This window comes from Monodon monoceros, unplaced genomic scaffold (assembly GCF_005190385.1).
Source record: "Monodon monoceros isolate NGI ecotype Baffin Bay Population unplaced genomic scaffold, NGI_Narwhal_1 Super_Scaffold_1, whole genome shotgun sequence".
In the NCBI taxonomy this organism is placed as follows: Eukaryota; Metazoa; Chordata; class Mammalia; order Artiodactyla; family Monodontidae; genus Monodon; species Monodon monoceros.
The window spans coordinates 24644573-24783645 of NW_021703765.1; the positions used below are offsets into that span (position 1 = coordinate 24644573).

A 139073-nucleotide genomic window follows, 5' to 3' on the forward strand; every position below is an offset into this window, starting at 1 on the left:
CCCTTGGGTATACACCTAGGAGTGGAATTGTTGGGTCATATAGTTACTCTGTTTAATCTTTTGAGGAACTGCCCTGCTGTTTTCCAAAGTCCACTATTTTACATTCCTCCCATCAATTTATCTACATCTTTGCCAACACTTGTTATTTTTTGTCTTTTTGACTATACATCCCAGTGGGTATAGGCACCTCAGTCAATTTTGTATCCTTAGTGCCTCAAAGAGAATCCAGTACGGGCAGATGCCAATTTATTTGTTGAGCGAATTTGAGAACATTTGTCATTTAGGGTTTCCCAAAATCTGACCTCCTTTCCTTTCTGGGGGGTAATCTAATGATTATTGGAGTGAAGCAGATCCCATTTACAATATAGGTCTCAAAAAATGTCAGCTCCTTACTTTCCCAGACCTGCCTGCAATTAGAGCAAGGAACGTATGTTAAGCTTAGTAAACCTAATGGATCCGCCACAGGCTTCAAAGAGGGAGCCCTAGTAAAACAAAGTAGGTTTGGTGGAGAATCCATTCTGGGGGCAATAACAGGCACTGCAGTGACATCTGGTTTCCAGGAGCAATAGCGCTGGGAGTGCCAGTGGTGGATGGTACCTGTGTCCAGTGCTACTGAACTGGAAGTGTAAGCTGGGGTATCCTGTTTTGAATGGTGGTGGTCACCTCCTTCAATGTGTTGTGCTGTGATGTTGGTTGTGATCCAAGCTGCTGCCCAGACTTCCTTGTTCTTGCTTACTGTCTGAGCCTGTTTCTGCAGACTTCCCAGCAATTTTGTCAGCCACCCAATATCCTTTCACAAATTGCCTTTCTCCTTAAGTCAGCAATGTCAGTTTCTTCTGCTGCTTGCAACGAAGAAACTTGAAAGTTACAATGAATCTTGCATGGGTGAGTGGGTGGGGGATGGATTGATCAGTGGATGAAGGCAGCTACCTGGAAACAGTGTTTTGAAGTATGAGTAGAGGTTCCTCAGGCACAAATGTATTCCAGGCAGAACAAAGAGCACAGCGTAGGCACTGAGGAATGGGAGAGCATGGTGTATTGGGAAAAACGCCAGGATTTCAGTCTGGCTGGGATATAAGGACAAGGTGGGGAGTGGTGAGGTGTAAAGCTAAAGAGACTAGCCTAGGACAGATTGTGAAGGATCTTTTGGGTTACGCTAAAGAGTCTTGATTTGATCCTTTTAAACAAACTATCAGTTTAATCAACATAGTGACATAATCAGATTTGCATTCAGAAAACACACTATAGGGCTTCCCTGGTGGCGCAGTGGTTGAGAGTCCGCCTGCCGATGCAGGGGACACGGGTTCGTGCCCCGGTCCGGGAAGATCCCACATGCCGTGGAGCGGCTGGGCCCGTGAGCCATGGCCGCTGAGCCTGCGCTCCGCAATGGGAGAGGCCACAATAGTGAGAGGCCCGCATACCACAAAAAAAAAAAAAAAAAAAGAAAAGAAAAGAAAACACACTATAATTTTTAGAAAATTCTGCCAGGAAAGAGAAAGAATTGGAGGAGAGGAATACCAGAGACGGGAAGACCAATTAAGGAGCTATAGCAAGCATTACAATGAAAGATGCTAAAGTTCTGAATCAAGGCAGTGAGCTTGAACAAGAGGCATTAGATCTGAGATATATTAAGGAGGTAGAGGAATTTTTGTCCTGAATATAGGAATTAAGAAGGAAGATCACGGATGACTCCAAGATTTTGGCTTAAATAAATCAAGAGACGGTGATGCCATTTATGCATGCATTCCTTCAACAAACATTTAATGATCACTTATTGTGGGAGGTGCTGATACAATGCAGTGAATCAAACAGACCTGTTCCTACCATTGTTGTGGTAACAAGTACTCTACATTAGGCCCCGTTTATGTGTCTTCTCAGGCTTTTTGGGCCTCTTGCTCCTGTCTCAGCTGCCACTATGAGCGACTTAGTTAAGTCCCTTGTGGTTTGACAGCCCAAGGATGACCAGCCACATACCAACAGTCTCTTCCCACCACTTCTGAACTCCAGGGCAGGGACCTGCTTTCTGAGTGACTGTCAAAGAATATGGATAACACAACTGGGAAGTATGGGAAAGTTAGCTCCCTGTGGGACAAGCTTTGACCAATGACAAAGAGACAGGAGACAAAGATAAAATTCCTCTCTTCCTTGAATTGTTCCAAGGCATGAGTCCTCCATATTGTCTGTCTGGCCAAGTGGTTGCACCTGTCAAGAGATTGGCTGTATCTCCTCAAGTCTTTCCATGAAGCAGTGTTCAGCACAGTAATGCATCCCTGTGCATAGCTCTCCATTCTTCCTTGCCTTTTCCCTGTTCCTGCCCTGGGATAATATCTCCTAAAGAAAGGATCAGCATCCTTGCATCAGGGTCTGTTTTCTAGGGAACTGGGCTAAAACACACCCAGAAAGGAAAACAGGAGATGATGAGTTTATTTTTCACATGCTTTGAGCTTGAGGGAAAATTATCGATCCATTCAAAAATATGTATTGAGTGCCTCCAGGTATGCTTGAAGTAGGGATAATATGGTGAACAAAATAGACATGCTTCAGTAGGAATATCCTGGTGAACAAAACAGACATGTTTCCTGCTCTTAAAGAGCTTACATTCAGCAGGGAGAAGTGACAAATAATAAGTCACAGTACAGAAATAGTGGACATGATAATTCTAGATAATGATAAAGAGTTTTAAAGAAAAATTTTAAAAGGTGATATGATAGTGTGACTGGAATGCGTGTGTGGAGCGGGCGGTTCTAATCTAGACTGGGTGGTCAAGGGAACAGAGAATAGGTAGACGAAAAAGCCTTTTCCAGAAGGAGGAGCCGGTCTTCCATAGGAAGTGGCTGGGAGAATAGATGTGGAGATAGACATATTTGTCTAGTGTTGGGGTTTAGGTGGAGAGAGGAAATTTGCCCCATTTTAACTGTGAAATAGTTGGTCAGGACATATGCATAGAAGGTAAAAGGGAGATTGAAGAGAGTAGCAAAGGCATAGGTGAGGCTGTAGATCAGGGACAGGTCAAAGAGTCAGTGGGCAGTATCAGAGCAGGAAAGGTAAGACACTATGTGTATAACCCCTGACACAAAGTGGTCATGGGTCTCTGGAAAAGCCTGGGCCTCGGTTTCTTTAGCTGCAAAATAAGAGCATTGATCAGGCTCCATTACTGTATGAAGGCAAGGAGGAGCTGATATGAAACTTCTATGTAGCTATGTAATTCACCCCTTGAAAGCCACCATTGCAGTCTTTAGAACCCAGTAGTAATTGTCTCTCTCCCATCATTAATTACATTCTGGCCACTCATCAGCTAACACAATTGTCAGACTCTTTCAGCAAAACGTCTTTTTCATAGCTGAGGACTCCTTACAGTAAGGACAAACAATTGGGGCTCATTAATTCAATCATTAGGACACTGATTATGCATCTATTGTCTACTCTAGTCAGTTATGTTAAATAAGCTCTTCAGTCTTCATCAGAGCAATTATGCTAATAAGGTTGAAATTTTCTAAGAGTATTATACCTTCATACACTTATCCTGCCTAGCAGCCGCCTGGCTCAGTCAATATTGTCACACACAGACAATTATAATCAAGGCATAAGGCCCTATTGTTGACATCTGACTACCAAGTTATCCCTCTCACAATAGAACTTTGAATAATTTGTCCATTGTTCTTCCAGGGTTTAGACATTGGCCCCTGTTCAGTTTTTTCCAAAATATGGAGATCTCAGATACCATTTAAATGCCTTTATGGGAGTGCTCATTGCACTGCATAATTTTCCATGTAGTATTTGAACAATCATTGGATTAACTATCCAATGATAAATTATCCAGTAATTCTTTATGCTTTTAAATGTACAGACAAGAAATATAATATTAATTATCAGATGCCTGGAGAACACTGAGAAATATAATTTGTTTTCTCCAAATGTTTTTCTCTCAACCAGAGCCAGCTTCTCTCCCAATGTCATTACCTTTAAACTAAAAAACCTATTTGTACGTTTTATTTTCTTGAGTGATTTTGGCCATGGAATGAGGACTTTCCACCATGAAAAACCAATGCTTTTATGATAGGCACATAACAGATACCTGATAAATATTTGCTGAAATTAATTTTTTTCTTGTATATGCTATATTCTTGTCTCCAGCATTTCCCATCAGATATTAAATATTTTTTATCTTAATAAAAATTACCACGTGGGGCTTCCCTGGTGGCGCAGTGGTTAAGAGTCCGCCTGCTGATGCTGGGGAAACTGGTTCGTGCCCCGGTCTGGGAAGATCCCACATGCAGCGGAGTGGCTGGGCCCGTGAGCCATGGCCGCTGAGCCTGCGCATCCGGAGCCTGTGCTCCACAGCAGGAGAGGCCCACGTACCGCAAAAAAAAAAAAAAAAAAAAAAAATTACCACGTGAATGAGGACTCTGTGTGTGTGTGTGTGTGTGTGTGTGTGTGTGTGTGTGTGTGTGTAGAGGCAGGTGGACACATCTTCAACATAAGTTCATTTAAAATATCAAATTTCATTGTATTGAGATAAAAATCCAGCTGTGTTGGATTTCTTCATTTACAACAAAAGTAACCCCACACATTTGTTCTTTACATTTTGTACTTAGGTTATCTCATTTAATAAGTTGCAAATAACTGGATCCTTCTTTAAGATGTAGTAATACTCACTGCAACTTAGTTCCACGAGGATGAGCATATATAGAGATTGGATGTTGACAAGATACTCAATAGTTGTACTGAGGGTAACTACAAACTGGAAGGATGGGGCAAAGCTACGTAGAATGCTTGCAGACCTTTGACACACATACAGCCTTTTTCTGCCATACAAATGCTGTATTTCACACTTCTTCAATTACGTGGTATTTTTTATCTTAGGTTGTGGGGAAACAACTGAGAGCAAGATGCTTGCCGTCCTTGTCCTTCAGGAATCTGCAATCTAAATGGTGAGACAAAACACTCACATGAGAAGTTAAAAACCCGCTCAAGACTAAACTAACAGATCAAGACATTACTCAAAGCAAACTCATGGTACGTAAATCATTCTGACCATGAGAGAAAATTTATAGGTGAGTGATATCCTTTGGGCTGGAGTAACCAGGAAAAGCTTTACAAATTTAGCAGAGTTCTAGCTTTTGAATATGAGTTCTAGCTTTTGAAAAATCAATACATGGATATATATATATATGTACATATATATGTGTGTGTATATATAAATACACATATATATCTTCTTTAAAACTCTACAGAAGAATTAATGATAAAATTTAAGTTTTCCACTCATGACTTTAAGGTTCTCTTTCTAGAAGCAACCACCATTACCATTTTCCTTATATGTCTTTCCAGTACATTTTACTACTTTTAAATAGATTCTGAATTGATTTTGATTTGATTTTTCAGTATCATGCACAACAAAAGGTTAAACAAAGTGTCTATCCATATAAACATAAGACTTACTCAATATAATTTATACAATAGGGACCTACTGATAGGTCTTGAGATACCCTAGTGGATTTCCAAGTTGATTGTTGCCACGGCAATCCCTGCTCCATCTGCCTTCAGTTTCTATCTTGACCCACTTTGGCTTAGATGCATTTCTAGCTGAGAAGGGATGCTCCTTTTCTAAGCCTTTTGGGGACTGCATTGGTAGCCAGATTGCCCCTCCTCCCCTTTCCTCAATCCTACAAATCCTGGAAGGCTTCCTAAATGAAAGAGTTAGGGATCCAAAGTCTGACACTTTGGAGAGATGGTCTTAGACCTCAAGCATATTATCCATTGAATTAATGTGCCCCTCAAAGTACCTAACTCCTGTACTGGGAGCAGATCCTTCTGGAATTCCAGCCAGATCTGCTTGTGTTTCTATTTCTACTCACCCACAGACACCCAAATGCACACCCTGGTCACATAGGAGAAAATACTTGTGTGACCCAGGGTAGCTTTTTATAGGCCATTTCATATAAAAACTGTTGGCTTGTGTTAGTAGGGAGAAGGACCAAAAACCATAAACAGCCCTCCTACTTCTAAATCGAATAGCCTTTGCGCTAGAACATCCTCCCTGGTGGCTCTGGGAAGCGGAAAGAGAAGTATTAGGATGTGGAACAGCTCCACCAATTGGCTTCCTAGATCCCCTTCGCAAGCTGTTTTTAAAAAGGGGTGAGTAGAGCTGCCTCTAAACTGAAAATGGGAGACACCACCCTGGGGGTAAACTTTTGAAGGTAGAATTTCTGCTGAATGGGTTCATCTTAGCATATGTGTTGCAGGCAACAGAAGGGAAGAAAGGATAATGATTATTGGTTTTCTTTTAACTTAGCCCTGTGCTAGTCACTTTCATAATTATTACTTTATTTAATCATCACTCAACTATATTTAAGTAGCTATCATTGCAGGTGAGTTTCACTTGCCAAAGGTCACATATTTGGAGCATGCTCTTCATCACAAACTTTCGATGGGAAAAGTACTTCCATGTTTGAGGAGAGAGATGGAGGAAACGCAGGAGATTTTTAAAGGATTTTTGGAAAACCTGTAAGACTCAGAGGATGACCAAATATCTCTCCACATTCAACTGAAGGTACCCTCCTCAGGGAAGCCTTCACTTCGGAAAAAAATGTATTTCAAGAAATCTTACTGTTTGAAGTGGTCACTTGGTACTTCCTGCTTACTGATTTGCATTGCTAGTGCCCCTTTACTTGAGTCGCAGGTTAAATCCACGAAGCAAGGAGTACATGAGAGTGAGTGCCATTCAGAGAACCAAGAAAACCGTGTTCTAGTCTTGTCTCTGCCACCAACTACCTAAGTGAGATCTAAGTTTCTTTTCACCTTCAGTTCTACGGTGCTCTCTGCCTAACACAGTAGGTGCTTAATAAATGCTTGATGTGACTGGTTGGGTTCAATATTTCGGCAGAGGCTCGGGTGTCTGTAAGGTAAAAGTGACAAAGTTACCCGATTGGGGTTATGACTCCACTAGCTTTGCGAAGCCAGCGGCTTAGCGGCTTGTCGTGCAGATGAGCGAGGATGGGGCCTAACAGCGCCTGAACAGTGCAGAAATGAAGGGGAAGGGAAGATAACTCAGCAATTGAGGGGCATCGTGCCAGGCACTTATGTTCTAGACTTCACAAGACCATTCAGAGCATGCATTACTAGCACCATTTTTAACGAAGACAGAACGACGGTTCCGGTTAAAGAAAAATACCTGGCATCCCCTTTCCCTGGCCCTACATCCCAGAAAAGATCTCAGCCCTGGGCTTATTTACATCTCGGACCCCGCCCCCGTTTACCACCACGAGGGCCCCGCCCACTCATTCGCAGAAGGGCGCGCCCAGAGTGGGTCCGGTACCCGAGCTTCTGAAGAACCCTCTTCTGCCCGTGGCTCGTCCCGTCCTCTGGGCTTCCCCGGGGATGAGCACGTATCCACTCCCGGCTTGACTACTGAAGGTGGGCCAGGCGGGCCCCGACAGGCCCCACCCAGTGGCGCTGGCGAGAGACCGGGAGGGAGGTCAGGGCCGAGGTAGTGAGGGACGGGTGGTCGTTAGCGCAGCAGGTTACGTGCCTTCCCCTCCCCTTCCCAGAGCCTCTCGTGGGACCGCGCAAGAGACTAAGCCAACCGAAACCGCGGGCATCCCACCCTGCCTACTCCTCCACCGCCCCGCCGGCCACGCCTCGCCTCACGCTCTACGGGGGAGGCGGGACCAATCAGCGAGCGACGTCTCCCTTCCGATTCGAGGCCCCCGACGCGCGGCTCACACCCCGAGCACCCCGTGCGCTGATTGGCTGCAAGCGCCGCCGGTCCGGCCGGGAGGGCGGGGCGGCCGAAGGGAAAGGAGGTGGGGAGGTAGTGGCCCGCGACTCTCTGAGCCCCGCTCGCGCCCCGGCCTTTCCCGGGCGCTCGGCCTCCTTCTTTCCCTCCTCCGTTCTTCCGTACGCGCCGAGCGCTGCGCTCGGCCGGCGTGCCTCGCGCCCTAACGGGCGGCCGGGGGCGCCAATCAGCGGGCGGCAGGGTGCCAGCCCCGGGGCTGCGCCGGCGAATCGGCGGGGCTCGCGGCCCGGGGTGGGAGGCGGGTCTACCGCTCGGCCGCGGCGGCGGAGGAGCAGCTCCCAGCCAGCAGCCAGCGAGCGCCGAGCGAGCCGCCCGGAGGTGGGTGCGCCGCGCCGCTGCGGCCGGCAGCGGAGGGCGCAGGGCGGAAGCGGAGGTGGGCCGGCGGGCGCAGCGGGGGAGGACTTGGCCGTCCGGGCCGCCCGGGGTGGGGGCGAGGCGGGCGCGCGCCCGAGGGGAGGAGGGGCGGTGGCGGGACGCGCGTCCCCACTCCCTCCTTCCCGCGGGCGGCGTCCGGGCCCGCGCCCCCTCCTCGCGCGCCGGGGTCGACTGCCGGGCTCCGGCTGGGGGGCGGGGCGGGTGTCCGGGCGGCCGGGAGAGTGATTTCAGTCCTGCCTCCAATCGCCCATTCCCCTTTCCCCTCCCAGCCCCTCATCCCATTCGGAAGAGGAAGGAACAAAAGGTCCCGGACCCCCGGCTCTGACGGGGCGGGACCCGGAGCCTCGGTGCAGGTAACGCCGCGGCGCCCGGCGGGCCCACGGGGCTGGGGTGTGTCAATGTGGGGCTCGGGTCGGTGAGGCTCGCCGCGTCACCTGGCCTCGGGGGCCGGGGGCTGGGGTGTGGCGAGGTCGGGGCCGCGGGGCGCCGGGCCCTCGGGGTGCGGGAGCGCAGGGCGGGGCAGCCGGAGGGACGGGGTCGGCAGCCGGAGGGACGGGGTCGGCAGCTGGAGGGAAGGGGTTGGCGCTCGGAGCTGCCGCCCGCCCGCCGCCCGGGGCGGGGGCCGGCTGTGGCCCGTCCCCTGCGCCGCGAACACACTCGGTAGTTTGTGGTTGTGATTTGCAAAGCCCGGAGGGACGGAGCTCTGGTTTCGGGAGTTGCTGGGAAGCCGAGTTAGGAGCGTGCGATACTTTGCTTCCACTTTTTTTTTTTTTTTTTTTGGTGCTGTAACCTTTGTTAACCATTCTGGTCTCGGGGTTCAGAATCGCTTGTGTGTGCTCTCACACAAACACGCAGACGGCTGATACTCTGTCCAGATCCTTCTCTACTCGCTTGTGAAAGTTGCTCTGTGAGCGGAGCCTGTTTGTTTTTATCACACGCCTTTAGAGAGCACGCTGATTGATTTCACGTATTTCAAACTTGGTTTTCAAATCTGCAACTTTGTTTTGTTCTCTCCTGGGGGATACTGCCCTTGGGTTGAGTACTTTTGTCTTTTACTTACTTAACCCTTTTGTGGTTATGGTTTCCTTTTGATCCTAAACAAAAGAAAGACAGTACTTAGGTTAGTTTTGTTATTTCTTCCTCCTGACCCTTTAAAAGCTAAATACTACCGGTTTGTTGTCAACTAAACCTTTATTTAAAAAGAAAAAAATTTCCAGGTAAAACGAAAATGAAGTAGCATTTTCCATCTAAGTCCTGGCATGTTTGTTACAGTTTGGAGTATCGTAAATTTTGGTGTTTTAAACTTTTAAAACGACGCAAGTAATTAATAAACAAGAGATCACGCAAACTCCATTTTTCCAAAAATGGTCCCTGAAATTTGAATTAATTTCCAGAATTCTGAATGATTAGTTCCTTTTCTTCTGATTTCATGTGAATTGAACCTTCACCACTGATTGTAAGGGTGCTTTCCTTGAGACTAATAAGATAATACATTTTCTATTATTCTGAAAATACATTAGCTAATTTTCTAGTTTTGATACCCTTTAAAAAAAAGTTTTTCTCACATACATGTGTAAGGTAAATAATTAAATTAAATTTGGTAAGTTTTGATGTGAATAAATAAGTGAAGCAAATATACACAGAGATGGGAGAAATAATGTAAAATGGATTTCATAAATGTATCATGGTTGGAGGATTTTTTTTCATTTGCCTTAAAAAACCATACAGGGTATTGATAGAATTTTCTCCACCAGAAGGTCATTTAGAAAACATTTATATTAAATTCAGGAAGTAACACTGATTTTATTTTTAAAGTTCCTTAGTGTTTTTTTTTTTTTTGCCATAAAATTAGCTGTGGTAGTAAGTAAGAATAGTTCTAATCTATGGGCATATCTAAGGTGATTACCCTTAGATAATCTTAATGTTTAATCTTAATGTTAAAATTGCGTTTAAAGTAGTTCATTGGTCTGTTTTAATTAATGTAATGTGATTGGTAACATCCATTTCTGGACTTGGTTTAGTAAGAAATTGCTGTTAGAACTTGGTTTTTATACTTTGTATCTATACCTTGTACAGTGATTTCACATTATAGGAGTTCAACAAAGTTTGGTTTTTCAAGGTTGTAAGTTAACCTGTGCCTAGTCATAAATGGTCAGATCTCTACACACACAATCTGTAAGGTTCATGAAATAAGAATCTTGTAAGAAACTGTGCAGAGTAATTTCCTGTTGTTTGTGGCTTGTCAGGCTTGGTGTGTGCTTTAACTCTTAAGTAGGAATTTGGGGATAGTTTTGTATATTTCAGCAGAAATTCTCTTTAGTAAGAACAAAGGTTGTTTCTACTTCAAGATGGCAAAAGGTCCCCTTTTCATTTTCATATTGTAAATATTACAAACATGTTGCTAAAATTTTGTTACTTCACATTGGGGGAAAATCTGTGAGTGAAAAATAGTTTAGTTACGTAACCTGCTGATCAAAGACCTGTTGAATTTTTACATTTTGCAAATATTTTCAGCTTTGGCTTTTCTAAAGGTGTGAAAACGCTCCTTATTCTTGTTTGGTTTTGATTTTGTTGGTTTTGTACTTTAGGACTTCTCGTTTTGTAGCAGCTTTTTTATACAGGTGTTTTTGTAATGCATATAAAAGTCATATTTAGTGCAGTCTGGCAGATGGAGTCTCATTCTTATTCTTGGGACAAGAGTCATTTTTAGAGGATGGCGGGGGGCATGTCTTTTGATGGGAGTAGAGGAGCCATTTTTATCTGTAAGAGGAAAGATTGTAAGTATTGTATTGTAAAGGTATGTCAGAAAATGTGAAATAAAAAGATTTCAAAACCAGTTCAGGAGAGGTTATGCATTTATTCAACAACTAACTTGTATTTATTGAACAGGTAACATTTATTCATTTATTAAACAGTAAAACAGCCTTTTGCTGTGTGTCAGGCCCTGAACTAGGCAGTGAAGTAACAGGGAACAAGTGTATCCCTGTTCCTTAATGGGATTAGAAAAGTGGAAAATCTTCACATCTCCTTGTCCTGTCCTCCAGTGTTTAGAGTAGGAAGATCATGTTAATGTACAAATTCAGGACTGAGCCAATTCCTAACGTATGCTTGCACGGCTTTCTTTTGAGTGTAGAGGACAGCACTAGGGAAGGTGTCACGTGTTAACTCATATTGTCACCGGGAATAGGTAGTGTATTTTTTGGGGGCGGGGGAACTTGTCACCATTTTTGCACAATCTCTACAAATTGAAGATATGACTAGTCTTTCAGAAATATATTTGTTGCTGAGCAGGTGAACACTTGTAGAGCTAAGCCTAATTTGGCCTTAGTTTGATTATCCATTGCATTTTATAGAAACTGGTTAGGGAAAGAAAGCAAACCTGAATCGGTCAGGTTCTAATGAAAGTATCAGAAATAAAGTATAAAAACAATTAGCTAAACCGAGAAAAGGATTGGGCTGCAATCTTGTGTAATGGAAAGGCCCTGGGTTTTGGCGTCAGAGAGACCTAGGCGTATAGTCAGTTTCTCAGTCACTGTATTGGGCAAATTACTTAACTCCTGAGCCTTGGTTTTCTGATTGAAAATGGAGGTAATAACACCTTCCTCTTAAGGTTATTACATGCAAAGAGTAAATGATTGTGATGAAGGTACCTAAGCACAGTGCCTCAGACTAAGGGTCTTCTCAGAAGATCTTTGTTCTCTTCTGGTTGTAGCTTTCGCTTGTTTTCTAATTCAGATGATTTTCCTATACTCTTCTCCTTGATCTATTATAAAATACATTTGAGAAACAGACACTTAGCGAAAAGGCCTAAGGTAGGCAAATTGTCCAAGTCCATACCTTTCAGTTCTAGTCATAGGAGAGCGATTGTGACCCTTAATTAGAACCTGTTGGCATTTATTTCAAATGTTTCTAACAAGCAAAGTTATCTTCGTTCTAAACCCATAGTAGATTAGAGACAAGTAGATTGTGGGTCATGTGGGAGGTTGAGGGGAGTCTAGTGAGGGGTGGGGTAGGAGGATGGGGAACTGTTAGCCTACTGTCTATTTTAAGAAAAAACAGATAACAGTCTGGTGAGGATAATGGAGATAATCTACAAGACACAAAAACGAATACTCAGAGCCTAACTAGCATGTCTGGAACCATTCAGTGCAGGACCAGACCTGAAAACATAGTAATGAAAGTTCATCGATTAGATTAAATCATATTTGGGAAAATCTATTTAAAGAGAGCGGTAATCTACATAATATACTTTAGATTGTCATTCGGGATGATTAACAAATGTTCTTAAAGGGGTAGAACATGGTTCTAATGACTTATGACAGATCCAAAGTACCTGCTCTGACCAAGGTGCTTTTCATTTGTTCTGCCATTCAGAGTGCCGTGATTCCAGACTGAAAAATCTTTCATGCTAGGCCAGTAGTAAAGAAAGGTGATCTAAATGGTGTTGCACCCCAGGCCACACCTTTTCTTCAGAGTAAGTTGTTTTTTTGTCAGTCTGCAGGGGTGTCGTGTACAACTTTTCACTCAGGTTTTAGGATAAAGTATGCTAGAGATTTCTAGGACTGAACAAGTGTGGACAGTTGGCTAGTCTGTCTGTTGGGGGCTTCATGCTTCTTTTATGTGACTTCTTTCCAATATTAGCCTTGGTAATTTTTTTGGATCCTCCTCTTTCCTATCTCAGGGTTACTTTCTAAACCATCTACTCCATCAAATATTAATTGGTGACCTTGTAATTTATAGCCTTAGCTATTGGGAAAAAAGAAAAGGGTCTTTTGTTTTTAAACCAGTAGTACAAAAGTTATCCAGCCTTTTTTGTTTGCACAGTTTGCACAGTTTGAGGCTTATTGCTTACCTCTGATCAATTTTTAAAATTTATTCCATTTTATTTATTTTTGGCTGTGTTGGGTCTTCTTTGCTGCGCATGGGCTTTCTCTAGTTGCAGCGAGCAGGGGCTACTCTTCGTTGCGGTGTGCGGGCTTCTCATTGTGGTGGCTTCTCTTGTTGCGGAGCACTGGCTCTAGGCACGCGGGCTTCAGTAGTTGGCAGCATGTGGGCTCAGTAGTTGTGGCTCGCAGGCTCTAGAGCGCAGGCTCAGTAGTTGTGGCACACGGGCTTAGTTGCTCCGCGGCATGTGGGACCTTCCCAGACCAGGGCTTGAACTTCACCGTGTCCCCTATATTGGCAGGTGGATTCTTAACCATTGCCCCACCAGGGAAGCCCTCTCTGATCAATTTTGATCATTACTCCAGGTTGATATAATGGTGATGTGTTCAATTAGGACATATTTCAATGCTGATTATAGGTGGACATCTCAAGGATAGCTCTGAGCTTCAATTTCAGTAATTTCATGTAGGGAGAATGTAATTTTGCCAAGCCAGATGGATTTAGACCCTGCCTCTGGTTTGGCTAGTTAGCCAGAAATATTAAGGTAGTTAAGGTAATTGTGGCTCACATATGTGCCTTACATTCTAGAGTGTGTACGCGTTCCTCTTAGGTATAAGTGAGCCACACTGACAGGACAGATGCCTGGTAATTTAGATCTTTAAGTTTGTGCTTTTAAGAAAATAAGTCCTGAAGTGATTCATTCTCATTAAAATTTGTGAGTTTACTGTCAACTTGTCACAGATTCTTCCAGATAGTTCTGTAATTTTCAAAATCTCAGAATTACTTTGGCCTCAAGACTAGAACAGTGGAAAGTGAGTGCAGACTTTAGTTTTGATCTGTTCAGCACACATATCCAGTTTGCATCTGAAAACCTGTAGTGCCCTACTGTGACCTCCCTTCTCTTTCGGCGGGAGGGCATAGCTTCAGGTTTAATGGCTGAAGAATAACTGGGAGGAGCCACTGGAAGTTCATCAGATTTATTACCTTGAGTCTTTCAGTTCAGAAACTCGATCTGAGGAAGTAGCATAGTAAATCTGTGATCTTGTAGTTTGCCCGTTGAAGATAAAGTACATTTGCAGATGCTACTTCAGCTTTTCCAAAAATTCTATAACGGGATATTGGTTATGGACTTGTAAATATTAAGGAAATGCTCCGTCTTAATCATCCTTCATTATAAAATGTGGGGAGGTGAATCTGGTTTTCAAAGTTCACAGAATAAACTCCTGATGAATGGTGCAACGGAAGCTGGGCCCATGGGCTTTCTTCCTTGATTTGAATGAACTATGGAAACTTTTTTGTTGACTAGAGGTGCTCTATCTATGGCAGTGAATGCAAATTTTTCATGTTTAGACCAACCTTTTACTTTGTAGACAGGTGGTTAGGCTGTAGTTCATGTAAGCCTGCCAATTAAACTTTTCTTTATAAAATGTTTTAAGTATCAGGAGGGTTCCGCTTTGGCCTGAGGTTTGTGCATTGGCCATATTTGCTCTAAACTAGTTTTCAAACCTAATGCACACACATACCTTTATGCACACAACAGCAACCAGAGAGAAGGCTCCTACCAGCAACAGCAACAGCATTATGCAGAATCTCATAATGTAAGGGAAGTGACAGTTGCTGAAGCCCTGCCTGCTCAGTTTTCCTCTCATTCTTTGGCCCCCAGGAAGCCTTTGAAGCTCTAGAGGAGTAATAGATCGTAGAGAAGAAACTTTCTGTAGACCCACACCATTCAATATAGTAGACACCAGCCACATGTGGCTATTTAGCACTTGAAATATGGCTTCTGTGACTGAGGAAGTGAATGTTGAATTTAATTTTAATTAATTTTAATTTAATATAAAGTTGTGTTGGGCAGTGCTACTCTAGCCTTTGCTTTAATTGCACTTTTACACCCTGAGGACTTGTACCCAGTTGATGTGGGTGTAATTTGTTGCTTCAGCAGAAGGTCAATACAGACTCTGGGAGTTTGAAGGGAGATTGGAGTACTGAATATTTGTGCTGATTGGAGTCTGGGCTTGTGTAGTCTCTTAATAGTTGGATCCTTTTTCACAGTCCAGGGATGATAAACTAGTATGTAGTTTTATGTTTACAAGCTGAATATAGACCTATGGATTCCACACAACTCATTAAAGGTGAAAGGAATGTAACTCAAGTAAAGAACAGATAGAGTGTCTTTACACAGCAGTCCCCATGTAATGGGGACTTTCACTGAAGTAATGACCTGCTTTTAGGGTTAAATTCAGGCTCTAACATTACGTTTTAACAGTCCATAAAACTGAACACATGAATGTTTTCTCTTTGCTTTTAAAAGGCACATTACCCATTGCTCTCCATGGGGCCAACTTAGGTTTCCAGTTGGCAGTGTCTTTCCTTACTAGCGTACAACTTTGGAAAAAAAGCATAGTTACAGTGAGAATTGAGAAATCTGGGTTTTTTTAGGTTGTTGTTCTTAAAACTAGTTTTTACTTTTTTTTTTTTTTAATGCTTTCTATTGTCCTGGTTTCTTTGACTAAAACAATTGTAAAAATCCAGGTCATTAGTAAACGTGTGATACATGTTTGAATGTGGATTGCCAAAAATCTAATAGTGATTTTATACTATTTCAGCAGGAACTTAGGTGTTTGTTATGAGGCAGCACCATCACATTTCAAGTATTTTATGTTGAAATATCTAACTTGATTTTCTTTTGAAATAAATATTTATATAGGTATTTGGAGAATGTTTTGTATTTGCAATTTGAAGATATTTGAAATCCACATTTACTTTCTATACTTAATGACTTCCTTTGTTCTAAACTTGAACCTTGTGAAGTGTTTTTTGCCACTCTTTTTCATATTCGCCTTCCTGCTGCCCTTTTAGAAGTCATCTCTGAATTCTGAACTGCCAAGTTTAGCAGTCTTTTCTCCATTATCATACTACTTTCTTCAGTGTTTGCATCATTGACTATACTCTCTTTATCTAGATTTCTAAAAAATCACACAAAGAGACATAGATTAGGCCCATTCCTCCTGCTACAAATGTTGGATAAAATGTAAAACATTTTTGGTTTTATATATATATATATATATAGCTGATCTAGAGAGGGAGGGGTGAGAGGGAGAGAAAAGTCCCCAGGTACCAGAAATTTAGAAAATCAGTTAGTGTCAAGGAAAAGCTGGCCTTGGGGCATTTATTAGATAAATAATTCAGTAGCTGGGGCTGGGGTTGTAATGCCATTTGGGGAAAGGAGATAAAATTCTGGGAACTGTATACTAAAATATATATATATATCTATATCTCTGTTCCGATATCATTGAAACTTCTGTGGCCTCTGAGAAAAACAAGCCTCAAGCTTCTCTATGGAAAAACTAGAAAAACACTAGTTTGTAGTGTTTTTGTAGAGGGACTTAAATATCACATGAAGGCCAAGCAGGGTAAATAAAAAGCAGACACTAGCTAGATGTAGCATAGTGGGTCTTTTAAATAGGTAATACATTATTGTATTCAGATTCAAAACTCCAAATTCAAAAGATACAAAAGGATATACAGTGAAAAGTCTCTTTGCCAGCCTGTTCCTGCCACCCAGTTGCCTTTCCAAAGGCAAGTAGCATTACTAGGTTTTCTTGTATTGCTCCAGAGATTTTATGCATATGTGAGCAACTTTGTGCATATATTACCTTTTAGTACAAAAACTGGTTCTATATTTTGCTTAATAATGCATCTTGTAGATTATTCCATGTCAGTACATAACGAGTACTTTTTAACTTTTTCTTTTGGTTGCACAGTATTCTTCTGTATGGGTGTCTATAATACATTTCATCAGTCCTCTGTTGATGGACATTTATTTCCAGTCTTGTGGTATTAAAAATAGTGCTGTAATAAATAACTTTGTTTATACATCATTATACACATACATAGGATAGATTTCTAGAAGTAGGTCAGAGGATATCTACATTTGTATTATTTATTTTAGGGAATGCACTTTATTCATTTTTTGAATAGGTAGTAAGAGCACATGGTGCAGAATTCAAAAGGGACAAAATAGTAAATATTCCAGATCTCTTAACTCCTGCTACCCAGTTCCATATCCTTCTAGAGCTGCTCTGTTCAATAGTTAGCCACTAGCCACATGTGGCTCTTGAACACTTGAACTGTAGCTAGTCCAAATTGAGATGGGCTGCATTTGTAAAATACACACTAGATTTTTAATAATTAATTAAAAATAGAGTGTAATATATCTCCATTTTTAATACTGATTACACATTGGAATAATATTTTAGAGATATAGTAGGGTATATTAATAAAATTATTACTTTTAACTATTTTTACTTTTTTAATGTAGCTAATAGAAAATTTACAATCACATGTGTGGTTTGCATTCTATTTCTGTTGAATGGCTCTGGCTTAAAGAAATTCCATATATATATATAAACAAGTCTGAATGCATGAGAATTCCTCTTATCAGGCCGGGTTTTTTTTTCCTTTGCATTATAATCTGTAGCATCAGAAATCTCGACGTTGGTTAAAACATACCAGGTGGGTCTTTACTGTCACATTTACTCTCAACATTTACCATGATCATAGTGGGTCTCATCAGTGAAAGTCATGCTTCCATTGACTTTTACGATGTTTGTCCACTTTAGAGAGAAGCCTGATATTACTCTTTTTTTAAAAAAAATTAATTAACTTATTTATCTTTGGCTGCGTTGAGTCTTCATTGCTGTGAGTGGGCTTTCTCTAGTTGCGGCGAGCGGGGCCTACTCTTCGTCGCGGTGCGCGGACTTCTCGTTACGGAACACGGGCTCTAGGCGCACGGGCTTCAGTAGTTGCAGCATGTGGACTCATTAGTTGTGGCTTGTGGGCTCTAGAGTGCAGGCTCAGTAGTTGTGGAGCACGGGCTTAGTTGCTCCGCGGCATGTGGGATCTTCCCAGACCAGGGACTGAACCTGTGTCCCCTGCATTGGCAGGCAGATTCTTAATCACTGTGCCACCAGGCAAGTCCCCTGATATTACTTTTGCTACATGTTTTTGAACCTGCTCCAATCTGCACTGGTTGCCTACACCTAGTACACAGCAGTTGTCCTTGGATCCGTCTTCACTGTCATTTTATGGGGTTCACTGTCATTTTATGGGGTTCCTTAGCCTTTGTCCTTTGTTAGATTTCCTATTCTTTTGCTCTCCTTTCTTTTGATGAAACATATCCTTCAGGACTTCCTTTGAGAGAGAGTGTGTGTGGAAAATATTTGGAGATGTTACATTTCTGAAAATACCTTTATTCGATCCTGGGTGGGTAATAGAATTCTAGGTTAAAAATAATTGTTTTTCAGAATCATGAGGGCATTGCTCTGTTGATTTCACTTAGTGTTACTGTTGCGAAAATCAAATCCATTCTGATTCTTTTCTGTATGACCTTTCAAAAAATTTATCCCTGGAAACTTTTGGCTCTTCTTAGCATTCAGAAGTTTCATAGCCACCAACCTTGATGTGGATGTGTTTCATCCATTGTCCTGGGGTCTTGATGGGCCTTTTCAATCTGGAAGCTCCCATCTTTCAGTTCAGGGGATATTTCTTGATTTCTTTGACTGATAATCCCCCCCCCCCAATCATCTCTGATGTCTTTCTGGAAGTTCTGTTTGGACATTTGACCTCCTGAACTGGTCCTCTAATTTTCTTCATTTTTCTCCACTATTTTCCATCTTCTTGTTCTGCTTTCTGGGAGATTTCCTATACTGTATCTTCCCACACTTCTATTGTACCCCCCCCCCCAGTCCGTTTCTGCTATCAAGTCATCCAAGAGCTCTTCTTTTACACTTCGAACGTTCCCTTTGTAAAGTATGTTTCCTTTGTAGAACATGCTGCTCTTGCTTCAGGGTTGCTATATCCTCTCTTGTTTCTCTGGGTATAGTGATGATTTTGACGATGTTTTCTTTCTCTGTATAGTCTCAAACTTCTTGAAAGTTGCATTTTTCTGTTTTTGCTTGCATTTTTTCTCAGATAAACCAAGTAATTCTTGATTAAGAAGGTGAGGTCTAAAAAGCCGATTGGAAGCTAAGCATGTGGGTCTTCTTTCAGTTTCACTGTAGAGTGATCTGAGTGGACCGTTTGTTGGTAAACTCTCAATATTAGTATCTGTATGTTTTTCCTCCTGGGTTGGTCAGGTAACCCAGAGAGGAGTCTTGATCTGACTAAATGGGTAAAGGTCTGGCTGCTAGTATCTTGGGAGCCAGAACTCAGTGGAGGAGGGGGTTGGGAGTGTCTGCTTTTAGCGTGCTTATGTTCATTTACTCCCTCTCTTCTCCTAACGGGACCCAGGCCATCTCCTAGTACAGGTAGGCTGTTTTACTGTCTGCCAAGAATAAACATTTAGTCTTCTGGAGAGGAGAGGAGCAGTTACCCAGTGGCATAGAGTGGGGAAGTGGATCTAAGTATCTGATTGCTTCTCAAATATCCCTCACCCAATCCTGCCTATTTTATCTCCTTCCTCCTTCTGGCCCTCAGTTCCTGCTGTGACTGGTGGTGTCTGCTGCTTAGCCTCTTGAGAATTCTGCTGTGTAAATCAGGATGTTTCTCCACAGGTAGCCTAGAGTTAGTAAGTAGTCTCTGACCTGTTCACAGTTATGACTCACCCATCCATTTTCCAGTTATCAACATTTTGCTTGTTTTCTTCTTACTCTTCTCCCTGTCCTCATGAAATGGTCTTTTCTTTTTTCTTTTTAAATTACTTTATTATGTGTTGAGTTTGTTGTTTTTTTTTTTTTTTGAGTTTGTTTTTTGTTTGCTGTCTTCACTTGCAACCCACTGATTAAAGTTTTCCATTAAAAATTTTTAAGGATAACCCTCTGAAAGAATTGGAATAGAATGTATAACTCCAAATCAGTGGGGATGAGGCGGTGGAAATAAAGAATATGTGATCATTCAACTAGAAGGCAGGAAAGGAGAAAAAAGAAGCAAAGAAATTGCTTAGGAATTAGAAAACAAAATAAGATGATAGAAAATAAGCTTAAATAGCTCCATAAACCAATATATAATTTCAGATTAAGCTTGCTGGTTAATGGAGAATGAAAAACTAAAAATTAAGTAAATGCTTTTTATTAGTAGATACACTTGAAACTATGATGACACAGTTTTAAAGTAAAGGGAAAAGATGCAAAAAGATGTACTAGGCATAAACTCCATTTGGGCTGCTGTAACAGAATTCCATAGACCGGGTGCTTTATAAACAACAGAAATCTATTTCTCACAATTCTGGAGGCTGGGAATTCCAAGTTCAAGGTGCCAGCAGATTTGGTGTCTGGTGAGGGCTCACTTCCTACTTCATAGACAGCTATCTTTTTGCTGTAACCTCATATGGCAGAAGGGGGCAAGGGAATTCCCTGGGGTCTCTTTTATAAGGGCATTAATCCCATTCATGAGGGCTCCACTCTCATGACCTAATCACTTCCCAAAGGCCCCACCCCCAGATACGATCACATTGGAATTAGGTTTCCACATGTGAATTTGGGTGCAGGGCAGGGCAGGTGTGGTAGGGACAGTCTATAGCAGTCTATACGGTAACATTAGCAGAATTACAAGGGTGAGTCAACAAATGTGTAATAATCATTGTAGGAGATTTTAACATACCTCACAGTAATTTAAGAAGAGATAGGTAAAAAATAAGGTTTTACAGCACTGGAAATGTGCAGTTAGCAAGCATGCAACAATTACAATTATATTCTTTTCTGGTACACATGGAATTTTAACAAAACTTGGTTATGTACTAGACCTCAGAGTAAATGCTGACAAATTCCTAAGAATTTGTACCTTAAAAATCATGTCCTTGGACCCTAGTGCAGTTAAGTTAGAAACATAACAGGAGGATACCAACAACAGCTCCCAAATCCACAGTTGTATGCTGAAAAAAACATACTTCTAAATTTAAGAGCAACTCATAAAAATCAGAAAATGTTTAGGATGATGAAAATACTATCAAAACTGGGATACAGGGCTTCCCTGGTGGCGCAGTGGTTGAGAATCCGCCTGCCGATGCAGGGGACACGGGTTCGTGCCCTGGTCCAGGAGGATCCCACATGCTGCTGAGCGGCTAGGCCCATGAGCCATGGCCGCTGAGCCTGTGCGTCCGGAGCCTGTGCTCCGCAACGGGAGGGGCCACAACAGTGAGAAGCCCGCGTACCGCAAAACAAAAAACAAAAAAACAAAGAAAACTGGGATACAACAAAAGTTCATTTGCCTATCTAGGAAACTTACAACCTTAAATGTGTATTAAAGAATTAAGAATGTTTACTTAGTAAAGAAAAATAAGTTAACTATACAATGTAATGAGTTAGAAAAAGGAAGGAATAAAGTTGAGAAATATTAATAGGGGAAAAATAGATATAACTGGAACAACTAAACATAAGGTGCTAAGTTGAAAAGACTAAGTTTGATAGAGGAGGAAGAGAAGGCACAAATGTGTTAGAAATGAAAAAGGGATAGGACTGCGGCCAAATTGAGATTTCAAAACTAAGAACACTGAGCAGCTTTTTGCTTTCAGATTGGAAAACAGGTAGAATGGAAATTTCTGGCAAAATAAATGACCAAAATTGGCTTAAGAATAAGAAACTTGATTAAACTTGATTAGATTATAATGTTAAAATTTAAATTCATAGTTAGATATTACACCAAAATGAAATTAAATAAAAATCCCCAAACAGAAAACCCAGACCCCAAGTGAAAATTCCAGATGGGCAAGTTCTATAAAACTTAGGAAGAACCAGTAATTCCAGTGTTATACAAAATGTCATAGAAAAAATCATTTTGCTAGGCAACTGTAATCTTGATACCCTCCCAGCCATCGAGACAAGTGTAGTACCAGAAGGGAAGCATGTAGGCTACATCTCACTAATGAACATGGCAATAACATTTTAGGTAAAAATGTTAGTATTTGCTCAAAACAAAAAAAACCACTGTGACTATTTAGGGTTTGTCTCAGGAATGTAAAAATGATTAAACATTAGAAAACCTGTAAATGAAATTCATTACATTAACGCATCAAAAGAGAAAAACCGTATGATAATCTCAGTGGGTGAAGGAAAGCATATGATAAAATTTAGTACTTATTCTTGACAAAAATTCTTAGAAAATTAGGAATTAGGGAACTTGCCTAATTTGAGTAAATGGTGTTGGTTTAAAAAATAGAAGTGTACCTATGGCATGATTCCAACGATATGAATTTCCAGAACAGGTAAAATTACTTTGCTAGAAATCATGGGTGTGAAGGGTAGATTGACTCAAAAGGGACCCAAGGAATCTTTTTGAGATGATGAAAATATTCTGTACCTTGACTGGGATGGTGGCTATATGGAGGTATATATTTACCAGGACTCACTGAATTATATGTTTAACATCTGTGCATTTTATTGTATGTAAGCTGTGCCTCAATAAAGTTGACTTTAAAAAGAATACAGTTGACTCTTGAACTGCATGGGTTTGAACTGTCTGTGCCAGTCCACTTCTATGTGGATTTTTTTTTTCAATAACTATGTACTACACTATGCGTGGTTGGTTGAATCCTCACATCCAGAACTGTGATACAGAGGGCTAACTGTAAAGTTACATGCGAAGTTTTGACTGCATGGGGGTCAGCACCTCTAACCTCCTCATTGTTCAAGGGTCAACTGTATATAAAAACCAGTGCATTACTATATGCCAGCAACAAACAAAATCTAAATTTTAAAAAGCCACCCTTTAAAATGGCAACACAAGCTACAAAATACCTAGGAAAAAATAAAAACACGTGGGACCTTAATGGAAAAAATTATAAGACCCATATAATATTCAATTATAAGAAGATATACTTGTGTTTATGAATAGAAGCCAGTATCGTGTCAGTTTTCCTCCACTTATTTATAAATTGTGTCATTCCAATTAAAATCGCAGGTGAAAGAGAATTCACTTTATCAGATTTCAAGACATATTGTATAGCTTTAATGGTTAAGACATGATGGTATTTGTCTCAGATATAGACTAATGGAAGGAAAGAAAAAAAGCCTAGAAACACAAATAGCATTTGTAATCACTAGGGAAAAGATTCAGTATATGGTGCTGGTGTACTTGATTATTTCTGTTGAGGGGAAAATACCTACCTCACATCATGCACACACAAAAATTACAAGTGTGAAAAGCAAAACTTTACACTTTGACTTTTAAAAGGTGACAGCATATGGAAGGATCTTTAAGAAGGTACAAATATATACATATGATTAAAATACTGATAAATTTGAGCACATTAAAGTGAGCTACTTAAGTATAAAAAAGGCCATCAGAAGTCACTTGCTAGGTGAAGATACATGTGGCATGTGTAATTAACAAAAGATTATTATCCAGAATATATAAATAATTCCTGTGAATTAAGAAAAAGATGGTGAATGTGAACAAATGATTCAAAGGAATAGGATCCTGAAAAGTCAGTAAACATGAAAATATTCTCAAACTTCTTAGTAGTTGGGGAAGTGCTGAACATCGACAGCCCTCTGTGTTGCACCCCATCCTTTTGACAAAAGTTTGAGGGACCAAATAATGTGTTAGTGATACTGGGTAAAATAGGAACTCATGTTTCCTTGGTGGGAATGACAATTAGTGTAACCATGTTGATAGTATTTGGTAAAGTTGTATATGTGCATGTCCTACTATGCAGCATTTCAACTCCTTGGTATCTGTCCTAAGGCAGTGGTTTTCATATGTTTTTTTACAGACCTATGGTAGGAAATATGTTTTACATGAGACACAGACTGAATTAAAATTTTTGAAATAATTGAGTGCGCTCTGTTTTCTACTGTATTCTGTTTTTCTTTTTTTTTTCTTTTCTGTTCTTTTAAAAAAGATACTTCTCAGGATCAACTAAGTTGATTTCATATTCATTAAGGGTTCACAACCCTCAATTTAGAGAAATGGCAGAGGATAACATGGTAGAATGTCTCTTGAGAGAGAGAGAGAGAGAGAGAGAGAGTGTGTGTGTGTGTGTGTGTGTGTGTGTGTGTGTGTGAGGTTGCAGTGTGAAATTGTATTTCTCGCTGTGGAGCTTCTTTTTTGATCAAGAAGTTCAGATGTTTCTGTCCTTAAAGAGCTCTCATATACGAATGAGAAGATATATGCCAGACTACTCATGGCAGCTTGTAAGAGTGGAAAATTGGAAACCAAAAGGAGACTAGACAGTGAACTGTGATAGAGTCGTATAATGGAGTGGTGTATGACAGCTAAATGAATGCATTAGAGTTGAGGATTATATATGTATAATATATGCTGTATTATAACTATAGCATGGATAGTTATAATAACGAGTGAAAAAAGGGAAGTTACATGAGCAGTGTTTAAAAGTTTGACACAAATTTATAAAATGTGCAAAACTTTATTGTATGGATACCATATGTATCAAAATCCTTTAATGACCATGGGGGAAAATCAAGATAGTGACTCTCCCTGAGAAACAAGAGGGAGGAGAGTGCGATCATAAAGGTGTTCATAGGGGACTTGAGCTATATCCATCTATCATGTCTTATTTCTTACATCTGATCAAATACTGCAAAATGCTGAGAGCTGACAGAGCTGGATGGGAGATCCAAGGGTGTTTCAATATATTGATTTTTTTGTATGACTGAAATATTTTTTTTTAATGTTCCAGCCACAATAAAACCCAAGATGGAGGAATAAGCAAATTTAATGAGATGTACAGAAAATTAGACAACTTATTGATGGGTATTAAGTCCAAAATAAATGGAAATATCTCATTTTCATAAATAGGAATACTCAATATCATAAATGAATCCAAATTCATCGCACTTCCAAAGTGCTGTAGGGTTTTGGTGGAATTTGACAAGCTCAAATTAAAATAACTAACATAAATTTGAAAAATGAGGGAGCGCTCACCTTGTAGGTATCAAAACTTGCTTGAAAGTAGTAGTAGTAGTAGTAGTAGTGTAGATACGAACAAGCATACCAATGAACAGAATATAAAGTCCACAATCAGACATTTATTTATAGGGATTTGTTATGTGACAGAAGTGCCATTTTGAATTAGTAAAGGAAAGATAAACTATTTAATAAATGGTGCTGATAAAATAAGCTGTCCTTACAGGAGATATTTAGATCACCATCTCAACCCTTAAAAAGAAATTCCTGATAAGTTAGGCACCTAAATGTGAAAGGCAAATCTAAAGTATCTACAAGAATATCTAGAGGGAGCAATATCTTTATAAAATCAGGGTATCTCTTTGTGTCTCAGATTCCTCATTGGTAAATAATAGTACCCACCCCGCTGGATTCTTATGAGAATTTAATGAGTTAATGCTTACCAGACTATTAAACTAACGTGTCATTGAGTAAGCACTCAATAAATATTTCCTGCTGTATTTGGGTGCAGAAAGGGATTTCTTTAAAAAGAAGCAAAGTTGTGTCATAAAAGGTTTTAGATTAAAATATAAATTTGTATATACTAAAAGACAATGTAAGAAAATGAAAAAACATTCTAAGGATTTGGAGATTTTTTTGTAATACATATTCATTGATAGGGTTTATATCAGAATAAAAACAGTACGCAAAGAACAGCAAGTTGAAGACTCTGCAAAGAAAATGAACTGTAGTTTAATAAGACATGTAGAGAATGCTATTTGCAAAACTATTTTACAGTTACTAATAATTTGAAGGTTTTATTTGCTAATTCAGGATAATCAGACCTCTTACTTAACTGAAACTTTCCAGTGAGTAATCTTGGAATCCCAATTTTACTAAGGTATCACTTGATAAGCTTTCTTACTTAGCTGTAAAGATAGTCTTCCTATTCTGTTGAAACTTGCATTGTATAAGTATCAGTTATAGCTGGAATTAGGAACAGAGTTAGAATCTGAACTTATTTTTCAATTCTTGCAGATGTTGGGAAAACATTTCTAACTTTAGTAGAGAGCTTGCTGCCACACTATTGAAGGAAATCTGTATATTATGTAAATGACTCACATCTCGATAACTTGATCATAAATCTAATTTTCTTATTTTCTTACTCCATTTTGTCTTCAACTTGGAACATGGAGAAGTCGATACCCTGTAAAAAACCTAAACTCAGTCTGTTTACATTTCAAAACTATTGGCTAAATATGATACCTTAGCTATTTTAAATGCTCAGCTAATTAAAGTGTATTATCAGCATTACTGAAAAATATTATTTTATTGCATAATTGAAAAATTCTCCAGAGATAATTAGCCAGGAGTCAGCCAGCCATGATTACTAAAACGTGACAAGTTAAGGCTGGTAACTTTAAATGAACACGTAGTTCCAAAGTGGTCATAACTGCTCTTCTAAGACATGGGACATTGAAATCATGTGGCAATACTAGGTCATGAGGTTATTCAGATGACCCAGAATAGGCGTAAACATTTCATGTTTTCATTTCCATGAAGAAAAAAAATTTTAAAGATTTTACGGAAAGTTTTCAGATCCCCAAGAATACATCTTAACTCACAAGAAACATTTCTAACAGAAATCTAACAGAGAACCTGTTTACTCAGATTCTTCCTAACACTGGGAATCCCTTTCATTTTTGCTGCATATATAAAAGTTTAATTTTTATTCATTTTCCTAGGCTGAATTCTCATGGATGGATTAATTAAACTAAAGTTATAGGCACTTTTAGATAGAGTCTTGTTATATTTGCTTGTTCTGTCAGTTTTTGGCAAGGAACAGGGATCCCTCGTGTAACGGAGCAAGAGTTTTGTTCTAAGGATAAAATCGGTGTGGGGCTGAAACAGTGCCTGCGGAGCCCTCAGAATCCAAGCCTTCTCCGCAGGACTAGCTCTGCCTTGCTTGGGCGTGCTCTCTTGCCCTGACTACCCTCTCTTCTGAGCCTCTGCTGTATTTTCTGCTGCACCCTGGTTATGTGATGAACACCGTTACTTACATAAAGCCATGTATTAATACTGACCCTGTAACCTTAGCCTTCAGATTTGCTTCTGTTTCTGTGTTCTGAATAGGGATTAGTGCATCATTCCACACTGCTCAGTTACATTGGTTAGTGGCCGTTATTCTCGAATCCTCCTTTTCCCTAAACTGTCCACATCCACTTGGCCAATAACATGTGAATTGTTTCTGAAATCACTGAAGTAATACTAACATTAGCACTAACTTGTCTTCAGTTTTCTAAACTGGGCTGCCTCACTCTCCCCTCTCTCCTACCACGTTGCTTCCTTGTACTCTGAGTTCTAGTAATACCTACATTTTTTTGGGTAACTCCTAAAACGTTTCCTGTCTCTTGAAAACCTGCTGAACTTTCTGCCTGCTATTCTCTCTCTCTCTTTCTCTATTCGCACTTCTGCTGTGTGTTGCTTTTGTGATACCTCTCCCTTCCAAAGGTTGAATTAATAAGCATGTTCTCTGTGCTTGGATAAGACTGTCACATGGTATTGAGGTTTATATAGCTGGCTCCACTAGAGCGTGCTTTGTGACACAGAGTAGGAATTCAGCAGAGGTCAAAGGTAGCCAAATACACCTTTTGCTGCTTGGTAGTTGCAAATGTCTACTTTGGTGGATTATTACATGTGTTTGATGTAGTTTTTTGTGTTTGCTTTATTTTTTCAAGTTGTAGTTTCATATACTATAGAATTTTTAAATTATAGTATTTACTATAGTGTACTATAATGTATGGCATTTTTATATATACTTATTTATGTGTGTTATTATAGCATCTCCCACTCTAGACAGCTTAATGGTGCTACCTGCTGTCAAGCTCTCGTTGCTGTTCTTTACTTATCTTACAGTTCCCTAACTGGGCAAACCTCACTTTCCCACCATTTCTGCTGTATTGCTAAAGAAAGTCACATAATCCTGCTTTTTGGCTCCTTTCAGATTTTTAGCATCTAAACCACAGTTGGGCTATCAGGGGTGCCAGGGCAGCATTGTTATGTGGAATTCCAGAGATGTCCCTATAAAAGGGTTACTATGGCCAAATAAATTTGTGAAATTTGGCATGCTATATTACCTCTTGTGGGAGACCCTTGAAACAGTCTTCCTGAATTGAGGTTGGGACCTGTTAATTGTTTTTCCCTTTTGAGGGGAATGAATATGATTATTAATTAGGTTGTGACCATTATTTTCTAGCAAACTGTACCAAGGCCTAAGTATCTTCAGTTTGGAAGACCATTTTTGAGAATGGTCTTTTGAGAATTCAAAGTCCTTTTTTGAGAATTATACTAACTTTTTTTTTTTTTAAAGTAAATGTACACCTCTGTTGCAGCAACCTTGCCACCGCTGCCCCAGATAAGTTTGTGATTGCATGTCATTTGGGCTCTCACTGTTTGTTCTCAAATAATAAAAAAAAAAATCCCTCCCACATCCACGGCCCTGTTCCCCAACATATACCTAGATGTGCTTGCAGAGGCTCACCTCCAAGTTGTGGGCAGACACTTGTTGGCTTACTTAACATCCTTGGTCAATTGCCACGTCCTCCCTTCTGAAACTTACAGCATGCGTTGGCATATTGAAGGTCTGATAAGTTCTTAAATAAAGAAGTCCATTTAACTTTGCTTGTTTGAAACTTCTTAATGTATTTGTTTAGATGCTTTTTAATTTTTTTGAATTGTAATTTACATTGATAAATGCCCAAACTTTAAATTTTCAGTTCTGTGAGTTTTGATACTTGTGTGCTCACATGTAATTACTTCTCAAAATAAGATAGAAAACAGTCTTATCACCCCAGAAAGGTATTTGTACATCAGACCAAGCATTTCTCTGTGTGTTCCTCCCCTTTCCTGAGACAGTCATTTGACTTCTGTCACTATATTAGTTTCCCCAGTTGTTGCAAGTCATAAGTGGAATCAGTATATATTTTGAGTGTCTTTTTCCCAGCATGATTTTTTTTAACATCTTTATTGGAGTATAATTGCTTTACAATGGTGTGTTAGTTTCTGCTGTATAACAAAGTGAGTCAGCCATACGTATACATATATCCCCATATCTCCTCCCTCTTGCGTCTCCCTCCCTCCCACCCTCCCTATCCCACCCTGCTAGGTGGTCACAAAGCACCAACCAGCATGATACTTTTGAGATTCATCCATGTTGTGAAGTGTGTAAGTAGCTCACTCATTTTTGTTCCTGAGCAGTATTCCATTGTATGAATATACCACAGTTGTTTGTTTTATTTTTTTCAGTTTTCTTGAGATTTGGGCTCTTTCCAGTTTGGGGCCATCATGAGTTATGGCTACTATGAACATTCTTGTATAAGTCTTTTTTTGTGAACTTAAGTTTTCATTTTTCTTGAATATGTCTAGGAGTGGAATTGTTGTGATATAGGGTAGATGTATGTTTAACTTTTTAGGAACTTGCCAGTTTTCCAAAGGCACTGTACCATTCATTTTACATCACATCAACAGGGTATGAGCATTTCCAGTTGCTCCATATGTCAGGCTGAATAATGGTCCCCAAAGACATCCAGGTCCTAGTCCCCAGAACCAGTGAATGTTATTTATATGGCAAAAGGGACTTTCCAGATGTAGTTAAGGATCTTGAGATGGGGAGATTATTGGGTAATATCTGGGTGAGCCCTAAATGTAATCACAAGTGTCCTTATAAGAGGGCAGATAGAGGGAGGTTTGACCTGAGATGGAGAAGGCAGTATGACAATGCATGCAGAGATTGGAGTGATGTGCTTTGAAGGTGGAGGAATGGGGCATAAGCCAAGGAATACGGGAGACCACTAAAGGCTGAAAAAGGCAAGGAAGCAAATTCTCCTGTCAGACCCTCTGGAAGGAAACAGTCCTGAGTATACTTTGACTTTCTTGAATTCATTGAAACTCATTTTGGTAAACCTGTGGTGGTTTAAAGCACTGAGTTTGTGATAATTTGTTACAACAGGAATAGGAAACTAATATATTCTACATGTTCACCAACATTTGACAGTGTCAGAATATTTTTAAACCATTCTAGATGGTGCGAAATGCATTGTGGTTTTAATTTGCATTTTCCTGAAGATTGTTGATATTAAACACCTCCTAATGTGCTTATTGGCCATTCCTGTATCCTCTTTCATGCAATATCTGTAATTTGTCCTTTGCCTATTTTTTAAAAAATGGAGTGCACTTTTTCTTTGACTTGCAGTTCTTTATATATTCTATATGGTAGCCCTTTACCTCAAATATTTATAGCAAATATTTTTTCTCTAGTCTGTGACTTACTCGTTCTTTAGTGGTGTCTTTTGGTAAGCAGGCATTTTAAGTTTTGATGAGGTTTGTGTTATTTATATTTCTTTTGTGGTTAGTGCTTTTTATGTCTTAAGGACATAAAAGTATTTTGTGTTTTCCTCTAAGAGTTAAGATTTTGCTTTCCTATTGAGGATGGTATAATATAGTGCTTGAGGTTTACTATTTTCCATATTTTTGAAAAGCTGTTGAAAATAGATTGACTTGGCGCCTTGGTAGAAAATGAGTTGACTGTATATGTATGGGTCTATTTCTGGATGCTCTTCTATTTCACTATCTTTATTTTTCTTATGCCCACTCTATACTCTTGATTACTAAGGCTTTCTCAGTGAGTCTTGAAATAAGGTGGTATAAGTCCTCAAAAATCCTTTTTCTTTTTTCAAGATTGGTTTTATTATTCTAGATCTCTTTTGTTCCATAGGAATTTTAGCATCAGCATATCAGTTTCTTTTTAAAAAATCCTGCTGGGATTTCAACAGGGATTACATTTATATATCAAACTGGGAAGAATGGACATTTAAATAATATTGAGTCTTCCAGTCTATGAACATGGTCTCTCTTCATTTCAGTCTTCTTTCATTTACCTTAGCAATATTTTGCAGTTCTTAGTATAGAGGTCTTGAGTATCTTTCTTTAGATTGACCTATAGGTTTTTTTTTGTTGTTGTTGCAGTTATAACTGGCATTTCTTTAAATTTCATTTTCCATTTGTTCTTTGCTTGTATGTAGAGATACACTTAATTTTGTATGTTGACCTTCTATCATGAAACCTTGCTAAATTCACTTCCTAATTTTACTAGTGTTTTTGTAGGTTCTGTGCAGTTTCCAATGAAGACAGCCATATCACCAGAGAATATACTTATTTCTTTCCAATCTTTATGCCTTTTATTTCTTTCTTGCCTTATTGTGCTGGCTGGAACATTCAGTGCATTATTGAATAGAAGTAGTGACAGTGGACATCCTTGTCGTATCCTCAGTTATAAGGGAAAGGGACTCAATGTTTCATCATTAGATATGTTGCTAGCTTTAGGTTTTTCATAGATGTCGTTTTCCAGAATGAAGAACTTCTTCCCCTTTTCTATTTCTAGTTCTCTGAGGGTTTTTAATCATGGATAGATATTAAATTAACATTGTCAAATGCCTCTTTTTTCCCCCCTGCATCAGTTAAGAGAATCATAAGGATTTTTCTCCTGTATACTGTAAATGAGGTGCTTGATTTTTTTTTTTTTTTTTTTTTTTAACTGTTAAACCAGTTTTGCTCCTTGGGATAAACCCCACTTGGTGATGATTACTTTTTCTATATATGTTACTGGGTGTGATTTGCTAATATTTTGTTAAGGATTTTTCCTTCTAGTAGTAGCAGACCTTTGCTTTTTGTATTAGTGCAGGATCTTGGGCCAAAGACAGTTTCTTGCTCCTGGCCCATTGTCATATCGATAGCTTTGCTTTCTATTCATTCCTTAGCATCAGGGTATGTTTGTCTGCCACTGGTGGTGGCAGTGTTTCCTGTCTTCCTCTAGGGGTAGACTGTGGTTATGTTACATGGTGAAAGGCTTGTTTGTATGTGGGAGGTGGGCAGATAGGTTCTGCTCCCCCCCACCCTCTCAAATAGTACACAGCTTTTGCTTTACTCTTCCCTTTCAGGCAGGGAAACTTTCCTTGGGCCCTGGGTGTGGGAGGCTTTCCTGCATCTCCCCTCCTGGTTGAAGGCTTTTGCTTCATGTTAGGTGCCACTTAAAGGGGAGGAGCTCTCTCCCTTCTCTTGCCCCATGCCATTCTTTTTCAAGAGAACTCAGTTGAGAGCCTTTGAAAAGAGCTTGTGAATGAGTGCAGATTCCCCTTTTGTCTGGGTTTTCACTGCCATCCTAGCTGACACTCAGCCATTATCTTTATTTTTATCTTTAATATTCAGCAGATTGACTACTGTATGTTTCCTTTCCATCTGTGGGTTGATATCTGCCATCATTTTTGAAATTATCTCTTCTTAAGCTTTTTCTGCCCCATTCTCTCTTTTCATCTCCTTCTGGGACCCCAATTACACTCCACTTAAACCCCAATTGACATTTGGTCTTGGATGTTCTGGGATTTTTTCCACACTTTTTTATTTTTCTCTTCATGTTTCAATCTGGGCATTTTAATTTGGCCTGTCTTCAAATTCACAGCTTATTTCTGTCTGTTTTTAAATCCATCTAAAGAAATCTTTAATTTCTGATATTGTATTTTTCATTTTTAATGTTTCCCTGTGATCTTTTTTTTATAGCTTCAATGTCTGTGATTAAATTCTCCATTTCATTATTCATGTTGTCTATCTCTTCCATCAGTTTTCATCATGGTTATTTTAAAGTATGTCTGATAATCCCCAAATCTAGGCCCTCTCTGATCTGATTATATTAATACTTTCATCTTTTGACTTTGGTTTGCTACTCTCTCTGTCTTGTAATTTTTGATTGAATGCTGAATGTTTGTGTAAAATCAGTACAGGTTGAAGTATATATTATCTACTTCCCCAAAATGGCTCATCATTTCTTGTGGGGCTAAGTCAACAAGATGTGTGCATAGTCAGCTAGTTCTGGGCTTATTTGCAACTTTATTTTGATTAGTTCAAGTGTCTTGAGAGTAGGATTAAGACTTTACTTTCTGTAAGATTTGTTGTCTTAGTGTAATTTCAGTTATCTCTTTATGCTTTGTATCTGAGCCATCAGCTTTCTGAACCGTGGTGACTTCTCTGCTTTACAGCCTAGCTGCTGGTTTCCTGGTCATTCTGGAGTGAGTTCTTTTTGCTCTCTAGTCTTACCCCAGGCTTTTGTGCCTAGTGAGATCTCTCGGTACGAGTAATACCTTCCAGTGCTTTCTCTCAGCAGTCCTTTCCTACCCCAGCCTTGGTAGTTCAATTTCCAGAGTATCTGCATGGAAGTTTCTGTCTCAGCTGTCTTGTCCCACCTCAGCCCTTGGCAGCTGAATGTCTGGAGTCTCTTGGATTGATTTCTCTCACATCTCACCACCGCCCCTCCCACTCCCCCCCCACCCCCGCCACCTCCCCAGGGCATTTGAGGAAGACCCTAAGCTTCTTAGCGTATCTCTTAGCTTTCCTGCCCTGTCTTCCAACCTTTGCCATATTTTGGCCAACTCTTGGTGCAGACCTGTGGGATTGAGCGGTTGAGTGGTGCAGACTTGCTCTGTGGAATCCTTGGAATTCTAATATGTCTTGTCAGCCTACATGTTACTGTTAAAATGTACTAAAATTTAGGCTGACTTCTCCTTACCTTCACTGTGGTGGGATTATTCCTCCTTAGCCACTCTACCAGGAAAGAGACCATCTGTGGGCCTCTCTTCTATCAAGACTCAACACTTTCTGGAATTTAGTTTCACTTAGGTTACTTTGCATCTTAAACTTTCTGTTGGGTTCAGAAAAACCATGATTTTATAGCTTTTCTGTCTTGTTTTGATTGTTAGGGTGAAAGTGATGGTCTATTGTGACTCTGTATCTCCTGATTAGAAGTGGAACTCCTTCATGGAATACTTTCTGATATATAATCTGGCAAATACCTGATAAAGTTTGTTATTTCACTTCACCCTAGTTGATTTTCTACCGTATTTCTCAGAGCCAGGTTTCAAAATGTTTTCCATTCTTCTCAAATCTGAACTCTCCAGTTCTGTCCTCAAGTGGTAAATTATCTTATCTCTTACTTTGAGATTAAAGCCATTGACATTAAATTTTAATTGGGCTGGTGGAAAGTGTGGGAAGAATTTGTAGTAGGTGCTTAGAAAACTAGGCAAATGAAAAACTAACATAATTAGCTCTGGGGAAAGGAAAGAGTTGTACAAAAAAGGAAACATGATTATACAGTAGTAGTTATACAGTAGTAGTTAACTACTAATCTCATCAGGTACAAAACTACCTGGGAGATAATTATTTTTAAGCTTGGAGGAAAGCAGGTGGTCGTGGTGTAAATCCTCATTTTCTGTAGAAAAATCGCTAGGTATATCTAAACTTGCTATTTCAAGGGATACCATTACTGAGGTATAAATAGCAAGAATAAAAGTTAAAAGGTTCTCTTGGTGTGAGAAGAGGAGCTATATTTGACTTTACTCACTATGCATGTTGTTACTTAGATATAAATGAAAATATTTTTTAAAAGAGGCTTAATTAAAAATCTTCTCAAGGGGTGGTAAAAGTGAACCAAATCTTTTTTTCACAGACTCTCTTTACCTTTATTTCTTTATTTTTATATTTTTTTACTCTGTGCTTTTTCTTTGGCTGCTTTGGGTCTTCGTTGTGGTGTACGGGCTTCTCAGTACGGTGGCTTCTCTTGTTGCGGAGCACGGGCTCTAGGTGCGCAAGCTTCAGTAGTTGTGGCGCACGGGTTTAGCATGTGGGATCTTCCCAGACCAGGGCTCGAACCCGTGTTCCCTGCATTTGCAGGCGGATTCTTAACCACTGTGCCACTGGGGAAGTCCCTGTCTTTATTCTTCTTGTTTACTTCACACTTCATGCCTTTTCCCTTGTTATAACTTTACATTTTACTTTATGATACTTGGTTATGAAAGTTTAAAACTTTGGGGATATTGAGCTTGTAAATTTTTAAAAATATTTTTGTTACGTGTTTTGAGAATAGATTGAAATTCTAAAAAGTGAGGAAAACTTTCTTTTGGTGAAGATATTTTATTGATACTAAGTTAAAAATAAAGTAGCATGGGTAGTGATAAACTTGTCCAGTGTTGATAAAGATAAAAGATTTTACTTGCAAAATTATTATATTTGTCCACTTATAACACTGTCTTGTTTTTAGAAGGATTTGTTTCCACAGTTCATTTAAATTAGTAAAGTCATTTTCAGGGGTGAAAAAGATAACTTCTGAATGTCTGTTGTGAAAGAAATAATTTGAATTTCTATTGCATTCTGTAATTTGCTTTTGATACTATGTTGAAACTAGTAGTTGATTGTAAAGTTAGCTTCTAAATTATCCTTTCCATATCTTTTCTAGGTTAGATTAAGGAGGATATTTTCTTAGAGTGGATCGCTGCCTTTGGTAAGAACATGTCGTCCATCTTGCCATTCACTCCACCAGTTGTGAAGAGACTGCTGGGATGGAAGAAATCAGCGGGTGGATCTGGAGGAGCAGGTGGTGGAGAGCAGAATGGACAGGAAGAAAAGTGGTGTGAGAAAGCAGTTAAAAGTTTGGTGAAGAAGCTAAAGAAAACAGGACGATTAGATGAGCTTGAGAAAGCCATCACCACTCAAAATTGTAATACTAAATGTGTTACCATACCAAGGTAAGTGTTGTTAGATCAGAAATTTGATGGCCATACTGTTGAAAATTGCTTAAAGGAATCTGAAGGGAAGTTATTGAAATTTTGTTACTTTCAAGTGACCTGTCAATAGTGATTATTAAAATATGACAGCTATTTTTAACCTGTCGTATTAATTTTGTTTAACTCGTTAAGACTTGTTTATTTTACAAAGCATTTTCTTGAACAGTGAGAAGGTTTAATCAAGCAAAATAAAATACTTAGATTGTATTTTTATCTTCACTGTCTTCATTTACCTTCATTGCCTAAATGCTTCATTGTATGTTATCCTAATTTCTGTGATTGAATGACTTTTGAATAAAGATTCAAAGATTTTTCTATCACTGGTGCAGTAGTGACTGACAGTTTTCTCCTCCCTTGGTCAAAACTTCAGTAAGGAGTGAACAGAGGCTGCTAACATTGTGATGAATTTTATATAGTTTTTGCTTGAGTTGCAGCACTACTTCTAACAAAGAACAGTATGTGAGACAGCTTCCTAGGTGTCATAGGTGGTCAGAACCTGTCTTGAAGACCTACCTCTTGTATTAGAAGGACCTATTACTTAAGAGGTTCAAGTTTTATTAGTGTAAATTTAATCATTTACAGATCAGTACCACTGTCAGAAATACTGTTTTTTAACATAAAGTAGCAAGTGGTTTTTAAGTGTTTTAATGTGTACTACTATAGTTGCGCACATTACAGGGTTTGCGGGAGTGTCAGTTTATAGCATTTTCTAAAAATGATTGTTTTCAGTGTCATACACATAGGCTAGCATATGGCACGTAAAACCATTGTACTTGACCCGTTTCTAATGAGTTTTGGGAAATACACTCTGGATGCTTGTTGATAATAGATCCTAATAACACCAGCCTGTCTGCTTGCAAATAACTAGGAGTAGAATGTTTCCTCCCTTGTTTGGTAGGTTAATTATCCATTTCTTTTACCTCACTTGTTTCATGTATTTCTCAAATAAGAGTCACTTTTCCTGGTATATCCTTTCGTTTTAGAAATGTTTATGAATGCCTGCTGTGTACAAGGCACTGGTTTTAGGCACATGGGATAGATACAGTATGAACAAAACTCAAAGTTCCTGCCCTCCTCAGGGATAGATGTACACAGTAAACAAGTGGACAGATTAATTGGAGATGGTAATGAGTACAAAGAAAACAACGACTGAGGGGTGAAACTGCTTTGGATTGGATTGTGACACTTAATCTGAGCTTTGAGAAGTAGCAGCTAGCTGAGGGAGGTCTTCTAGGCAGAGGAAGGAGTGCGTGTAAAGATGCCAAGTCAGGACATAGCTTATTGTATTGGAGGACTTACTGTATTGCAGTAGAGATGGAGTGATACAAAATGAGTACAAAACTTGGAAAGGGTCAGATCATAGAGGGCATCGTAGGAGAGTTTGAATTTTAGTGTCAATGTAATAGAAAGCAAATAAAGATTTTTAAGTGGATTTTCAGATTTTAATCCTTTTTTTTTTTTCTCGGTACGCGGGCCTCTTACTGTTGTGGCCTCTCCCATTGCGGAGCACAGGCTCCGGACTTGCAGGCTCAGTGGCCGTGGCTCACGGGCCCAGCCGCTCTGCGGCATGTGGGATCTTCCCGGATCGGGGCACGAACCCGTGTCCCCTGCATCAGCAGACGGACTCTCAACCACTGCGCCACCAGGGAAGCCCTTAATCCATTTTTAAAGAATTTTTTACATTTATATTTTTACAAAGATCATTCTGGCTGCCGGACACACGTGGTTGGAGCTGGGGGTGGGTAGTGGTGTAGTGGTGTGTGTGTGCATGTGTGTGTGTAGTAGACTGGTGTGGTATAGTGGTCTGCAAGCGGGGAAATCAGGAGGCTATTGAAGCAGTCCAAAATAGAGATGCCAGAGGTTGGGCTGGCATGGAGGCTGTGCTGCCACCAGAAGTGGATGGATTTGGTTGGAAGTTGAACTGACAGGACTTGCTAATGAATTGGTTAAGAATAAGTCAAGTTTTTTGTGTTCATTTTTTATTGTATAGTGCCTGGTATTTCAGTTCAGTAAACATTTATAAACATACAGTCTTTGCTCTTGAGTTGCTTACTTCCTAGTAAGGGAGGTAAACTTTAAAAAATAAGAAAGATAATTTAATAATGTGCAGGAGGTGTTCTGAAAGATGTATGCTTAGGGAGCTGTGTCCAAAGTGGGGACCCTTCCCTGCTCTGCGGCTTGTGGAAAGTTTCCTCCTGGAGAAAGATTGGTGCCTGAGTTGGGTGGAGGTAAAGGAGGAATTTAGTCAGGAGAAGCTCCATTCATCCAGAGTGGCCCTGGGGTGTTGAGGACTGGTGATGGGGTCCTGGGAGTGTCAGGTGGGAGGTGGGATATGGCAGGACCCAGAGGCTGTGTGGTAGGGAGGAAGCACCACATCCTGCACGCTGGGGGGTTCACACTGAACATGAGTATGACTGGGTGATGGGGGAGTTGTCAAAGAGTCTTAGGTAAAGAAGTGAGGAAAATGGTTGTGAGACTGTCAAGAGTGGAGGCAGGGAGACCAGTTAGTATGTTGTCTCCTCATCCAAGGGAGCTGTGTGATCCAGGAAGACCGGGGGCCATGCTTTTGCACAGCTTCATCTAGGGCTCCGGTGCCAGTGTGGTGAGGTTGTTGGCAGAACAGAGCTGAGAGGAGAGTCATGCAGTCCTGTCTCTTAAGGAGATACAGTAGGAAGCAGCCTCATGATTGAAATGTATAGACCTTCTATTTAAACTGTAGAAGTCCCTTTAGTCGAATTTCTTTTCCTTATTTTCCCCAGTCTTCGTTTTACAGTCTAGTTTTTAGAGATTTTTTTTTTTTCATATTCTAGGGCTTTTTCATCATTTAAAGATTTTTTTCCCCGCACTTTTACCTGAGTAATGAAAGTGAAGTGGTGCTTGTCCAGTATCTTGTTTTTCACTCTTTAAAAGTTCCTTGAAGCTTAGAAACTTGCTTGTCTAATTTGGTGGTCTTTTTTGTTTTAATATTTCAAGAAATGTAGATTTGTTAATATTGGCTGTTTATCAAAAACCTTAAGTTTCTTGCACTATATTCTGGAGCCATATATCTTATAAAGTTTGTTTTTAATAATAGAACAGTTATATTGTGTCAGATTATTAGTCATCTCTTAACTACTAAATGTACTTAAACATTCAGTCAACTCTTAATTATATAGACTGTAAAAGGTGGGGAATGGGTGTGGAAAGGGTCCATTATGGAGGAATCCAAACCCTAGCTTAAGCAAAATTATTTAAAATGTAATTCATGGTGGATTTACTGTAAGCTTATTAACTTAAAATTGCAAATAAGTTGTCAGTAAAATACCTTAACGTATTGATGTACTCATCATGTATTAATGAACATGAAACATAAATTACTTAATTTTTTAAAATGACAAATGTTTTCTGTTTAAAAATCCCTGTTTCATTGACTCTTCTTAACAGTTTCCTTTCCTCCAACCCCCATCTTCTAATGTTAGAGTGGGACTAAATTGCGGCTAGAAACATAGTCCTGACTTTATATCCCTCCCACCCCCCTCACATAATTAACTCTGCCTTCATTGCTTTGTCTCTGAAGGGATAGAAGCTACTACCCATATGTGTCACTGCTTCCTTCCTACTGTTTTATGTGGTGACACAAAGTGATTCATGGGTAGATCTTAACCTATTAAGCTACAATGAGCTGAATAGTATAAAGTTTCATGAAGCTTTTCCATCTCAATTTTTTGAGACTAACAAATGGAGGACAACTCAGTCATAAAATCAGAATGGCAATTGATATTTAGGTAATGAATCAGTCAGAAGAAAAAAAAGTGACTTTCAGTGCATTTAATCTACAGTAAAGCAAAATCCAAACAGCAGTGGGGATGGAGAGCTTGTAAAGTTTAAAACAAGTGGCTGTGAGGTCTGAAATGCCAATTTGATAATATCCATTGTACATAAATGTGTAGGAATGAAGAATTTATTTTCTTAAACGTAAGTTATAAGGGCTTTCCTAAGGTGGTACTTTGACCATATAATTACATTTTGATCTTTCATCTTAAGGAAATAATCAGGAATATGGTCCAAGATTTCTGGTGTTCATTTCAGCATTGTTTATAATAGCAAAGAATTAGAGAAACCCAATCCTAACCCACAGTTTCCTTAACTGTAATAATAAAGGAAACTTAACCCAACTCATTTTATACCAGAATTGAAAATGAATAGTAAAAGTAAAGTTTATATCAATCTTACTCATAAAAACAAATGCAAAAATTATAAATGAAAAAGCTTGAATTATAAAAACAAAACCACAAAATCATGACTAGGTAAGGTTTATTGCAGGAATGCTAGTGTGATTCACCTACAGGAAGTCCATTAATGTAAGATACTCTGTATTCATATTTATGAACACTCTGATCTTGGTGGATCTAGAAAGAGCTTTCTATAAAATTCAGTATTCATGTTAACAAATTAGAAATAGGAATTTTCTTAACTTGATAAAGCAATACTTCCAAAAATGTTAACACTTATTCTTGAAACTTTAGAGAGAAATACATCAAATTGTTAATAGTGATTATTTATGGATTACCTAAAAAAAGAAATGTCCTGTAATTTTTCCGTAATATTTATCTATGAAAGTATGTTTTACTTTTGCAGTCATCATAATCAAATTTTTTTTTATGGTTTGTTTTACTTTATTATTTTTTAAATAATTTTTTAAAATTTATTTTTATTTATTTTTTGGCTGTGTTGGGTCTTTGTTGCCATGCGCGGGATTTCTCTAGTTGTGGCGAGCCGGGGCTGCTCTTCGGCGCAGTGTGTGGGCTTCTCATTGCGGTGGCTTCTCTTGTTGCGGAGCACGGGCTCTAGGCATGCGGGCTTCAGTTGTTGTGGTTCACGGGCTTAGTTGCTCCGTGGCATGTGGGATCTTCCCGGACCAGGGTTTGAACCTGTGTCCCTAGCATTGGCAGGCGGATTCTTAACCACTGCACCAGCAGGGAAGCCCAATTAAATGTTTAAAAAGAACTTTTGGGCAATACTTAGACTATTCTTGGCTTTGCTTTTTTACCCTTTAAATTAAGTCAATTTTTCTGTAAAAGGGCAGTTATATTTTCATTTTCTTAACATTGTAATAAATGTACTTATATTTTTTCCTTCAAAAAGTATGTTCCTTAAAACAAAGTAGTATGTGTACATGATTCCAAATTCAAACACAGATTATACCGTGGAAAAATGTGTCCCTCCCACTCCTGTTGTCACCCGTCTCCTCACCCAGTTGTATTACTAGTGTCTTATATATCCTTACAGGATATGTTTCTTGTTAATACTGTTGCTAACATTTGGATTTTGTTTTCCATCTTCTAAATTTTTAAATATCAGAGTAATTGAAATAAACTTTATGCAGATGGTCAACTTTTACTTTTGATTTTGTATTACTACCCTTTTACTTCTCTGGATAACCCAGGAAGAATTAAAGAGAAGTCTTTTAAAACCAAACCGTAGTATCCTTCAGTTCTTCTTAAATTAGTGTTTTTTTGTTATTTCAGAAGAGAATAATTCTCTCTCCCTCGTTCACACATAGAAATAGACTGTGTGTGGGGGTGTGTGTGTGTATGAGATAATATATATGGAATACTATGACAGAAAGAACTCTGAAGTTTGATGACTTGTTTTTGAGTCAGCTTCTTCAGTACTGATGAATGTGAATCCTGAGGCATGTGATTATACTTTTGACTGTTTCTTCATCTGTGAAACGGGTGGTACTGTCTGAGTTCTTTCACAGTACTATTTTTGGGTCCTTTGAAATAATGTTAAGTTTAGTTTGTAAGCTATAAAGCACTACAGCCATGAATATGATTTGTTTGAAATTTTCACAGATATTCCATGTCTTCATTTTCCTTCCAGGTTTTCTAAAAGAACTCACATTAAATTGTATTGTCTATCTTTGCTTAGTAAACATTTCTGCCAGACAGCTATCATAATTTAGTATAACATTTATTTATAAAATCAGTTCATCAAAACAATGAAACATTTTATAAATGCAAACTAGAACTTTGAGATTATCAGCCTCAGCATCCAACTTGTCACTTTCTTTCTATATGTTCTGTGTATAAGTTGTGAAGGCGCTTGTAATGAGCACTTCACTATGGTCCTGTGAAACACAATTTGAAAGACACTTTGCTAAGACCCTTAACCTTTATGTGGTGCCTACATTTACAGTTCTTTTTTTTGAGGGAGCTCATGCTCTAGGACCCTGGTATTCAGAGCCCTTTTGTGTATATGATATATTCTTCGGTAGGGCATTTTTATCATTTACCTTATCAGGGAAAACATCCAACTGCCCTAGGACCTAGGTTCCTTTATAAAATGATAGGATTATTACCCAGGTTAATTAATATATAATTTTAAATTTAACGCTCGATGCAACAAGCATCATCCCCACTTTTCTTGTCCCATTCACGTAACGTATTGGCTTTAAAGAATTCATTTCTCAACTTAGAATCAACCTAGCTAAAATAATAAGCATTTAAAAAATTATAACCATCTTTTATTTTCTCAGCATCTTTGGTCTCTTTCCAGTCTTATCTGGAACCATTCCAGTTTGCCCAGACTATGTGACTAACCACATTCTAGGAAGATCATTATTATTGGGGACAACATTTAACTATATTGTTTGCTCCTTCTCCTGCCTGTCTTGTAGTAGAGTATTTCCAGGCCTATGTCGTCCCCGCTGGTAATACAAGTAAATGTACCACTACCATCTAAGGCAGGGGTCCCCAACGCCCAGGCCACGGACTGGTACTGGTCCATGGCCTGTTAGGAACGCGGCCGCACAGCAGGAGGTGAGCGGTGGGCGAGTGAGCGAAGCTTCATCTGTATTTACAGCTGCTCCCCGTTGCTCGTGTTACCGCCTGAGCGCCGCCTCCTGTCAGATCAGCGGCAGCATTAGATTCTCATAGGAGTGTGAACCCTACTGTGAACTGCGCCTGTAAGGTATCTAGGTTGCGTGCTCCTTAGGAGAATCTAATGCCTGATGATCTGAGGTGGGGCTGAGGCGGTGCTGGGGAGCGGCTGCAAATACAGATTATCATTAGCAGAGAGGTTTGACTGCACAGAGACCATAATAAATCAACTGCTTGCAGACTCATATCAAAACCCTATCAGTGAGTGTCAAGTGAAAACAAGCTCAGGGCTCACACTGATTCTGCATTATGGTGAGTTGTATAATTATTTCATTTTATGTTACAGTGTAACAATAATAGAAATAAAGTGCACAATAAACGTAGTGTGCTTGAATCATCCTGAAAACACCTCCCCCACCCCCCTACCCCGGTCTGTAGGAAAATTGTCTTCCACACAGTGGTCCCTGGTGCCAAAAAGGTTGGGGACCACTGATCTAAGGGACCTGAAGTTGACAGTACCACACATAGACTGTGAAGATGGAAAATAGTAGTAAAACACCAGTTTAGGATATTCTTCAATCTTGTGTTAAATCTTACCTGGTAATTGGACTGAAATGACTGTGTCCCACATGTCTCTTATACTCTGTTCTTTAGATTCTTTTTGTTTTTCCTCTTTCAGTTCGGATATTTTCTATTGACCTAAGTTTGAGTTTACTGCTCCTATTTTCTGCTATGTTCAGTCTTCTGTTAAACGTATCCAATAAGTTCTTAATTTAAAATACTATATTTTTCATTTTTAGTATGTTCCTTTGATATTATAGATTCTGAATCTCTATTCTTCACCTGTTTTTTCTATTTTCTGAATTTTCTTTAATGTATTTATAGTAGTTATTTTATAGTCCCTGTCATCTCTAATATCTGGATCATCTTTAGGTCTGCTTCTGTTATTGTCCGTTCATTCTGTTGATTATCATCACATTTTCCTGCCTCTTCATGTGCTGTGTAATTTTGATTGTACGCCATATATTGCATACAAGAGAATTATAGATGCTGCAAATGATGCTTTCCCCTGTCAGGTAGATAGGCTGATCACCTTAATCTTCTCAGGGGTTGAGCAGGGTTGAGGCTTGGTTGCCATTTTAATTTAATTTAGTCTACACTGGCACATACCTTTTCTGCAAATAAGATTCTCCAGGGATTTTGCTTAAAAGCCTGGCAGGTCTCTGTCCTCCACTCCCTCAAACACTGTGGGAGATTCACTTCTACTCTTCTTCCATAGCTTGAGTTTGGCTCTTGGGCCTCCTGATGCTTGCATTTTTAAAATCAGGCAGATGTCTTTGAGGAAGGAGAATCTTGTGATTGTCAAATGTTTGACTGTGTTATTTTCTTCAGTAGAGTTTTTCATCCCAGACCGAGCCTGATGCTCAGTGTGTACCTAGAATCTGCAGGTGACCCCAGGGAAGGAAATGACAGTCGTCAGTTCACCAGAAAGTGTTCTCACTTCTCACAGTCTTTGTTCATTTGGATCTCATTACTTTAATAGCTCTCCGTTGTCTTTGAATAAGTATTTTTTGTTACTTTTTCCCCCTAGTTGTTGCAATAGGGAACATTAGCCTGCTATGACCTGCTTATGTCTTACGTGGAAGCAAAATTGTAACAGCTTTTGAAAGTGGGACTCTTCTGGTATTTATTCAGAGACCCGAAATCAGAGAACAACTGATTGCAAGTAACCTATACTGAGAATTGAGGTGCTATACCATTCATGCAGGACTTGCAGAAAGGATTAGCTGAGACAAGTATTTGCTACAGTTAACCCATCACTGACCTCTGAGCCATGTAAAGGGAAGGGATCCCATGTGAAAACTTGGGAGCGAGTAGGGTATGCTGTGGCATTTCCCCTTTCTTCATCCAAATTGAGGGGCTTCAGGGAACTTCTCAGTTTGACATGAGGTTTGGGAGATAAATAGACTGGTACCTGACTGTCACCTGAAAAAGGCTAAAAAGTGAGAGAGCAGCTGGAGCTGCTCCTGCATCAGTAGAATGAAGGCAGGGCACTGTTGGAATGGTCTGCACGTTCAGAGTGCAGCGCATCAAAGGTGCAAGAATTTTCCCATGGGCCAGGTGGACTTTACTAAGGTAGTTGAAGTTGACTTGTCTTGAACAGATCAAGAGGCTCAACTTGGAAAGTCAGAGTGACCCAAGCCAAACAGCCAGAGAAATTCCTGCAACAGGAACTAACTACAGGGAAGAGGCTGCATTTGGGCTTCTGACCTTATAAGGCTGTTCCCTCTTCCCCTAAAACCCCCCCTTCTTGATGTTCCAGAACCTACAGGGCCCTTAGAGGTAATAGCTAGAGAGTCCTGGAAGAGGTGAAATTAGCAAAATTGAATGAGAGAATAAAGTTTTGATTTAGATCAGGGTAGTAAAATTTTAATTTCTGCAAAGAGGTTTATTGTGTTATATATATATAATCTATTTGGGTGTGACTAGAACAGCCATGGGATCTTTCTGAAATTTTACACAGAAAGGAGGAAAACAGTTTGGCAGGAGCTTGCTTGAGGGTAATGATATGGGAAGACTCAACAAATCCAGCTTTTTAAATAAGCTGTCTGTATTCTCCTTTTGAAAACTTGGGAATCCAAATTTAGTGGTGCTGGGGACAGGTAGACTATATGGGGAGAATGGAGGAATGTTACATACATCTGCATGAAGTATGTAGCTTTTTTTTTTTTTTTTTTTTTTTTTGCGGTACGCGGGGCTCTCACTGTTGTGGCCTCTCCCGTTGCAGAGCACAGGTTCCGGACGCGCAGGCTCAGCAGCCATGGCTCACGGGCCTAGCAGCTCCGCGGCATTTGGGATCTTCCCGGCCCGGGGCACGAACCTGTGTCTCCTGCATCGGCAGGCGGACTCTCAACCACTGTGCCACCAGGGAAGCCCAGGACTTGAAATATTTTGAGCAACTATTTTTAGAATTGATATTTAAATCTTTTCAATGATAGGGCCTATTTTATTTGTGTGGGAAATATTTTGTTATTTTTCAAAGGCAGTAGAAACATCTAGCAAGATCTCAAAGTGTGTTTTCAACATAACTTTAAAGGGAAAGGTAAAAAATTTTTCAGTCATCACTTGGTCCTTTCTTCTGCTTCTAAAAAGAGCTGTTCCAAACCAAAGAAGAAGAGTATCAGTTTTATCTTATTGGACTCTATGGAAATTTTAGTGTCTCCCCGTATTTTAATTTGGGAGTAGCTCTACTAATTTCCTTGTCCAAAGAGTTTTTTTTTCCTGAGAAATTATAACTCTTACAGTGAAATCTCTAGTTTTTATAATTAAGCACATTCTGTAGTGCTTTACTTATCAGAAATTCTATACCAAAGTTATTGTTTTAATTTTGTCTTGCTATGTTTTTATTTTTAGTAAACTATGTAAGAGACAGAATAGTGTTGGTAATTAAGAATGCAGCCTCTATCCCCGCCACTTGCTAGCTGTATGACCTTAGACATGTCACTTCATCTCTGTGTTTCCATTGTCTCATTTGTCAAATGGGGTAACTGCCTAAATTGTGGGTTATTGGAAGATTAAGTAATTCAGTATGTGTAAGGACTTAGTGCTATGCTTGAAATATAGTAAGTGCTTAATCAGTGTGAACTATATGTGGGGTGGATCCCTCCCCAAGTTTGATTTTGATGTGAGACTGATGAAGCCAAACATGTACTGAAAGGGCATGAAAAAGATTATTGTTCATATGATAAGGCTTTCTGGGGAAAGCAGGGCAGGCTCCCAAACTGGTCCAAAAATTACTTGAGAAAGGAGTGACAGGAGACATGGGGCTGGGGTGATAATTCCTGCACTCCTGTGTGTGCCCAGGCTTGCCTGGTTTAAAATTCTCACCAGCCCCAAGGGCTTCCTTATCAGCTTGCTCAGATTGGAGGCAGAGGGGAGGAGGACATGATGGGACTCGAAACTCTTAACAGTCACATATCAAGAATGGAGTCAGATTCCTCATTAAACTCAATAAGGATAATTGAAAAGTAAACCACACCTAGGTACATCATAGTCAAACCCATGAAAGAGAAAGTCTTGAAAGCACCCGTGAGCAATGACATGTTATATACCTGGGAACGATGATGTGAAGGACAGGTGACCTTTTGCAGAAGCGAGAGGGTCAGAAGATTATAAAATGATATCTCTGAGGAGCCATAACCATAAATGTGTATCTACTTAATAAAAAAAGCTTCAGAATACATGAGTGAAACTGGATAGAATTAATGGGTCAAAATGGCAAAAAATTGTGGTAATAGTTGGAGAGTTCAATTAGACCAAAAAAGTAAGTAAAGGCATAGAAGACCTAAATCTAAAATCAGTATAATAACAGTCTTTTCAAGTACTCTTGGTAACATCACCAGGAAAGACTATTTGCAGGGCACAAATCTCAATAAATTTTAAAAGATTGAAATCAACAGAGTATGTTCTCTGCCAACAGTAGAACAAAATTAGAAATTAATACCAGCAAGACATATTAAGAATGGAAGTTATCATAATTCTTTGACCCATGGGTCATTTAGAAGAGAACCATGAGCAAAATTAGAATATATATCAAACTAAATGATAATCAAGTTATACCATATCAAATAAGTGGGATGCAGCTAAAACAGTGCTTAAAGGGAAATTTATAGCTTTAAATAATTATACTAGAAAAGAAAAGTTATCTAAGACGTCACCTAGGGAACTATGAAAAAGGTCAAAGAAAATGGAAAGTAAGTAGAAGGAAGAAATAATAAGAGCAGAAAATCAATGATTAGAAAAGAGACAACAGAGATGATAAATCCAAAAGCTGATTATTTAGAAAGATCAATAAAATTGAATAAACTCCTATAATGCTGATGGAGAAAAAAAAGAGAGCGCCCATAACCATAAATTAGCTATGTATGAAATGAAAGAGATATTATCATGCTAGGTCCTACAGACATTAGAAGCATACTATGGATATATTTTAAACAACTTTATGTCAATAATTTGTAATAGTCAAATTTCTTTAAAAACATGTTACCCTGGCTGGTGCAAGAGGAAGTGGAAGATTTGGATAGCCCCTATAATCAATTAAAGAAATTGAATTCATAATCAAAATCTTTCCCACAAAAAAAACCTCCAGGTCCAGTTGGTTTTACTAGTAAATTCAAGCATTTGAGCAAGAAACAACATCAATCGCATAGAAACTCAGAAAAACAGAGTTATTTTATGAGGTCAGCATAACCCTGCTAGCAAAACCTGACAAAGATGGCACCAAAAGGAGAAAATTTAGAGATTGATACTTGTCATGAACATAGGTTTAAAAAGTTGTTAACAAAACATATACTCCAGCAGTATACAAAGAGCACATTATGAATGAGTGAGATTTAGCTCAACAATGCAAGGTTAGTTTATAATATTCAAAAATTAATCAGTGTAATGCACAGCACTAACAAAGGAGAAAAACAATGTTGATCACTTTACTTGGTCAGAAGCATTTAACAAAAATTCATCCATTCATGACAAACACTCCCAGCTAATGAGAAATGTAAAGACGTTTCCTCAGTTTGATAAAGGACATTTAAGAAAAACTGACGGCTTAAGAATATACTTACTCACAAAATAATATGTTTTCCCTAAGATCAGAAGTAGGACAAGGATGTCCATTCTTGTGTCTTCTTCAATTAATTATTTTAATAGAGGACCTAGCCAGTGCAGTGAGGCAGGAAAATGAAATATAAGAGGCATAAAGATCTGAAAGAATGGGTCAAAACTTGCTTTTTGTAGATGATATGATTATGTAAGAAACCTTAAGGAATCTACAAAAACAGTCACTAAAGCAAACAAGTAAATTTAGCAAGGCTTCATCTTACAAGATCAGTTGTATTTTCATAAATATTAACAGCAGACAAATGGAAGTAATATTAAGAAAACAATTCTATGAATAGTAGCACCAATAAAATACCTAGGAATCCATTTTTTTTTTTTTTTTTTTTTTTTTTGTGGTACGCGGGCCTCTCACTGTTGTGGCCTCTCCCGTCGTGGAGCATAGGCTCTGGCCAGCGGCCATGGCTCACGGGCCTAGCCGCTCCACAGCATGTGGTATCTTCCCGGACCAGGGCACGAACCCGTGTCCCCTGCATGGGCAGGCGGACTCTCAACCACTGCGCCACCAGGGAAGCCCCAGGAATACATTTTTTTAAAGACATAAGATCTGTACACTGAAATTTCAAAACCTTAATGAGAAAAAGAAGACTAAACAAATGGGGAGAGAATTCTTCTCATATAGCCAGATACGCTTTTATCAGACTTAGACTCCCTAGATAACAATTATAAACTCTGCACAAAATAAAAAGAAAAAAAATAAGGCACTAGAGAATGAACAAACAAAATAGACATTTGACGGAGATTTGACCCTTGGAAGAAGCAAGTGACATGAGGTGAATTTTCTGTTCTTATAGCTTTTATCCATGCAGAATGTGCAGGGTAGCTACAATTTCAATATGAAACCTGCCTTTTCTGTCCTGAAGAACCAGAGATCAGAGTTTAGGACAACCACAGTTGCTGAAGAGTGAGAGGAGAATTCTGGCATGGAGAGAGCCACAGAAGGGGAGCCCCAGATTTTCCTTAAAAACTTAGCTGAAATCACTAGGCTGGTGAAAAACTAATTGGAATTGTTCAAAGACAGAGTTTGAGTGTGAACAAGTTAATTGCCTGCCAAAACAAGAACAGTTAACACTTAGAGGAATATAACAGAATCTAGCATCTCCATCATGTAACGTTCACAGTGTCCAGCATACAGACTTTAAGTTACTCAACGCATGAAGAGCAAAGAAAATGTGACCCTTTCTCAGGAGGAGACCAATGGAGACCAACCCTGAGACAACCTTCATGTTGGAACTACCATACAATAAATTGACAGACATACCATGTTTGCGAATTGGAGCACTCAGTAGTATTAAGTTAGTTCTCTCCCAGTTTAATCTGAATCAAATCAATCTCCATCAAACCCTAAAAATATATATGTTTTTCATAGAATGTACAAACTTATCCTAAAATTTAGGACCTAGCATGTCCAAAGCAATCTTGAAAAAGATCAGCAAAGTTAGAAGACTTAAATTATCTGACTTCAAGACTTTCTGTGAAGCCACAGTAATCATACATTGTGTTTCTGGCATAAAAACAAACAGGTAGATAAATGGGATAAAATACAGAACCTTAAAATAGATACTTATGTGGTTGTTTGATTTTTGACAGATTTGCCAAAGCAATCCAGTAGGGACAGGAAAGTCTTCAATAAATAATACTGGGAGAACTGGATTCTCCATCTGGAAGAATGAACCTTGGCCCCACCTTAAACCATTCAAAAAAATTAATTCCAAATGGATCATGGTTCTCATCTAAAAGTTAAGACTATCAAGCTTGTATAGGAGAAGACATTTGTGACGGAGGTAGGCAAAGGGTTTTTTTCTTTAAAGGATATGGAAAGCAATAAGAGGAAGTTGTTAAGATAGACTTCATCAATATTAAAAAAGTATTTCATCAAAAACCATTAAGAAATGAATAAACAAGTCATGGAGTGGAAGAAAATATTTGCAAAATATATTTCTGACAAGAGGATTGTATCCACACTTTATAAAGAATTTCTGTAACTCAGTAGTGAGAAGAGGAATATCCTGATTTTAAAAATGGGCAAAAGATTGCTCATTTCCATCACAAAAGAGGATATAGAAAGGGCCACTGAGCAAATGGAAAGTGTGCAGTATTGTTAGTCATCAGGAAAACGCAGGTTGTGAAACAGTGAAATACACTGCACAACCACCAGAATGGCCTATGGTGGGGAAAAAAAAAACATCAGTGATTGCCTTTGCGGGTGGGGGAGGGGATTACAGGGATTAACTGAGAAAGGGGTAGGAGGGAATTCTTGGCAGGACAGAGGGTTACCCAATTTATGTATTTGATAAAACTAACAAAATGGTACCATTAAGATTTGTTTGACACTGTAAATATTACCTCAAAAAAAAAAGTGAGCAGTGAGCTCTAGTTAACAATATACGCATTCTTTAAGGTCTAGATTTGAAGTATCAATGACAGTTTTGAACGCATCAAAAAATAAGATGGATTGATAAATAGATATTGGGGCAAGGACAGCATGGCTCAGAGCCTTTATTGGAGTTTTCCAGGGAAGGAATGATAGTGCTGGGTAGATATGCTGAGTTAAGTTTAGGATTAGATACTTTTAGTAATTTTGGCCAGTCTCTGGACTGTAGGGCTAGTTCTTAGTTGTCCAGTACCTAGCCCTAGGGTGATTTAGGGCAGGAAGATTATTGGTTTGGTGTGTGTCAGAGTTTGATTAAACAGTTAGGGGTGTGAGCTCTGGATCGGTTGGTTTGTGTTTCAAAGGTGAGCTCTCAAGGGAGTCTCTTGCCACATCTAGACCTAGGAGGGATAGTCTCTCCAGGATCAAGGCTTCAAATGCCAGAGTATCAAGGATACAGAAAATAAGAAAACATAGTTCATACATGTTCCTATAAAAGTTTGAAACTGCAGATTTTAAACTATCATTCTGCAGAAGTATACCTTTAAAAATTTAGGCTTTTAAGCCAGCCAGAAGTGGATGTAAATCCTGGCTGTTACCTCAATAGCTTTGTGACTTTTTGAGTTATTTTTTTTTTTTTTTGCGGAGCACAGGCTCCAGACGCGCAGGCTCAGCGGCCATGGCTCACGGGCCCAGCCGCTCAGCGGCATGTGGGATCTTCCCAGACCGGGGCACGAACCCGTGTCCCCTGCATCGGCAGGCGGACTCTCAGCCACTGCGCCACCAGGGGAGCCCACTTTTTGAGTTATTTAACTGCTCACATTTATTTCTTTATATGAAAATAATGGTCATGTTAATTCACTTTATAGGGTTGATATGAGTATAAATTAGATAATACATATGAAGCACTTCGAACAGTGCCAGGTACATAGCAGATGCTTAAAATAAATGTTGGCAATTTGCTTAAGTTTTCTGTAGCCAATGAAAATTTCTTAATTGTTCACTTGTATCCTTTGCTAATTCGTTAAGAACAAGGTTGTACCTAAAGCTCCTTTCTTGGTGATGGAGTGAAGGTTAAAAACTATCTGGAGGGGGCTTCCCTGGTGGCTCAGTGGTTCAGAGTCCACCTGCCGATGCAGGGGACACGGGTTTGTGCCCCGGTCCGGGAAGATCCCACATGCCGCGGAGAGGCTAGGCCCGTGAGCCATGGCCGCTGAGCCTGTGCGTCCGGAGCCTGTGCTCCGTAACGGGAGAGGCCACAACAGTGAGAGGCCCGCGTACCGCCAAAAAAAAAAAAAAAAAAAAACTATCTGGAGGTAGGCATTTTCTTTTTTTCCATTGCCCATCCCTCAGCTGTATAATGGTGTGAAGTGAAGTATACAGACACACGTAGTACATATACTTACAGAGACTTTATTTTTTTATTACAGCTATCAGCTCTTGATTCCTGTGGTGATATAAACTTTTAGTCTTGCTAGTCATATACAAAATGGAAGGACTGATCTGTTATAAGTAGAAATAATGTTGAATGGGTGGGGCTTCCCTGGTGGCGCAGTGGTTAAGAATCCGCCTGCCAATGCAGGGGATACGGGTTCGATCCCTGGCCCGGGAGGATCCCACATGCCATGGAGCAGCTGGGCCCGTGGGCCACAACTACTGAGCCCGTGGGCCACAACTGCTGAGGCCCACGCACCTGGAGCCTGTGCTCGGCAACACGAGAAGCCACCGCAGTGAGAAGCCCGCGCACCACAACGAAGAGTAGCCCCCGCTCGCCGCAACTAGAGGAAGCCCGCACGCAGCAACGAAGACCCAAAGCAGCCAAAAATAAATAAATAAATACATTTAAAAAAAATAAATAAAAACAGGAATGCTTTAGAAAAAAAATATTTTGAATGGGTGGTTGCAGATTATTCTGTAGCAGTCCGTGTTTCATGAGTACATCAGTAATCGAGCTGGAGCCTCAAGTGAAGTTTCTTTTGTTGAACCCTTTCATTTTACTCAGTGTTCAGCATTGCTTATATGGGTTTCCCCAGTGACAGTCTAGATCCTACTCCTTTTGATTTGTAGAAGAAATATACTCTTTAGACAAGAAATTCGTGAAAAATAATGAATTAGTAAAACATAATGAGGCTTATTACTTTTGACACTGGTGGTTTAACTGCTGCAGTAAACTGTGCAAATACTGTAGGGACAGTACAGCTTGTTTAATGGTTTATATGCTTCTGTGGTATGAGCCTTCAAAGTCAGTGTTATTTTCTTGAGCTTAGTTCACATTACTTCTCTTCTATCTCCTGATAACAAGTATACAAATAAATATGCGTCCTTAATTCAAAAAGTATATTAATTAACAAACAATGTCTGTTTGAACCAAAGTTCAAAATGTTAATGTAGATGTGTGTATAAAATACCTATACATATATATGGTTGGTAAATTGTACACTAGATTTTGAATTTTAACTTCACTTTTCAAAGGTTTATTCTTTGATAAAAAAAGCTTTAATGGTTTTGCTGATAATTATTGTAAAAGTGATTACAGGGCAATTCTATAAGGATTTCTTCCAGGTTTACTACAAAGTCATCTGGTTAGTCCAGTGGTCAACTAATATACTATATGCCATAGAGGTGTTTTTTTTTTTTTTTTGGGCAGTTTAGTGTCCTGATGATTTTAATAGCTGTTCCAGCCTCTTTTTCCCAGATTTTTAAAATTCAGTCTATGTAAGCAAGAAAGTTTCACAGTTGATAATCTGCCTTTAAGAAATTGTGTTTCGTACAAAGGATTGGACTTTGCATGATATTTTAACATGGACGTGCTTGCTCATCTGTCTGTGAATTGATGCAGGCACAGCATCGTAGATGACTTACGGTCTATTACATCTTATTTCAACATAAATTTATAATCTATGTTAATTGCATTGATGAACAATATCAAATTTTGATCAGGCAGGTAGAATTTATCTGAGACCAATTTTTGTTTTTAACCAATTAGCATGGTATTTTTTAAAACTAAAGAGTTTTTAGACTGTCCTAAAGTCAGATAGTCAAATTTAGGAGATGTTGAGCTAATGTGTATGGGATAGTGCTATCACTGTAGTTAATTTTGTAATTAATAAAGTCTAATACTTTCTTTAGGTTATGTGGATTTCACCTAGCAGGTATTTTTATGAGTTTAATGTTTTCAGACCCATCCTTCTCTTCCTTACTACTTGTCAACAGCTTGGTGTTGTGCAGGTTGATACGTTTCACGTTCAAGTAATGTATAGACATTTCTTGTGGACTTCTCTTAATGTTGTTTAAATGCTTATAAATTTATTTATTTATGTTTGGTTGCGTTGGGTCTTCATTGCTGCTCACGGGCTTTCTCTAGTTGTGGCGAGCAGGGGCTACTCTTAGTTGCGTTGCGCGGGCTTCTTGCGGTGGCTTCTCTTGTTGCGGTAGGCACACGGGCTTCAGTAGTTGTGGCACGTGGGCTCAGTAGTTGTGGCTCGTGGGCTCTAAAGCGCAGGCTCATTAGTTGTGGCTCACGGGCTTAGTTGCTCCACGGCACGTGGGATCTTCCTGGACCAGGGCTTGAACCCATGTCCCCTGCGTTGGCAGGCGGATTCTTAACCACTGTGCCACCAGGGAAGCCCTGTTTAAATGTTTAGAAACATAATTTAGTGTAAACTTATGCTTATCAAAAGGTTGATTTATACTGAGTTCTATAACCAAGAAAATTCTAACATCAAGTTAATGATTTGTTAATATTGATTTTCTGTTTCCATTGTGATTGTGCTGCTGAATGACTAAGGATCTTTTGAGGCCAGCATACTACCATGTGCCCTGTGTTGCTAAATTCTCTACCTCTTTTCTCTAAGCCTACTATGAAACATAATTTATTTAGCACATCCTGATATCATTTGGCCTTTTTGGAGTGATCTCATCATTTACACGTTAAGTCAACCTCTCTACTTACCTTTGGTGCTGAGGTGATTGTCAAACCCAGATCCAGACCCAGACACCGAGATGATGCAGCCGAACAAGACTAGTGCTTACCAGGTTATCCAGAATATGTGTTTAGAAGATTTATGTAAAGTTACTCAGAATAAAAATGTAACTTAAAAAATTATTGTAGGAACCAAACAGACCCTTGAGAGTACTATATTTGAGGTGCCCAGGGATCCCCAGGTTTTAGTCACAGAAATGCTGATGTAGGTGGTGAGAAAGTAAAAGCTCAGAAAGCTCTTGGTGGAGTGGAGAGCATTGTTGGACAAGAGTGGGCTGGAATCCTGGCCCTGCCTCTTGTTAGGAATCTGACCTTGGTGAGATTGTTTTACTATCCCTCTGAGGCTCGGTTTCCTCAAATTTAAAGTGAGATAATAATGCACAGCTTGCAGGTGATTATAAGGTCCATAATATATTTAAAGTCTTACATAGTACCTGACATGTAGCAGCTAATTTATGAAGGTGATTGCTGTTACATATTTCATTGGTTTTAAGATGCACATTTTTTCACTTTGGGATGCATCATATAAATAAATTTTGAAGTTTTACCTTTTAAGTTTAACACAAGATAATGTTGCATTTTAGATTTATTGAAATAAGGAATGTGCAAAAGACTTTTATAAAATAGTTGTTACAATCAGTGCTATTTCTCTAACATTTTTCCTGGGTTTGTTTCTTTTAATATCTTTTAGGAACTGTACATACTTGCAGTTGTAACTTGCCACTCCTTCTGAACAAACTGAAAACCTGAGAGATCCATTTTCCCCACTGTTGTTTAATGTATTATGATTTAGTGTGCCTAGGAACGTTGTGGTCCAGTTTTTATGCTATAAAAATATTAATTTAGTCACCAGATACCTTGCTTGCTAGGTGGTAGGTATACAAAGACCTTTGGGAGCTCAAGGTCTTATGGGGATTATTTTCCCCATAAATAAAAACTTTGGTTAGTAAGAATCTTTAAGGAAGAGGGAATGATTAAAAGCACCTGATTTAAATCCCCTAGACTGGGCTTCCCTGGTGGCACAGTGGTTGAGAGTCTGCCTGCCGATGCAGGGGACATGGGTTCGTGCCCCAGGCCGGGAAGATCCCACATGCCATGGAGCGGCTGGGCCCGTGAGACAAGGCCGCTGAGCCTGCGCGTCCGGAGCCTGTGCTCCGCAACGGGAGAGGCCACAACAGTGAGAGGGCTGCGTGCCGCAAAAAAGAAAAAAAAAAAAAATCCCTTGGACTACTAGGTCTTAAAAATTGGCCTCGTTTGCTAGGTATACCTAAAAAAGAATTAGTAGTTAAGTCAAAAGGTGGCTAGGAAGGGGCTGTTGACATAAATACATGTGGAAGAAAATGGGTACCAAAGGCCCATGTTATATAGAGAGGACATTTTGCTAGAAGAGAATAAACAGGGCTCAGGCTGGCATTTTATTATCTCCTTTAGTGATGCCCAGAGTGAGCTGAAATGACGCAGAATAGGAAATAACAATCTGTACTTCTTAGTTATCTAAGGTTAGAAGCATATCTTTTAATAGAAATGTCAAGACAACTTGACTTACATTTTATTCTGTGGCAGTATTATTTTGTTTGATTTGTTTAATTTGATAAAAGGCAATACATTCACATGGTTTAAAAATCTGTATATGTTTTATGTGTACATGCATACATAAAAACAACAAACAAACATCGAAAAATTTACCCTTCCCTCCCTCTCCCCACCTCAAGTAACTCCTGTTCATGGTGTGTGTGTGTGTGTGTGTGTGTGTGTGTGTGTGTCCCATATGCATGTGCAAATACTTAAAGATTTAATTGTCCTTTTTTACACAGAGAGTAGCTTACTAAAATATTGTACATTTTTTTTCACTTAATTTATATTTTAGAGATCTTTCCTTATCACTTCTTAGGGAACTTTATCGTATACTAAATAAACATATGAATTTTTTTTGTTGCTACTTTCCATTTTGATTATTATTTCATTGTCTGAAGTTCTTCTTTTTCCTTGTTTGTATTTTTAGGTAAAATTTTCAAATGGTAAAGTACACAAATTATAATGCTTAGTAGGATTAGATCTGACAAATGCATATACAGTGTATCAAGATACAGAACATTTCAATCACCCAGAAAGTTCTTTCATCCTCTTTCCCCCGAGAGGCAACCACTGTTGAAATTTTTTTCACTTCCAGTTTGTTTTGCCCCTTCTAGAACTTTATGTAAATGGAATCATTCAGTATCTAGTCTTTCATGTTCAGCTTCTCTTGGTCAACTAAATATTTATGAGATTCGTCCATGTTGTGTGTTCTTCTTTGTCCAGATGTTTTGCTTTTCAAGATCTTTTGCATTTCCATATATGTATTAGATCAGCTTGTCAGTTGCTATAAAAATACCTTGCTGAAATCATGATTGCAATGGATTTGAAAAAATAGAGCAAATATTATTAGGGAATTAGGGAAAATGGACATCTTGAGTCATTTAATATACTGTATTCCTTTATATACTTAGGTTTATTTAATATCTTTCAGCAAGATTTTTAGTTGTTAGTAAACAGGTCTTACACATCTTGCATTAATTAAACCTTTTGTCTAAGTATTTTATGTTTTTGACACCATTGTAAATGGAATTTAAATTTTTAATTTTCAAATAGTTTATTGCTGTAATAGAAATATAATGGATTTTTATAAGTTGCCATTAAATCCTACAACATTGCTAAATTCACTAATTAGTTCTAGAAGTTGCTTCAGACTTTCTATGTAAACAATTATGTCATTGTTCAGATAAAGGGTTTTTATTCCTGCTTTATTGAGATTATTGACATATGAAAAATATAAGTTTAAGGTATACGGTGTGATGATTTGATACACATATATATTACAGAATGATTACCACAATTAAGTTAGTTAACATGTCCATCCCCTCACATAATTACCTTTTCGTGTGTGTGTGGTGGTAACTTTTAAGATCTGCTTTCTTAACTTTCATATATATGATACAGTACAGCCATACCTTGGAGATCCTGTGGGCTTGTTCCAGACCTCACAATAGGACAAATATCTCAATAAAGTGAATCACTAGGATTTTTTAGCTTTCCAGTCTATACAAAAAGTTACGTTTATGCTATGCCGTAGTCTGTTAAGTGTGCAATAGCATTATATCTTAAAAAATAAAAACAGTGTACATACCTTAATTTAAAAATACTTTATTACTAAAAAAAAAATGCTAGCCATCATCTTAGCCTTTAGTGAATGGTAGTCTTTTTGCTGACGGAGAGTCTTGCCTCGATGTTCCTGGCTTCTGACTGATCGGAGTGGTGGTCCTGAAGCTTGGAGCAGCTGTGGCAATTTCTTAAAATAGGACAGCACTGCAGTTTGCCACATCGACTGACTCTTCTTTTTACGAACAATTTCTCTGTAGCATGCAATGCTATTTAGTAGCATTTTACCCACAGTAGAACTTCTTTCAAAATTGGAGTCAGTCCTCTCAAACCCTGCTGCTGCCTTATCAACTAAGTTTATGTCATATTCTAAATCCTTTGTTGTCATTTCATCAACCTTCACCATATCTTCACCAGGAGTAGATTCCATCTCAGGAAACCACTTTTTTTGCTCATCCATCAGAAGCAAATCCTTATCCGTGAAAGTCTTATGAGATGGCAACAATTCAGTCCCATCTTCAGGCTTCAATTCTGGCTGTTTCCACCACATCTGCAGTTACTTCCTCCACTGGAGTCTTGAACCCCTCAAAGTCATCCACGAGGGTTGGAATCAAATTCTTCCAAACTCCTGTGAATGTTCTTAATGGCAGCTAGAATGGTGAATTCTTTCCAGAAGGTTTTCAGTGGACTTTGCCCAGATCATCAGAGGAATCACTATCTATGGCAGCTACAGCCTTACGAAATGTATTTCGCAAATGATGAGACTTCAAAGCCAAAATTACCCCTTGATCCACGGGCTGCAGGATGGATGTTGTGTTAGCAGGCATGATAACAACATTAATATTGTTGTACCTCTCCATCATTGCTCTTGGGTGACCAGGTGCATTGTCAGTGAGCAGTAAAAATTTGAAAGGAATCTTTTTTCTGAGCAGTAAGTCTCAACAGTGGGCTTAAGTTATTCAGTAAACTATGTTGTAATGCAGGCTTTGTCATCCAGGCTTTGTTGTTCCATTTATAGATCACAGGCAGAGTTGATTTAGCATAATTCTTAAGGACCCTAGGATCCTAGAATGGTAAATGAGCATTGGCTTTAAAGTCACCAACTGCATTAGTCCCTAATGAGAGAGTCATTAGGAGAGTCAGCCTATCCTTTAAAGCTTTGAAGCCAGGCATTGACTTCTCTCTAGCTATGAAGTCCTAGATGGCATCTTTTTCCCATGTAAGGCTGTTTTGCCTACATTGAAAGTCTGTTGGTTAGTGTAGCCACATTCATTAGTTACCTTAGCTAGATCTTCTAGATACCTTGGTGTCACTTTTACAGCAGCACCTTCACCTTGCACGTTGATGTTACAGAGATGACTCATCTCTTTCCTTAAACCTCATGAACGAACCTCTGCTAGCTTCAGACTTTTCTTGTGCTATTTTCTCACCTCCTTTAGCCTTCACAGAGTTGAAGAAAGGGCCTTGTTTTGGATTAGGCTTTGGCTTAAGGGAGTGTTGTGGCTGGTGATTCGTATCAGCAGTAAGGGTGTTTTTGCCTTTTTTTTTTTTTAATCATTTTTGTGTTCACAGGAGTAGCACTTTTAGTTTCCTTCAAGAACTTTTCTTTTGCATCCACAATTTGGCTTACTGTTTGGTGCAAGTGGCCTAGGTTTCGGCCTGTCTGGGCTTTCAACATAACATTCTTCGTTAAGCTTCATCATTTCTAACTTTTGATTTAAAGTGAGAAATGTACGAATCTTCCTTTCACTAGAACACATAGAGGCCATTATTGGGTTATTAATTAGCCTAATTTCAATATTGTTTTGTCTCGGGATAGGGAGGTGGTGGGGGCAGAGATGGCTGGTAGGTGGAGCAGTCAGAACACATACAGCATCTTAGATGGGTGATTCATGGTTCCCCCAAACAATTGCAATAGTAACATCAAAGATCACAGATCACTATAAAAAATATGATAATAATGAAAAAGTTTGAAATATTGTGAGAATTACCAAAATGTGACATAGAGGCATGGAGTGATCAAATTCCGTTGGAAAAATGGCACCAGGAGATTTTGCTTGACTCAGGGCAAATCTTCAATTTGTAAAAAAAAAAAAAAAACAAACACAAATACACAATATCTGTGAAGCACAATAAAATGAGGTATACCTGTATTGTTAATTATAGTCACCATGTTGTACGTTAGATCCCCAGAACTTTTAGTTCATCTTTTGACCTACATCTCCCCATTTCCCCCATACCCCTGACAACCACCATTCTACTCTATATTTCTTTGAGTTTGGCTGTAAAAAAGCAGTTTTATTTCTTCTCTTTCTAATATTCTTTTTCTCGCCACTGGCTACGACCTCCAGTACAGTGTTAATTAGAACTATATCATTGTTGACTAAAATTAAGTCATTAATTTAAAATAATTCTTCTTTCTAATTTAAACATTTAAGCAATAGATTCTCCTTTAGCCCCCCTTTCCCCAATTTTTTATATTGTGGAGTCCTTATCATCTAAAGTATTTTCTACTTTATTTTGTCATTTCTTCTTTAACCCATGGGTTACTTAGATGTATGTTGTTAATTTCCAAATATTTGGGACTTTTCTAAGTATCTTTCAGTCACTGATTTTTAATTTAATTCACTTATGGCCAAAGAACATAATCTATAGGATTTCAGAGTTTTAAAATTAACTGTCCTCAGCATGTGGTCTCTCGTATTTTTTTTAACCAAGAATGTCACAATATGTAACTCAGAAGTAAACTCAGTTTAGATCTCTGTAGATTATTCATTCATTTAACGTTCAGTTGATACCTAATAATGCAAACCATTTGTCTGAAATAGTTCATTGATCTTAGATCATTGCCTGTTGACTCCAGATAATTATTGATCAGTTTCTCTTGGATCCCGGTGTTAAATTGAGGTGCCTCAGGCCTAAAGGGAAGGCAAAGGTAATAGTACTCTTGTCTCTTATTCTGTGCTTCTGTTTAATGCCTACAGTAAGCATGGAACCTTTCTACTTTTATCTGTTTTATATAAAGGAATTCCCCATAAAGTTCACTCATTTATCAAGTATTTTTTGAGTCACTGTTATTGTGCTAGATCCTATCTTGTCCTTTGACTTTGTTCAAAAAACACTGACTATACCATAGGATCCATGGATGACTTCTCATTACATGCCATTCTTTTTTAAATACATAATGATGAAAACTGATAGAGTTCCCTTGGGAGGTCTTGAACTACATGTCCCCATACACAAAGACTAGAAGGGAAGAGAAAATTGTCCTAAGTTTGGTCTGGTTTTTTGAGTGATGTAATTTGAAAGCCATTTCTGGGAAGAAATTAGCATTTCTAGAAAAATTTAGGCAGTTTTCTAGCCTCTTCTAAAGAACCAGGCACCCACCCACCCACCCACCAGCTGATTGTCAGGCACTGTTTTGCTCTCTTTTAAATATTCCATGTGCACTTGAAGAGGATTCTATAAATGTCAGTTAGAAGGTGGTTGATAGTATTGTGCAGCCCTTCTATGATACATAGATTGTCCAAGATACATAGATACATAGACTGTCCAAAGAGTTACTGAGATTACTCTGATGGCTGATTTGTTCATTTCTTCCTTTAGATCTGTCGGTTTTTGCTTCATGTATTTTGAAACTGTATTTTTAAATGCTTACAGGATTGTTAATGTTTTCTGGTGAATTGTCCCTCTTAATGTCTCTTTTTACTTTGGTAATATTCTTAGACTTAAAGTCTTATTTCTGGTACTATGCTTTATTAAACTTATTGCTTGTATGAACTTTGTATTTCCACTCTTGTATTTTCAGCCCATCCATATATTATATTTAAAGTACATCTTTTTTTGTAGACATTTTGCATCCTGTATTCATTCTGACAAGTCTCCGGCTTATTGGAGTATGTGGTGTATTTATGTATAACATTATCGTTGATGGGTTGGACTTACTCTTTGTTTTACTCTTTACTCTGTTTTCGGTTATCTGTTTTTGTTCTTTTCTCCTTTCTTTCCTTTGGGCTTATTTTTTAGTATTTCATTTTAGTTTGCTATCTGCTCTTTAGTTACTCTCTTTTGCCCTTTGTGTGTGTGAGGGGGAGTTGCTTTCACGGCGACAATATGCATCTTTAGCTTTGCAATAATGTAGTGGTTTTTAAACACCTCCTGTTGCTTCTGCTGCCATTGTCATAAATTACACTACATGCTTTTAGAGTTACAGTTTTTTACTGTAGTTGGTCATCTCCTTTTTGTAGAAATTAAGAGACGAACAGAATATTGTCTTTCATATTTACTTACATACCTATACTTGCTAGTTTTTTAAAAAATTTCCCCCTGATTTAGAGTTTCCATCTGTTGTCATTTCTCTTTATCCTGAAGAATTTTCCTTTAGGCATTTCTTTGTGCAAAGTCCGCTAGAAGTCTCTCAGTTTTTGTTTATCTGAACACATTTTTGTTTTGACTTCTTTTATGAAGGATACTTTTGTTGATTATAGATTTTAGGATGAGGGTTTTGTTTGTTTGTTTGTTTTTTCCTTGCAGCTCTTTAAAGCTGCTCTTCCATTATCTTCTGGCTTCCATTGTTTCTGATGAGAAATTGCTATTCACGTCTTTATGCCTTTACATGTATAGATTGCTCTGGTTTGGCTGCTGTCAAAATTAAACAAAACTGCACGTTGTTGGTTAAAAGTGGTAAGAACAGATTTTATTCAGTAACCATTCCAGCAGGGGTAAGATCTGAGCCCAATTTCATCAATTTGCACAGAGGTGACTGGGAGAATGAGGGTGTAGCAAGGGGTTAATGAGTGGGGTCTGGAACAGAGTCAGGGAAATGAAAAATTACCCAAAAAGTGGGTACGAGGTTTGGTCAGTGTCCATGTGATTTAGGCCATCTGTGTCTGCTAAATGGCATTTATCGGAAGTTAGACTTCTGCCTTCCCTCAGAGGGCAGACTGGAAGATGGAGACCCCATTTTTCCTGGTGATTGGTTACATTTCAAAGGAATGGTTTTCAGGTCCTCGACTCCTGAGTTGTAGGAGTCATGTGTACATTTCAAAGAGACAGGAAGGATTTACAGTTGTAAGCTTTTTAAATAGATGCACTGGGAAAAGGAGGTCAGGGGCCTATGGACCAGTATTGGCTGGAACAAATGGTTAATTCTTTTGGCAGCCTTGAGCTTTTCCAGGCAGGAGCTCAGTAGGGTCTGGGTCACACCAGGGAGGAGGCCTTAGGTTGCTAGAAGCCATGTTAGAGTTTGGTCAAGTCTCTAACTGCAGGGGTTTGGATGGAGTCCTTTGTGCCAAGTTTTTATGCTTCTCACCAGCTTAAAGATTTTCTTTTCATCTTTTGTTTTTAGGAGTTTGACAGTGATATTCCCAATATGTTTTTGGTTGTTTGTTTTGTATTTAAACTGCTTGGCATTCACTGAGTTTCTTGGAAGTTTAATTTTTCACTGAAGTTGAAGATTTTTCAGCCATTATTAATTTAAAATTTTTTTCTTGTTCTTGCTTCCCCTCTTTCTGGGACTGCACATGTTACTGAGACTGTTTATTTTGTTATTCAGTCTTTTGTTTCAGTTCTGATTAGATAACTTCTATTGATCCATCTTCAAATTCACCAACTCTTCTGTCTTCTCCAACCATCAGGTTAATTTTTAATTTCTGATTTTGTAATTTTCAGTTCTAGAGTTTTCATTTAATTTGTTTCTATATTTTCCATTACTCAGCTGAGATTCCCATCTGTTCATTAAGTCCACGAACATATTCATAATAGTTACTTTAAAATTCTTGTCTGTTAATTCATCTTGGGGGTCTGTTTTTACTGGGGGTAACATTTTCTTATTTCTTCACATGTTTAGTATTTTGTGATTTTTATACTGGATATTTGGGACAAAATATTTTAGAGACTAAATTCTCTTATCTTTCTCTGAAGAATGTTGATTTTTGTTCTAACAGATAGTTTTGGGTGACCTCAGAGTCCAAACTGCCTCTGAGAAAAGAAACAGCTGAAATCTCAGCTTAGTTCTTTCAGACTTTTAAGCACTCACTGGTTTTCAGCAGGCCTCTGCAGTCTCTCCCACATGCATAGTTTAAGGGTCTGGGCAGAGTTCATACCCCTATTCAGATTTTTTATTCCCTTCGTGGCTTCTGTCATTATGGGATTTCCCTCTTCTCTTTCCAGCCTTTCCAGCAGCCCCAAATCCACCCTCTGATTCTGCAGGTCCTTAAAACTGCTGTTTTCTGCTTAAGGTCTAGTTGCCCTGGGTAGCTTACACTGTGGGGTGCCTTTGGATATAGAGCCACACAAATGCAGCTCTCATCCGGTGCAGTTCCCCCCTTACAAAGGCTGACTTCCCTTCAGTTTGTATCTGTTTTTGGTCTCTCTCCACTGTTATCAAATAGTTGATTTTGTTATATTTTCAAATAGTTAATTTTATTATATTTTGTTCAGAGGCTCTCATTTTTATCCAAAGGAAGATTTGCCTGATTGAGGCTACTCTACTGGCAGAACCTCTGTTCTGTTTTGTTTGTGTATTCTTTTGTTAATTGCATACTATTTCCATTACTGAGGATTTATAATGTGTTTCAGGATCTGGTAATGGCCAGTTTCTTCTTTGTCAGAGTTCTCCTGGTCATTCTTGTTTATTTTGATACATTATATCTCAGGTAATTTTATCAGGGTCTTAAACAATTTTTTAAAATTTTTATTGAGTGTATCAAATATATAAATTTGACAGAACTGATATCGCTATGATGTTATCTTCCTGTCTAGGAAGATGTATGATTTTCTCTTTGCTCAGTTGATTTTTGTGTTCTTTAGTAATAATTAAAATGTTTCTTGGTGAAGTTTTGACACATTTATAATTACATTTATTCTAGGTGCTTTGTATATTTTGTTATAAATTGATTCTTTAAAAAAATTTTTCATATATAAATAAGGAAATATTTTACTTGATAGAAGCAAATTTATTATTTTTAAATAAACTTTCCAATTTGTGTGAGAGAGATTATAATGATCAGTAGAACTGAGGCTTAAATATACCTTGTGATGGCAGTGGGAAAGTGGCCGAGTTACAGTTGGGATTTAGGTCTTTCTGCCTCTAAATCGATTGCCTGTTTTTAACAACTACTGCTTATTGTTCTCTGATATATTTCAAGGCTTGAATAAAGCACAACTTAAGCTCTTCATGACCTATTACATTTTGGTTCTCATGTCAGTTCCAGAGTTAACTTGAGTGAAATGTTCATTTTAGTCTCATAAGAGCAGAATAGCCTCATTATCTACTCTTTTATCAATCATTTTCCTCAAATTATTTTCAAAGAGAGAAGAGTAAGATGCATACTGTTCCTTCTGAGGTTTAAATTTGGATTCATGAGACTCTAGAATTTAGTTGATTTTATTGTTTTAAACTACATGGTGCTGTATGTTTCCAGTAGTTATTTGATAAATATCTGAATTAAAGGACCATTTATGTGATGGTTGTTTAGTCAGTACACCTTTGGGAAAAAAGGAAAGGTCTGAATTATCCTCCAGTTTGGTTTTTTCTGACTTTTCTCGTCTGAGAAGTGGAAGTTAGAAGCCTAAAAACCAAGAGAATCTGTAAAATGTCTCAGAAAGCTGCTGGAAAGTGTCTGAAAATGTATTTTTAAAAACCACCCGGTATTATACTTACTGTAGCCTCCAAAGCATGACGTGAAATGTTTCTGCAGCCCAGTGACTGTGCAAAAGGCCCTGTAGCCCTGAAGCCCTGAAGCCCACTTGATGTGTTGTCCAGCCACAGGAAGACAGCACTTTTCACCAGTGCCCTTTGAAATGCTGATTGAGTTAGCTCATTAGCAAAGTATACATCTGGAATTTAACCAGTTGTTTAATTTGATTTTCAAAAGATGTTTTGAAATATTTCTTTCTCTTCCTTTAAATTTTGATGATTTTGTAATATGTAAGAAATGGAATAGAGTTTCAGAAATTATCTTTTGACTCTAATTTTAAAAGTATGACTTAGTTATAACTGAGACCCCTTTGGCTGTCATTAGTTCCATTCCAGACTGTTTTTAAGCACCTGTTCTTTTCTCCTTTTCTTCTCTTCTCCCACAGATGAAGTGGTGGCAGGGAAAATAGGCAGACTTATCTCTGGGCTGCCCTTGTTCTGGAAAGAAATGTGGAAGAAAAATTTTGAGGTCTTTCTGGTGTATGCCTTTCAGGTGTATTAATGAGAAAAACTAGATAGAGCAACTTTGTCATATTCATACTATCTTTTATGAATTTTGTCCTTTCACGTATCTTTAGTCCTCATAGCAATTTCTTAAAACTTTTAAGGTAGTATGCTGCACTAGAATGACTTCAAAATCCATTTCCGTGTCCTTTACAGTAATAAGAGAGCAATAATAATTTTCAGTAAAACTGAATATATATGTATCTCAAACAAATAACCTGGAAATCTTAACTGTGGGTATATGTCTATTTCAATTGGAATTTTACCTATATTAAAAATACTAGTTGACATCCATTTTTAGATAAGTTTTTTTAAAAAACTGGGTTATAAAATGAAGCACTGTTAGTAAGGCTAATGGCATAGGATCCTTTGTTGTGAGTAGAAGAAATTGGAAAAGGCATAGGTATTGATTTCATTAAGCTAGAGAGCATTGGTGTTCACATTTTAAAAACATAATCATAACTTATCTGGAGTCACATGTTCCATTTTATTGGCTTCCTTCATATAGAAAATATAGAAACCAGCACTAAATGCCTGTGAAAAAGTGAAGCAATGTATATTTTCTGGGTGAAGGAAGTATTCTGTACATTTTCCATGTTTTACATCATGGTAATTTGAATAACCATGCTTCCATGTTCACATCAATTTTTTGTTTTTCAATTTATGCACAGCACTTGCTCTGAAATTTGGGGACTGAGTACACCAAATACGATAGATCAGTGGGATACAACAGGCCTTTACAGCTTCTCTGAACAAACCAGGTGAATATTCTGCCCTCTATCGAATCCTAGAGATCTTGTGGGAGGGAGGGTGTTTTGTAAAGACCTATAGTGGGGTTGCTTAGTATAATTTTGCCTTGGATGTTTCCTTAATGTAAAATAAGGCATGGCATTTAAAATAACTGCTTGCCAGTATTAAAAATATATTAAATGTTTCAGCTGATGTTTTATCAATGAAATTCTAGTTTTGAATCTTTTTTAAATTATTGCATCCCCTAAAGAGTAGAAACTTTGATAACTATATTCTCATTTTAGTGTGAGGTTAGATTATAATCTGTTGTTGGCCTAATTTTTAAGTAGATACATAACCAGTTTTTTGCTAAATTTCTTGCTATCATCTAAATCTCATCTGTATACTAATAAGTACATACTTATTTACTGAACCCCTTATATCACAATTAATGCCAGGCTAACTCGTTTTTATGTTATCTTTTTTTAAATCACCTTATTCTCTTTTGAGCATATTGGTATTGGTCCATTTCATCTCATCATATCCATCACCATCTGCATTTATGTGTGAGCTGTATAGAAATATACCTCAGTACTCAAAACAACCACAACTGGGTAATGAGTTACATTAGTTTTAGTAAGTTACTTTTACATCATTGTTGGTATTTATCATTCTTCACACTAGTTCCTTTTTTTGACAATTCTGTCACCTACAGAAATAATGCCCTTAAAAGCCTCCCTAAATAAGAGTTTGATTCACTAAAGATGGAAGTTGTTGACAAGTTTTTCAAGTATAGCTATATGATACTTTTTTAAAAAAATCACTTTTTCCCCAAGCGGTTACCCGTTCATTGACATTTGAGTCATTTATGTAGCATATTTGTAAGAAACATACCCTAGTGTTGCTGCTTACTTTTATATGAGATCCATTAGATAACACATTTTTCTTCCTTGTACTCACTAAAACTAACTAAACGTCTGTCATTCCTTTCTTTATGCTCTTATTGTACTAATTTATCTCAATTGAGAACATCTTTTTTTTTGAAGTTCCCACCTTTCTTTTCCCTTGCTTCCCAATAGGTCTCTTGATGGTCGTCTTCAGGTATCTCATCGGAAAGGACTGCCGCATGTAATATATTGCCGATTATGGCGCTGGCCTGATCTTCACAGTCATCATGAACTCAAGGCAATTGAAAACTGCGAATATGCTTTTAATCTTAAAAAGGATGAAGTATGTGTAAACCCTTACCACTACCAGAGAGTTGAGACACCAGGTAGGAAAAGTAGATTTTTTCCCCTTGTTTTAATTAAATGCTTGAACTTAAGTGTATTAGGTACTCTTATACCTAATTGACCCAGGGAAATTTTGGTATAAAACTAATAAATTACCTTAAATTCAGTATATTTTTTGGCAGTAATTAAAAATACTTTAAAGTTTTTTAACACATGTTATGGGAAAATATATCTTAGAGGGAAAGATATCTTAGTTTCTTGGAATAGCAAGCATTTCACATCAAAGTACATGTCTAGGAAATTCTAATCCCACAGATACACAGTCTGCTTAGAACTGAATGATATGTCTTATTACTTGTCTGCTGTACTACCTGTTTTCAGTAATTTTGCTCTTTGTTTTTTTTGATGTACTTTAATGACATCATTTGCATCTAAGCAGTTCGGTAAAACTCATAGCAGGACTTCCAATTTACTTAGCTGTATACTTGAAACTTTCTAAAAGAATACAGCTATATTTTCAAAAAATACCCCAAATCTGATTTTACAAATCTTTCTGTAACCTTTCCGATGAGGATTTATGAACTTCTGTGGTAATATAATATTACCAGGATCACTTTGTCCCCAAAAGTACAAGATAAATTGGGACTTGGAGATTTAGATTGTGGACTACATGACAAGTTAAAATCATAATCAGGTTTGTCAGTTTCTCAATAGCCAAATATTGCCAAGTAGGTGGATCCTAGACTTCAAAAATTAATGAAAACTTTTAATACAGGTGTCACCCTCCCCTTTGCTCTGCCATTGACTTGGATTTCTTTTACTCTTTTAGTTTTGCCTCCGGTGTTAGTGCCACGGCATACTGAGATCTTAACAGAACTACCACCTCTGGATGATTATACCCACTCCATTCCAGAAAACACTAATTTCCCAGCGGGAATTGAGCCACAGAGTAATTATATCCCAGGTATTTTTGCCTCAGAATCTCCTAAAATTTGGGATAGATACAAATTTTGTTCATAAATGTTCAAGTATTAATAAATTATGGTTTGGCTTTTAAAAATTTTTAGTTCTACAGACATAGCAACACGTATGTTGTGCTGAAAATCAGAAAACCTCTGTTTTAGTTGTTTTTCATCTGGGACTCAGTAATGCTGATAAATAAATGAACTGCATGGTTCTCAAATTCTGCTCTATTATATGTCCAGTAATATCCCATGATATGGAAACTACTCTTTTAGTTTTCACTGTTTGTTAGGACAACAGCTAATAATGTCTTCCTTTTTTGTCTGTTTCCTTTTTTCGTTGTTTTTTGTTTTCCTAGCACAAACTAAAGGTAAAAGATTGAGCATTTAACTATACATAGGATTTTTTTAGTGTCTTTTTTCTCCTTGTGTAATATTTATCTATTCTGCTCTTATGTTTATTTCATACAACTGAAAATATGTAAGGAACTTGGAGTTTCAACTACATTTAAAAAATTGCTTTGTCTCATCATGGAAATAATGCTTGTTCATTGGAGATAATTTTGAAAACATAAGGAAAAGGAAGGATTTTTAAAAATAGCTAATTTTAAGGTTAGAAAGTGTTTTCTGATTATTTTAATGCTTTTTTCTCTTATTACTGTTCTATTCCAAAAGAGGATTTAAAGCTGTTTTTTGGGTAGCTGGGAAACCAACATTTTGAAAAGTTAGGAGGACAGGGCAAAGATGTTGTTGTGGAGAGTGGAGGCCAGGGTGAGGGGAAGGAGGATGAACAAAGGGCATTTTGTAGGGAGAAGAATTTGACTGGAAGTGGTTACGTGTGGGTAGTGTTTTGGGTGAGGGAGTACTTAAGTCTCTGATGTGGGAATTAGTATAATTCAACAATACTTACAAAACTGAGGTGTAAGCATACACTCTTGTAAGACACCTACCCAATAATTATATGGAGGGTGTTAGAATGTTTAGTGGCTTTCACTTGTGGAGATGTTTGGGCTTATTTTCCCTGTCGTCTTTACTTGTTTAGATTTGGGCATTTTACAAAGTAGAAAATCACAAGTGGATTACACCTATCTGCTTTTCTGGACAGTGGGGCTTTACCCAGCTCCAACTGACAGCAAAACCTTGGGATTCGCTTTTTATTCCATTGCGAAAGAAATTTTAACATTTCCTCGAAAACACTAGTACCTTTGTTGTTTATTATTTTATAGGTAACTAATAATGGAGAAAAATGAAAAAAGATAACATATTTATCAGTTCAGTATTTCTTCCTCTTTAGACCTTTGAGACATGAGTGGTTAAACTGGCAAAGCTTAGCTCTTTTTTTTAATTTGCTTTAACTTTTAAAATAGCACGTAATGGTATTTATTCTTATTTTTGTATTCTTTGTTGTTCGAGTGTATGAAGGTATTTATTTTATTCTCACATTAAAAATTTTGGGGCACTGACACTTAAAAAGAAAAGTTTGATACTTAAGTTAAAATTTATAGTTAGCTTATTGAAGAGAGATTATAAAAAGTTTAAGAAGGAAGCCTTTAACCCACATCATTTAAACTTATTTTTTCCTCCTTGAAATTATAATTGGTAAAATTGTATAAATGTTTTCATTTTACATGAAGTTTATTCAGATATTCAGATGCTTCCTGAATATAAACAGTTTGTTCATAAACCATATTGGAAATGACACATTAGAATCTTAAGTATTTTCAGGAAGTAGTTTGCCTCAGTTCTGTGTAGTAGTCTGTATTTGAATTTAATTTTCTGCCTCAAGCATTCAAGATTTACTGGTTAGCAATCATGGAGCAATACACTTTTTAGGTAGAATTCAAGCTAGACCATTCCTGAACTATATTACCATATTTTGCCCTATAGAACTTAATGTAAGATGTAAGCCTGTATTATTTTGTAATCCAAAATCTTGTGTGCCTGTGTTGTGTGTCCTTTAATCATCTCTTAAGTACCCATCCATGATGGCCATTAGGTTAAAAAATAATCATAATTATGGGTACTAGGTTCTTTGAAACATACCGATCAGAACTGAGGCATCTTTGAAGTTATATTTTTGGCTCTTGCCCCAGAAAATACACATATGACAATGAGCCAGATATGTAAGTAATAGCTGAGAAAATATGCACAGAGGGCTCAATTATATTACAAGTAAGTTTTAAGGATTCACCTATAAGGTTTGGATCAGAACCTGAATCTTAAGCCCTCAGTATCCAATATTGCTTTTTATAGAGATGTTATATAACATTCCTATGTTATTTGGAGTGATTTGTTGGTTATCTTTGGTAGCTGGGAGAAAAGGCGATGAGATTAAATTGAACCTGTACGTGATTTGTTCTAAACTTTTTTAGAAACGCCACCTCCTGGATATATCAGTGAAGATGGAGAAACAAGTGATCAACAGTTGAACCAAAGTATGGATACAGGTAAAAATATTTTTCAAAATTCCTCAGTAATTAGATACACATTTTTGCCTTGTTGGAAACTCACTAGAGTTATTCATAACCCTTACATTTAGAGAAGTTGGGACATATCAAAAAAAAGAATCATCTTGATTTAATAATCATATTTGAATCATCGGAGAGAGGAGTCAGTGAAAGATTAATGTATGCTACTCTGCAGAATAATTGTTAGAATTTTCTCTTATTAGAGTAAACAAATAAAAATGGGAGAACACTCACTTTTCTTTTTAAAATATTGATATTCTGTGCTTCTCTTTAAAGTTTTAGGTACTCTATGAATAAATGTCTTTGTGATGAAAGATTCTAATTAATTAGCCCAATAACAGGCTTTCAGAGGAACTTGGAAGTAAGAGATGGGGATCAGCTTTTCAGTGTTCTTTTAACTTACTAGTGAGTTCTGAATTATAGTAGATTGTTTACACAAAATACCTTGTATATTGTACCTGACCTAATGCAATTAATTTCTAATATTTAGCTATCAGCTTCAAACACAGTGAAGAAAAAATTGACATGTAATAGATATTACACACATCAAAGCTTTAAAGCAGTTGTTATGTAATAAAATGTATATAACCCATCAGAACTAACAGGTTACCAGTGAAATAGCTGTGATGTCATTGTAATTGTATGTTTTGATCTATTTCACCCTGGTTATATCTTAAGGATTGGACACCTTAATATCACAACCTCCCAAATTATAGCATCCGCTTTTCTGCACAGTTTATATAAACTAAAGCATTCTGCAGTTATGATAATCTAAGTTATTTTTTACATGGTGGGGGCTGGGGTGGTTGGCTTTTACAATAATTCTGTCGTTTAAATTCTTCCATTATTTAGACTCCCAAGTGAAGAAGTTTCTGCTATAGCTAATCATACTTATAGTTTTTCAAAATAGTAGATAACCAAGAAAAGTAGATGATGATCATTGGAAATAACGCATGTTTTTAAAAAAATTTTTTTTTGGCCGTGCAGCTTGTGGGATCTTAGTTCCCTGCCCTCAGCAGTGAAAGCGCAGAGTCCTAACCACTGGACCTCCAGGGAATTCCCCATATTATACATCTTAATGCAAATATCTTACGGCAAATGACATTTGGATTTCCGAATATATCTTCCTAAGAAATGCATGTGTGTCAGAGAACTGTATTCCTAAATCAGTCATGTTGATGGACAGTTGCTACTGTGACACTTAGAAGTGAATGCCAATAAAAATATGCCCTAATGACATCATTAATCATCAGGGAAATGCAAATCAAAACCATAATGACATATCACTTCACACCCTCTAGAACGGCTATAATCAAAAAATGGGGAAGCCTCAATGAAGATCGGAGAAGTTGGAGTCTTCATATGTTGCTAATGGGAATGTAAAATGGTTCAGTTACCTTGGAAAGACTTGCTATTCCTCAAAGTTAAATATAGTATAACAATAGACCCAGCAGTTTCACCCAAGAAAATTGAACACATGTCCACATTAAACTTGTAAACAGATGTTCGTGTAAGCATTATTTATAGTAGCCCAAAACTGGAAACAACCCAAACTGTCTATCAGATGATTAATGGATAAATTAAATGATTTGTATCCATACGTCAGAATATTATTCAACCATATAGAGGAATGAAGTACTGATGCATGCTACAACATTGATGAACCTTGAAAGCGTTATATTAGGTGAAATAAGCCAGGCACAAAAGGCCATAAGGATTCCAGTTGGTGCACAAATGCCTATTCTATAATATAGCGGAAACATGGGAAGAACAATAAGATGAATATAATCATTGGTTATGATAATGGTCAAAATCTAAATGTGGATAATAAGCTGAATCAACTAAAATGAATTCAATGTTTTGGGGCTAGCTTTGAACGTAACCTAATATTTCTAATTCTGTTTCAGTGGGGGGAAATGTTACTGTCTTTTTCAAAATGACACATTTAAAATTATTTAGTGTAATGACAGTAACAGTGTGAATATTTGATTCATGAGATGCTAAAAGTTGGTTTAAATACCAGTCTTCTACCTGCTATCTATTGTTCTCTCAGTGCCATGGGAAGAATTTTCTGACTGATGCAGGGTCCCAATTTAGAACAAAATTAACCTGTTTTTAAACTCTGGTCCATACCTTCCCTGAGGGAAGGACATAATTAAATTGATCTTTCAAGCTCTGCTGGAATAGAAGGAGTTAATATTTTTTAAAAGGGTAACCAGAGGAGAATTCTCTGGCGGTCCAGTAGTTAGGACTCCGCTTCTACTGCAGGAGGCATGGGTTCAATCCCTGGTCGGGGAACTAAGATCTAGCTGTGTGACCCTCCCCGCCCCCAAATAAATAAATAAATAAGAATAAATATAAACAAGCAAAAAAGTAACTATAGGACAAATAATGCAGAATACAGAACTGTATGAACAAGTACCTGTTATTTTTCACTTTGCTTTTTCTTTTTTTAAAAAATTTTTCCGGTCAAGCCTTCATTCTTTAAAGTTTGTGGACATTAAGGATCAGGCTGAACATCACAAGAAATATAAGTTTGATTTAGTTCTAATTTTTTTTTCTCGCAAGCCAGTCATTTTGTATACTCCTAGACAAGGTTCACATACCCCACTTAGGAGACAGCTTCTCTAACCAAATGCATAGCGGCAGGATAGTATGGTTGGACTCTGAACTAGACTACCTGAGTTTGAATTGTCCCTCTGCTATATACTAGCTAGATGACCGAGGCACACAGTTTCCTTATCTGTAAATTAGGAATAATTATAGTACCAAACCCATAGGGTTGTTAATAGTTAATTTTTGTAAAGAAGTTAAATGTTCCTAACTTACAGTAAATACTATGTGAGTATATTTAAAGAAAATATAAAAGGATGAATTAACCATTAAGAAAAAGGAAGAAACTTGATTGCATGAAAATTAGAAGTAAATTGAGGGACTGAGATCCAGAAGCAGAAGCAGTTTCATCTTCATGACTACGATCTTCTAAATAAAATAGGAAAATAAGGTTATTTGTCAAGAACGGAGGGTCAGGTTTGAGAACTTAAAGGTAGTGGTCTTATTGGCTATGCCATCTGTGCAGTGTTTTACAGTTTTTAGCATAGATATATAGCATTTCTGTCATTAGATGCATTCTTCACTGTTTTAACCTTTTCATGCTATTGTAAATGTTTATTTTTCAATTTTATTTTTAATTGTTTTTTCCTAGGATATAGAATAAAATTTGATTTTTGTATGTTGATCTTTTTTCCTGAACTTTGCTAAAATCACTTTTTGTATCTAGTATTCTGTAGATTCCTAAGATTTTCTATATATACTACCTTGCCATCTCTTAAATAAAGACAGTTTTACTTCTTGCTTTCTAATCTTTATGCTTTCTTCTTTTTCTGTTCTGGCTAAGACCTACAGTAAACTATTGAATAGAAATACTAAGAATGGATATTTTTGCATTGTTCTTGATCATAGGGGGAATACATTTAATAATTCTCCCAATAAGTAAGATGTTAATTATAGATTTTTAATAGATTATCTTTATCAGATTGAGGATTTTCCATTCTGTTCCTAGTGTTATGAGTGTTTGTAATGAGTGGCTGTGGAATTTTGCCCATACTTTTACTGCATCTATTGAGAAGATAATACAGTTTTACTCTTCTTGAGTGAATTCCACTAAATGATTTTTCTAATAACAAACGAATTTTGACCTTATTTGGTTATGATAAATTATACTTTTAAAATATTTATGGATTTGATTTGCTAATGTTCTTAAAAGGATTTTCACATCTATGTTTATGAGAGATTTTTGGTCTTTAGTTTTCTTGTAATGTTTTTCTGTACTTTCAATATCGTAATTATGCTGGGATCAAAATATATTGGATGAGGTTTTCTAATATTTTCTGAAAGACTTTGCATAGGATTGGAATTAATTCTTCCTTAAACACTTGATAGCTTCTACCAGAGAAGCCATCATTTATAGCGAAGGGTTTTTTAAATTGAGAGTTATTTAGATTTTCAATTTTTTGTGTTGGTGTGCTAACTTATGTCTTATAAGATATTTTGTTCATTTCATCTGAATGGTAGATTTTATTGCTATAAAGTTATTTCTAATCTGTTATCCTCTTGTTGTCTGCAATATCAAGTAAATCTTGATGACCCATTTTTTACTTAAAATGTTGATAGCTTGACTTTTCTCTTTTATTCTTGATAAGTCTTGCAGGGGCTTTATCAGTTAATATTTTTAAAGAACCAGTTTTTGGCTTCTTAAACTTTTCTCTTGTGTTTGCCTTTTTACTGCTTGATTTTATTTCTATTCTGCATAATTTTCTTCTACTTACTTCCCATTTAATTTGGTCGTTTTAGACCCTTGTAGCTTAAATTTAGGTCATTGATTCTTTTGTATTTTTTTCGATTGATTCTTTTTTTCTTGTCTGAGCCTCTATACATTATTTATTTAATTTTGTTTATTTTTTTACACAGCAGTGTCTTATGAGTTATCCATTTTATACATATTAGTGTATATATGTCAATCCCAATCTCCCAATTCATCACCCCCTCCCACCCCCCGGCCACTTTCACCCCTTGGTGTCCATACGTTTCTTCTCTACATCTGTATCTCAATTTCTGCCCTGCAAACCGATTCATCTGTACCATTTTTCTAGGTTCCACATATATGCGTTAATATACGATATTTGTTTTTCTCTTTCTGACTGACTTCACTGTATATGACAGTCTCTAGATCCATCTACGTCTCTACAAATGACCCAATTTCGTTCCCTTTTATGGCTGAGTAATATTCCATTGTATATATGTACCACATCTTCTTTATCCATTCGTCTGTCGATGGGCATTTAGGTTGCTTCCATGTCCTGGCTATTGTAAATAATGCAGTGAACATTGGGGTGCATGTGTCTTTTTGAATTATGGTTTTCTCTGGGTATATGCCCAGTAGTGGGATTGCTGGATCATATGGTAATTTTTTAGTTTTTTAAAGAACCTCCATACTGTTCTCCATAGTGCCTGTATCCATTTACATTCCCACCAACAGTGCAAGAGTGTTCCCTTTTCTCCACACCCTCTCCAGCTTTTATTGTTTGGAGATTTTCTGGTGATGCCCATTCTGACTGGTGTGAGGTGAAACCTCATTGTAGTTTTGATTTGCATTTCTCTAATAATTAGTGATGTTGAGCAGCTTTTCATGTGCTTCTTCGCCATCAGTATGTCTTCTTCGGAGAAATGTCTATTTAGGTCTTCTGCCCATTTTTGGTTGAGTTGTTTGTTACTTTAATATTGAACTGCATGAGCTGTTTACATATTTTGGAGATTAATCTTTGTTTGTTGATTCGTTTGCAAATATTTTCTCCCATTCTGAGGGTTTTCTTTTTGACTGTTTGTAGTTTCCTTTGCTGTGCAAAAGCATTTAAGTTTCATTAGGTCCCATTTGTTTATTTTTGTTTTTATTTCCATTACTCTAGGAGATGGATCTAAAAAGATCTTGCTGTGATTTATGTCAAAGAGTGTTCTTCCTATGTTTTCCTCTAAGAGTTTTATAGTGTCAGGTATTATATTTAGGTCTCGAATCCATTTTGAGTTTATTTTTGTGTATGGTGTTCGGGAGTGTTCAAATTTCGTTCCTTTACATGTACGTGAAACTAGCTGTCCAGTGTCCCCAGCACCACTTATTGAAGACACTGTCTTTTCTCCATTGTATATCCTTGCCTCCTTTGTCATAGATTAGTTGACCATAGGTGTGTGTGTTTATCTCTGGGCTTTCTATCCTGTTCCATTGATCTATATTTCTGTTTTTGTGCCAGTACCATATTGTCTTGATTACTGTAGTTTTGTAGTATAGTCTGAAGTCAGGGAGTCTGATTCCTCCAGCTCCGTTTTTTCCCTCAAGACTGCTCTGGTTATTCGGGGTCTTTTGTGTCTCCATACAAATTTTAAGATTTTTTGTTCTAGTTCTAGAAAAATTCCATTGGTAATTTGTTAGGGATTGCGTTGAATCTGCAGATTACTTTGGGTAGTATAGTCATTTTCACAATACTGATTCTTCCAGTCCAAGAACATGCTATGTCTCTCCATCTGTTTGTATCATCTTTAATTTCTTTCATCAGTGTCTTACAGTTTTCTGCATACAGGTCTTTTGTCTCCCTAGGTAGGTTTATTCCTAGGTATTTTATTCTTTTTGTTGCAGTGGTAAATGGGAGTGTTTCCTTAATTTCTCTTTCAGATTTTTCATCATTAGTGTATAGGAATGCAAGAAATTTCTGTGCATTAATTTTGTATCCTGCAACTTTACCAAATTCATTGATTAGCTCTAGTATCTTTCTGGTGGCATCTTTAGGATTCTCTATGTGTAGTATCATGTCATCTGCAAACAGTGACAGTATTACTTCTTTTCCAATTTGTATTCCTTTTATTTCTTTTTCTTCTCTGATCGCCGTGACTAGGACTTCCAAAACTATGTTGAATAGTAGTGGCGAGAGTGCACATCCGTGTTGTGGTCCTGATCTTAGAGGAAATGCTTTCAGTTTTTCACCATTGAGAATGGTATTTGCTGTGGGTTTGTCGTATATGCCCTTTATTATGTTGAGGTAGGTTCCCTCTATGCCCACTTTCTGGAGAGTTTTTATCATAAATGGGTGTTGAATTTTGTCAAAAGCTTTTCCTGCATCTATTGAGATGATCATATGGTTTTTCTCCTTCAATTTGTCAATATGGTGTATCACATTGATTTGTGTATATTGAAGAATCCTTGCATTCCTGGGATAAATCCCACTTGATCATGCTGTATGATCCTTTTAATGTGTTGTTGGATTCTGTTTGCTAGTCTTTGGTTGTGGATTTCTACATCTATATTCATCAGTGATATTGGTCTGTAGTTTTCTTTTTTTGTAGTATGTTTGGTTTTGATATCAGGGTGATGGTGGACACATAGAACGAGTTTGGGAGTGTTCCTTCCTCTACAATTTTTTGGAAGAGTTTGAGAAGGATTGATGTTAGCTCTTCTCTAAATGTTTGATAGAATTCACCTGTGAAGCCATCTGGTCCTGAAATTTTGTTTGTTGGAAGATTTTTAATCACAGTTTTAATTTCATTACTTGTGATTGGTCTGCTCATATTTTCTGTTTTTCCCTTGTTCAGTCTCGGAAGGTTATACCTTTCTCAGAATTTGTCCATTTCTTCCAGGTTGTCCATTTTATTGGCATAGAGTTGCTTGTAGTATTCTCCTAGGCTGCTTTGTATTTCTGTGGTGTCTGTTGTAACTTCTTCTTTTTCATTTCGAATTTTATTGATTTGAGTCCTCTCCCTCTTTTTCTTGATGAGTCTGGCTAATGGTTTATGTTTATCTTCTCAAAGAACCAGCTTTTCGTTTTATTGATCTTTGCCATTGTTTTCTTTGTCTCTATTTCATTTATTTCTACTGATCTTTATGATTTCTTTCCTTCTACTAACTTTGGGTTTTGGTTGTTCTTCTTTCTCTAGTCCCTTTAGGTGTTAGGTTAGATTGTTTATTTGAGATGTCTGTTGTTTCTTTAGGTAGGATTGTATTCCTGTAAACTTCCCTCTTAGAACTGCTTTTGCTGCATCCCGTAGGTTTTGGATCGTATGTTTTCATTGTCATTTGTCTCTAGGTATTTTTTGATTTCCTCTTTGATTTCTTCAGTGATCTCTTGGTTATTTAGTAATGTATTGTTTAGCCTCTATGTGCTTGTGGTTTTTTTAACTTTTTTTCCCTGTAATTGATTTCTAATCTCATAGTGTTGTGGTCAGAAAAGATGCTTGATATGATTTCAATTTCTTAAATTTACTGAGGCTTCATTTGTGACCTAAAATGTGATCCATCATGGAGAATGTTCCATTTGCACTTGAGAAGAAAGTGTGATCTGCTGTTTTCAGATGGAATGTCCTATAAATATCAATTAAATCTATCTGGTCTATTGTGTCATTTAAAGCTTGTGTTTCCTTATTAATTGTCTGGATGATCTGTAAATTGGTGTAAGTGAGGTGTTAAAGTCCCCCACTATTATTGTGTTACTGTCGATTTCCTCTTTTATAGTTTTTAGCACTTGCCTTATGTATTGATGTGCTCCTATGTTGGGTGCATATATATTTATAATTGTTATATCTTCTTCTTGGTTTGATCCCTTGATCATTATGTCGCGTCCTTCCTTGTCTCCTATAACATTCTTTATTTTAAGGTCTGTTTTATCTGATGTGAGTATTGCTACTTCAGCTTTCTTTTGATTTCCATTTGCATGGAATACTTTTTCCATTCCCTCACTTTCAGTCTGTATGTGTCCCTAGGTCTGAAGTAAAGAGACACACTACAAGTGTCTCTTGTAGAGAGAGCATATGTGTGGGTCTTGTTTTTGTATTCATTCAGCGAGCCTGTGCCTTTTGATTGGAGCATTTAATCCATGCACGTTTAAGGTAATTATATGTATGTTCCTATGACCATTTTCTTAATTGTTTTGCGTTTGTTTTTGTAGGTCCTTTTCTTCTCTTGTGTTTCCCACTTAGAGAAGAAGTTCCTAAACTTTTGTTTTAGAGCTGGTTTGTTGGTGCTGAATTCTTTTAGCTTTTGCTTGTCTGTAAAGCTTTTGATTTCTCCGTCAAATCTGAATGAGATCCTTGCCGGGTAGAGTAATCTTGGTTGTGGGTTCTTCCCTTTCACCACTTTAAATATGTTATGCCACTCCCTTCTGGCTTGTAGAGATTCTTCTGAGCAATCAGCTGTTAACCTTATGGGAGCTCCTTTATATGTTATTTGTCGTTTTTCCCTTGCTGCTTTCAATAATTTTTCTTTGTATTTAATTTTTGCCAGTTTGATTACTGTGTGTCTCGGTGTGTTTCTCCTTGGGTTTATCCTGTATGGGACTGTCTGCGCTTCCTGGACTTGGGTGGCTATTTCCTCTCCCGTGTTAGGGAAGTTTTAGACTATAATCTCTTCAAATATTTGCTCGGGTCCTTTCTCTCTCTCTTCTCCTTCTGGGACCCCTATAATGCGAATGTTGTTGTGTTTAATGTTGTCCCAGAGGTCTGTTAGGCTGTCTTCATTTCTTTTCATTCTTCTTTCTTTATTCTGTTCTGCAGCAGGAATTCCACCCTTCTGTCTTCCAGGTCACTTATCCGTTCTTCTGCCTCAGTTATTCTGCTGTTGATTCCTCGTAGTGTGTTTGTCATTTCAGTTATTGCATTGTTCATCTCTGTTTGTTTGTTCTTTAATTCTTCTAGGTCTTTATTAAACATTTCTTGCACCTTCTCTATCTTTGCCTCCATTCTTTTTCTGAGGTCCTGCATCATCTTCACTATCATTATTCTAAATTCTTTTTCTTGAAGCTGGCTTATCTCCACTTCATTTAGTTGTTTTTCTGGGGTTTTATCTTGTTCCTACATCTGGTATATAGCCCTCTGCCTTTTCATCTTGTCTACCTTTCTGTGAATGTGGTTTTTGTTCCACAGGCTGCAGGATTGTAGTTCTTCTTGCTTCTGCTGTCTGCCCTCTGGTGGATGAGGCTATCTAAGAGGATTGTGCAAGTTTCCTGATGGGAGTGACTGGTCATTAATTCTTTTCTAATGTAAGCATTTAAAATTAAATTTCCCTCTAAGCTGTACTTTAGCTTCATACCAAAAGTTTTAATAAGTTATTTTTCATTATTATTATTCAACATCTTTATTGGAGTATAATTGCTTCATAATGGTGTGTTAGTTTCTGCTGTATAACAAAGTGAATGAGCTGTACATATACATCTATCCGCATATGGCCTCTCTCTTGCGTCTCCCTCTCACCCTCCCTATCCCACCCCTCTTGATGGGCAAAGAGCAATGAGCCAATCTCCCTGTGCTATGCGGCTGCTTTCCAATAGCTTTCTGTTTTATTTGGTAGTGTATATATGTCCATGCCACTCTCTCATTTCCTCCCAGCCTACCCTTCCCCCTCCCCATGTCCTGAAGTCCATTCTGTATGTCTGCATCTTTATTCCTGTCTAGCCCCAAGGTTCTTCAGAACCGTTTTGTTTTTTTTTTAAGATTTAATATATATGTGTTAGCATACGGTATTTGTTTTTCTCTTTCTGACTTACTCCACTCTGTATGATCCATCCACCTTGGTACAAATAACTCAATTTCGTTTCTTTTTATGGCTGAGTAATATTCCATTGTATATATGTGCCACATATTCTTTATCCATTCATCTTAGGTTGACACTAAGATGGACACTTTGGTCGGTTCCATGTCTTGGCTATTGTAAATAAAGCTGCAGTGAACATTGTGGTATATGACTCTTTTTGAGTTATGGTTTTCTCAGGGTATATGCCCAGTAAGGGGATTGCTCTGTCGTATGGTAGTCCTATTTTGAGTTTTTTGAGGAACCTCCATACTGTTCTCCGTAGTGGCTGTATCAGTTTACGTTCCCACCAACAGTGCAAGAGGGTTCCCTTTTCTCCACACCCTCTCCAGCATATACTGTTTGTAGATTTCTTTGATGATAGCTATTCTGACCAGTGTGAGGTGATAACTCATTGTAGTTTTGATTTGCATTTCTCTAATAATAAGTGATGTTGAGAATCCTTTCATGTGTTTGTTGGCAATCTGTATATCTTCTTTGGAGAAATTTCTGTTTAGGTCTTCTGCCCATTTTTGGATTGGGTTGTTTGTTTTTTTTGATATTGAGCTGCATGTGCTGCCTATGTATTTTGGAGATTAATCCTTTGTCAGTTGCTTCATTTGCAAATATTTTCTCCCATCCTGAGGGTTGTCTTTTCATCTTGTTTATGGTTTCCTTTGCTGTGCAAAAGCTTTTAAATTTCATTAGGTCCCATTTGTTTATTTTTGTTTTTATTTCCATTTCTCTAGGAGGTGGGTCAAAAAGGATCTTGCTTTGATTTACGTCATAGAGTGTTCTGCCTATGTTGTCGTCTAAGAGTTTTATAGTGTCTGCCCTTTACTAGGTCTTTAATCCATTTTGAGTTTATTTTGTGTATGGTGTTAGAGAGTGTTCTAATTTCATTCTTCTCCATGTAGCTGTCCAGTTTTCCCAGCACCACTTATTGAAGAGGATGGCTTTTCTCCATTGTATATTCTTAACCTCCTTTATCAAAGATAAAGTGACCATATGTGCATGGGTTTATCTTATATTCTTGCCTCCTTTATCAAAGATAAGGTGACCATGTGTGCATGGGTTTATCTCTGGGCTTTCTATCCTTTTCTATTGATCTATATTTCTATTTTTGTGCCAATACCATACTGTCTTGATTACTGTACGTTTTTAGTATAGTCTGAAGTTAGGGATCCTGATTCTTCCAGCTCTGTTTTTCTTTCTCAAGATTGCTTTGGCTAATCTGGGTCTTTGGTGTTTCCATACAAATTGTGAAATTTTTTTTTTGTAGTTCTGTGAAAAATGCTATTGGTAGTTTGATAGGGATTGCATTGAATCTCTAGATTGCTTTGGGTAGTATAGTCATTTTCACAATATTGATTCGTCCAATCGAAGAACATGGTATATCTCTCTGTTTGTATCATCTTTCATTTCTTTCATCAGTGTCTTACAGTTTTCTGCATACAGGTCTTTTGTCTCCTTAGGTAGGTTTATTCCTAGGTATTTTATTCTTTTTGTTGCAATGATAAATGGGAGTGTTTCCTTAATTTCTCTTTCAGGTTTCTCATCATTACTGTATAGGAATGCAAGAGATTTCTGTGCATTAATTTTGTATCCTGCTACTTTACCAAATTCATTGATTAGCTCTAGTATCTTTCTGGTGGCATCTTTAGGATTCTCTATGTATAGTATCATGCCATCGGCAAACAGTGACAGCTTTGATTCTTCTTTTCCGATTTGGATTCCTTTTATTTCTCTTTCTTCTCTGGTTGCTGTGGCTAAAACCTGCAAAACTATGTTGAATAGTAGTGGCGAGAGTGGACGTCCTTGTCTTGTTTCCAATCTTAGAGGAAATGGTTTCAGTTTTTCACCATTGAGAATGATGTTGGCTGTGGGTTTGTCATATATGCCCTTTATTATGTTGAGGTAAGTTCCCTCTGTGCCTACTTTCTGGAGGGTTTTTATGATAAATGGGTGTTGAATATTGTCAAAAGCTTTTTCTGCGTCTATTGAGATGATCATAAGGTTTTTCTCCATCAGGTTGTTAATTTGGCTTATCACATTGATTGATTTGTGTATATTGAAGAATCCTTGCATTCTTGGGATAAACCCCACTTCATCATGGTGTGTGATCCTTTTAATGTGCTGTTGGATTCTGTTTGCTAGTATTTTATTGGGGATTTTTGCATCTGTGTTCATCAGTGATGTTGACCTGTAGTTTTCTTTTTTTGTGACATGTTTGTCTGGTTTTGGTATCAGGATGATGGTGTCCTCATAGAATGAGTTTGGGAGTGTTCCTCCCTCTGCTGTGTTTTGAAGAGTTTCAGGATAAGTGTTAGCTCTTCTCTAAATGTTTGATAGAATTTGCCTGTGAAGCTGTCTGGTCCTGGGCTTTTGTTCGTTTGAAAATTTTTAATCGCAGTCTCAGTTTCAGTGCTTGTGATTAGTCTGTTCATATTTTCTATTTCTTCCTGGTTCAGTCTCAGAAGGTTGTGCATTTCTAAGAATTTGTCCATTTCTTCCAGGTTGTCCATTTTATTGGCATATAGTTGCTTGTAGTAATCTCTCATGATCCTTTGTATTTCTGCAGTGTCAGTTGTTACTTCTCCTTTTTCATTTCTAATTCTATTGATTTGAGTCTTCTCCCTTTTTTTCTTGATGAGTCTGGCTAATGGTTTATCAATTCTGTTTATCTTCTCAAAGAACCAGCTTTTAGTTTTACTGATCTTTGCTATCGTTTCCTTCATTTCTTTTTCATTTATTTCTGATCTGATCTGTATGATTTCTTTCCTTTTGCTGACTTTGTATTTTGTTAGTTCTTCTTTCTCTAGTGCCTTTAGGTGTAAGTTTAGATTGTTTATTTGAGATTTTTCTTGTTTCTTGAGGTAGGCTTGTATAGCTATAAACTTCCCTCTTAGAAATGCTTTTACTGCATCCCATAGGTTTTGGATCATTGTGTTTTCCTTGTCATTTGTCTCTAGGTATTTTTTGGTTTCCTTTTTGATTTCTTCAGTGATCTCTTGGTTATTTAGTAGTGTATTGTTTAGCCTCCATGTGTTTGTATTTATTACACATTTTTTCCTGTAATTGATATCTAGTCTCATAGTGTTGTGGTTGGATAAGGTACTTGATATGATTTCAGTTTTCTTAAATTTACCAAGGATTTATTTGTGACCCTCGATATGATCTCTCCTGGAGAATGTTCCATGCACACTTGAGAACAAAGTGTAATCTGCTGTTTTTGGATGGAATGTCCTATAAATATCAATTAAGTCCTCTTGTTTAATGTATCATTTAAAGCTCGTGTTTCCTTATTTATTTTCGTTTTGCATGATCAGTCCATTGGTGAAAGTGGGGTGTTGAAATCCCCTACTGTGATTGTGTTACCTTCAGTTTCCCCTTTTATGGCTCTTAGCATTTGCCTTATGTATTGAGGTGCTCCTATGTTGGGTGCATATATATTTACAATTGTTATATCTTCTTCTTGGATTGATCCCTTGATCATTATGTAGTGTCCTTCCTTGTCTCTTGTAATAGTCTTTATTTCAAAGTCTGTTTTGTCTGATATGAGATTTGCTACTCCAGTTTTCTTTTGATTTCCATTTGCATGGAATATCTTTTTCAATCCTGTCACTTTCAGTGTGTATGTGTCCCTAGGTCTGAAGTGGGTCTCTTGTAGACAGCATATATATGGGTCTTCTTTTTTTATCCGTTCAGCCAGTCTGTATCTTTTGGATGCAGCATTTAATCCATTTACGTTTAAGGTAGCTATCGATATGTATGTTCCTGTTACCATTTTCTTAATTGTTTTAGGTTTGTTATTGTAGGTCTTTTCCTTCTCTTGTGTTTCCTGCCTAGAGAAGTTCCTTTAGCATTTGTTGTATAGCTGGTTTGATGGTGCTGAATTCTTTTAGCTTTTGCTGTCTGTAAGGGTTTTAATTTCTCCATCAAATCTTCATGAGATCCTTGCTGGGTAGAGTAATCTTGGTTGTAGGTTTTTCTCTTTCATCACTTTAAATATGTCCTGCCACTCCCTTCTGGCTTGCAGAGTTTCTGCTGAAAGTTCAACTGGTAACCTTATGGGGATTCCCTTGTATGTTAATTGTTGCTTTTCCCTTGCTGCTTTTAATATTTTTTCTTCGTATTTAATTTTTGATAGTTTGATTAATATGTGTCTTGGCGTGTTCCTCCTTGGATTTATCCTGTTTGGGACTCTCTGTGCTTCCTGAACTTGACTGACTGTTTTCTTTCCCATATTAGGGAAGTTTTCAACTATAATCTCTTCAAATATTTTCTCAGTCCCTTTTTTAATATCTTCTTCTGGGACCCCAGTAATTCGAATGTTGGTGTGTTTAATGTTGTCCCAGAGGTCTCTCAGATTGTCCTCAATTCTTGTCATTCTTTTTCCTTTATTCTGCTCTGCGGTAGTTATTTCCACTGTTTTATCTTCCAGGTCACTTACCCGTTCTTCTGCCTCAGTTATTCTGCTATTGATTCCTTCTAGAGAATTTTTAATTTCATTTATTGTGTTGTTCATCATTGTTTGTGTGTTCTTTAGGTCTTCTAGGTCCTTGTTAAATATTTCTTGTATTTTCTCCATTCTGTTTCCAGGATTTTGGATCATCTTTACTATCATTACTCTGAAGTCTTTTTCAGGTAGACTGCCTGTTTCCTCTTCATTTGTTTGGTCTGGTGGGTTTTCCCCTTGCTCGTTCATCTGCTGTGTCTTTCTCTGTCTTCTCATTTTGCTTAACTTACTGTGTTTGGGGTCTACGTTTCACAGGCTGCAGGTTCGTAGTTCCCGTTGTTTTTGGTGTCTGCTCCCAGTGGGTAAGGTTGTTTCAGTGGGTTGTGTACCTCATCCTGGTAGAGGGGACTGGTGCCCATGTTCTGGTGGATGTGGCTGGATCTTGTCTTTCTGGTGGGCAGGGCCACGTCCAGTGGTGTGTTTTGGGGTGTTTGTGAACTTACCATTTTAGGCAGCTTCTCTGCTAATTGGTGGTTTTGTGTTTCTGTCTTGCTAGTTGTTTGGCATAGGGTGTCCAGCACTGTAGCTTGCTGGTTGTTGAGTGCAGCTCGGTCTTAGCGTTGAGGTGGAGATCTCTGGGAAAGCTTTCCCTGTTTGATATTGTGTGGGGCCAGGAGGTCTCTGGTGGACCAATGTCCTGAACTTGGCTCTCCCACCTCACAGGCTCAGGCTTGACACCCGACCATCGTACCAAGACCCTGTCAGCCACACGGCTCAGAAGAAAAGGGAGAGAAGAAAAAATTAGAAAGTAGGAAAATAAATAAATAAAATAAAGTTATTAAAATAGAAAAAAATTATTAAAAATAAAAAAACTAGGAAGTAAAAAAAAAAGAAAGCAGAGAGCAACCAAACCAAAAAACAAATTCTCCAATGATAACAAGCGTTAAAAACTATATTAAAAAAGGAAAACAAAAGGACAGCCAGAACCCTAGGACAAATGGCAAAAGCAAAGCTAAATAGACAAAACCACACAAAGAAGCTTACACATACTCACAAAATGAGAAAAAGGAAAAAATATATATACATTAAAAAAAATTAAAAAGGAAGAGAGCGACCAAATCAATGAACAAATCTACCAATGATAATAAACTCTAAATACTAAACTAAGAATAACATAAAACCAGAAACAAGTTAGATGCAGGAAGCAAACCCCAAGTCTGTAGTTGCTCCCAAAGTCCATCACCTCAATTTTGGGATTATTTGTTGTCTATTCAGGTATTCCACAGATGCAGGGTTCATCAAGTTGACTGTGGAGATTTAATCCGCTGCTCCTGAGGCTGCTGGGAGAGATTTCCCTTTCTCTTCTTTGTTCGCACAGCTCCCAGGGGCTCAGCTTTGGATTTGGCTCCATCTCTGCGTGTAGGTCGCCTGAGGGCGTCTGTTCTTCACCCAGACAGGACGGGGTTAAAGGAGCCGCTGATTAGGGGGCTCTTTCTCACTCAGGCTCGGGGGAGCGAGGGGTACAAAATGAGGGGCGAGCCTGCGGTGGCAGAGGCCGGCGTGACGTTGCACCAGCCTGAGGTGCACCATGTGTTCTCCCAGGGACGTTGTCCCTGGATCACGGGATCCTGGGTGTGGTGGGCTGCACAGGCTCCCGGGTGGGGAGGTGTGGATAGTGACCTGTGCTCGCACACAGGCTTCTTGGTGGCTGCAATAGCAGCGTTAGTGTCTCATCCCCGTCTCTGGGGTCCGTGCTGATAGCTGTGGCTTGGGCCCATCTCTGGAGCTCATTTAGGTGTTTCTCTGAATCCCCTTTCCTCGCGCACCCTGAAACAATAATGGTCTCTTGCCTCTTAGGCAGGTCCAGACTTTTTCCCAGACTCCCTCCCGGCTAGCTGTGGTGCACTAGCCCCCTTCAGGCTGTGATCACGCAGCCAACCCCAGTCCTCTCCCTGGGATCTGACCTCCGAAGCCTGAGCCTCAGCTCCCAGCGCTCACCTGCCCTGGCAGCTGAACAGGGAAGCCTGTCAGGCTGGTGAGTGCTGGTCGGCACCCATCCTCTGTGGGGGAATCTCTCTGCTTTGCCCTCTGCACCCCTGTTGTTGTGCTCTCCTCCGTGGCTCCGAAGCTTCCCCCCCGCTACCCTCCGTCTCCGCCATTGAAGGGGCTTCCTAGTGTGTGGAAACTTTTCCTCCCTTCCAGAGGTGCAGGTCCCATCCCTATTCTTTTGTCTCTGCTTTTTCTTTTTTCTTTTGCCCTACCCAGGTACGTGGGGAGTTTCTTGCCGTTTGGGAAGTCTGAGGTCTTCTGCCAGTGTTCAGTAGGTGTTCTGTGGGAGCTGTTCCACATGTATATGTAGTTTTGATGTATTTGTGGGGAGGAAGGTGATCTCCCATGTTTTACTCCTCCCCTATCTTGAAGGCGCCCCCCCTTCATTGTTATTTAATTATTATTATCATTAGAGTTTTTTCGAATTCTTGTGATTTCTTCTTTGATCCATGATTATTTAGAAGTTTGGTCTTTTAGAAGTATGGGGGTTTTCTATATAGTTCATTGATTTCTCACTTAATTCCATTATGATTCAAATACACTATGTATGATTTCAGTCCTTTGAAATTTACTAAAAATTATTTTATGCCACAACATGGCTTATTTATCTTGATGAGAGTTCCATTTATACTTTTAAAAATGTTGTTCAATTGTAGTGTTACTCTAAGTGTCACTTAGGATCATTGATGGTATTGTTTAAATCTTGACTCTGTCTGATTTCTTTCTATTTGTTATACCAGTCACAGAGAGGAGTGTTAAAATCTCTTAACTGTGACTTTGGATTTGTCTGTTTTTCCTTTTAGTCCTGTCAGTTTTTGCTTCATGTATTTTTTTTTTTTTTTTTTTTAACGGTACGCGGGCCTCTCACTGCTGTGGCCTCTCCCGTTGCGGAGCACAGGCTTTGGACGCGTAGGCTCAGCGGCCATGGCTCACGGGCCCAGCCGCTCCGCGGCATGTGGGATCTTCCTGGACCGGGGCATGAACCCACGTCCCCTGCATTGGCAGGCGGACTCTCAACCACTGTGCCACCAGGGAAGCCCCTGCTTCATGTATTTTGAATATCTTTTATTAAGTGGTGCACATTTAAATTGTCCTTCTGATGAAGTGACCCTTGTTATAAAATGTGTCTCATATAAACATCACCATATATTCTTATTTCACAGGTGGCATGGTATATTTACTTTTACCATCCTTTTACTTTTGGTCTATCTGCATCTTTAAATTTAAAATGTGTCTCTTGCGGATACCTTTCTATGTCTTACTTAATCTAACAATCATTGTCTTTTCTTTTCTTTTTTTTTTAATATATTTATTTATTTTTGGCTGTGTTGGGTCTTCGTTTCTGTGCGAGGGCTTTCTCTAGTTGTGGTAAGCAGGGGCCACTCTTCATCACGGTGCGCGGGCCTGTCACTGTCGCGGCCTCTCTTGTTGCGGAGCACAGGCTCCAGACGTGCATGCTCAGTAGTTGTGGCTCACGGGCCCAGTTGCTCTGCGGCATGTAGGATCTTCCCAGACTAGGGCTCGAACCCATATCCCCTGCATTGGCAGGCAGATTCTCAACCACTGCGCCACCAGGGAAGCCCAACAATCATTGTCTTTTAATTGGAGTATTTAGTTCCTTTATAATTAATGTAGTTCTTAATAATCATTGGGTTTGGGTTACCATTTTTCTATTTCTTTTTTGTCTGTGCTATCTGGTTTTTGTTCCTCTGTTCCTGATGTTCTGACTTCTTTAGATTAATCAAATATATTTATATTTGAATCCACTCTGTTTACTCTCTTGAATTTGTAGCAGGATCACTTAGTATTATTTTCTCAGTGAGTGTTCTCGTGATTACAGTGTATATCCCCTATCATCACCTTCTACTTAGAATGTTACTTCAATTGTAATATTTTACAACTTCATGTGAAATATAGGAACTTTACAACACTATAATTCCATTCACCTACCTCTGTCGTTTGTGCTACTGTTTTCATATATTTTATTTATAAATATGTATAAACCCCCAAATGTTATTTTTAGCTTTAGACTTTGAGGTTTTTAAAAAAATTATTTTAAAGAATTGAAAAGTAATGTTTTGTATTTACCTACCTTTTTTTCCATTTCTGCTCTTCTTTTCCTTTAGACATTTGTCCAGTTGTTTTAGCACCATAAGTTGAAGATACTTTTCTTTCTTCATTGATTTACCTTGGTTTCTTTGTTGAAAATCAAGTGATAAGGTATATGTGTGTCTAACTTTTGGTCTTCTCTAAGCCAGTTCAGTGACTTCATTTCAGATAATCTGTTTTTCACTTTCATAACTTCGATTTTAAACTCTTTATCTGATAAGCCCAGTATCTGGTTTATATGTAGTTTTGCTTGTGTTAACTTTAAAGTCTTGATTATGGGTCAGTTTTTCCTACTTCTTTGCATGTCTCATGTTTTTTTAGTTGGATGCTGGATGTTTTATATAAAATAATACTAGAGTGTAATATAGATAATATTTTCCTTATGAAAGACTCACCCTTTTCTTTCTCTGGTTGCTAAGTTGGGGATCTAATCTCTTCCATATATTAGGAGTTGAGTTGAATAGGTGATAATTTAATTCTTAACATCAAATCACGTCAGGTTTGAAGGAGGGGCAGTCCCCTACCTCAGCAGGTCTTTCAGGTATGAGTATGGTGAGACTGTAGGATCTCTCACTGCTTTGCAGCCTTTGCCTGAAACTTCCTGTGCTACCATGTACTACTCAGCTAAAGACATGAAGGTTAGAATTGGCTAATGAAGAAGACTGTATCTGTGGTTGGGCTTCTCAGATTCCAGTTGCCAGCGTGTGGCCATTAAAATTTCAGCTGGTTTCTCCTTTGGCAAGTACAATCCTACATGTGTCTGTGTCCTAACTTGGCAGATACTCCCAGCCATGAAAATGGTTACCACTCTCTACTTAAATAGGAAGAGCTCATCCTTCTCTAAACTACTTCACTTAGACTTCAATGGATCTACAGTTTTGGGGTCACTTTTTGGTAAAAAATATAATTTTTTTTAGTGTTTCTGATATTTTCTTATTGTAGGAGCAAGGTTTTTTCCAACAGTCTTCTACATTCTAGCCATAAGGGGACCCCTATAGAAGGTACTAATAAAAACACAAGAAGAGCAACTGTATTCTCATTATCAACATAATTCATGCTTGTAGAAAATTTGGAAATATATAGAACATAATAAAGAAACATGAAGGAAGTATGTATTTTTAAAGTGGAATTGACATAGTACCTATTTCTTTTATTTTTGCTTAATCTCACATTTTTACCATTCTATGTCAAATAAAAGTTAAACAGTATTTTACAGGTTAAAATTATAATGCAACATCTTGAATTATGCAACAAGTGGATGTTCATTATAAAAAATAAACAGGTAAAACAAGAAACTTTAAACATTATATGTAATTCATAAAAAACAGTACTGCAATGAACATCATAGAAAGATAGGTAGAAAGTGACAGAGGAATTTGCACCTAGGATCTCAGATTCTAGAAATTCTGTTCTTAACTACTGCACTAGACTTCCTCTGGCTCGTTTCAGATGACATGGGGAGAAATGCCTGCTTTTGCAATATACTGCTGAGGTAAGACTTGTTTGGTGATTAGGTAGGGATATGGTTGAAGGAATAATCCATCATGATTATCAGTTTTTTGAAGGGTTTGTGAATGCGATTGGTCTGTGTATTCAGTAAATGAGATTCTTTTAAAGCATATATTTAAGCCTTTTTTGGTATAAAAACAAAATCGTAGATAATTTTAGTTCTTCGGGATTATCTCTGTAATATGAATGCAAAGAAGATAAAACTAAATGATTTTAAGGCCTTTAACTTTCCTGTCCTTCCATATATGCCTTTTGAAAGAATAAGTCTTATTTTTATTTTCTTATTTGAATGATAGTAACTTATGGTTAGTTAACACACTGAAACTTATAAAAGTAAAATATACATTTCTTTGCCGTTAATTTTGCTCAAGAAATTCAACGTAATTTTAATATTTCTCAAAAAGTTATAAAATAGATACTAAGCATGTAACTTATCTCATACCAAAATGAATTCCATTTAGAGAAAATGCTTAAATTAAAAAATGAGACTCTAATTTCTAGGACATGGCATTGAAGAATTTTTTAAATAATCTGAGCAAGAACTATGCAACATATAAAACCATAGAAGAAAAGGTTGATAAATTTGAATATATAAAATTTAAAATGTTACCACTACACACCTGTTAGAATGATCAAAATCTGAATTCTGGCAAGGATGTGGAGCAACAAGATCATTGCTGATGGGAATGCAAAATGAATGGTACAGCCACTTTGGAAGACAGATTGGCAGACTCTTACAAAACTAAACATACCCTTACCATGTGATCAGCAGTCATGCTCCTTAGTATTCACCTAAAATAGTTGAAAATTTATGTACACACAGAAACTTGCACATGGATGTTTTTAGTGGCTTTATTCATAATTGCCAAAATTTGGAAGCAACCAAGATGTCCTTCAGTAAGTGAATGAATAAATAAACTGTGGCATATCCAGACAATGGAATGTTATTCAGTGCTAAAATGAAAACTGCTAAATAAAGGCATGAAAATACATGGAACATTAAATGCATATTACAAGTCAAAGAATCCAATCTGAGAAGGCTACATACTTTATGATTCCAGCTATGTGATGTTCCGGAAAAGGCACAAACAACTATAGAGACAGTAAAAAGATCAGTGATTGCTAGGGGCTAGAGGGCAGGGAGGGATGAACAGGTAAGCACAGAAGATTTTTAGGGAAGTGTAACTATTTGGTATGAAACTACAATAGTAAATACACGTCATTATACATTTGTCAAAATTTGTAGAAAGTACAGAACCAAGGATGAACCCTAATGTAAATTAAGGGCTTCGAGTGATAATGATGTCTGTGTAGGTTCCTCAGTTACAATAAATGTACGTTGTGGCACGCGACTCTGATGGCAGGCGAGGTTATACATGTATGTGTACATGGGTATATGGGAACTCTTGTAAATTATGCTCAATTTTGCTGTGAACCTAAAACTCTAAAAAGTAATGTTATAACAATTTTTTTTTAACCTTGAAAGGCCTACCAAAACAAACCAGAAATCTTGGGGAAATGTTTATAAATGTATGACAAGCCTAATAACTGATTTCTAAATTTAAAACTTAAAAATAAAGAGGAAAAAGACAGTAGTTAATAGAAAAGGGACATAAAGAACATGAGTGCACTATTTATAACAAAATAAAAATAAGTAAAATTTTTAAATATCAGAGTTGCCCCATTTAAACCTTTCAAATTGTTATATGTCAGAAGGTAGTGACATGGCATGAAGAAACGCTCATAAACAGTTGGTGGGTCTAAACATTTTGGGAGGGTACTTTGGTACTTATAAAAGTTTAACCTCACATTCCTTTTGATCTAACATTTCCTTGTTGAAAAAATGTATCCTACAAATATCTGCGAACTTGTATGCAAGGTTATGTGCACAAGGATTTCTCTAGATGTTTTAGCTGCAAGTAATAGAAACTAGCTTTAAATAGTGAGATCATTACTTCTCATAACCGGAAGTTCCAGACTTCAGTAGAAGCATGTATATACGAATAACTAATAGGTTAATCATCATTTAACGTGGCTCTGTTTAAGAAGAAAGTTTCTAAAAACTTCTGTTAGCTGATAAATTTTTAGCTTAATTTAACTTCTAAAAATTTTATATATGATTTTAATCGACTTTCCTTTTCATAATATATAGTTCTAACTTTTATCACATCTGACTGGACTCCTCTTAGTCTAAATTAATGAACTGTGACTCTACTAGTCACTTCTTATAAGTATTTAATAGAGGGAGTAAACAGTTAAAAGATGAAAAATTGGGCAGTTTCCTCCATTTCTAATAGTGGCTTTGTTTATTTTATCTCAGCTTCAGGAAACAGCAGTGAGTTTTAGTTCATTGTTCTAAATATATTTTGACCTTTCATAGCTGTACCTGTTGTGACTTGCCAACAGATTTTTCAAACTGAAGAATAAAAAAAGAACATAAGAACTTTGTTATGGAAGGCTGTTCTGTCTTCTCAAAAATCATTATCACCTGTGCTTTATTTTTGATTCATTTGTTTATGTGGAAATTGCTGTTTCACCTGTGTTGCCTGGTATTTTAGGTCATGGTTATAGTGTGGAGAGGGGAGAGGTCCACAGGGGGCATCTGACCTTATTCTACATCTATGCCATTGCTATATTTTTAAAGCTTGGGGGCTGTAAGTCATGCTTTTTTGGGTAACATTTTCAAAATATGTAGAGAATAATGATAAGAAAACAAAATTTTTCCTACAATTATAATATGATTATTTAACAACCGTTTACAACAAATATGTTTTAAAATTTAGTTGCATGAAATTGAGTGAAGTAATCTCAGTCACTGTTTTTCTTGTGTCTGTGGTTCTTCCTTCTTTTTCTTATTTTATGTGTTTGTGCCCCCTCCTCCCTTATTTTCTTGATTAGATTTTAGCAAGTTTACCTAAAACTGGAAGAAATGAATACTTTTCTAATAAATATAATTTACTGAAACTGACTCCAGGAAATAGAGCTGTCTGAACAGTCAACCTTCATAGAAGAAATAGAGAAGTGTCTTAGAATAAACCCTAGAAAATTTTTAACTGCAAAGAATTTCACATGGGAATTCTACTGAAATATTAAAGAATGTGTTATTCCAATGCTAAGTAGTTTAAATAAACTGTTACAGAGCATAGAAAAGACTTAAATCTTCTAGCTTGTCTTTGTGAGACAGCGTAACATTTGTGCTTGCAACATAAATCTGCAGACCAGTATTGCGTACGATTATTGATGCAGAATTCCTAAATAAAGAATTTTCTCTCTCTCATCCTCACAGCCAGCATCATACTTAATGGGCAAATACTAGAAGTAGTTCCTTAAAGTTAAGAGTAAGCCAAGAATTTCTGGTATCACCACTGTTTTATCAAAATGTGACATACCCCAAAATGATTGGTAAATTATAGCACATAAAAGTTTTTTTTAATACTGCTTAGTCAAAATTGGGATGAAGAATCATAAGCCAGATGACCAAATATTTACATCCCATACCATGAAAGGACTAGTATCACTAAAACATAAAGAGCCTTCTGTAAATCAGTGAGAAAAGTGATCAACACCGCAATAGAAACTTGAGCAAAAGAAAAGCACAGACTATTCACGGGAAGGAAATAAAATATAAACAAGTATTCAACTGCTCAATGTCATTTATAAGAGAGACACAAATTAAAACTATACTTGTTAAGACCTTGTTCTTATCAACAATAGCACATGAGCCTCCCCTGTTTATGTTGTTGCTGGGAATGTAAACTGGTACAGCCTCTATAGATGACAATTTTGGCAAAATTTATCAAATTACAGATGGACAACCCTTTGATTTGGCAGTTTCTCTTTTAGAGCCTACCCTTCAGATACAATTGAGAATATGCATAGTGTGCGAGATTAGTTATTGGAATCTTGGTTCTTAAAGCAAAAGATTGAAGATAACCTGAATATCCATCAATATGGGATCATAATATTCCATAATGTAATGTTATGCAGCTAATAGATGAATGGATGGATGGATGGATAAATAGATAACATAAGTAAAAGGGAAACATATCAACATCTCTGATAGAATAAGTAATATAAAAGCAAAGTTCAGAACTGTGTTACCATTTGTACATTAAAAAGCAGGAGGCACAGAACACAATATATTTGCTTATATGGTTTGAAGAATATTTCTGGAAAGGTACACAAAGAACTGGCAACATTGGATGCCTTTGGAAGAGGGTAGCTTGAAGCCAGGACTTTTTTGTACCTTTTATCTATTGAAGCTTCCAAAATTAAACTTCCATTAAGCAGTTGTATATTTTGAATCCTTGGTACGTAAATTATCTGTGTATTATCTGTGACCATTACAACCAGATACAATCAGTTTTATTATTTATTTGGTTAGAACTTATGGAAATACTTTTACAGCTGTTTTAAAATTGAATCTTTTGTTTCAGGATCTCCAGCAGAACTATCTCCTACTACTCTTTCCCCTGTTAATCATAGTTTGGGTAAGTTGCAAATACTTTTCCCCTACTGTTTTTATACCTTTTTAATTAAATGTCCTTTCTGGTAATTATTTTCCATATATATGAGAAAGAGATCCCAGCGAATAATCAAATGATTGTTCAACTTAGTGCTTTCTAAAAATGATGCTGATAATGTGCCTCAGTATTACTAAAACTCTTTTCTCCTGGCACATATAAGAAGTTAATAATCTTTTTATTCATGGAAATCATATTCATGAAAAATGTTCTTACATGGCTAGATTTTTATGTATATATTTAGTTTCTGATGTATTTTATAATAGCAATTATTCATATGAGATGTGTGTATAAATATATATAGACATATATCACTCACATGTACATGTAGTATGGGAGATTATATATATGTGACAGCTAATACATATGTATATATGTGTGTATACGGTCTGTAGTTTATTCTTGGTCTTCATTTTACCTCACTATTTCACAATTTCAGTTTCTACGCATTGGAATCTGTTCTACAAAATTGTCATTTTTTTCCCATGATGTTGCTTATGATGCATTTTAATCAAAATTACAGCACTTAAATACTTGTGATCCTCATTTTCCCTTGAAATATGTAGATTCTTTTGATTTATATTCTGTTTCCACTTGCATACTATATGTTTTCTGTTTTTTTTGTATGTATGTTTTATTACTTTCTGTTTCTTGTGTATATTTGGGTTTTCTATTTTTGTAACTAGGGTAACTCAGCGAGAATCTCATGTTAAAATAGACAAATGTCAAAAATATGTCGTATTTTGTATCCTATCATGACATCTTTTTTTGCCCTGTGGCTTTTGACTCATTAATCTTTGCTTCAGCTTTGTTCTACTCTGTCCTACCCAAAATTAACTTTATAATGCAAATTGACTGTGGCACAAGCAGGGTAAAACTACTGTTAGAATAAATGATCCACCATAAAGTCTAAGAAAGCTGTTTGAAGATTAGAATGACTTAATGAGATAGGGGAAATTTGAGAAATTGAAAATCTGGAGTGCTCTTTGGAATCTGGAGTTCGTGATGTAGATGTTAAGTCTGTTTCCTGGGCTGTTGCCAGTGTAGGCTGGCATAGAACATGTAAAGGTGATGATATTCAGTCTGTTCTTGGCTTGAGGTGGCTTGAATTATTCACACACATTTCTTTTATGTGTTTGTTTTTTCTGCCCCAGATTTGCAGCCTGTTACTTACTCAGAACCTGCATTTTGGTGTTCAATAGCGTATTACGAATTAAACCAGAGGGTTGGAGAGACCTTCCATGCATCACAGCCCTCACTCACCGTAGACGGCTTCACAGATCCATCAAATTCAGAGAGGTTCTGCCTAGGTTTACTCTCTAACGTCAACAGAAATGCTACAGTAGAAATGACAAGAAGACATATAGGTATGTTTGTTTTCCTTATGTGAAAAACCAATGCCATATACTCATAATGTGAGCATTACGTGGTTTACCACATCAAGAGATTGTGTGCAAAGAAGCCTGCCTTCTCTCTCCCACCTTAAGGGCAGTCATGTTGAAGTACACAGCTTCACAGCTTTTAGTAGATCCTGGTGATCCTTCTATCTGCAAACTTTTATCTTGAGCTTCTGTTAATTTGGCACCCTCGATAGTGGGAAGTCCTTCAATAAATACGTGTTAAAATAACTTTACTCTGCTGAGCCTCTACCAGTCATAAAATTGTCATGTTCAGATTTTAGGGATGTAATTTTAACAAATCATGAATTTTTTTTCTGTTTGTTTACATCTCCTAGTTTTTTCCCCCTTTCAGTGAATTCGTGTGTCAGATCTGCACACTGTTAATCTGATGCAGGATATCTAAAACAAGCACGACCATTGAATTTGTTCAAAAATAATTCATAGAATCTCAAAATGTGGTAATCCCAGGCACCCTTTCAGCAAGTTGGTGAGGTAAAAACAATTTTCACAGTGGTACTAAGATGCTGTTTGCCATTTTCACTCTTGTTCTCTCTTGACTGTACAGTGAGGTATTCCAGAGGCTTACAAGGCTTACGATTTTGCAAGGAATTAAACGTAGACTCTGATGAGAATTCTACTGTCTTCTCTTAAGCCAGACATTAAGGATATTTGCAAAAATATAAAACATTGCTACTCTTCTCACTAATTTTTTCTTTGGTTTGCAAAATAGTTATTTTTCACAAACTTGTTTATGTTAATATGTAGTGGGTTTATTATTTTGATTTTCAAATGAATTAATTTTTTTGAATCTCAGTTTTCACACATAATATGGTAAGTTTGCATAGATGTAATCCACATAAACAACAACTCTTTGGGTCGTCAGTTTTTTGACAATGAGGTAAAAAAATAGTTTGAGCGCCACAAAAATAACTGAACACAGTTCTCATCACCTTAAAGTAACTTCTTTTAATAATAATTTGCTTCTGTTCATTTAATTAACCATCACCTCCTATGAGAAATAATGCTGATCACTAAAGAGTCAATGTGATATTGCAAAGTGCTAGTGACTTCAGAGGTCTGTTAGTTGGCTCCATGTGGAATTTCTCAAATCTTGCTTGATATATAAATTTTATATAATCTTCCTAAGGTACTCAGGTATCTTATAGGTGAGGAAGGCCTCTGAATATCTGCCCTCTTTCAACTAAAACAGTTCTGATTTTTCCATGTTCTAATCAGGGCTCTGCATAAAAAGTTAACAAAAGGTTTACCCTACCTTATTTACTTCTGTACAAAATTTTAGAGTGCTGTAATTATTGGATCATCTTTTTTTACTTTTGATTTCTAGTTTATTGGGTGCTTTTGATCAGAAACTATAGCCTGAAAAATCTCTACTTTTTGGACTTAATGTTTTCCTAATGGTCAAGTGAACAACTTTATTTTTTATATAAGTATTCTGTAGTCATTAAGAGAACAGGGCACCAGGTTCCATATTTATGTAGTAAATCTGGCTTGTTGGTTTTTATTAATTTTCTTTTGCTGCATAACATATTACCACACATTTACCAGCCTAAAACCACACAAATTTTCTGTGTTACAGTTTTTGTGGGTTAGGAGTCTCCTCAGGGTCTCACAAAGGGAAATCAAAGGGTCAGCTGGGCTGTGTTCTCATCTGAGGCTTGAGGTCCTTCTCCAAGCTCACAGGTGATTATTGCAGAGTTCACTTCCTTGAAGTTGTGGCGCTGAGATCCTCATTTCCTGCAGACCGTAAGCTAGAGGCTGCTATCAGCAACTAGAGGCCACCTGCGTGGCCCCCTCCATCTTCACAGTCAGCAGTGAAGACTCTGTTGTGTTGAATTCCTGTTGCTCACACTTTGAATCACTTTCACCAGGGCCAGCCCAGTCCCTTTTAAGGGGCTGTCACCTGATTAAGTCAGGCCCACCGAAGGTAGTCTTAGTTTCTTATGGTCAGTTGATTTGAGAACTTAATTACATCTGAAAAATCCCTTTAAGCAGTATGTAGATTAGTGTTTGATTGAATAATTGAGAAGGTAAATAAACCGGGGTGAGACTCTTAAGTGCTATCTTAGAATTCTGCTTTTCACAATTTTTTCTTTAATCCTTGTATTGCTAATATTTTATGTATATTTGATCCGCTCATACTTTATGTATATATTTGATCTGTCAGATTCTGAAAGGTATATTAAAATCTCCCAATATAATTTTTTCTTATCTAATTCTGCTTATATAAATAGGGACCTAGTTGCCCCCATAATATATATAGTTATAAAAGGGGCAGATGACTCTAACCTCTTGATAATTTTTATTACCTTTTTTCTTAACCATAGTGGGCTCTTTAAAGAAATACTGTTTATTATAATGAAGGCATATTAACCCAGACATTAGTTAATTCCTTCAAATGAATTCTTTTATTTATTTAGAAATAACTGTAATTTGTATGAAATTCTTTTATTTTGCTATCCATTCACTTTTCTTCGTTGCTTAAGTATTTTTGATAAGCACGTATTATCTTTACAAATCAATAAAATCATTTTTAAAAAATACTTGGAAAAATGTACAGTGGTATGTTTCAAAGTTAGATTTCAAAAAAGCATAGCTATGGAAAAAGTCATCAAAATACTTTATGTCATTTTACTGTCCTCTGAGAAGACTCTTTGAAAGTCATGCTGAAATAGTAAATGTTGTAAAACTAATTCCATATATATTTTGTTTTAGGAAGAGGAGTGCGCTTATATTACATAGGTGGAGAAGTTTTTGCTGAGTGCCTAAGTGATAGTGCAATCTTTGTGCAGAGCCCCAATTGTAATCAGAGATACGGCTGGCACCCTGCAACAGTGTGTAAAATTCCACCAGGTATGGATACAACAATGTAAATAAACCTATTGTATCAACTTGCTGAGTTTTTCTTTGCTATTACTTTTAGGAATCAGGAGATGATTTACATGCTCATATTCTAAAATCTGTAGCCCTTTTAAGATGATTTTCTAATAGTAATATTCCTTTTACATAATTTTTAAATCTTTTTCTCAATCGTAGGCTGTAACCTGAAGATCTTCAACAACCAGGAATTTGCTGCTCTTCTGGCTCAGTCCGTTAATCAGGGTTTTGAAGCCGTGTATCAGCTAACTAGAATGTGCACCATAAGAATGAGTTTTGTGAAAGGGTGGGGAGCAGAATACCGGTATGAAATACATATTCGGTTCTTAAATTTCCACAACGTAATTCTTTTTTCTTTCATTCTTTGTATCTTCTGAAATTCATGTGTATTTATTTTCCTTGAGGTTTATAGAGTCAGCAGATCTTTATGTAAAATAACAAAAGAAAGTTGGAGGCCTCTGGATTCAAAACTATTGCAAATTCCGGTGCTGGCATTATGGAACAAAGAATTAAAACATGTATGGACGGGTACTGTAAAAGAATGCAGAGTGTTAAATACCATAAATGGCACATTGGAAGGGTTATGTCAGTTCTTGGAAGGAGAGATGTTTCGCTGGGGCTGGGGGAGGTAGTGATGACACAGGGTCTGGGTTCTGAAAGATGCCTAGGATTTCAGTAGTCACAGGTTTGTGGGGTGGAAAGTGATGATCCTAGCAGTAGAGTACAGTTCAGTTTGACTGGAGTATAGAAAGTAAAGAAGGATAAGGCTGGACAAATAGGTTGAGACAACTTCAGTATAAGGTTAAAAGGTGGAACTTCATTCAGTAATAGAAGGGAGTACTTGTTAGGTGCCAGGCACTGTGCTGTGTTTTAGGTGCAGTATCTCACGCCTTTCAACATGGCTAAGAATTACTGTTGCTGTTTTTATCCTTTCTTTATAAGGTTGCAATCTTTCTAAGGTAAAAAATGGTCCAGACTAATATTTATTTGGAAATAAGCTTAGAAAAGATTTGATAGTTTGCCCAAGGACACATTCTAAGTGGTAGAGACAGGACTTGAGGAAAGCTCTGCTTGACTCTTAACCTCTTCTCTAAGGATAGTAAGTAGCAGTTATGTAATTGAGTTTTACCAAAGCTAATCTGTCATCAAGGGGTAAGGTAGATTACGCTATTGATAAACAGTTGATTGGATTCCACAGCAAAGATAGGGAATACTTCATCAACATATTAAAAAATGAAAGTATAAGTAAAATACTTAGTCTTTCTTCAGTTCCCATTGCTCACTGTCTGAATGTCTGCTTAAGAAGATACTCGTATAGAATAGTGATAGTACTCCTGTTTCATTCAGCAGGTTGGGCCCTTCTTCAGAATTTATTTCATTTCATTTGAACTTGATTCCCTGTCTTAAGTTTTGTGAGGTGTATGACTTTTGTGATGGTGAGATTTGAGATCTACTGGTTTGAATACTTTTATAAATATATGTGTTATATATGTATATCCTAGAATGAAGACTTGTCACTGTTTTGTCCAAGTTATGTTAGTAGAAGAATTCACTTTTTGACTTTGCTGTAGCTGTCTTTTGTTTTAATCATTTCCCCTTTGAGATGTGATAACTTTAAAAAACGCTGAGTTTTTTTTTCCCTTTGATAAAAAAATTATCAAATTGTTAATAAAATTAGATTTTATTGATATTAAATTAGATTGATAGTTGATATTAAAATTAGATTCCGATAGTACCATCTGATACCAGTTTGTTAGGTCAGACTTTTTTTTCTCTTCAAAAGATCATAATGTTGAAGAACATGGTAGAAATTCAGTGGAATTAGATATGAATTGCATAGGTCAGGGAGAATTCCATGTATATCTGTGGGTCTCCTGTTAAGACCAGTTTTGATTGGTAGAGAGAGATACTGCCCTTCATTCACTGTGGACTCTGCTGTTCTTTAACCCAGAGCTAATTTAAAATCTATATGAGAAGCAGTAATATACAGTATGTTTTCATGGATAATGGAGTCAGGTACATCTACTTTGGATAATAAAGTAGTTTCCTTTAACATTTACAGATGAAAATAAATCAAATACCCATATATCTGTGAACTGTGGAACCTTTTATCCTTAATGACACTGGTGCGGAGGAGATAGATCTAATGGTTGGATTTCTAAAACTACCTTTTAGTTTCTTTACTGCCAGCTTGATTGCTTAGCGTAAAAATCAGGACATGTAGTAAGCAGGAAATATAGATGTGTAAAGAATTCATAGTTAATTGAGAAATATGTCTCAGTTAAGTGAATTAGTACTGAAACGAATAAACAGTTGGGGGACACATAATGTGTGTCTCAGACCCTGAGACAAGGGTTTGCATGCAAGAAGTTTATTCAGGAAATGGAGGGAACACTGGTCAGGAAGGAGGAAGTAGGGAAGAGAGGTAGGGAGGAAAGGCAGCCAGTACCATTCTTAACCCATCTACTCTAATGGGTGGGTCACTAGAGCTGTTCCCTTAGGAAAACTTTGGAAAACAGTAAAGAACACACAGAATTATCCCACCCAGAGGGAAGGGAAACTGGACCTTTAAATGCCAATTCCTGTGTCATTGCTTGAGGTCTGTTCCTGGGGATGTTAATTTCCTGGCACTTCTGATCTGCTATATATGTGGACGGAGCAGAGAAGTTCTCAGGCACAGAAATGCAGATGCCTACAACTGGAAATTGGCTAGACTAGAACACTGATAATCTGAAGGGTATAGTGGGGCACTGACACCATCTGCTACAGAAAACCACATCCTTTGAAATACAGTTTTAAATTATATTGAGCATGTGTCACATGGAGGTGAAGAGTTGATAATGGCCTTTTCTCATGTTTGAAGGGCTGTCATGTCGAAGAAGCAAGCAGACTTACTGACTTATTGTATATAATAAATAAGAACTAAAATCAGTATGTGGAAGTGACAGGATGTCATTGAACAATTTGCGATTCCCAGAGGGTAGCTCATTTTGTTTGAAGTACTAAAGGTGTTTCTTAGTAAAAGCCTGCATGATTTTGCTAAAAGGGATGTTGGTTGTTGGCTTTGTCAGGGAAAGTTGAACCCCAACTCTTAACATTCTGTGATAAGCTTGGGTCAGAATTCTCTTTTGTTTTGCTATACTTTAAATTTGAATCCTATTCCATTTGGACTTCATTTGCTATTTGAGTATCTTCTATTCTGTGGATGATTAATAAGTAGGGTGACTTTATATATTCTGGTTTGCTTGGGACAGTGCTGGTTTACGTCTCTTGCCCTGCCAGTGATTATTTATAGTGACTACATTCTCTCTTAAAGGTGTCCCATTTTGGACGGTAAATATAAGCTTACTCTACTAATTTTAATTTGAGGGGAAAACAGTGGTTTTTTTTTCTCTTTAAAAGAAAAAAGTCACATAAGTACTTTGAGGATTAAACAGTTTTCAAAATAATAGATATGCAAACTTGATACTCGGTCAGAAAAGAATCTAGGTTTTAGTATATATTGATACAACCTTTTGATTTATCTAAATTCTTCCATAGCCATGTTATTCTTTTAATTTCATAATTATTTTCTTGCATTCTTTTAACAGAAGGCAGACAGTAACAAGCACTCCTTGCTGGATTGAACTTCATCTGAATGGACCTCTACAGTGGTTGGACAAAGTATTAACTCAGATGGGATCCCCTTCAGTGCGTTGCTCAAGCATGTCATAAAGCTTTGTCACCAGTCAAGTCCCATCATCAAAAGACTTAATGTACCAACTCTTCTGTCATAGTATTTGTGTGTGGTCCCCGTGGACTGTTTACTATCCAAAAATTCAAGAGAAAACAGCACTTGAGGTCTCATCAATTAAAGCACCTTGTGGAATCGGTTTCCTATGTTTGAATATTAGATGGGAAAATTAGTGTCTAGAAATACCCTCCCATAAAGGAGGAAGAGAAGATTTTAAAGACTTACTGATGTCTTGCTGGGCATAAAACTGAGTGTCCCAAAGGTTTATTAATAACAGTAGTAGTTATGTGTACAGGTAATGTATCGTGATCCAGTATCACAGTATTGTGCTGTTTATATACATTTTTAGTTTGCATAAATTAGGTGTGTGTGTGCTGCTTCTTGATTTAGGCAAGCCTTTATAAAGTTACAGTACCTAATCTGTTATTCCCACTTCTTTGTTATTTTTGTGTGTCTTTTTTAATATATAATATATATCAAGATTTTCAAATTATCATTTAGAAGCAGATTTCCCTTGTAGAAAAACTAATTTTTCTGCCTTTTACCAAAAATAAACTCTTGGGGGAAGAAAAGTGGATTAACTTTTGAAATCCTTGACCTTAATGTGTTCAGTGGGTCTTAAATATTCATTCTTTTTGTGTTTGTTTACTTACTGCTAAAACCTTATGGAAATTTTTCCAGACCTCTCCTCCATTTCCACTTTTGTCCTGATACCAAAACAGTGTAGCGTGACATCCATCACCAGTAACGGTTGCACTGATACCGCCAGCACCAGTTAATTCTGGGGTACGGTAACAAATCTTATGGAGCAAGTCCCTTTGTCTTACACCGGATCTCAGTTTCAGCAGATGATAATAGACTAGTGTAACCTAGCAGTCTTTTGATTCATCTTTACACCTCATTAAAAAATGCACAGGTGGCAGTATAATTATTTTCAGGGATATGCTACAATTATTTCAATATATTTATCCTTTTTAAAAATTCAATCTATAGAGATAAACACTCTTTAAAAAGGTCTTTTAAAATATTTCAGTAGCAAACCTAGTGCTCTTTGAGTTGAGTTTCATTTGATTTAGTTACCAGATTGTATTATGGAATGGACCTTTTGTAAATGTAATTGCTTCAGCAGAATACCTAGAAAAGTAATGCTGAGGTGTGATCAGCAGGTAAAGGCCATCTGTTTTTAAGGTATGTTGTATTAAATTTATACAATCTATGTTATTTTACATAATTATGAATTCTGAATTTTAAAATTTGGGGGAGAAGCAGTTTAGCAAGTTTTTTAGCTTATAATTACCTACACTCTGAGCTGTTCTTAACTAATCCTGAATATGTGGTGACTATTAGAACCAACCATGCATTTTGCTCTACAGTGATAGGAGATGTCGGAAACTCTGTTGGAAGTCCACCCTGCAGCAGATAATCCTTATGTTTATTGTTAACTCATTGCAGTTTAAACATTTCTTGTTTGCATCTCAGTAGAAATGGAAAGTAACCACTCCTGGTCCCCTTCTAGTAAGTTTTCATATTTTTAAAGACAGATTATCTTTGGTACTTGTTTTTTGAAACCATATTCACCTTTATCTACAGGTGTTATTTTCAGTACTTTCAGCATTGGTTGTTTTCTATTAGATATTCCCCATTTTTCTATATTTGTGTATGCATGTATGTGTTTATGTAAACTTGGTATAGTAATTTTTTATTCATGCAACAGATATTTATTGTTCACCTGTTATGTGTGCCAGGAACTTTCTTAGCCTTTGGGTAAAGGTGAACAAGACAGATAAGGCCCTTGCCTTTGCTGAGATAGCAGTTTCTATAATGCTTAATTAGCTTATTTGTCTATGAAGGAGATAAAACAGGGTACTGTGATAAAGCATAGCAGGGGGAATGCTTCTGAAAGGTAGTGATGCTTGAGCTAACACTTCGGTGAGAAAGGAGCAAGCCTTGTGGAGAGAAAAATAGGCATTCTTGGCAAAGAAAATGGCATCAAATGCAAAGGCTTATTTTAAAGGAAACTCATGATTTACTAGGTGTTTATGCTTTATACAAAAACCTCTACACAGGTCCAAACTTGAGGATCAGATTGGTTCTACAGTTTATAATAGTTGAAGGTGGCCTTACTTTGTGATAGATTGCTTCATGTGTCATTCTCACTAATATTTCCTCTTCCTCAAATCCTTCCTGTAAAAAGTTTACACCAGGTCAATACCATTTAATTGAACAACCCTTTCTTCAGTTCTGCCTTGGGCAGATTTTCACCATTGTAGTGACTGGCTGCTTGCTTCCAGATGTCCTGCTGCCCGAAATGATTACTTCTGCAGCCCATCCTGTGGATAGAGTAAATGTCCCAGGTATTACCACAGTCAGACCTGTTGGAAATGTGGAGGCTCTGCCCTTTGGAAGTGTTTGCTTACTAGAGGACTTGTAGTGATGTTAGGGAACACTGTTCTTTGTCTGGTTGAAAGTGGTAGAACATCCTGGCAGTTGCTCTTGCATTGATATGTTAAGCAAAGCAGTGCCATCTGTAGCATTTCAGTAGTGGATCACATCTCTACAGTTCTGGTGGCATTCTTCTGTACAGTATGAAACTGGGACTCACCTCTTTGGAAGCACCCAAGTATTCAGCGGTTAGACCTGTCAAGCCGTTGACTTTGTGGTGGTGGTGGTGGTTACATTTGTATGAGTGTGTTCAGTGGTCTTCCTTGCTTTTTAATGCGATGCTGGTTTTGCATTCTGTTTTGGCCACTGTGGCCTAATTTTTGCCGATTGTTTTTTCCCTTTATAGGGCTTGTTTTCATTCTTCTAAGTGATAAGATCTCCTCTCTGTAGAATTTTGTCTTTATTTAGATTAGCAACATCATTTAGAATTTCTTCTACACAGTGCTGGTAATTTCCTCAGTTTAACAACATGAGAACTGAATGATCATGCTTTCTGTCACATTTCTAAGATGAATGGTGGTTTTCACAGTGGATTACATACACCTTAGGGCTGGTTTAGGGAATTGGAGGCTGGTGACATTCCCACTGACTTTGGCCTGGCCAGTGGCAGCTTCATTTTTATTCTGTGTTGGAGTTCCACGTAGGAACTCCAATAGAATGATTTCTTTATTTAAAAAGTTTTACTGCTTAAAAAAAGTTTGACTTTCCTGACTAGATTTGAACTATACCAGTTAGTGTGCTAATTGTACCTTATGATATACATTCGTTCAATAAACATTTATTGATGCCTGTTCTTTACCTACCCAGTGTGATAGATGTTGAGTAATAAAAAGATAACTGGGATTTGGTACTGACTCTCAAGCCATCTTAGTCGTGTGGGGTTACTTTCTCTCTCAGGACCTGTCACTTTGCCAGAAGAAAATCTGCCTAATTTTTCTTGAAAGCTATATATTCTTACTCTGTATTCGTACTCTTATTCTGTATTCTAAGTATATATTTGCAAATTGTTAATATCTGGGGTTTTTTTAAACCTCACATCATATCTAGTTTTGCTTGGTTCATCTGTCCTTTAAACATTGCCAGATATTCTCCTTTGTTAAAATTATTTTATTGATAATTTCACTTTATTTGTGCCTTTATTGTCAGTTTCATCAAGACTAAGATTTTGAACTTGAAAAACAATCAGTCTAGTCTCTTGCTAGTTGAAATCAAATACAAGAGTATATATACCCAGTTGGTTTCTCTACCTCTTCCAAAAATTGTCCAAATATACCTTTAACATCTTTCTTTTTTTTAAATAACTAAATACTTTGAGCATTTACTCAATAATCAGTGCCCTCCTGGTCTGGTTGATGGTGGGAAGTAATGTAACGCAAGACAATCCTCACTGTACTTAGCATCTGTCTTTATGTACAGTCTTTACTTTCATAGCTGAACATTCCAGCTTCACAGTTTGCCACCCCTCCACCATTCCCCAGTATCTCTTTAGATAACTAAGTAGACTGTGGACATAAGCAACCCGTGATCTTGTCTCTTACTCTGGTGCAACACATTGAGGTTTAGACATAACACATTATTGCCCATTTTCTTTCCTTCGTGAACTTTATTTTGCTGAGTCCTTTATATTCATCAACTGAATTTTATTCTTCCTTCCCTTCTCTTGACAACACGTATCCCTAGTGGTTTTGCTAGTTGCCCTCTTCCTTGCCAACCGTGTTGTATCTGCATACATCGGAATGTTTCTCTCCTTTGAACTTTACTAAAGACCAAAAAGGATGGTGCTGTTCAATCCCAGGGTCCAAATTCCTTCACCACGAAGGTTGACATTGTTGAGATTGGTCAGTCACTTAAATCTTACAAATGGCTCAGAAATTCTATCCAGTTAAATGTTTTTGTGATGATAGCGTACATCGTCAGATTCTGTTGTAAATTATGTTCAGGATTATGAACTTTTCCGGTAGTTGCAGCCAATGATTTCCTCATAATACTAGCCCTGTTTCCACCTTGGGGCATATTGGGTTGTTGTATTTAGTACAATCAAGAGTAATAATGTTAGTGTGTGGTGTCTAGAGGTTGTCAGAGTCCTGTTGAATTCCTTTTATATCTTCCTTTTCAAGTTTTCATAAATATTTTGTCTGTTCAAGACTACCTTTTGTGTGTGGGGATTGAGGGACAAATTATCTCTTGGAGTGGAATTCCTATGTTTGAAACCTCAACCAGGAAATGTGAGCTATACTAGATATAGATAGCCTCATGATAGCTTTTATGATGAGAACTTGTCTAATGTGTTCATATAATTTCTTGAGTAGGAACTGTTTTATCTTGGATATTATAGCTGACTTTATATATAGCATAACTGCCTTAAATCTTTTTAGTAGGAAATAAATTATATAATGTGTATGTATGGATTTATATATACACTCACAGAAAAATCTTAACAGTAGGGGTTATTTGCATACATTTTAACAGTGTTCAATGATTCTATTGTTTAAATCTCATATCAGTAAAAAAATTCTTAAGTTTCTTGCAGACATTTTCCTTTCATGGACAGACCATCAGGGTAAATTTTTTATTCTGCCAGGGTCCTAATTTGGCAGTTCAGTTAATATGCCATTTTTAGGCAGCTTGACAATTAAGAATCATAACTGGAACATCAAAAAAAAAAAGCTCTGAGTGGTCTCTGGAAGGTACTTGCTTAAGGTTACCTTTTTTTTTTTTTTAAATAATGTTAGGTTGTGTGTCTGCCACACCTGCTCTTTCCCCCGGCTTAAGACTGCTGCTTAAGATACCCTGGGAAGCACCACTACCAAGTCAAGTTTTCCTGTATTGAAGGGTAGCCTCAAGATGACTTTCTTAGCTGTGCTCAACAGAAATGGATTTTCCAAAGTTCTTTGGGCCATTTCTGATTCACAGAGGATCTGACCAGAGTGTATTAGCCTGAGTTAACTTCAGTGTCAATTGGTTTGCTGCCATGAGATCCATAATAGACCCAAAATTTCACCATTGATTGAGATGTAAGGGCCCTTTGAAAGAATAGTACCACTGATGTTAGGACTGAAGTGAGGATTCATTAACTCCACACAAAGGACTTTTAGATGTTTCTCCAACCAAATTTCCCCCCAAATTATATTCTTCTACCCTCTTTAAAAAAAAAACAAAAAAACAAGCTCTTACTTTCTATAGAATTTCCAGTTTGCTCTTTTGGGTGGGGGGTAGGGATTTACTTTCTCTTTCTAATTAAAGATGCTAATTTATTGAACCATGAAATCCGTAATATATTGATTTAAGGACAAAAGTGAGGGTTTAGAATTGTAAAAGTGCTTCACTATTACAGAGTTTTCATTTCACACTTGACTCTTCTTTCTCCCTGTGGCTTTAAAGCTTTTGGCGGTTTTACAGCGTTATTCACTAGGTAACTTTTGCCATATTTCTGGCTCTGTCAGTCCTACCGATTACAGTGCTGTGACATAAAATTAGTTCTCAGCATTTGTCTGTAGGAATAGAAGTCTTACTGAAGTCTTTTTCTTCCAAAGAGATTTTCCTTTCTCAGTAAGTTCCTTAGAAAATACTTGTTTGTCACTCTCTTTATTCATGTTCTTGGATTGTTCAAACAGCAAAAAAAAAATGTTGGTGAAAACGATTAGGGTCCTTTTCTGATGAATGTATGTACCTGCATTAAGAATGTAGTCATTTGTTGGTTTTATGTAACTAATATACACACATTAATTTTAATCAAGAGAAAGAATTATCACATACATAGCAAGTAGGTAACATGCATGGCTTTTACATTTTTAAAAAACACCCTATTTTTTGGCAAAATGTAGAACCCAAAATGGTCATTTCTTAGACCAACTTTACCTCAGGCTTCATTTTTGCTGTTTTGACCCTGGCCTTTAAGGCATAAATATTTATATCTTTTTATTAGTGATAGTGAGACTGTGACACTAACCATTTCTGTACAAGACAGCAAAACAAGAAAAACTATAAAGACTAAGATGAAAGCAGTTGTGTGGTTGTTGAGCTAGATCACAGCATTTTGTAGGCAAAATAAAAACATTCATATCTGAGAATTTTTTTTTTTTTTTTTTGGCCATCTTTTCCCAAGGCCAGACCTTCTGGTAGAGCACAGTTAAAAGTAACATAATTCTGGGCCTTTGTAATCTGAGGGAAATAGCCCCAGTTGGCAGTCTTCATGTTAATATATGAAACAAGAATGTAGGAAATAGTTGGCAAAGCGTGTTTTCACCTAAAAAGAAAATAATATGAAAAAATATAAAACTATTATTCATTTAGCTCTCAAAATCTCAAAAAGATACAGTAAAATACTATATAACTGGACAAAACCAGAAGAACGTATAGAGGATTTGTGGGAAAACAGGTTTCAAGGATGAACTTTTATACACTGCTCAACAATTTGCTTACGTTCTACCAGCTATTCTTAAAATTGACACTGTTAAATAAGATATTTCTAGGAACTAATGATTAGCAAATGTCCTAAAAATATTTTTAAGCCAATTCCCTCGTAAGTAGCCCTATTTCCTCTTGAAAATTCTTACCCTTTCTCTAGCGATACTAAGGGAGGAGTGAGTAGTGTTCTTAGGGTGACCAACTGCCCTGGTGTGCCTGGGACTGAGGCAGTCCCCTGGATGCAGGACTTTGAGTGCTAAACCCAGGAAGTCCCCAGGCACACCAAGGAGGAGCTGATAGCCTTAAGTGTTCTTGTGACTTACCCTCACCTTAAACATTGTAATAGTTGCGGTTAAATTCAGCTGCCCTATAGCATATGTGTCCTCCAATCACTTACTATTGTGTATGGAATGTGAGATTTATACCAATAATAGCTAATGGCACCAACGTGGTAGTGAGACTAACACAGTAATCCAGGGAAGATAACTGGTGGTTTAATGAAACAGAAGAGGCAACTAGATAGCAAAGTTTTTCAGAACCTGTGTGTATATGTAAGTACAGATCATGTCTTTATGGGGTTAAATTTAAATTTTCACAGTAAAGGAAAACTGAGTAATGCTGTGGATTTCTTCTCTCTTGAGGGAAAATATGGCCTTTGATGCTCTATCCTCTACTACATTCCCCAGACTATCCTGCTCAAGAAGCCAGAATGTGGCATTATTATATTTATTCTCAGTGAATGTTGTATTGAGATTATTAAATGCATCAGCCAATGGCAGGTGAAGGAATTGGGTGTCCTGATCCAGACAGAGCAGCACCCTAAGTTCTGATAGCCTCCTACCCCTCAGGTGCTTACCAGCTACAACACCGACCACGGGAGGTGAGATTTTTCTAAGACGGCATTAATTTTGTAATGCAATATGATGGATGCAGAGTCTGTTATTGTTTCCCTGTGGTAGTCCTCAGACTGCATCCTCTGTGCACTGTGATGTAGATGGTAGATGTGTTCTTTGTAAGCTTTAATCCTATGATTGTCAAAATATGATGTGTTTCCTTTTTTTTTTTTAATTAAACAGTGAGCTGAGGCTTTATTTCAGCTGGTTTTCAAGTTAAAATTGTGAAATACTGATTTCCTTCCCACCACCCACACCAAATATTTTAGTCTATTTAAAGAACAACAAAAAAAAAAAGTTAAGAAAACGTTGCTTAAATGTCCTGTGATTTCTGGTCAAATTTTATATATATTTGTGTGTGTCTGTGTATGTGCTTTCACTTTTTACCTTGTTGGCTCTCTACCTGTGTTAATAGTACTGTCACCATTGAAAGGTGAACATTTTTCCTAGCATTAAAAAAAAAGCGATTTGAGTTGTTTACCATGTTATTATGGGACTAATTTTTAATCGTTTTCATTGATTTTGACTTAAACTGATCTTTTTTTAGAGGGGATTATATTTTGCTGACCACACTCTAAATTGTACAGAAACAAAAAAAATTTGTTGTGTGTATTTTCACATAATGGAATTATGCTATTGAGCGCATCTTTTTATTTTTTAAGTTTGGTGTTATATAAAAAGATTATCCCACTCCCCTGGCAGACAGATAACGCACTGCTTAGTATACACACACAAAACGCACCTCATAGTGCTAGTAGGTTAGGCATTTTAGTTTGCTTCAGAGCTTGCCTGTACCAAATAATGATCTAATACACATGATCTGTGCTGTAAATGGACTAGAAAGTGAAATTCACATTTACCCTCAAAATGTACTCTTAGCAGAAACAGCAAATGGTATTCTTTTAAAGATTTCATTGAAAAATAATACGTAAGGCGTACTCATAATTAATAACATCATGAAATTATTGAAAAACAAACTTTTTAGATCAACCAGACTTTCTTTGTGCCTGGCAGGAACTCAGTTCCTAGGATGAATCAATACTTCTCTCATTAGCAGACTGCTTTCATTAGACCATTTAAGACACCTACGTTAGGATGCAACAAAAGGGACCTCAAAATCTAAAATACACTATGCTACTTGGCATTGAACAGCCCAGGGCCTAGCTTGATTTCGTTAACAATTTTGTGTTGGTAGGAAACCTACTTGAACAAATCCTACTTAAATTGCTACACCATGCAACTCTATAAACAATCTAAAAGGAGCCTTCCAGCATTGAACTGCAACATCACTTCAGTTGACAGACGTCTAGAAGAGATCCTTTTCCATCGTCACTTCACCCTGGGAGCTTTCCTGCTTGTTACCCTGGTGTTAGTGACACTGGTTATCTGCGTCGGAAGATTTTTTATAGCAACCCCAGTGTCCATAATTGTGCATATTCAAGGGGCTGAAGGGTAGGAGAGAAGTATTATTTGTATGTTTGGCCTTTCTCTCCAGTTGGCAAATCCTTTTTTCCCACTTGCTTCAAAAGAAATTGAAAGTCCTAGTGTGGGAAGCATGCCTATTAATATCACACAGATGTACTCCAGTGCCCTCGTTCTCAGCGTGAGGTGTGCCCAAGGACTAGGGTGAAGGTCATGTTCATCCGCTGCCCAAGAATATATTTGCACCATGCAGTTATCCAGCTTCTTTTTAACAGACTCATCCTTTTCATCAAAATAATACAAGATGAGCCCAACCTAAAAATGAAAAGTTTGCAAATGTAGGGATCCAAAAGTCAAAGGCGTACATAAAAGCTGTTTTCTGCTGCGATGAATAGATATGAAAATACTTGTAGAACTGATCGGATGCTAGTTTGCACATAGACTTAATTGCATTCTTAAAGCGGACCACACTAACTGAGGGCAAGAACATTGAATCAGACTTATGGGTAGCAAGTTCTGTGATAAGCCAACACGATCTTTAGGAAGCCATGAGAACAGAGTGTGTTACTGTGCTCCAGTCCGAGCTACGTGACCTTATTTGAGATAGGGATTTGCCATAGTTTTTATATAATCTTCAGTTTTTTTGTACCTACTTTAATGCTGTGCAGCAATAAGTTTGTTGAAAAAGTGTAGAAAGTAGTTCAGGAAGGATAAGATCACAGAGGAAGGAGAAGTCGCTTCTGAACAGTGTGGTGCAGGACGAGGAAGGACAAGATACGATTTAAGCACAGTGTTCAAGGATGCATTGAATTTGGATAGATGGAGAGGACTTTTGGGGCCAGTCAAAATGAGGTCTTGGAACAGAACTTGTGGATCTGAACGTGCCATGAAAGCTGGACAACTTTACTGAGCTGCTATGAATGGTGAGCAGAAAACTGACAACCACAAGCTAGGTAGGTGCTACTGTGAAGCCCACGTCTAATAATAGCACCTAGATAGCCAGGAGGTAAAAACCATACATGACTCTACACCTTGGGTCTTGTAATCTACACAGAGATTGTGCTACTGAGCTGGCTGGCTGGGGCAGAGGACATGAGAACACCAGCCATAACCCCAGCCGAGGATGGACTGCTGGTGTGGGGCGGGGGGAGTTTAAACATGTACATATATGTGTGTGTGTATTAAGTGAAATTTAACTTTCTGCTCACAGCTGGAGATGATTAATCTAGAGAACCCTCTGAAATTTTATGCAGAATTTTGTGTATTTGTAGACTTTTATGGTGAGAAGTAGCAATCATCACAGAGGCCTTAACCACTGCCCAACAGTGATTCCATCGAGACCACCCATCTTGAACTTAAGCTAGAATTAACTCTGTTTTTAGATCTTGTTAAGGTTTTTTCCATGAGAGATCTTATCTCTAAGTTATTTTAACTTGTTATTGGCAGTATTTGATCACACTATTTTAAACATAAATGCCATGTAAATAAGATATTAATATAACCGATGACCCACTTTTAAATGATTGCAATTTTTAAGTATGTTTGGGCTGTAGTGGGAAAAAATGAAGATTTACACAAGCCTAGCCTAACATCTGGAATAAAAGTATTCTAGGTTGCCTTTTTATAATGAAAATATTTTTATATTGAAAAAACAGATTAGTGTCTTTGTTTTACCCAAGAACCACAAGTTACCTTGTTCCAACTTTTAAATCAAAATCTTGAATAATAGCATGTGGTATCACCACATTTTAAAAACGTACTTAGTCAATCATAAACACATTTTCTAAGGAATTGAATTTTATAGAGATAATTGAATGCTTTCATCTGTAACAGAATTAGTGGCCTGCAAACCACTGTGGTTTCTTGCTTCGCTCTGAAGTTGTTAAAGGGGGAATTTTCTGCTCCAAGTTACATGCATAAAGGGAGTAAGATGCAAAGTAAAATTCAGTTTTTAAATTCTAAAGCAACAACCACTGACAAAATGTTATCCTCTAAAAGTTTAACTACTTTTTAACTAAACAGTTGTTTTCCTGTCTTTTATCATTCCAGTATCTAGGTGCTTAAATTAACATAGGTATAAAATCAAATATGTTAATAAAATCAAGCTAGACTTGGTAAACTAAATTTGGAGTAAAGTTTCTAGCAGTGTCTATATGACATCTCATGTGGTGTGATTTTCATTCAGCAAAATGTTACTTAATTCTCTATGTTCTGCTTCCCCCATTTCCATCCTACCCCTATAACCTCCTGCAATTAACCCTTAGAAAACTGCCTTATCTTAGAATATTTAATTGATCTGTTTCTGTTTTTTAAGAGCCAAAATCACAAAAGGGAGAGATGGCTAAGAATCTGGCTTGTTATTACATCCTTCAGAAAATCACCTTTAAAATGGGTGCATATTTTGTGTATCCTCTCTTAATTTCTAGTTTTGTGGGTGTACTTTTATTCTATTGAGTATTGCCACCAAGGAACAACTAATCTTCACACTTACAATTTACATAATTAGTGATTGGCTGAAAAGGGGTATTGAACATAAAATCTTAGATAAAACTGAGAAATGGAAGATTTATATAATTTAGTCTCCTGGTTGGCTGTTTCTCAACTGGGAATAGCAATGTCTTAAAGGACATTTAAGCAACAAAAATGCTAAGGGTGGGATGCTTGAAGAAAAGAGCCCTGTAATGGTCAACTACTTCAGTTATCTTGGATAATGGAATAAAACTCAGTTGCCTTTTTAAAACAAACTTTTTCTGTCTTTAATGACTTTGGACAGAATCATAGTCTGCTAGTTTTAAGCCTTGGTTATCATTTCTGATGTAATGGAAAATACAGCTGAACTCAGAATCAGAGGTCTTCCGTTTGGGCCCTGATTCTGCCAGTTTATGGTGACATCAGATAGATAATTTCAACAGTCTGCTGCTTCAAGTTCCTCATTTCCTCCAATTCCCCAAAATGAGGAAGTTGCTTTTCAGGGTGGTTATGAGGATTAAATGAGAACACTTTACACAGAGTAGAAGCTCAGCGCTGGAGGACTGAATCCACAGTCGAGGGAGTGTCAGGAGGTGGTGGCAGCAAAGAAGGTCTTTGCTACCAAACCTGCCTCAGAAAAGCGGCACGAGATACCACACTGAGAGATGTCAAGTAAATGAAAACCTATGGGAGCAGTTAACCGTTGCCACAGAAGTAATGCATAACATCCATAAAAGCCCAGTGGCGTGCAATTGTAAACATTGATTTAGTTTACGAGTTAGATCAGTGATTTAGATGGGGCGTCTCTGGGTAGTTCTAGTTTTGCCTGGCTCGCTGGGGAGGTGGCCTTGACTCAGCCCTTTTCTGTGTCTCATCCTCCTGCAGCTGCCCCAGGCATGTTTCCATGAGGTGGCAGGAGGGAACAGCAACCGAGCCCAGTCCCAGGAGCCCCTTTCAAGTCTGCACCCTCCCTACTGACTGATCTGCATTCCCCAGAAGCAAGCCCCAAGCAAAGCTCAGCGTGGAAAGGCACCACACAGTGAAATGGCAAAGGAGGAGGGTACCAGGAGGGTGAAGAATTGGGGCCCTAACAGCAATCAATCCACCGTGCCCACGCTTTGTGCTGTCTCACTGTTGTACTTGTTTGCCAGTGAAGAGTGGGAAATGTGGGGAAGCTGAGGACATCCCAAGCTGGGATATATTTGGTTCAAGTGTTTTCAATCCATGGAGCATTAAGTAGAAGCCTCTTCTAACATACACCATGAAGGTGAGTTAAAACCAAAGCAGTGTATTTTCTGTCTACTCTAGGTGCTTCCTTGCTGTTGCCCCTGGTCATTATCATATGACCGGAATTAGCACCCTCTAAACTTGGAGCCTGGCTTGTACAGAACTAGGAGAGTCCACCTCACAAATGAGGTAAAAAGAAGCCTTTGATTCAGAGAAACATTTTCTCTTAATGATGAACTTTTACCTTCATTAACGCCACTTCCAGAACCTTTCTGGGACTTCTTACGTACAAAGAAGCTGTATGCCTGCTGTACCTAACGCTGGACCTTTCTGGAGGCCTGAAGTGCTTTAGGAAAGATTCGCCAATAATAATGATGGATCACGGTATGTTGTTAACTCTGACACACATTTTAAAAAAGGAAACACCACAATTATCTGTGTCCTGTTTATTACAAGTATCAAAATTGTCTGGAGGGTCTGAGTCTCTGCTGTTGAAGTTGGGGAGCGAGCGTTTCTTTGGAGACATGGCTAGGCTTGGTAGCCCTGGAAAGTGGAATTGACTTCAGCCTTCAACTTTTAGGTGCCCAATGTTTCCTTACCACATTTTTCAGAGAACTGAGTATATATCTCCTCGAATATATGTTTAAATGAGCTCCCCTTCCCCATATTCCTCTTTAATGGTCACACAACTCCTTTTGTTTATCACATTCATGTAAATACACAAAAATATTCTGTGGTCTTTTACGGGCGGCACAGTGGATGAAACTCTTTATATTTAACTTTATAATATACCCATTATTTTTGTAAAATACAAAAGCACCAGCAAAAAAATTATCCAGATTACAACAACCAGAGAAAACCACTGTTAGGTGGTGTAATTTTTTCTTCTCCTCCTTGCTTTGGATGTATATGTATTTTTAACAGGAAATGTTTGAAGTATCTCCAGCAGCACGTTGAGTTAGAGAAAGCTATTACAAATCTTAAGGAAAATCTCTAAAATTAAGCCATTCAGCAAGCCATAATGGACAATTTGTTTTTAACTTGCTTTGAGCAACACACAAATTTGGTGTTTGAAATTAAATATAAACATTTTAGACATTTTTTATGCATGATTTTTTTAATGTGCCTTAACTTGACTATATACTTTCATTAGTGTATTTGAAACTGAACATTTCTTTGTCGTGTCTGTTGCAAGTGTCCTAAAATAAAAGTGTGCAGTGGAACCAAAGAATTTTATTGATCAGCTAGCATTATGTTCGGATATAATGAGCATAGAAAATGTATTGGACGTACATAGTATTAAACATGCCAAGTTAATCAGTTAGTAATATTATGTTAAACCATTCGTGATTACTTCCTTGTTCATGTTTTGGTAAATTGTTTAGGCAGTTATTAGATGAAGTTCTATCTTTTCTTATTTTCCAACTTATCCAAAAGTATTATGCATTTTACATACAATCCAAAAATGTCATAGTGTGCTTTGGTATTTTTTTAAAAAGCTACATGGTTATATAAGAACATTTTTTTCATGAAAACCAAAACTTCTGAACAATACATAGATATAGTTAAAAAAAAAAAAAAAAAAAAGAATTTCCTTCCATTCCAATCCACTTCCACAGCCCTCCCTGAAGAAAGCCTTTGGGTATTTTTGTCTTTGCTAAATGTGGACTGGGAGCTAAAATTTGCAAGGAAAGTTGATCTTATCTCCAGGTTCTAAGAGGCCCCACGGTGAGATGTATCTTTATCAGCCCTTAGGTGACCCGCCCCCCCCCCCCCCCCCCCCCCTGGCCCCACGGTGACTCTCCAGAACTTTCATTCTCCTCCCCACAAGTGCCTCTTTCTCCCCTCCTCAGCCCAGTGGCAGAGAAAAAGTTGTCTTGTGTCAGGACTAAGCCATGGACTCTGAGCCCAGCTGGTTCTGTGTGGCTCCTCTAGAAGGTTTCCAATCAGTTATTCCTTCTCAGGTTTTCAGTTCTCAGTGGCCACTTGCCCCTTCCTGCAGCCTATATGTCTTCAGTAACTCCCACTTTAAAAGACAACAGGAAAATGAAAACAAACTTCCTTGCAACCCCGTAACGACTTTCTGTCCTGCTGTTCACAGCCAAGCATGTTGAGACCAGTTTGTACCAGCCATCTCGATTTTCTATCCTACCACCTTACTGGCTGAAGTCACTTCTCCAATTACGGCACTTGCCATTGGGTGCTGCACTTGTCTTTTCCCTCAGACTGGGAGGAAGTGACGTCATGTCCAAGGCTAATTCTTGTACCAGTGCTTAGATAACTGTTTTCCGAAATGTAGTCACAGGGAGAGCTTTTAAAATGCAGCTTCCCTGGCCTCCCCTGAGGGATTCTGATTTAGCAGGTCTGGAAAGGAACAGTGAGAGCTGCATTTTTAGAAAGCCCAAAGTGACTGTCAGTCAGCAAACCCCTGCTTTAGACCGCATTTCCCTGTGAGCTTTCAGACCTTGCCCCGTCAATGCTATTCCATTTTCCCACCTCCCACACATTGCAACTTAGACTGTGCAAAAGTAAGTTGCACTTTCTTTATTTCATATAATTAATTGAAAATTCCTCATCAGCCCCATCTGGCTTTATTTAGGAGGGTGTGGGAAGAGGTAGATGACCTTGAACTTGCCAGTCAGAGATAACTCATTCTCTTATCCCAACAGCTTATGTTGGGCTTCAAATTGCCTCTTTGGAATAAATGCTCAGCTTTTCAAAGTGTCTTCCAGTCTTCCTCCCCGAGATGGCTCTAGTGGATGGGGGAGTAGAAGTCACCTCTGGGTGACGGGGGAAGCGGTTCTCCAGTGACTGTGCTCAGGTCCTTGGGCAGTCTTGCTTCTGCTGTTCCATCCTGCTGTCTCTGTTCAGTGGCTACTGTCCTTACTGAATCTGCTGGTGCATGTGAGTGACTCCTTGGCTTTTGTTCACATGTTGGCATGTCCCGCTGCTGACCACAACTCTGCCATTGCCCGTGGTTTCAAGGTCTCCCCTTTCAACAGCCTTCATTTTCCAACTTTAGGACTCTTTATCTGCTGACTCTTGGAAAAGGGGGAGGTTGGAACGTTGGGATGTCCTGAGCATCTTGCTCAAGCTTTGGGAAGCCAACAGAGTCTTCTCAGACTAGCTGGTCAGCTCCCTCTACCAATCATGAGCTAGTGCCCCTAAGCCGTATTGCATATGCCTCTGAGTCACAAGAAGGACTTCTCTGAGTGGCCCGCAATCTTCCCCAGGCTATGCCTAGGAAAGTGGTCCATTTACCCATCATGCAATTTCTGTCTCACCCTCCATCCCCATCCTGCCCCCTACACACACACACACACACACACACACACACACACACACACAGAGACACGAGTATTGACCCTGAGAGGAAGGAAAGTGAAGTCACAGATGTTCTTACTTCTTTAAAACCTACTCTTCCTTTCTGAATCCTTCTCTCCCTACGCTAGGAGTCTTTCTACTTTCTCCCTAATGAAATGACTCTCCTTACCTCATATCCCAAGTTCCCTGTATCTATGGCTTAGAGTAAATCTCCACGTTCAGTTGTCCAAGTTTGCTTTTGGTATGTGAATGGAGTTCTTAGAATTTAGAACTCCCTTTTCATTCTCAATAAAACCCGACTTTCAAGACTCCTTATCTTCATCCTAGAGATATCAAAGAATAATAAAATAATAAATAAAGAGTCTAAACGTCACAGCTGAGTAGTTACAATGCTTTTACTCTAGCACACAGCCTTTTCTGCCCTGCCGTTAGTAAGCATCATGGCCTTGCTTTATTGGAAAGACTGCAGGAGGAAAACTGATGAGGAAGATGGAATCTTTAATATTATCAAAGTATTGGCTCTACACATTCTTACCCCAGACTTGCTCTTTCTGGCTTCGGTGTTTGCCTGTTTTGGTCCTAGTACCTTGAATGTCCTTCTCTCTTCAGCCTGATATAATGTTAGTCATCCCTCAAAGCCCCGTTCAGATATCACCCCCACCAAGGACCTCTCTTTATTCTCTCCAAACTTCTTTGTCCCTTCTGAGCATTTCCTTTGTCATTTGTCTATACTGGTGGGAGGGCATTTATCATGTTATAATTAGGCCTATGTACACTTAACTTCCTTGCTAAACTTATGAGCTCCTTTCTGCCTTGGAAAGCTCTCCAGCTTTCACTCTGCACTTCCAAATTTATCCATTCTTCTTGACCCAGTTTAAATTTGATCTCCTCTGCAAAGTCTTCCCTAACCACCGCTATTGAAAATTCCCTCCCCCCATAGCAATAACTGGCCGCAGCACTTGGAAGCTCGTGAGAGGCATATACACAAAATCTCATATGGAAGCCCTGGGAGAGAGTGACACGGGCACTCATGAAAGAAACCTCGACAGCCAGTTTATAAGTACCGGGGCCTTTCAGGAAGAGTGGTTTAGATTTAATGAATGCCACTTAGATTATAAGCTCCTTGACGTCAGAGGCTAAAATCAGTTTTCCCCAAACATTTCTTTTTTATATATGCTACATCTTTGTATCCACTTCAACATTTCCAGCAGTGCCTTATGCACAGCGGGCCTGCAGTAAATGTTCCTTGATCAACTGACAGGTGCTCAGAAAAACTTCCCTGATTGATCCTCTTGTGATGTCTTCCCTTTCTGACAACTCATTAATTTTTAAGTTGTTTTCCTTGAAATACTTGGTATGCTTCTTTCCTCCCTTCACCTTTTTTTTTTTTCTTTTGCCTTCCTCGGGGTCCCATCTTGATCAGCTGCTCTCATTTTCTCTTTTGTGATCACAGGTTTTGGCAAGCCCTGAAATGAGTGTGAGCTTGGGGTGGGAGCAGGGGGAGAGTTGGGATTGTGGACCAACCCAATCCAGCTCATAGAAGTAAATGGTAACTGGAGGTGCTAAAGCACTTCTCTGAGTTTCAGGGGTAGCTTTTTTCAAAACACTGGAGGCCATGAGCCTTGTGATTCTCATCCTGTCCCTGGAAGCCAAGTGGACTTGGCTTAGCCCTTACCCTCCATTCGGGGCTGGGGGCTATGGGTTAGACTGGCCTCAGTAGAAGCTGTAGATGCTGCAGTGTGGTCCTCATGCACACCCCATGGCACTCCAGTCCTTGGGGGACGATGGTGCTTATTCCAACAGAAAAACCCCTAAGTCAGTAACTATGTCCTTAGAGAGCTAGACAGGCACAGAAGTTGTTTTGACATGAGAAAACCAGGATTGGCACCCCCCCAAATCAAGAGAATGAGGAAGATGCTGAACCTGGAAGACAGTGCAAGAGTGTGAGCGTTCAGCCATGGCTGCGCCTGAGGAGGCATGGGGCTATTTTATTTACATTTCTAAATCAAATATGTTGGTTGATCAACCGGTCTTTTTTTGTGCCTCACACTGTGGGTGCTGTAGGAGAAACACCACCTATCTGGGAGAACCTTGATGTGCTGTCATGGATGTAACCAATTCTGACTGTAAAGCAGTATGGAATCAGATCCAAAGCACAGTCTGTGGCGTAAAGTGCTGCAGGGTCCCAGAGGGAGCAATGAGGGTGGGCCAAGATGGCGAGGCGAGGGTGGGTAGCATTCGCCTTTGAGAACATAGCCTGAGCAGAGGCACAGTGGGGATGGTGAGCGTGCAGGGGACGAGCGGTAGAGGAGTGGGCAAAGGGAAAGCTCAGGAGGGTCTAGGACAGGGAAATGACTTGATTGGTGGCCATTTAGTTTATTTTCATATGTGTAGAATTTTGAATTTGCTTGGTTCCTAGAATTCCTGGGTCAGGTTACTCCTTCCTAGGATGAGAAGCCATTCCATGGGCCCCACGTACCTGGCTGTGGCTCCTCAGTGACCGCACTCAGATGAGCTGTCTAGGCAGCCAGGACGGTAGGAGCCCTCTGACTTCATGTCTGCAAGGGTACCTGTTTCCACTATATAATTACCAGCATGTAACAGACTTTTATCAGCCCTCTTTAGGATGGCTTTTGGCAAATGGGGTAGAAATCTATCACGCATTTAAATTATCAGACTCACAGACATAGAGAACGGACTGTGGTTGTCAAGGGGGAGGCGCCGTGGGGGAGGGATGGACTGGGAGCTTGGGGTTAGTAGATGCAAACTATTACATATAGGATGGATAGACAACAAGGTCTTACTGTACAGCACAGGTAACAATATCCAATATCCTGTGATAAACCATAATGGAAAAGAATGTGAAAAAGAATGTGTATATGTGTATAACTGAGTCACTTTGCTGTACAGCAGAAATTAACACAACATTATAAATCAACTGTACTTCAGTAAAAATAATTATACCCAGTCTCCTCTTTAAAAGGTTTTCTGTATCAACTCCACTCCACTCCATATCCAAGTACGTCTCAGACCAGGAAGCAAGAGGAAGTAGGGAGTTTGTTCTTTTGGGTTGAGAATTAAGAAGAAAACTCCACCCAAATAACAGGTATGTGGTGGGAAAAAATGACATCTCCCTCACTACTAAATCATCAGGTAAGGAGAGGGGCAGAGGAGTGCTTGTTATGGGGGAACCTCAGAAGATTTAAAGAGAGTTAGTTACAGACAGACAAGGCTGAACGTTGGATGTCATCCAACAAAGCTCTTAGAAGATTGGAGTCACTGCCCCATTTTTGAGCTCTGACCTAGACCTGGAGGTCTGGGAGACCTGGCACAGACTCAAGAGTGCTTAATTATCTTTCTGGTTCTGGGTCCTCTTTAGCCCCCCTGGGAAGGGGGGCCAGGTATGGGCCATTCTTCATAAGAGCACATATCTAGACTGGCTAGTCTACTTTAAAACCCCCTGTGGGTTTCTTAACCTCTTCCTGGTTCAGTTTCCAGATTGAAGTGTGTCCCTCTCATCCCCCACCGCCCGACACTGCCTGCTTCTGGCCTGGAAAACTGACATCCCTTTACACCAACTGACATCTGCCCTATGCTTTAGGGAACTGAATAAAAGGAAGGGGCGGGTGGGGGTGGGGGTGACTAGAGAAGCTTCAGGCCTGACCTGCAGTGTAGAGACTGCCTGTTTCCATGACAGCACAGAGCTTCTCCCTCCCGCTGACCACCAACTCCCACAAAGATGCTGGAGGACAGACTTGTTCCTGTAATGCCATTGTTGAGAACTTTACTGAGAATTCTTCCTTGAGCTCTGCCTGCGACACCTTTAGTAGTTCTTTACTATGGTGAGGTCAGTGGGCAAATTGTTGGAAGCAACCCAAATTATTCAGTTGATTGCCAGGTAAGGGGCTGTTGAGCAATAAAGGTGGAACAGAAGCAATGGGAGTGCTTTTCTCTGCTGTTTGTAAATTAACTCTGATATCAATTCTTAAAGTCCAGAAATATTTCCAGCAAAGCAAGGCTCACGGAAATCCTTACAACCCTCCTAGTAACATCCCCATTTCACAGATGGCAAAACTGAAGCCCACACAGGTCAGTGTCTTGCCCAGGCCACTCAGCCGGTGAGTGGTTGGGTGGGATTTGAGTCCAGGCCTCTGGAGGCAGAGCCTGAGCTCTTAGCTGTGATGCCGAGTTGCCTCTCTCTACTTTAAAGGGCATCTCTCATCGGGACATAACAGATCCACTGATGTAAGAATATTTACGTTACAGTGATCCTCCCTTTTCTGCAGTTTTGCTTACTATGGTTTCAATTAACCATGTCAACCGTGGTCCGAAAATATTAAATGGAAAATTCCGGAAATAAGCAATTCATAAGTTTTAAATTGCACCTGTTCTGAGTAGCTTGATGAAATCTGGCACTGTCCAGCTCCATCCTATATATTCAATGTATCCCATTGTTTAGTCACTTAGTAGCGGGTTAGATTATCAGATCAACTGGTGCAGTATGGCAGGGCTTGTGTTTAAGTAACACTTATTTTACTTAATGGCCCCAAAGCACAGGAGTAGTGATGCTAGCAATTCTCTTACTGTACCTAATTCATAAATTAAACTTTATCATGGGTATGTTTGTATAGGAAAAAATTTAGTGTATATGGGGTTCGGTACTATATGCTGTTCCAAGCATCCACTGGGGTTCTTGGAATGTATCCCCTGCTGATAAGGGGGGACTACTGTATTTTATAGTCACATTTCCAGCGCTCCATGAGGGCAGGGACTCTGTCTTCTAATTTGCGTCTCTACAGAGCTGTGCACTCAAATGTAAAGGGTGATTGTAGCACACAAGGTTGTCCTTGTTTTCCCAGTGAGGAAACAGCTAACTCACCCGAGGTCACTTACTTTTAGACCTGGGATTTGAACCAGAAGCTGCCTGGCTCTGCTTACCCTCTTCAACACCATCTGTGGTAGTTTGATTCCTGTTTGCCATGGGAAAGAAGGAGGGTCAGAATCTGAGTTTTCCGAGCCATCCTCCTGTAGCAGCCCCTTACCCTGTCTCCTTAGTTATGTCCACTGCTCTGCTGAGCCTTCTCCTGCTCTGTGGTTCCATCTCCCTTGAGGAGGTGGGGTAGGTAGTGATCAGAGCAGCCTCCAGGTTCAGGGTGGAGAGCACATGATTTTGTACAGAGGAAGAAGAAGCAATGGTTTCTAGTCTTTTTGGACCGAAGGGCCCTTTGGTGTCTTTGATGCTCTTTGATGTCTTCAGGGCACTGTCTCTGTGACTCTTAGGTTCTCTTCCCGGGCTGTAACTGATAGGAGAGGAAAGCTGTGGGTAACAAACAATGATTGCAAAAGTGCTTCACAAACTAGAGAGGGGCCATAAAGTTTTAAAATGTAGGTAATGTTATTCATTCATTCATTCATTCATTTATTTTTCCCGATTGAGCCCTCTTGAGATTACCTCTTCTGAGTGTGCTATAGGCACAGATTTATTCAGTGAAAACCAGAGAAAGGTGTGTGAGATGATGTATCCCAGACTCATCGTGAGGGCTGGATGGAAACGTCGCATTAGTGCGCCGGTTTGGTTGTGATTTTGCACAGCACGTTGAACCATGCATTGATAATGATAGGCACATTAAACATATCAGGGAATGGCACTGAGCATGGTGTGTGTTGAATTATCAGTAAAGCATTTTTGATGTACAGTTGCCTATGTCACTTTGTGGGCACACTGTGTAAAGCTCTGAACAGGGGAAGCTGGCATTAGTACCCAGAGCCAGGTCCCTGGGAGCACACAGGAGTTATTTCCTCTTTGAGGTCTGTGGCTTCCTACTTGCCTACACTGAAGTCTGTCCAATCTATTTTCTTCATAGTTGCTCTGTGGTGTCATGGAGCCAAAGGGTTGACCGTACATGAACAACATAGGGTCTGTACAGGAAGGCTTCAAGAGGACAAAGCCAGAGACCCCCTAAAGCCCAGCAACGTTCCAGGAAAAGAATGGAGAGATGTTGTGTCCGGTCTCTTTGGAATTAGGTGAAGACCTATCCCAGAAAAATACCCCAGTCTGCCTGCCAAGTGGCTGTCATTCCATATTTAGTTGTTCTCATTAGTGGCTCCCAGAGTCTCTGGCTCACGTGCAAATGTTTATGAACCGGTGCAGGATTAATCCATTGACTCCTCAGTTTGAATGTTAGAATAAGAAGTAGAATGGGGAGCATAAGGCCAGCACAGGATTTAGGGGCCTGGGTCCCATCCTGGGCACACGGAGGGGTCGTGGTGGTGTGGTAGGGAACACCCTAGCCCTGTGCTCAGTGGATCTGAACGGAAGCAGCCTGAAATGCCTGCCCCTTAGGCCTCTCACCCAGGGCAGTGATGAAAGAAACACACTGTTACCAATGGCAGGTAGAATTGTTATTAATTAGGTCAGTTAGAAAAAGGATTCAAAGGGGCGGGAACCTAGGACGGGCAAGTTTTGAGCCTGATGGGTGGGAGAGGATGCTGGTGGGTGTATGCGAGAGAAGCCGGAGGTCTGAAGGGTCGTGCTGGGGTGGGAACTGCAGTGGTGGTCCTTGAAACAGCTTAGCCCCACGAGTGTGCACGTGTGTGTGTGTGTGTAGTGAGGGTCTCAGGGAGAGTAGGAGGGTGAGAATAACTGAGTTCCAAGGCAGAGGTGGCATCAGGCAAGAAGGAAGGCTAAAGAGAGAAAAGACCCCAGAAGCCACAGAACCTGTGCTGCTGCCACCTGTGGGTTCACAGGTGGGGCACGGAAAAGGTGGTGGCTTGAGAGTGGGGCAGGAGGCAGGTGGGGTTTGGTTTCAAGACTCTAGTAATTAGAACTGAGTCAGCACTGGGTTGGGACTCAAAAGACCTAAGATCTCATATCTTCTCACCACCACCTAGTTATGTGGTCTGGGCAAGGCCCTTCTCTTCTCTGGGCCTGACGAGGGGATTTTACCGGGAAGATTTCTTCTTCAGAAAAACCCTCTGAGACAAAGTAACACACAGAGGTTCTGGAAAAGAAGGGGCTTCAATGGCCTGGAAGATGTGCTAGCTCCCCCACTGCCACCTGAGCTCAGGCACCACCAGTTCTCTGTGAAGGACCACACAGCCCCCCACCTCCCAACTGGTCTCTCAGTTTCTGCTCTTTTCCAGTAGAAGCCAGAATGGTGTTCTTATTTTCATTTTCTTTTTGAATAGGAAATAGATTGATATAGCATAAAATTGAAAAAGTCTAACAGGGTGGACGTTGAAGTTTCTTTCTTCTTCCTAAGAGGTAGTCAGTATTACCTGCTTCTTTTATATCCTTCTAAGGTATAGTTCATGATCACCTATAGTTCCCATTTTAAATGTAAATATACTAGATCCACTGCTCTGTAAATTAATCTTGTCACTTATTATTTCTTGGAAATTATTCCATATTAGCAAAGAACAGTCTCATTTCTTTTTTAACAACTGCATAATATTCCACTGTATGGATACACCGTAATATATTTAATGCCCGCTGGTAGGCATTTAGATTGTTGCCAGTGTTTTACACTATGTTGCAATGAGTAACATTGTACTTATGTCATTTTACACAAATACAGTATATCTGTAGGATAAATTATCAGTGGTAGACTTGCTGAATCTAATTCCATTTGCAATTTTGATTTATTGCAGTTACCTTCTATAACATTTTTATCAGTGTGCACTACCACTAGGTATGAATGAGAACGTACCTTTTGCCACATACCCTCATCAACCCAATGTATTCATCAAACTTGTTCAACCTTTTCCATCTGGAAGGTGAAAAATAGTAAGAGGATTTGATCTTTTAAAAAGGTAAATCAGATTATGTCACTCCTGTGCTCAAGACCATCACTGTTTTCTCATCATTCTTTGAATCCCAACTCTTGGAGCATGGCCCAGCAGGTACTCCAGATCTGGCCCTGCTACCTCTTCGACTTTATCTCCCACTTCTCTCCTCCGATTCACTCTGCTCTAGTCTTCCAGGCCCTCTGGTTCCTTCTCAAATGCACCAGGCTTGGCCCATCCCCATAATCTGTGTATAAACTCTTCTTGAATCCTTGCTTAACTCCTTAACTAGGCATGTGGGGATCAAAACTCCAAGGTGCCCAGAGGAAAAAAGCAACTGGAAGACTGATAGAACTGAGCAGAGGTTGCAGCTTCCCACTGCATCTCCAGTGCTTCCAACGTACAGGGGCTTGGTGTCAGGCTTCCCACTGAAACTCCAGAAAGCCCACACTCCATAAGTAAAGACACATCCCAGGACTCAGGGACTCACCCTACAACTAAGGACAAAACTGAAAGAGACTCACCATAAGAGAACCTAAAATTAAGCCACCTCAGGATTAAGATGATCTGTCAGATACTTAACAGTTTGTCAGAGCAACACACAGTACCCTTCAGAGGAAGATAACAGAATCTGGAGTCTCTATAAGAAATCATCTATAATATCCTACATACAGTCCAAACTTACAAAAAAAATTCAAAGAAACAGGAAGATGCGGATCATAGTCAAAGAAAAATCAGTCAACAGAAGCAGACACAGATAACACAGATGTTGCAATCAGCAGAAAAGAACTCTAAAATAAATTTGATAAGGTCTTTTAAAGAATCAGTAGGAATGATGGATTAATTGGTAAAAAGATAGGACAGTTCAGGAGGAATATGGAAACTCTAAAAGAGAACTAAATGGGAACCCTAGAACTGGAGGATACATTATATTAAAAAGCTCAGAGGATTGGTTACAACCAAAGACTGCATCAGTGAGCCTGAAGACAAGTCATCATCCAAATGAAGCACCCAGAGGAAAAGATATTGGGAAAAAATGGATAGAACCCCAATGACTTGTATCAGAAATTGTGGCCTGCATGTAACTGGAATTCCAGAAGGAAAAGAGGGAGAATAGGAGAGAAAAATATCTGAAGAAATATTAGCCAAAAATTTCCAAGTTTCCTCAAAAACAGCAACCCACAGGTCCAGGGATATCAGTGAATCCTAAGCAGGGTAGATACAAAGAAATTCAGTACTAATTACACACAGTTAAACTGCTAAAGCAGCATACCAAAGATAAAGAAAAAATATTTTAAAATATTAAAAGCAGCAAGAGGAAAAAAACTTACATATAGGGGCAAAACAGTGAGAATGATGGCCGACTCCTCAGAAAAATAAAAGTTAGTGGACAATAAGTAAATCTTTGAAGTGCTGAAAGAAAAAAGATGTCAACGTAGAATTCTATATCCTGCAAAAATATATATCAAAACCAAATGTGAAATAAAGACATTTTCAGATAAACAAAAGCCTAGTGAATTTGTTTCCAGCAGACACACAAGAAAAGATGCTCAATGAAGTTCTTCAGGCTGAAAGGAAATGATACCAGAAAACACCTTGGAGTTTTGATGCCCACATGCCTAGTTAAGGAGTTAAGCAAGGATTCAAGAAAGGGATGAAGAACATTGGAACTGGTAAGTATGAGGGTGTCTTAGCCAGCTTGGGCTGCTGTAACAAAATGACATAATCTTGGTGGCTTAAACAACAGAAATTTATTTTGCACAGATCTGGAGGCTGGAAAGTCCAAGACCAAGATGCCAGAAGGATTAGGTTCTAGTGAGAGCTCTCTCCCTGGCTTGCAGAGGGCCACCTTCTTGTTCTATCCTCAAAAGGTAGAGTGAGAGAGGGCTCTGGTCTCTTCCTCTTCTTATAAGAGCACTAATCCCATCTTGAGGGCTCCACCCTCATGACCTAATCACCTCCCAAAGGTCCCACCTCCAGATACCATCACATTGGGGATTAGGGCTTCAACATGTGGATTTGTGGGGAGCGGGGGACATCAATCCATAGCAGTGAGTAAATATAAAGTCATGGGATGAGATCTCCAAGGAAGTGGTTATGGACAGAGACAGAATTGCTTCTGGGTACTCCTATATCAAGAGGATAGGAAAGTGAGGAGGAGCCAACAAAGGAGACTGAGGGGGAACAGCCAGAGAGGAAGAAGGAAAACCAGGTGAGTGTGGTGTTTTGGGGAAGGGTCAGACTGTCACATACTGCTGATGCTGACAGGCCAAGTTGGAGGAGGACTGAGAAGCCATTGCTGGGTTTGGCATCCTGGAGGTCATTGACAATGGCGACAGGAGCTGATTTAGTGAAGCAATGGGGGTGAAAGGCTAATCGGAGTGAGTTTAAGAGAAGCTTAACAATGGAAAAAAAGACGGATAGATGTTAAGAGATAAACAGCACTCTATGGCAGCCCCCCTTCTAGGTAAAATGCACGTAGCATGCTTGGCTCATAACAGTGGCACGTTACTACCGGGTTCTTCCTCCATCTCTCCCCAGGGGAGGCTGGCACTGACCTGGTCCCTACAATAGAATAGGCAGGGCTGAGGGGTCTGCTCTTAGGTGTTCAGGGGAAAGTACCAGAGTTCTATAGTGACCTTTTCCCTCTCTCTGAGCTCCTTACCCAGGGACCCAAAGGCATGTGTGGCCATAGGTTTTGTGGTGCACTGCCAGCTTGGTGGTATATTCTGAGGCACTGTCCCACCACATTAGATATAAACCTGGGGGAGAGGCCTAGGAAGCTGGATCACAAGGGGCAGCTCCCTGACCCCACGCTGCTGTGGAAGGACAGCTGGCAGGAGTCTCCTACTGGGGCCTGTGCACTTTTGCTCCCAGCCAATCAGCCTGAATGGCAATGATTCATTTAGGATACTCTTGGCTGAAAAGAACAGAAACTCAATTGAAAATAGCCTAAATAGTGAAGAAGCTTAATGTCTCACAAAATACATGTCTAACATAGTGTTTTCCCTGTGTTGCAAGGGAGTGAGTTACTTCCTGCCTCTTTGCTCTGCCATCTCCCCCTTTAGTTCAGCCACACATTCATTCATTCAGCAAATATGTATTGGGTGCCTGCCTCATGCCAGGCACTGCTCTAGGGGCTGGAGCTACATCAATGAACAAAACAAATAAAATCGCTTCTCTTGGTATTTACATTCTACGTTGGAGAGAGACAAAAAGGGCACATGATGATAAACAATACGAAACTAAATCAAGCTGGACGAGGGAATGTAAAGTGTCAGAAATTGGATCCTATTTTATATAGAAGGTCAGGGAAGACCTCTCTGATAAATGACATTCGAGCAGAGACCCGTGGAAGCAAACCATGTGGGTCTCTGGGAGAAGAACATTCCAGGTGGACAGAAGAGCGAGTACAAAGGCCTGATGTGAAAGTTGCTTGGTGAGTTTGGGGACACAGGCATGGAGGGAGATGAGGACATAGAGGTAGCAGCAGTGGGCCGGGTCACATAGGCCTTTGTAGGCCATGGTGAGCACACTGGACTTTACCCTGCAATGGAAGCTCTTGGAGGATTTTGAGAAGAGGAGTGCCTTGATTTAAGTTAGTCTTAAAGAATCACTCCATCCTGGAAGAGGGTAGGGGCAGAAGCAGAGAGCCCAGTTAGAGGGCTCTGGCAATAATCGTCCAGGTGAGAGAGGATGGTTGTCTTGGATCGGGTGGTAGCAGAAATGATGAGAGATTTTCAGATTCTGTGTGTATGTTGAAGGTGGGGCGAACAGGGTTTGCTGATGAATTGGCTGTGGAGTCAAGGCATATTCAAGGTTTTTGACTTGAACGACTCGAAGAATGGTGTTGCCAATAACTGGGACGGGAGACTGGGGGTCAGTGGTAGTAGGTTTGGGGGTTAAAATCAAGGGTTTAGTTTTGGACACCTTTTACTTGTGCAAGTGGAGCGGTTGATTTGGCAGCTGAATATACAAATCTGAAATTTAGGGGCAATGATTGGGCAAAGATGTAAGTGGAGACATTGGAACACAGGTGGTGCTCAATGCTGTGTGCCTGATGAGCCACTGAGGAAGTGGGTGTGGGCAGGAAGGAGGTATCAGGATTAATCCCCAGATTCTCCAAAGTTTAAGGGTTGGAAAGATGAGTTGAAAGTAGTAAGGAGATTGACAGGAATGACCAATGAAGTAGGAGAACAAAGGAAAAGCGTTGTCCCTGAGAGCAAATTTCAGGGAGGACAGAATGATTGTCTGTGTCACATGCTGCTGGCGATCAGAGCCACACCGACTTGCAGTGAACCTCCTCTCTGCTGGCCTTGGAGTGGTGCCCCTGAGACCTGGGGTTGTTTGTTACTGCAGCATAACCTATGCTGACTGATAGAGCATGCTTTTCTCCAACTATATTCCCTTTCCTGAGTTCAGGTCCAGAGAGGATGGACTCTTGGTTTAGCAAGCATTGGGGTTTTGCTAGAGAGGCATGACAGAGGGAGCAAGGGACAGGACCTTGAGTGTGTGTTTAATGAAGCCTGAGCTGCACAAGGAGGGAGGTAAGGGAGATGCTAGATTCATCCTGAGGTTCCTCCCCTGATAGTTACAGGAGGGTGGCCAGAGGCAGTCAGGACAAAACGCTTCCTCTCAGATCCCTGGGGAGAACGTGCCCCCGTGTCCAGGTGGAGCTTCTGACAACGAGAGCCACTGAGTTTTCTTTCTACAAGGGCTCATTTTAATTTTTCTTTCCAGCAGAGCCTCTGCCACAGCTATTCTAGGTACCTGCTTTTGTTTTGTCCTTTTCAGATTGAAGCTGACTGGAGGGAGACAGAGAGAGAATAAGAACACAAGTTCCCTCCCCATTTTGCCCTGTGGGAGGGTAGGCTTTCTGCTTCTTACAGATTCTCCGTGCGCTTGGGTGAGTATGGTCCTACGTGGTCTGCCCACACCCTCTAGGTCCTGATCACTGGCTGTCTATTCCAGACAAGGACAGGGATCAAATCACACATTTTGGAAGCTGGGCAGGCTGGAACCTGGTCCTTCGACTCTAAGCCCACCTCTCCCTGTACCGTACTGCAAGGGGCTAGAAGGCTCCCCATTCCCACAACCTCCTTTTCCTTGTTAGAGAAGCCAAGTGGGCCTGCACAGCCATGGGCTTTGCCCCCAGAGATGATCTGCGAGTTCTGGCCCCGGCCTGCGGGCCCCCTTCCCGGCCGAGCTCAGGAAGGAAGCAGCAGTTACGACTGGATGCCTCTCCCAGCTGCCCCCCTCCAGCCCAAGACACTGGCCAAGAGCCCACACGCTCTTTGCTTCTCAGCCTCCGCTCAGGCACTGGCACTTAAAAGAGGCTGCATGACGAAGGGCAGGAATGTGCAGACAGGCCCCGTTTCCCAAGCTTGCAGGGTGCACAGCTTGGCTGGGCCGAGCCACCCCCCTGGCCGGGCACTTCTTCCACAGGACTCTGGCCTCCCTCCAGGTGGGCTCTGTGGGCCTTCCTGGCACCCCCATCCGCCCTCAGCAAAGCGCCCCCTGAAGGAAGGGGCATGGAGATGCCCCCACGTGACAAGTGGGGAGATGCTAGGATGTGTTCCACAGAGAGAGCCCGCTCTCAAGGTCACATGGCTCATGACACCATGGCCATAGTTCTGTTTTAGATCTCCCTCCCTCCCAGGGCGAGGACTACTAGACCTTCAGTCTGGTGTTACCTAGGCCACCTGAGCCTCCCCTGTGACACCTACTAGGCCAACTGGTAAACCTTGCTGAAGGCTCTGGGGTGGGCTCGCCCAAGGAGCGCTGGGGCAGGGGTAGGCGGTGCCCTGGACAGAGGCTGGGGAGGAGAGGAGAGCAGAAGAGTCAGGGCACGGGAGGGGGCCGGCCCTGGCCAGACTTCTGTAGGCTTTCCCAGGTTCTCCTATAGGAAGGGCCCGACTTTCGTATTTTATAGGAGGCAAGTGTGTTATTTGCTCAATGACCAAAATTTAACCTCAGGTCCCTTTGAACAAGCTCTAGGCTCTTGGGTGAGTCACTGGTCCTTGCCTCAGTTTCCCCCTGGGTTTTGGATTCAGTGCTCAAGCACAGTGACTCTGAGAGGACAGGACACAGGCCTGTTAACAAGGGCCCTATCCTGCCACAGGGGTAGAGCACATTGTGGGCTGTCTGGCTGGGTGGGGAGGGTCAGTGGTTGGCGGTGGTGACAGTGCCTATCAGAGAGGCACTGACTCACCGCCCTGGGGCACTGGACAAGTAGGGCAAGCCAGCCTCAGTTTTCCCAGGTATAAAATGGGTGTTGGGCAATTTGCTTCCATGTGAGGGCCTGGAGGGCTGTAACCACGCAGGGGTGTGTAAAACCCTGGGAGCCTGAGGATGGGGCGGCCTGAGGATGCTGGCAGGACAGCCAAGGGTTTTAACTGGCTGAGGAATTAGGAAATCCCTTTAGAAGAAAGAACAGTTGGGGAGGGTGAAATGGCGACCCAGGGAGAAATTGGTGGCCTTGGGAAGCCATCTGAGCACCCAGCAAAGCCCTCTCTCACAAGGCAATCAAGTTGTTGCTTCTGTTCATACCAAAAGGGCCTTTTTAAAATGCAATTAGGCTCTGTTTTATTATGTGTGACAGACGAGGCCATTAACCATTCCAACGATTAAATCAGACTTCATTAAAAAAAAATGGAAGTAACTGTAAATTGCCTTGGGTCACGATCGTTTAGAGCCGAGACACTGCAAAGGAAAACATGAGGGAGCTCACTACCATGAGGAAGTTAATCAATTTGACACCCCTGGCGGGCTGCGCACCCGGGGAAGAGCTAGCTGCACGCTCGCCTCTCCCGGTGGTGGGATCCCGGTGGGTGTGGAGTCGTCACCTCTCCCTCCCCAGAGCAGAGCCAGGAAGGCATGAAAATAACTTGAAAGTTTGGGGGAAATGGGGATTTCTTTTCCCAGAGAGGTTTTGCTAGTTTTCTTTTCTGAAAAATTACCTAAATATATCAAACGTGATACCAAGTCATACATAATACATTTTTTATGTTTTTGCACCAGAAAGTGACTTTAGAGCTATAACGAGAAGTGCTGTGTAAGTATGATGTGTCTCCCCTACCCCCAGGCAGGGTGGGGGGCATCTCTGGACGTGCTGATTTTCAGTTTGTCTCCCTCCTCAAGGCCTGGCGTGGGCTTGCTGGTGGGTCCTGAGGGGGCCCCTATGTGGGGTGCATCTTGCCCTCCTCCCCTGTGTGTGGGTGGGAAGGAGGGGTGGAGAGGGCAGTGGGGCCCAGGGGGCCCACGAAAGACAGAAGCCGGGAGGAGACCCAGCCCCGGCACCCCTTACCCCCAGGCCCCCTTATCCCAGAGAGGCCCAAAGCCCAAGCCTCCTCCAAGGGTGGGACGGGGATGCAGGGGGGAGGGGGAGGGGTTTGCAGGGGTGCAGGGGGGGGGAGCCAAGGAGGTCCAGAGCAGGGTGAGGGGCTGAGAGGTGTCTGGGGCGAGTCCCCGGCCTTGGGCTGGCACCAGGCGACGAGGGTGGGCAGAGGAGACTCAAGGCTGCCCCAGGCGGGGATGGGGGCTGTTGGGAGACTCGGCCTTGTCCACGTAAGCATTTCCTGGCTGGATAATTAGCCTAAGTCCACCCAGAATGTTTGGACGAGCATGTTGGTATTCACGGGGGGCGGGGGGGGGAGGCAGAGGTGGGCGGAGTGGGCGCTGTCAGCCGCTGAGAGCTGGCCCTGGCACCCTGCCCTCTCTTCCCCCTTCCTGCCGCCCTGGTGTGGCCTCCAGAGCCCTGTGCAGGGCTCACCTCCTCCATGAAGCCTCCCAGGCCCCACCCGGGCTGCACTTAGGGACCCTCTGGCCCCCTGGAACTTGCCTCCCTGCTCTGCTGGCACAGTCTGAAAGCTGCCGAGTCAAGTCGTCCCTGGCCGTCAAGCTGTCCTCCATTTCTCCTGGCTCCAGCACAGCATACCCTGCCCTTCCTTGTCCTCTGTTTAACTACTCTGGACCATTCCCTACAGCCCAAGGTCAAGGCCCTGACCCCTTTGCGGCCTCAAGGCCCTTCAGGAGTTATCCCCAACTACCTCTCTGGCCTCCCCTCCTTCCAGCCTCCTTAACTCTGTAGGTGCCACTCCCTTTGCCTGGTTGCCTGGGCCTCTCTTTTCGACCTGGGGAAAATCCTACTGTAAGTCCTGGCCACCTCCACCTGGAAGCCCTCTCAGATCTGTCACGTTTGGTGAGTCACAGCAGTTTCCCTCCCTCCTTCCTTTCCTTCTCTCGGCAAATATTTACTTCGCAGCGTCTGTGCCAAGCCCTGTATAGGAGCTGAGAACTCCGAAGAGAGCAGGACAAGGTCTCTGCCTCCATGAAATTGACATTCTGGGCAAGACAATCGATACATGTGAGATCAGGAGGAGGTAAGCGCCTTGAAGAAACATAAGGCTGGGTCAGGGGACAGGGGGGGATTGGGGTGCGGCCAGGGAAGGCCTCCAGGACAGAGGAATTTGATCAGAGGCCTGAATGAAGTGAGGGAGCAGACATTCTGGCAGAGTGGCCTGGAGGCCAGGGGCGGGACATGCTCCGTGTGTTCCCACAGCACAGCTCTGTGGCCTGTTTTGCATTGTGTTGCCACAAGTGTAGTTACTCAAGGCAAGGACTGTCTCATTACTCTCTGAATCTACCCAGGAGCCCGGCTCTGTATTGGGCGCAAGAGGGCCATTGGCACATGCCTGCAGGATGGCAGATGAATGAATGCGTGAACCAAGGGAGAAATGAGTGAATTCCTGGACCTGTGCTGGACACTGTAGAGAGTCTGTCCCCAGCTTCCCCAGTAAATGTGGACAGAGCCTTAAGTTCCAGCCACAGTGCTCTGCGTCCCAAGAGCTCCATCCCTGGACTCCCATCCCTCAAGCCGGAAACTGACCACCTGGAAGCCTCTAGGGAGCCCGCCCTGCTGGCACCGTTGTTCTTCTTTCCTGGCTGTGCCAACAACGAGAGGCAAGACGTGTGTTTAGGTAACATTTTGACGGTCTGGGACAGGTTTGGTGGGCTCTGGCAATAAGAGAGCATGGGTTTGCATGTCCTCATTGTTCCCTTGTTTGCATCATTACGTTGTGTGTTATTTGCAGCAAAGATGGTGTTTCATACAGAGGAGAATCAGGCCTCAGACTTTTCTCTTGGTAAGAAGTCTAAAATGACAGTCCTTAAAAATGTTAGCCTGGGGCAGGCAAAACCTAACGATTGTCTCCACAGTACCACACCTGTGGATGCGCTAGGTTAAATACTCCTGGCCTGTGGTGGTCGATGGTCCACGAGCTTGTGCCCGTAGCAGCAGACAGGCCCCTTTGGGTCCAGCTCTGTCCTTGTCCAGACATGGCTGGGAAGCTCGCTCCCCAGTGCAGCCGAGCCTGCGCCCCTTCCCTCACCGTCCTTCCTGCACACCATTCACCAGATGCCCCCAGACCCTGGGGAGCAGCACCGTTGCCAACCGTGATGATTTCAATGGTGTTTTTCCTTCCTGGAGACCAGGACCTGCCTGAGGTCCATCGATACAGAGCTCCTCCCGTGCGCTCCTGGGCCATTTCCTCCAAGGCCGCACCCTGGGGAGGAGTGAGTCACTAGAGCCATCTGCCGAGGGGCTGGGGGCAGGGGGCTGGCTTTTAGGGGTGGGGGTTTCTTAATTGTTTTCTTTGGCCCTTTTCTCATGGCTCAGTAAAAGCCAAGTTCTGTTCTGGCCTGGAGCCGTCTAAGCAGAGGCCCGAGCTTGGCAGGCCTCTAGTTTTCTCTGGCATCAGAGGTGCTTTCCGCAGTTTTCTGCCCTGAGAGGGCTGCTGCCTTTGGGGAAGACATCCTGTTCATACACCGGACACCAGGAGAGGGCGCCCAAGGAGTCGCCTGTGTGCCCTGGAGACAGCTGTCATCCTGGTGTCCTGTCTGTCACCGCAAGTCCCCAGCCTCTCATCCCTCGGACCCCAACCCTGGGAGCCAGAGATGATGGGCTCTAGTTGAAACTCTGACTTTTAACAAGTGGGGTAGTCTTTGCAAATCACATCTCCTCCAGGACCCCCAGCTTCTTTGTCTGTTAAATGGGGATTAAAAGGAAAAAGATTTGAAAACCACCACTCTGTCTTGCCAACCTCACAGAGCAGGAGCCTGTATGAAGCTCCAGTTAGGCGGACTGGAGACATGGCTTAGAAAGGGCAGGGCGGATACACGGCAGATACTCTGCAGATCAAGCTGGTGGCTATTTTTATTGTTAACATTCTAGCCCTGTGCTTCTCTGGGCAATGCTAGCCTGGGGACAGACAGCCGGTGAGGGGTTGAGAAACCTTTAAAGGGAGAGGTAATGAAAAATATTGAAGTTAAGGTTAATTTTCTTAAGCAATAAAGAAAAATCGGGAGATAAGTACTAGTAGTTAACCAAAAAATATCAGCCACCTTCTTGTCTTCTGCCAATATTATATAAATACTCACTTGACGGAAAAAGAGAATATAGTAAAAAGGGTTATTTGTGAAATTAACAGAAAGCAAATCGCTGAACTATTGAATCAAGCCTAACATCATTGGTACTTTACCGTTCAATGTCTTCTCTGCAGAATGAAGGCATTTTCACACACTCCTGGGTCCTTGTCTCGGGTCCTTCTGACCCTGACTCTTATTCAGAGATGGCCTCCAGCTCTGAGGGAGATGGGTCCCCTCTCTTCAGTGTTTCAGGGACTTCCAACTTGAGCGCAGGGATGCCTTACTTCACGGCTTCCTCATCTGGAGCTCTCCTGCAACATCAAAGAACAGTCAGGGCTGCAGAGTTGAAAATAGTATCAGAACATGTGTTCACGAAGTGGTGACGGGGAGGTGACAGTCTTCAACAAGCTCACCCTCCCATTCCCCACGACTCTTTCAAGCCAGCTTCAGTCTCCTCAGCTTTCCTACATGACCTCCCCTACTGGGCATCTGATGACCAAGTGTCCTGCCCCAAGAAGAGGGAGGAACAGCCATCACAGGGGCACTGGCCTCCAAGCCTTCCAGCCTCATCTGCACCAGCTTCCCCCCTCCCTCCTGTGACAGTGGATGGTGGGTTGCTCGGAGCCTAATTCCAGGGGTTCACGGCCCTGCCCTTGCACTTCTCTCACTCTCTCTCTCTCTCTCTCTCTCTCTCTCTCTCTCTCTCTCTCTCTCTCTCTC

General features: G+C 39.2%; 1 protein-coding gene across 5 annotated transcripts; it reads left to right on the forward strand.

Annotated features, from left to right (window-relative positions):
- The first annotated feature begins 8035 nt into the window (after positions 1-8035).
- SMAD2 (SMAD family member 2) lies at positions 8036-104536 on the forward strand. Of its 5 annotated transcripts, none has more exons than XM_029222405.1 (12): positions 8036-8116; positions 8443-8526; positions 35235-35523; positions 66461-66550; positions 67598-67791; positions 68580-68714; positions 71085-71159; positions 95845-95898; positions 97086-97298; positions 100065-100202; positions 100386-100530; positions 103817-104526. In XM_029222405.1, exons 3-12 carry the CDS (start codon positions 35288-35290, stop codon positions 103938-103940), a joined length of 1404 nt encoding a protein of 467 aa, XP_029078238.1. In that variant the 5' UTR covers positions 8036-8116; positions 8443-8526; positions 35235-35287; the 3' UTR covers positions 103941-104526. The 5 variants fall into 5 exon arrangements, with proteins under 5 accessions (XP_029078238.1, XP_029078237.1, XP_029078241.1 ...); XM_029222406.1 differs by lacking the exon at positions 8036-8116 and adding an exon at positions 8139-8171; XM_029222404.1 differs by lacking the exon at positions 8443-8526 and having other exon boundaries at positions 8038-8116; positions 103817-104536.
- Positions 104537-139073: the final 34537 nt, after the last annotated feature.

Excerpts from the sequence above, each read along its gene's own strand:
- SMAD2 (XM_029222405.1), top strand. The coding sequence starts at position 35,288 with ATGTCGTCCATCTTGCCATTCACTCCACCAGTTGTGAAGAGACTGCTG. Across the intron at positions 35,524-66,460 it reads AAATGTGTTACCATACCAAG|CACTTGCTCTGAAATTTGGG; the intron begins GTAAGTGTTGTT and ends ATTTATGCACAG. Across the intron at positions 67,792-68,579 it reads CCAGAGAGTTGAGACACCAG|TTTTGCCTCCGGTGTTAGTG; the intron begins GTAGGAAAAGTA and ends TTACTCTTTTAG.